At 36.5% G+C, this 121896-nt stretch overlaps 1 protein-coding gene across 1 annotated transcript; it reads left to right on the top strand.

Moving 5' to 3' along the window:
- The first annotated feature begins 10826 nt into the window (after positions 1-10826).
- Positions 10827-115901, top strand: CRPPA (CDP-L-ribitol pyrophosphorylase A). The gene is made up of 10 exons (XM_053966297.1): positions 10827-11005; positions 17198-17477; positions 34873-35022; positions 48947-49051; positions 56632-56677; positions 63138-63235; positions 67129-67218; positions 67942-68034; positions 72207-72335; positions 113419-115901. The coding sequence occupies exons 1-10, from the start codon at positions 10845-10847 to the stop codon at positions 113521-113523; spliced, it is 1257 nt and encodes a 418-aa protein (XP_053822272.1). The 5' UTR covers positions 10827-10844; the 3' UTR covers positions 113524-115901.
- Positions 115902-121896: the final 5995 nt, after the last annotated feature.

The following is a 121896-nucleotide window of genomic DNA, read 5'->3' as shown; positions in this document are numbered from 1 at the left end:
GAAATTTATCAACTGTGGAAGTCATAAGGACCTGACATTTGCAATCTAGACTAGAAAGGCCCTTAACAAGTTTATTTATTCAGTTATTTAATAATAGTAACAAATCTGCTGCTCTCGCCTTTCCAGCAGCCTTGGAATCAAAATAACCCAATCCAAGCTCAGCCATTTGTTTGGAAATAAAGCAGACATTTGAATAACAGCCTTCAAAATACCTAACAGATTTCTGCTAGTAAATCACTTTAGTCCTTCTAACCTTGACCTTTATATCCTTCCTGAAGAAGTACAACATTAATCAAGAAAGGACTGTTCAATACATTCCACTGTGAGAGTCTTGTTGCTACAGTATTAACCTGGAGGTGTTCAGTTGAAAATTATAAGGAATCCTTAGAGTTGGAAGGTATCCTATTCGCATGATGCATTTCCTTTCCCGGAGGCCAGGCAAGAGGCTTTGATTTTAAGTTCATTGACATACATATAAACATCACTCCAGGCTAAACCTGAAAATTCTCTAGAGATTTATGAGCTAAGCAGACATTCTGTCACTGGATTTGCTAATTTTGCCTGAACGTCGCCCCCACAACAAAAAGCCTGCCCATGCATATTTTTGAAAGACATCCAGCCTTTCAGCTCACTCCTTCTGTGAGTTATGTGGACTGACACACTAGAAAAGTGTGATTTACAAGAGATATTGCCTACCACTGAGTTAATATTCAAACATCTACCTCACTCAGTACTTCCATGACAAGAAAATACACTTGATTTTTAATAAAGGCTTATTGAACAACATGCCATGAAAATAAGTAATCTCTACTTATTGCTGAGAGAAATCTTTACAACCACTGGACTGTAACTCCATTTTGGGAATTTGCATTTTCTTACCTCCCTTTGGTTTGACATGAAAAGTGAAAAGAGGTGATGTTACATTACCTGAAGTTCAGGGCTTCTTAATACTTCTTTACAACCACAAAGGAATACAGAGGATGTCTTAATAGAAATGAAACTCTGGACAACCTCTTTAATAAGGATATTTGTGGAATATGGTACTTCTTGAATGTAATGTAATGGAAAATAAAATAAAATAAAATAAAATAAAATAACTCAATAATCAGAAAAAAGGCCTAAATCAAAATCCCCTAAAATGATAATATAGTTCTGTTTACTAAACTGCAATGGTATCTCCTGTCAAACAGTGATTTTTACTACCATCTGCTTAAGTAAAAAATATTAAATCACAAAAAAAATGTTTTGAACATTTTGTCTATTTCTTGTCCCCTGGTCTATTTTAGTAGTTGTACAATACTGTACAATTGTCTCATTGTTTAAACCCTTAGCTGTTCTGAATTACATTACTACAGCACATTTGCTTTTTGATACATAAATATTTAAAATCTATCTCTTTTTAGAATGTCTGGATGCATAATTTTAAAATTTTGACTACTGAGAGGAAAAGCAATGCTCTGACTTGGCTCAGGAGTCCCACATTTGACCACATTTTATTTGTTTTGTTAGCCCCAGTGAGAAGTGTCTTAGTGAGAAAGCTGTAAAGCAACTTAATAAAAGCATAAACCATTCTGTGAAGTCTGATGTTTGGTTGGATAAAGAAGAGCTATCCAGGCACAGTCATTAAAGTTCTTTTATATAACACAGTGGAGAATTGAGAGAGAGGGCCTAAGGAGAAAAGTACTTGCCTGGCCCTACCACAAGAACAGCCACTGAGAAATGGAATGACTATGCAAAGCTTTAAAACACTCCACAGCACAAAGACTTTGTTTGAATTGCAGTTGAAGCAAGTTTAAGCATCTGTGGCTCGTTAGATTATTATTTTATTTATTTGCTTATTTATTTCATCATTTACTTTGGAATGGGTTGGACAAAGCCTTTTTAGATTCCCTATGGCCATTAAGTTGTGATGGAGAACAGAGGTCTGAGTGTTTCCAAAATGCAAAGCTGCAAAAATTTTGGTTTTAGCAAGGAACACTTGCTTTTGGTGTATTTTTCTTGTCTTCATTGAAAAAGCCTGCTGAAACTTTTGCTTTTGAGCATCTTTATTGCAATTTTTAGGACAGTAGCCAGAACAGCTTATAGCACCTAGGAACTGGTTGTATCACTGCACTGCATCTTTTGCTTTCAGATCTTGAAATGCCTGAACTTGAGGATGTCTCGAAGAGGAGAAAGAAGAGAAGATGGATCAAAATAAGGGAACAAAATGGCATGTGGAGGACAGCATATGCTGTGTGTTCTTCATTTTCTTCTATCCTCACAACTTTTCATGAGACTTCAAAAGACTTGCTCCATCTGCAGATTGCCAAGCCCACTAGCCCATGAACATTGCTACCCCTGGAATATAGCAGACTGTCAAGTCTAGATACACGTGGTAGAAAACAATTTCTGAGTGTCTCTGTGCCTTCACTTCCCATGCAAAGGGAAGAATGCACAGCACAGTGTGTCTATTCTATTCCACACTGAACCAGGGAAGTCAGGGAAACTTTAGAATCTCCCATCTTCACAGAAATGCACATTCCACTGCACTGTTCATATCTTCTGGTGAGTGACCACAGCCTCCTATTTCTGAGGAGAATGAATATTGCCTAAGCTGACAAGATTCATGCACAGATTTCTTAGAAAGCTATCAGTCTGCCACACACCTGGACTTCCTTGTTGAAGAATTTGGCTCAAAATCTTGCTTACCATCTACATAAAATATATAAAATATCATATACATGTATAAAACTACAGTAAACAAGACCATCAAGAATACACTAGTGAGTTATACATGAAACCTCTTCTAGGTGTTATGCAGCTACTGTCCCCATATTTTCTTTTGATCTTTTTGTAATCAGTTATGAATCTTGACATCTCTCCCAGAAGAAAATGTTTGCAACATCTCTTGCCAAGAATAAAGTAAATATTAAGAATTTCCATTTTTATTTGCTTAATTTAATATTTCTTGGCATACATCTTACGTAAAAGCCCACATTAGACACACCATTCAAGACACTGTCTGAATTTTAAGAACATAATACTTTGTGGTAGTCTTAACTCAAATACTGCAGTCCCTTGTAAATCTGTTCATTTCTGCCCTTCCCTTTGAAACTTCTGGCTCTAGCAAAATCAAATCTTCTTTCCCATGGTGTTTCAATGACCAGGCTCGTTTCTTTACAATATTGACACTACCTGTCCCACAATTCCTTTTCATACACCCCTCCCCTCCCCCCACACACACACAGAGAAAGATGCATTACTGAAGCATTCACTACCAAAGAAAACAACATATGAAAAAACACAATCGTATTGGCACAGGTAAATTACAGGAAGAATTTTTAAAGTAAAATGAGTTGGACTGCAATACTCAGAGAAACAGTAGCAGGATACAGAGCATTTTTCATCAGGTAGTTGGTTTGCATCCAGCTAGATTGGTATGTTGGAAAATGGTTAATCTTTTATGGTTGCTCAGCAGTGTATGCTAAACAAGCTGAGTCTCTGTATAAATTGTTGGACACCAGGTAGTCACATTGCTGCAGCTGGGAAAAATCTGTAACCTTGATCTTTCTAAAAAATTAACAGGATCAAAAGATTGACCCTTTCCAATCTGACATTTTCATGCTAGAACTGCAAAAGTCAGCAAAAGATAAGGAAAGGATTAGGACAAGACTACTGTTTTTAAGGACTACCATCCTGCATATGTTGCTCACTATAAAGCAACTCTTTGGTAAGAGAAAAAAGATTCACGAACTTTACCACAAGGCAGACTGCATTTTAAGGCACATCCCTTTACCAACTACCAAAAGGGTTAGAAAGTAGCACTGAAAACTCAAAAGAAGAGGAGAAAAAGAACTACTTGCACATGATTGTTTTGTCTAATGTATACCATATAAATACACATATAAATGAAGACTAAGTCCAGTTTTTGTGTTGGATTGTACCTTGCCTTGCCTGCTGCAATTTCAGTCACCAATGGAATAGTTAGAATCAGTTTTCATTTACTGAGTAAAAACTGACATGGATAGAATCTCTCCTATATGAACTCTGGCAAACTGACTTCATCTATATGCCTTACATGTAGGGCCAATGAATAATATTCCTGGTATTCTTAAAGTAAGGCCCATTATTAAAATGACAAGGGATGCAGAAACAATGCTTTGAGCACAGTAATAAATAGTAAAACTTGTATACCTATACATACCAAATCTGCAAATTCTCATTTGTGTTATTTGATTGTCTCCATCACTTGACGTTTGGTGAATTGTTTGATATTCCTTCACAAACATTCCTTGGAAATAACACAGAAGATGGCAAAGAATAAAACACAGCATGATAATATACACACATCAAAATTAAAACAAAGATTCAGAGCCATGAAAATCCCAACTTTATTCCAAATCTAACTTCAACACTTATATATTTTCTAATGTTTCATTACATCATTCTATATCACTGGCATCTTGACATCTGTGGCTCAACACCACTTACTTAACCAGTTCATAGTCTAGCTGTGCTTTGAATCATCTTGGGGAAAGGAAACTACCATTAGTCTTTCCTCAAGGGCAACTGTTTCTTCAGCCATGACTGGACATCCATCAAAAATAAACATTTCACTTTTTACTGACATGATAGGGCACTACCCTAATGGCTGGTGTGGCTCTTATGTCACAGTGACAGAGGAAAACAGCCATAGCGATTTCCATCCCTCATTAGTTCATTAGTCACCATCCAGTGCCCTCTGACAGCCAAAGACCCTAAACCACAGTTCCTATACACAGCACAGTACATGGTGATGTTAAAGTTGAGATAGGCCTACCCAAGCCTGGCATGACTGAACATCTGACCAGCACACCTACAATCTACAAAGACCCTTCCAGAGCCAAGTGTCTAAGACTAGTCAGCCATTTCTAATGAAAAATTACAAGGCCTCCATCTCATTGCCTACTTGCCAAAGCAGTCCCCCAAAGCAGTACCAGGGTTTTTTTTAAGTGTTTAACATTTCTGAGTTTCACAAATTCTCATGCAGTCAGGGAATTTCACTCTCATGAATTACTGGATTACATACTATAGAGTAATTATCTTATCTTTAAATTCTTTTACTTTGTGTACACAAAAAACTAATCAGTTCCTGAAATAACCTTCCTCATCCCAGAGGCCTACACGATTATCAGATAGAGAATGGATAAACACTTCAGGGGAAATATAACATTTTAGGGTGAAGCTTTAAAATGTATGCCAAGCATCAAAATCAATGTGTGCCAATTTTTTTCTAACACTTCCACAGCACACAAGCAAGATGCTTCCTCTATGTATCAAGTATTCATGGAAGAAATTTAGCTACCAAAACCATGTAAAACAATGTCAAAGGGGTTTGCACATATAAAGCACACAGGACACAAGAGGTGAAATGCAATGCATCTTTTTCAACATACCTACAATAACATGCAAGAATGAAAACACTCCTTTGTGATCAAAGACCACATTTCCCTTACATTTCTAGCATTAATATTCTCTATTTGCACTTCAACTATTAAAAATATATATTTTGCAGAATTGCCTATGAAGGAAATAGCACTCGGAATTACCCTTAGGGATCTGATCTATAGGTGGCTCTACACACACTGTATATAAGGCATGTAAGCAGTCTTTGATATTTGATAGTCAACAATCACATAATTTAAGTTATGCATGTGTGTAACTCCCTTGCTGTACATGCTGTTTTGATCTCAGTTCCACATACCAATAGGAGCAAATCAATAGCACAACACTTTATCTAAGTATTCCACACATCTACAGCATCTTTCATCAAAGAATCTCAGACCAAGAAAAAACTCTTTGCAGTCATATTTGTAAAAATACAAATATAAATATATGCTAATGTGAAATAAGATAAGATTTCCCCAAAGGTGCTAAATATTCTTTGGAAAGAAAATATTTTTGCTCTTTTCAACATTGCCCCTTCTATTATACTGCCTCAAGCCCTATGTTCCCTATGACACTATATTGACTTGGAAACCACTGGCAAATATTTCAAGGCAGCTGCTGTGCAACAAAGATTTAAATAGCGAAGATGTAAGTCAGTCTCAAAGGACCATGTGGAGGGCTGATCAGCCCTCAGACTCAGGCAACAACTGGAAAATTGTGAAGAGCATAAAATAAAATTGGCACAAGATTATTTTTTCTAGTGATCAATCAGAACTGAAATAAAATATCTGGAAAAAAAAAATAAGCATGCTTTCCCTGAAACTTAAGATGTCTTGTGCAAAGTGCTACAAATAGCAACAGACATGCAAGATAAAAACTGAAATTCTATCCTTTGGGGGTCTTCCTAATCTCTTTAGATAGGCAAGGAACCTGTGTCTATTTCTGTAAACAGTGACTTCTATGATTTGAGACAATTATTGGTGACTTCAGGAGAGCCAAGACTGCTTATCCTTCTTGAACACAAAAACTGTCTAAAGGGAACTGGCATTCCACTTCCTTCCTTACAGCTCTGGATGTTCATTTTATGGCTTGCCACCACTGAAGTAAAAATTTGTATATCTGGATAAAATTAGTGAAATACAATCCTGTAAACACAAGGTTCTGGTTAAAAGCCTGCACAACTGCTCGGAATGCTACAGATACCATGTTAACTTCAAGAAGGGCTCTCAGATTTGTAATATTTTTATCTTTATGTTGTCTTTTAGAGATCTTGTACCTCCACAGTATATTGTGGGGTTTTTGTAATTTTGTTTTTACAATTTACTTTAACTTGCAAAATATTCTTCAATTGCATTCATTTCCCTTTAAAACACTAGTGAACCTTGATGCTTGTCAGGAAAAGGCAAATTCATCTTATTTTGCCTGCACTAAAAATAAAATGCTTCAAGAGTTTTGAAAAAAAGACAATTTCTCAGCTATCCCCCATCTACAGAAGACTCAACTGCAATTTTAAATTAAGGAATTTTATTCTTTCACTAATCTTTCCACAAAAGACTTTCAGAATTATATCTACCACTCCCATAACTTAATGTTCTCTAAAAACCCTATTAGGGGTTTCAGTCATAGAAACAGATGATTTTTTCCCCCAGCAGTCAAATTGTCAGGTGCATTTCACGACTGTAATTTGATTCCAATTTGTACATATCTTCTTTCTTCAATAAAAAAAAAGGAAAAAACCCTCACTTTTCTTTTCAAACATATGATTGGCATATTTACTGCATAATTGCAAACTACAACTGTGGTTTCAGATGTTATACCCCTGCACAGAAATGATAGATTAGCCTGCTTTTACTTGCTTTGAGGTAAATGCTGCCTCTGTCCCTTTTTATCCAGAAAATAACTGTGCAAAATTGCTCTTCCGATATGTGTGACTTTACATTTTACCCACTTCCAATGTTTATGTATGAGCATGTATATATATGCACAGCAACTAAAATATTATATTGATTAAATACAAAATGTATAATGGAATGGAACTGAAGATAAATCATGCATGCACTAAGTTTAGCTGCATTCACAAAGTGCTTCACTGCATGTTATTAACAAATGAATATTAAAAAAATATAAACCCCCAAATCCCAGTTCTCTTAACTCATGGTAAAACATAATATAAATATATAAGAATGTGAAATATGCTCTTCCTTCCATATCATTGTCTAAGAAAACAGAAAAAAAAAGGAGAAATAGCAGTAACAAGTTCAGTATAACCAAGATGCCAAGAATCTGATGGGCTTCCGGAAAAATTACCAGGGGCTATCAACACAAGCCAAAAATTTTTCACTCCATAGGGACTATGGAAAGCATGAGAACCTCTGGAACATTTCATGTTCAAGTGCAGCCAAAAGCAGCTTCAAAGTGCTTTTTGGCTGGATTGTAAAATCTCACCATGATATACAACAGATATGATGACACTGAAGTCTGCATCCACCCAAGTCCATCCATCAAATATTATTTATTCTGGATTGATCAAGTGTAATATCCCTAGCATAGTAAGGGAAATGGACTTCACAGTAAGAACAGAACCAAAAATTGGCACATGTTCCTTCACAGAAGAAGTTAATAATTATGAATGAGATTAAGTGGGGAAACACTGGCTGGATAAGAAAGAAGGTACTGGGCACAACAGATTGAGGGTGTAGGTGAAGACATACAAAACCACAATGTCAAGAAGGAAGGGGAAAATAGTTCTGAAGGCTGTTATGGTGTTGGGAATGTCTTACTTACCTATCCTCAGAACTCATGTACAGTGTGATTAGCCATGGAACTAAAAATAACTTATTTTGTTCATTATAGAAAGGCAAACAAGAAGTGTGGTATTTGTGAATGAATGCATGAAGACCTGAGACTGGAATTCAGAATATGTTACACTGAAAAAAGCAGAAAAATGGGAATGCTGCAGAATAAGCTGTCATTAATGCATTTGTATAGAACTGCTGCAAGAAAAAATCAGAATCTAAGATGATCGTGGATATTAGAGGTGCCTAGCTTAAGAACAAAAATTATTTTTGGGCATCTAATAATAATGAAGATATGCTGACTCACAGTACAAACTTGGAAGTACTGAAAAGAGACAATAGACACATTTATGACATCAAGAGACAACAGACAAATATGTCACCAGTCAGGAATTAGGTAATAAAATACTTTCCAAGAAAATACCTGCTAAAAAAGAACATAAAGAATTTAATATAATTGCTGAGCCAATGGATTTTTTTTTTTTTAAATCCCACATGCTAAACTGTCCTGAAGACAGTTGTTGGGAGGAAGGCAATTCAGTTTCTAGCTAATTCCTTCTCTGGTGAAAAGTCTCCATTCCAAAAGCTCGACACCTCTGCATGTAAAGTGTCCGTGCTGTGCATGACTTTCCTGCTACTATAGATATCAAGAACACCTGTAGAGTCTTGCCTTTGCTAGGAGGGATCACTTCAGTCCTACTGTATGACTCCTACTTACGATGCTTCTGCAGGTCTGTATGATCATTTTACTCCAGTCTACAGCTGGCTCTGGCAAAGCAGCCCAGCTGGCATATAAACTTTCATGCTTACTCCTCAGAAAGGTCTCTATATGTGTTTTTCTTAGGTTCCTCTTAACACAACTAAGAGAAACCTGAAAAGCTGTAAATAAGCTATCTTCTCAAATATGTAACAAAATTTTGCAGACTCTAAAGATTTCGGTCATTTTAGGATAGCCTGCATATAAGACACTGTATTTTTCCTAAAAATAGCGCCAAAGAGGCAAGGGCCAGGGCCCTGAGCACCCCCATCTTCAAGCTTGGATGACTGAGTTAGTGACTCCAACTTGTCAAGTACAAACACAACTCTTCCACTAGTAAAAATTGTTATGAAAAAGCTAGAAGCAACCCTCTTCTCAACCCTGCTTTCCTTGTTTAGCTTTGGGAGCTACTTTTAAGCAGTCTTTACTGTTGGCCTCCTATGTCTGCACCTGGTCTGATGCCTCCCTGACCTTGACCCACACCCACTGGCTCAGCTTCCTGGCTTGCCCTGGCACCTGCCACCTCACTAAGATCTTGACAGGTGATCACCAGGCTGTGCCTTGGGAATTTTCCAAACATGTCTGAGCCATCACTGCTTACAGTAATATCATGAGATAAGCTGGAACATCTCAGATCCTTGCAGTGAATTTACTACCACTGAGTTTTACCTGTGGGTGCTGGTTCATAGTGGCTGAACATGAGCCAGGTGGCCAAGAAGGCCAATGGCATGTTGGCTTGTATCAGAAATAATGCGTGGTAGTCTTGCTATCCTTGGCAGTGGTGAGGCCACATCTAGAGTGCTGTGTCCAGTTTTGGACCCCTGACTTCAAAAAAGACATTGAGGTGCTGGACTGAGTCCCAAGAAGGGCAAAGAGGCTGGGGAAGGGTCTGGACCACAAGTCCTGTGAGGAGTGGCTGAGAGACCTGGGGCTGCTTAGCTTGGAGAAAATGAGGCTCAGGGGAGGCCCCGTCACTCTCTACACTGCCTGAAAGAAGGCTGGACTCAGGTGGAAATTGACCTCTTCTCCCAGGTAGCAAGGGATAGAAAAGGAATTTGCCTCAAGTTGCACCAGGGGAGGTTTGTGTTGGATATTAAGAAAAAACTCTTAATGGAAAGGGCTGACATTAAAACAGGATGCCCAGGGAAGCAGTGGAGCTGCGATCCCTGGAAGTGTTCCAAAGGTGTATGGATGTGTACTACTTGGGAAATGTAGTTAAACAGTGAATACGGTCATGCTGGGTTAACGATTGGACTCGATGACTTCAGAGGTCTTCCAACCTTAACAATTCCAGTATGATCCTATCCCAATCTCCCCCTCCTAGAATGAAGGGAAACAATCACCACATTTCAGCAGGTGTTCCCAGCCAGCCTCTTGGGCTCTCGCGAAGGCCCAGGGCTCCGTCTGCTTTTCCCTCGGCGCCATTGGCGCTGTGTTCGCCTCCTCACTGAGACAAACCCCCCGGGCCCGCTCCGCGGCCGCCCCAGCGCCCGGCGGGACAGGGCGGGCGGCGGCTCCCCCGCCCCTCAGTGCGGCCCCGCCCCGAGCACCCGCGCGCCGGGCATTTAAAGGGCCCATGGCGGCCGTGCCCGGGCAGTATCTCTGCCTGCCCCTCACCGCCGTGCCGCGCTTCCCCGGAGGCGCTCCCTCGCCGCGGTCCGAGCGTTCCCGCGGGGCTGCCGGGGCCCGGGGGAGCTCCTGCGGGGGCTCGGGTAGCGCGGGGGGGCGAGCAGTAGGGCCCGGTGTGCGCCGGGGACAGGCGAGCGGGCGGGGAGCTGGATTCTTTGGATCGCGGACGTCGTGGGCGAATAAAACAGGCGGGCGGGCGGTTGCGCTGTTCCTGCCGCGGGGGGCGCGGAGCGGAGCCGCCGCCGGGCCCGGCGTAGATGGAGCCCGGCAGCCGCGGCGCCGCGCCCGGCGGCGTGTCGGTGTCAGCCGTGCTGCCGGCGGGCGGGAGCGGGGAGCGCCTGGGCGGTGCCACCCCCAAGCAGTTCTGCGCCGTGCAGGGGAGGCCGCTCGTCAGCTACGCGGTGCGGGCCATGGAGAGGTAACGAGCCCGGCGCCGCTCGGCTTCCGACCGCGCCCCGCGGGCTCCTGCCGGCCTTCGCCGGTCCCCGGAGAGCCGCAGGCAGCCCCCGCTGCCCTCGCCTCGGGCCCTGGCACTAGGGCGTGCCTAGTTTGCGTTGCGGTGACTCTCCGTCCCTCCCCGCCCGTTCACACCGGGAGGGGAACGAGGTGTGTCTGGGCCCCCTCCCCTGGGAAGAAGTCCCCGGCGGGACCTGGGCGCTTCCCCCACCCCAGCCTGGCTCTAGCGCCGCCATCCCGGTTGGCTCTCTGCCTTCCTTCCCCAGCCCTGTCCATGCTTCGAGGCCGTGCCGCATTCCTTGGCTCTTGGAGATCATCTGTTCGAGGCCACTCAGCCTCGAAGCTCGACGGTTTGTGTAGCTGCAGTGGCTGCTTTGGTGAGCTGTGATGCCACCGCAGCTGTTGGAGACAGTCATAGGACTTTCCATCAGCCCTGAAAAGCGATCTATTCTGCCACTGGAGATGGTCTTTATAATGTCCAAAGGCTTTGAAAAATGATCCACTCCTCATGATGGGATGAATGAACTCGCTGATGTACAGGACTGCATTATGGTTCACTATTGCCCATGGTAAAACACCTTGCATCACCAGGAAATTTGAAGGAAAAATGTTTAAGTTATAGTTGCTGAACTAGAAGCTGATGGTTTATGTAGTGTGAAGGTGCAAGTGTAACTTTCCCAAGTTTATGTTGTAGTGATACCTCAAGGAGTAACGGGTACAAATTGAAAGATGAGAAATTTAGGTTAGGTGTTAGGAAGAAATTCTTTACTGTTAGGGTGATGAGGAGCTGGAACAGGTTTCCCCAGGAGGTTGTGGATGCCCCAACCCAGGTAGCATTCAAGGCTAGGTTGGATAAGGCCTTGAGCAATCTGGTCTGCTGGGAAGTATCCCTGCCCATGGCAGGGAGATTCAGGCTACATGATCTTTAGGGTGCCTTCCAACCCTTAACATTCTATGATTCTATGTTGGAGCAAAGGATTAAAGTAACGGGATTTCTTAGCAGCCAGGTTTTTCCTTTCCGTAAGGCTTTTGAGTTCTAGGCATGTGACTGACAGTTAATGTATTATTGTCAAATGTTAGCATTATGTAAGTCTTGTATCTAGTGTCACTTGAAACACCGCAGGTTGGAGCAGAGTGTCAAGGGGAATTCTGGATGTGTTGCAGTAACCTGTAGGAAAACAAACCTTTATATTTTTAGAGAGAATAAATGGGGAGGAGTGGAGATTAGTGAAAGAAATAAAATTGCCACCATCTCCCAAAGTTTTTAACACATGGAAACTTGTACAACTTCAAAACTGGGGCTCTTTTTCCATTCCCACCCAGGGAGGCTTCCGTCAGGTCACTTGTTACTTTATGAAAGAAATACTTGTTTTCTTTATTTGATTTTCAACAGCAGCCAGTTGCAAAGCTAAGCACATCAGTAAGCAAAGTGTCCAATCCAAAGCTTGCCACAGCTATAATTTCTGCCAAAATGTCATGGGAATCTACAGCGATGAATTATATCCTCACTCAGTGTATTGGAGACCTGGAAAAGAGAACAGAGTGAGGTTTGGGAAGGAAATGTTAGGCATCTTAAAAAAAAAACCAACAAATCTTTATTTTTACTGTCAGTAAGCACTGAGAAAATAGCTGTACTTTGAGCAGCAGTATTATATTTGTCCTAAAGATGCAAAAAATTAGGTTGATTTCTTGTTGTGCAGTTCTGCCAAGTTGGTTGTGAGAGTAACAACTTGGTGCTTTTGCTTAGGAGCTCAATAACCTCTGCCAGTGCTCTGTCAGGCAGAGCTTCCTGCCATGTCTTCTGAATTGGAATGTTGATTGGTATAGATGTATATGAAGAGCTGGGAATGGATGTACTCCAAAGCTTGGGATGGCTTTCATTTTTATCTCAACACTTTTACTTCTGGCTCTGAAACTGTGAAGGATGTACCTTGTTCTTGCTTTGTGCCTATGTAAGCGTGAGCATGTAATATTGAGGAACTGCAGTTTATCACATAATCTACCCAGAAATGGCAGATTTTGTGTTCAGCCTGATGCTTTATCTCATGTCTGTTGTTTACCTGATGTAACTGAATGGGTCATTGACTCATTAGCCTGTAACAAGTTCTGTTGAACTGGACATCTCGGCTGGTGAGACTATTTTGTAGCTTTTTTAAATCTAGAAAAGAGGTAACAATGTATAGACAAAAATGCATGAGCAGTTCAAGAATGTGCAGCTGCTTTGATTTTTAAAGATCGGTAGAAGATTTTTATGCTGTTCAGCAGAAAGTAGTGAGACTCTTAAATATCAATGTGGAAAAACGGGCAGATGAGACAGTTATGTACTAAGTATTTTTCTCCATTGACTGATGCATATTCACTGGCTCTATAGGTCACACAATTACAGTTTTGTTAAATGGATCTACTCTGATACTTCTTTTTGTCCAGTTGTCATTAGCTTTTTGTTTTGAAATAACCTATAGTTACAGCAAATTTCATGGAGGTATCTTTTTTACCATGTATGACTCATAAGGAGCATTTTATTTGAGTGGTTTCTGTACATGAGATCCTCCAAACTATCTTAATATACCATATAACATAAAAGCTTCCTGCTACCATTTTTGTACTGTAAGAGTATATATAGTATATATATTGTACTGTAAGAATATATTTGTGTTAATATATTTTTTCATATATCAATAAATCAATATATTTTCATATATCAATAAATTAATAACAAAGCTTTTATGGAGCAAAAGGAAGTTATACTTGCATTCAGCAAATGGATTTTGTTCTTGATGCTTCTTTTTCTCATTTGATTTTTAATAAGGTTAGCAAAAGTAATGTAATGATTTATCTTGTGCCTCTGAAAGTTTCTGTGATGGTGAAAGATCCTATCTAACACTGCTAAAGCCATCTCAGCAGCGACTGCCTGGTTCTGGCCTTGTTTTGCTGGTCTCAGTAGGTTATATTGAATAGTTTTTTAGTGGCAGAGTAAGAATTGCAAGAGATTGAGTGTGGGTATTTGAGCCTTATATCAGATTTCAGCACTGGTTTCTGTGTGAGTCAAGTGGTGGAGGGTTAAATCTGGGTCACATATGTACCTCAGCATGCCATTTAGGTGATACAGTTTCAAAGTGGGCTTGTTTCATTTCCTCTGCAGCCTGTGTTTTGAAGGAGTAGCTTAATCTGTTGCAGAGTTAATGAGCTCCCCTACTTTCAGTTCTAGCTCAGCTACTGTAAGTGTTTGCACTTCTGTTTGAAATTTACTGGAACAATACCATATTTCACTAGGCAGCAAGTCTATATGTAGGTGATGATGAGGAGGATAGCTGCAGGAAAGAAACATATAGTCCTTTCTGCCTCATTGTTTGCTTTCTGCTAGTATTGAGGTCCTCCCAAGGCAGTTGTAAAGTGATTGTAACTGGACATTTGGTCAGACTTGATTTTCCACTTTGGAACCACAGCCTGTGTTGTATGGAAGCATTAGAATTGTGTGTTGTTAAAGAACACTGGGGGCACAGCATTGTGATCTTTTTCATGTCATGCTGATTCTTTCTGAAGCTTCATCCAATATTACAGTTATGAAATTGAAATGGTGTTTTTAAACTGGATTTGAGCAGTAGACTGGAAAATCCAGTAAACTGGAATCTACGCAGTCCTGAGTAGATTATTAATTTATTATGAAATCTTTCTGAAGGAAACGATGTGACAAATTAAGGGAGGAAAAAAAAAGATTCATTTATTGCCAGATTGAGTGTATACTACTTCTTTCTACTTCTTTAAAACATTTCGCAACATTTCCATAAGCAGATCTTCAGAAGAGCTAGCAACCTGTGTAGTGCACAGCTCTCATTCATTAAAATTTGTAACATACTTTACTGGATTAGTACTTTTCATGAGTTTTAGTGAGACAAACCCATAGCTGTTCTGTATGTAATCAATCTAGGGGATACCTTTATGCTCTTATATGAATATGTTGCATCCCTAAATCCCAGCTCTAATTATAGAACATGGGTCCAGAATGAGTTTAAGGACATGCTCAAGTTTACAAATGTGTTTATGCAGACACAGGGTGGAGCTGTGACCGCATCCTGTCACTTTTTGGTGTATTGTACCACTGGAGGCCTTGAGCCATTCCACCCCCTCTGTACAGAGATTTATCACAGGCTGGCCAGTACTTGTGTTCTCCTCTCCGCTTTTCAGAAGATGCTGTGTACTACTCAGTTGCCTCATAATCTGTTTCCTTTGACTCTAGAAAGGGCAATGTCAGTGCTCTTCTGGCACAGTCACAGTGACTGTGCAGACTGTCCAGTTTCTGAGTACTGTGTGAGGCTACTGTCTTTCTGCAAATTGAAATGCAGAGCTCTTGTTCCCATTTAGTGTGAAACAGCTCTTTCTGAATTTTGCTTTCTTAAATGACTGACTCTCAGTATTTAAAGGAACTGAGACGAATCCAGTTAGTTTGCTCTAGTTCCAAATTGAAGTAATGCAGAAGTGCTACGTTTTGTAGTTAAATATAAGAGTATGCCAGAAATCATATGAGAGTTTTTTAAACCTTTTGATGGACCTGTGGTGAGTGACAAGTTGAAATGAAACTTGAAGCCACATGACTTCAGATTTTACATTTGAGCAACTTTAATGCTTAAAGAATGCTGAGAATATGTTGGTTTGGCTGTATTTTCTGCCTTTGGTAATAGTAAAATGAAGATAAGGACAAGTATTTTTCTTTTGAAGAATTATAATAGCACTTTATTTTATTTTAAAAAGTTATTTGATGATTCCTTGAAATAGTTTTCCATGGAGTATTATTAATTAGAACCCCCACCCCCATTAATAAGGTGGAAGATACTCTGTTGTTTCACGTAGTTCTAGGCAACTGATTTGTAACACATATTAATTTTGCTTTTGAAGTAAGTATAGTTCCCAGGCAATGCCTTCTCATGTGTCATTGTAGAAATCAGTATCTTGAGCCTGTGTAGTTCAGAACTGTGAATTTCATACTCTTAATTTTCTAACTGCAAATATTTAGTTCTTAGTATCTTCATTCTTCTTGTATCTGCAATATTAGTTCCAGTAGCTTTACTAGTTTTAGTTGAGACAGTGTATTGCACTTGTCTCTCTTTCTCTCTAGTTAGGTGTGTAAGCTACACATGGGTAATTTTAACATAGTAATTATTTTTTAATCATTGCTCATCTGTGAGTTTCTTGTCTGACATGCTAAAATGCTCTTCTGCCATCTGTGGAAACACAGAAAGGGAACACAATTACTTTTTTATGTTCTCTACATAGGTATTTAGAAAATAGGTAACTTCAATGGATTTGAATTATGGTATTTCTGTTGTTTTGAAATACAGTATGCCACATATCACTAGAATTCGTATTCCTAGATACTTTGCCAGAAGTATGATTTCAACCTAGCTTCAATAATGGTCTATGTGTCATTCACTTCCCCCCACACAACCCCTCAGTTCTAGAGCAAGACTGATACCAATAGTAAAATCTTGGAGCTCTCTAAAAATGTATTTTGTTATGGTATTATTAACTAGCACAGCTATGTTTTTATGTTTTTATAGCTTCCTACAGAAGAAACCTTTGTGTTTATAAATATGTATTTTTTTCAAACTACCAGTGTAATGTTTCTTGTCAATATTAAAGTGTTACAGTTTTCATTCATTACCATTCAGTCAATTACTGCTGATGCCTGTCTTGATGGTGATCTTTGTTTCAGACTTTTTCTTGATTGTCTTTATTCCCTTGTACACCATGTGCTTCACTGGAACATGGAGTATTCCAGGCCACAGAATTTACCAGTTTGTTAGAAACTGATTAGCAAACTGTCCCTGTTTGATTTAGAAGTTCTGTTTGAAGTTAGGAATGGTGCTCTAGTAAGAAATGTTTTCAAGGCTTTTGAAGAGTTACCAGAATGTGCCCCTCTGCAAAGTGGTTGTTGGAAGCAAGTCCCTTCCCAGAACTCCAGTGTCATTGGTATAAATCTTCTGTAATAGCTCTCCCTTAAGGAGTGGAGTACAAAAACATGGACTTGATTATATCGAAAAGTGCTTTATTTAGCCATCTTGATTTTTTTATTGTTTGGAATTTCTTTTTTTCATATATCTCTACTTTATTTAGTCATTCATGTCTACTTTCTCTGGTTTTGTACTGATTTTTCTAGGATAAATTGGATATCTGACATTATTGTGGTGGTCTCTCCTGAAAATATTGAAACAATGAAGACTATCATTGAAAAATATGGCCACAAAAGAGTTACAGTAGTAGAAGGTGGAATAACTCGTCACCGGTCGATATTCAATGGACTGAAAGTGTTTGCAGAGAATGAATTTTCCAGCCATTTGGTCCAGAAGCCAGAAGTAGTGATTATCCATGATGCAGTGAGGCCTTTTGTTGAAGAAGATATTGTTTCAAAAGTGGTTATGGCTGCTAAAGAACATGGGGTATGTACTATATAGCAATGGAACTCTCTAATGTGCTTTATACTGTACAGCTTAAAATCATGATTGATAAATCAGGAATTTTCTAGTGATTTTATTAATGTGTGATGAGTTTTTTTTAAAGTAGAACAGATCCAGATTCTCTATTATGCAGAGAGGTTAGGTGGGGGAGGTTGACATTTTTAAATGCTGCAGGTATTATTTGATACAGGGAATAATTGTTGCCATGGAGACTGTCAGTAAGCTATTGAATCAATCAGCAATTTGTTAGTTGAAAGGTAGATGTAAAGATAGTTTACCTCTTTTTCCATGCAGAATTATCACCTAATGCTAGAGCAGATCTGTTTACTAATAATAGCCAAAGTGTGTGTTCTGCATTGGCTGACTTGCAGACTTTGTGCTTTCATCTCAAACTTATCTGCAAATCCTGAATAAGCAGCAAAAGAGCTGTCTCTGTATTAATGCTGAAGTGTTCTAGAACCAAGAAGCATTGCAGACTGCTGGAAAACAGGGTAAGTGGGAAGCCTCCAGCTGTAGGTTGGATATTCTCCTGTTTAACATTGCATCTGAGGACTGAGATTACTCACAGAAACAAAAAAAAAATCTGAGAAAGTAAGTGATGTATGAAGGGGAAGAGTTGGTAAGAAGTTGTGTTATGCAAGGAGATAGGAGATGCATGGACTAGCAACAGGAGGAACTGTTAGATGAACTGCCTAAGTCAGAGATGTAAGAAGTCATGACTTAGCCATAGGTTTGTTTGCAAAGTTTGCTATCTTTAATTTGTTCTTGAATTCTCCATTAATGACATGCATAAGGCTTCCCTGCTTCAAGGACATGGTTTGAGGTAGAAGTAATTAGTGACAGCAGATGGTTTGGGTACTAGAAAACTAGGAAAATGTACCACTGGTTGTCTTCTCCAGAAAATGTGGTAAAAGATAATTAACAGGTGGTTCACAATTTTGACAGTGGAATAATGAGTCCAAAGAACGAACCATGGTGTTTCCTTAGTGCTCCTATGCCTTCATAGGGGAATATATAGCTTGTTAAAATATTTATTATTGGTGCCTTAAGCATCATTATGAAAATCAAATTATATCAAGTCTCTCAGAACATTATGTTGCAAATCTAATATATTGAGCCTCTTCTTAGTAGGCCTGTAGTTTTTTAGATAGGCTTAATAAGAAATGGCAATAAAAGAGAAACTGCACTATAGTTTTCTAGTGATCTAGAGCATAGATTTCCAGTTATTGAAACTTAAACTCTGTTAGGTCAAAAATATTTTTAAAGTTCTTTCTCATACAGCACAAAATAGCATTTCAAAATTGATTCTCTTGCAAAGACTTCCAAATAAATCCTCTTTGAAAATTAGTTTTAAATGTGATTCTTTGAGAGTGATACAAGAATGGAGTTAATTGTACTGGTTTTGGGTTGAAATGAGAATAACTTTTCTGAATGTGTTTGTGTTGTCTTTGCATGGTAAGGTATATCTCATTTGAATTTAACTTGTTCAATTTTTCTTGAAAGTTTTGTGATTTTAGTATAATATTTTCTCCTGGTTTTCTTTTTAATTGAATGTAATGTATTTAAAGTAAAAAAGTAGGGGGAACCAAGGCAGTCTCCGTGGACCTTCTCAAGTCAGTGTATTCTAGTTCATCTGAACTTCTGACAGGTAAAGATTTCCTAACCTGGATCGCTGAAGTATCATTTGATCTCAGAAAGGTGATTGTGTACATGTATAATAGTCTATTCCATTGCATAACATTTGTCTGAAATGTGTGTGGTGGCTTTCTGTGTTGGCTGAGATCCACTGGCTTCAGCAAGGCTGGGCCATCAGAGAGATGTGTGCTCAAAGTCTCGAAAAGCTAGGTGCTATGATAATACATGACAAAGTAATTAAATTAAGGAACATGAGAAGAATTTAATTTTATATAACAAATTGGAAAACCATCTTCCCAGAGACAGGTGGCTATTTCCAATTGAGAACTACAGAATTCTGAGGAACTAAATGGAAAGCTGTGACTTTCTCAAAACTGGTATGCATGGTTTTGAATATCAGAAAAAATTGATCGAGAGCAGTTATCATGTTTAGTTCTTCCTATGGTCAAATTCTTTGCATATCTAAAAGGATGTCAGTTCTTCAATCTTTCAGTACAAAAAGTAATTACTTCCTCTTGCATTATGTAGAAATGTACAAAACCTGGCAGAAACATCATATTAAATGACTTGTGTTAATAAGGGTAATGCTGTATTGTTATATGTCTGCATACCATATAGGTAACATAATTATGAGAAGCTTTAATGTTGTCTAAAATGGCAATTGATCAAGTAAGTTATTCACTTCTAGCTGCCAATTGTCAGACAAATAAACTGCTTTAGTACACTTACTAATCAGTTTGTTATTTGCCTGTGGGAATAAAAATGTGTACTTTAACCAGAACTAATAAATTATACCTTAAACCCCCCAAACAACTCCTTGATTATGTCAAAATATTACTTTGTAACCAATTAAATTCCATTTATGTTTTTGGGGTAATTTTGCAATTAAAATTATATGTTTCTAGAAACAAATTCTTTGCAGCCAGTAAAAGCTGGGAAAAATGGAGGCTTTGGAAGGCATCAGTCCAAAGCCTCTAGCAATATCTCATTGCCAACATTGCATTTTAAACAACATAACTAAAATGAAAAATGCTTGCATGAAAAAGAAATCGGGAAGGTGGGGGAGAACTTGTCAGTTCTGCTATTGAGAGTTTACAAGAAGTAGGCACATCCAAAGACTTTTTTTTTTTTCTCTAGTTAACATAAACTAGATTTGAAAGTACAGTATTTTATGTTGAAAGGACTAAGTCAAAATGGCATTCTTAAAAGCTGGTTTCTGGAAGCTAACATCATTACTTTATTCTGAGCTTTAGCAAGGACCTGAACAAAGCTTACATGCCAATACAGCTGTACAGTACTACCCAGTCTCGTGGACTCCTACTCAGAGGCAGTCGGTCAAAGTAATACCCCAGATAGAAAACACTACATGTTGTGCTCAGTCTGTTCTTCTTGTGCTGTCATTATCACTCTTACTGTAGCAGAAGGCTGGAGCAGAAAACATGGACCCCTGTGGATCCTGTTTCATCCACTGATTTTTCTATCTATGGTTGCTGAGTTACATTAGCAAAACTTGGTGGGCGGCAAACCAAAAACCACCTCTTTTTCTTCACTGACAGTAAAGGAAGATTTGGGTGCATAAATAAGATGATCTGGTGTGGTGTACTTGAATGGGGACAGAATGCTGGAGTGGTTCTGCCCCCTCTGACCTTTCTTTGCACTTTTGTTCTTGGATCTTTTTGTTTTCTTGTCTCCTATGGTTTTGCCATATATAGACTATTTTACACATGGTCTTTGTCCTCTTTGTTATGTTCAAAGACTGATTTTAGCCAGCTGCAAATGCTGCATCAGTGACAAGATTGTTTTTAATTCATATTTATACACTGGGTCATCTGAAGTTATGCTCTGCCTGTGTTATCAGAAGTTCTGCTTTCATTGTATGCTTGGTACTTTGCAGGACTCTCACTCCTGTCCTGTCAGAGCCCTGTGCAAAAACAGAATCAAGAACTGATGACATATACTTGACATGAATGGAATGAGTTATGTACTTTAGGAGAGTGACTAATGTCAGTGTAAAAATAATTATTAATGAATTGTAGGGATGTTACTCATCAATTTAAGAATAAAATAACATTTTAGGACCTACATGCTCGTAGCCTACTAGGGCACATGGAAGACAGGGAGGGGATTAGAGAGCACCATTATGGCTTTACCAAGGGCAAGTCCTGCTCAACCAACCTAGTGGCCTTCTATGATGGAGTGACTACATCAGTGGCACAAGGAAGAGCTGTGGATGTTGCCTCTCTGGTCTTCCCTAAGGCCTTTGACAGTCATCCACAATCTCCTCTCTAAGTTGGAGGAAGGATTTGATGGGTGGACTGTTCAGTGGAGGAGGAATTGGTTGGATGGCTGCATTGAGAGGGTAATGATTAACACCTCAATGTCCAGCTGGAGATCAGAGACAAGTGGTGTCCCTCAGGGATCCATACTGGGACCAGTACTCTGTATTATCTTCATAATTGACACAGGCACATTGGGATTAGATGCACCCTGAGCAAATATATAGATGACACCAAGGTGAGTGGTGTGGTTGATATGCCTGAGGGGTGGATGCCATGCACAGGAACCTGGACAAGCTCAAGCAGTGGTCCTGTGTGAACACTGAGGTTCAACATGGCAGGTGCAAGCTCCTGTATCAGTAAAGGCTGGGGAATGAAAGGGTTGAGAGGGCATTTCAGAAAAGTGGGTACTTGTAGATGAAAAGCTGGTCGTGAGCTGACAGTATACACTTACAGCCAGAAAGCCAACTGTGTCCTGGGCCAGGAGAGTTGCAGCCAGCAGGTTCCGGGAGGTATTTATGTCCCTCTACTCAACTTTCATGGGAACCCACCTGGAGTACTGCATCTGGCACTAGGGCCCTCAGCACAAGAACGATGTGGACCTATTGGAGCAGGTCCAGTAGAGGGCCACAGAAATGATCAGATGGATTGAACATCTTCTGCAATGAAAGACTGAGGGAGTTAGGGTCAATTAGCCTGGACAAGAGAGCTCCAGAGAGATTTTATTGTGGCCTCTCAGTATTTGAAGGGGTTTATATGAAAGATGGCAAAAAACATTTTAGCAGAGTCAGTTGAAATAGGACAAGTGGTAATGATTTTAAACTAAAAAATAGTAGATTCAGACTAGATAGAGACAAATATTTTTTTACAGTGGGGGTGGTGAAACACAGAAAGAGTTTTCCTGAAGAAATGATGGATGCCCCATCCCTTGAAACAGTCATGGTCCAGTTGAACAAGGCTGAGCAACCTGATCTCACTCAGAGTTTGAGACATCTGTGCTCATTGCAGCAGGGTTGGACTACATGACCCTTAAACGTCTCGTGAAACCCAAACTATTTTATGATTCTGCATTATTGTAAAGATTAGGAGCTCCTTAGCAGCCCTGAATGTGTGAAGCAATGAAGTGTGGTTTTACTGTTGTAGAAAAAACAGGAATATATTTTTCCTTTTTAATGGATAACTATTGAAAGCATAGTGATGTTTCCATAGCTTATGGCATTTTTGGTCGTATAGAAATTAAAACCTTCTCAGCCAAGTTGTTAATAGTTTTCCACATTGAATGGAGAACTAATGCATTGTTAGTAAATACTTGTAGTCTTAGTCCTAACAAGATGCAATGTTTGATGGTGGGGGGGGCATTGGTAGGGGAAAAACAGCTCTGTCATTTCCCAGTCTCAATTTAAGTGCTTTAGGTGATTCATCATATTTATTATGAAGATGCAACTCACCCAACTGAAATACATAAATCATAGACAGAAACTCAAATTACAATCTCCCTTTCTCTTGGCATCATTTGTGTGTTGTACTAATAGGACCCACAACTAGTATTTTTAAAAGGTGCTTAATCCACCAGTTTTTAGTTTCTGGAAGTCTACACACATTATTTCCTTCCCTTCCTTCCCTTCCTTCCCTTCCTTCCTTCCTTCCTTCCTTCCCTTCCTTCCCTTCCTTCCCTTCCTTCCCTTCCTTCCCTTCCTTCCCTTCCTTCCCTTCCTTCCCTTCCTTCCCTTCCTTCCCTTCCTTCCCTTCCTTCCCTTCCTTCCCTTCCTTCCCTTCCTTCCCTTCCTTCCCTTCCTTCCCTTCCCTTCCTTCCCTTCCTTCCCTTCCTTCCCTTCCTTCCCTTCCTTCCCTTCCTTCCCTTCCTTCCCTTCCTTCCCTTCCTTCCCTTCCTTCCTTCCTTCCCTTCCTTCCCTTCCTTCCCTTCCTTCCCTTCCTTCCCTTCCTTCCCTTCCTTCCCTTCCTTCCCTTCCTTCCCTTCCTTCCCTTCCTTCCTCCCTCTTTCCATCTTTTTTTTTTTGAGAAAGGGTTAGTTTATTCCGAAAATAAATTCTGAACATAGTTTCCTGTACTTAAGTGGTTGTTTGGGTAATTTTTACGTAATGTCTATAAAATGTACCCCCTTTGAATTTAGAGAAACAACATATATAGTACTGCTGTTTATTTGAGGCTAGTTACAATCTATATGCTTTATCTGAGAAAACAATATTACATTTGGGAAATGAAGCAGAATTTAGCAAAGATAAGTCTGTTTAGTACTCAGATTTCTCCTTCCTGCAGCAGATAAAAGGTTTAAAGAATAGTTCCTTAAAATAAGGGAAACCTTATCTTGTCCAGCTTGTGTGAGAAGCTGAATAAAGGCCTTGGATCATTCTAGCAACTCCTACATGCCAAGATGTGGAAGAGGTTCTTAGTCATAACTCTCTGACTAAAGACTAGACATGTAAATTTTACTCCTTTTCACCAAATATTGCATTGAAAAGAAAGATTTTCTGAGTTTTGAAGCAGAAATGTTCCCAGCTGCATTTTGGCTGAGTTTTTAATCTGAGTGGTTATGGCAAAGACAACACCAGCCCTGCAGGTTAGGTGAAGCTTCTGAAAGCCAACTTGGCCTGTTTAATATGCTGTAATAGTTTGCTGGACTGGTTCTGTGCTTATCCTCCTGTTTCCAAGAAGTAAGTGGGCTGTAGTACAGAAAGAACGAAAACTGCCCCGAGGAGCCCTGGAGCATGTAGAAGAGAATTAGTGAGTTATCAAATCCACACATACATGTATTAAAGTCACTATTTGAGCCAAACTGACATGGTAAGGTGTAGTGATCCATATTATAAAAGCCCTTGATAACAGAAAGTGTTAGATGAAGCCCGTATAAAGAGGTGTCTTGAAATTTTGAATTTAATGGACTGTAAAGGAAAGAAACTTGAGTCCAAGGTTTGCTGCAAAGAGAGGCACAAGCAGTTCTGAGAGAAGCAGCTGAGCAACTTCATGAGGCAATGACATTTGATAAGCATGTGCAGAGCTGCTTAGGGCACTGCGTGACCACAAACTCTAGTGCCCGTGGGGTTTGGTTGCTCAGGACTGTATGCGTGGGAAAAGAGATATTAATTAAACATTGCAGTTTTGCATTTGGTTGATTAAATTGTGCAAGAGTCTTCCTACAACACATTGAGACTTTTTTTCTTCTTTATAAAATGATGGAAATCATGTGTTAAATGATGAGCAGTGGATTAGTAGCCTTCACATCATGATGTTGATTTTGTAATGATGCATGCTATCTGGAGGTAAAATATTCTTCTTAAAGTATAAACCCCCTAAAAACAATTTCAACTCCTGTGGCAGTTGCATTAAGATTTCTGCTCCACTGAATACAAGCGCTAACTCGTCCTTATATTGATTTACTGTAATATGCAAAACCTTTTGTGGCAGAATGCATGCTCACTGATTGCTTTTTGCAATGTAAATCAGTATTTGGGGTATGAAAGATGTCTTGCTGACTGTAAGTTGTGCTTTGTTACTTGTTAATGCAAGGTAATGCTATGTTAATGCAAGGTAATGCTATGCAGTCTTGTTAATTTTAGTGGCAAAAATTATTGGGTTGGTGTTTCATTAATTTTTAGAGCAGATGTTTTGTTTAAATTTTGCCACCTAGATTTGCAGTATAGCACGAGTTAGAACAAGAAAGTGCTGGTAGCTCATCTTATTGTCAGTTATGTTGAATTAATGCCAAAATATAAAGCTGTAAGTATGATTTAAAATGCTTCAAAAATATTGAAAACTGATGGGGGGTTACTGGCCATATGATTTGCTTTAGAATATTTGAATTGCTTAGACTGAATTATACATGTTATAGAATCCATTGTAATTGTGTATAATTTGCAACTATTGCTGTCAACTGAAAAAAATAAATAGGTCGTAAGAAAGTCTTGAGACTCTGCACCAGCATGTGCTGCTCTTTAGGTGAGGGATGCCATGTGTGGTGTGTATCATATACTTAATATAGATTGTTAGTAGGATTAGACAAGCTCTATACAAAACTTTAAAATATTTTTTAAAAATGTATCTGGAAGAAAAAAAATCTTGTTAAACATTTCCAGTTATTGCACTGTGACAAAAAATAGGTTAAATATGTTGACTAAGTAGTAAGACCTTTTTAGCTAATAATATGACAAAAAATATTTTATGTAATGTACTGTACTATTGTATCTATGGAAAACACTTGCTTTCTTGACCATTCTTGAATTCTCACAAGGGATGCACAGATAAAGAATGCAGTAGAAGAAATGCTATATAATTTGTATGACACATTAAAAGTGTAAATATTGGTTTAATCCTGTGAACTTTTGTAATTTATGCTTCATTGTTTTAAAAATTTATGCTAGTAGTTCATGATACAAGAACAACATAAATGATATTCTTATGACTTACTTTCAGTCTGTTTTTTAAAAAAATCCAATTTTGATATGAAATCAAATGTTCACATAAATGCTGTGTTGTTTGCACTACCACTCGTCCCTTTTCCTGAGAGCATATGTACTTGGTTTTGCTTCTTTTCCACTTATGCTACATTTTTGAGTTTGTTTTCAATGCTGTGTGTTGAAAAATTGCAGCCTGTGATACATCTAGTTCTGCTTCTTTCCTCTACTTTAAACATCTATATATTTTTTTTCATTTATGTATTCCTATTCTGTCTTTTCGAGGGGAATCTTTTCTATTTTCTCTGAGAAATCTTATTTGTTCCACAGAATGAATAACTTTTAGAATTTAGCATGTGATTGATCAGGTCAAAACAATGTTTACTGATGCTTAGAAGTAAATGCTTTAAATACAAAAGAACAGAAATTATATAAAGTAAAAAAGAGCAGGTGTGATCTTAATTTTTGAGCAACAGTTGCTGTTATCTTCCTTAGCTTGCTTTAGCTAATTGGGGCTCTGACATGTCTTGATGTACATGTGCTATCCCCAGTTACTCAGATAGCATATTCTGATAAAGGTGACCTCATTAGAAGAAATGTTTTCTTTTTCTAAACAGTGTAATAAATATACATTACATTTGTTTAAGGCATCCTATGTCTTTGAAGTCATTTCAATGTACAACATAGTGTCAGCTCATTAACATTGGATCAAAGTGTATATTAAATTTCTGATTAAACATCCCTTCTCTTTCAGCTAGGAATAAACACAATTATAACTTCTTCCTTCCTGGTGTTGGTTTAAGATTAACATGTGCCCAATTTTAGTGAGTTTGACTGTTGCTTCTAGCCAGCTGGGTAAACAGACTTTAAGGAAATTTGGTGAAGTTTAGCATACAAGCCTTTTTTTCCTAGTGTTCAAAACTCCTTACATGTGTTCTAATTAACCTTCTTTTTGTCTGGCTGATGATTAGGTTTAATAACTGTGTAAGACTAGGCTTGTTTAACATTTCAACCAGTTCTGTCCTTGGGCAATTAAAAGCTGCCAGTGCAAATGTGTCAAGATAGCTGAAATTACACTGGCTGGTGATACTGCCTACATAAAAGAAATTCAAGTGCTCACTAATGAGAATCAAACATGCCATAGCCATAAGTATTACGAATTTCGTCTTTTGGTTTTTTTCTTTTCCCCAACAAAATTCAAAATAAGGTAATTTAAAAATTATTCTTTTTGTTAAAGAGGATAGCCTTGCAGAAATAAGATAATCCTTTTTCTTCAGACTTAATTTCTAATGGATACACAGCCCAGGTTGCAGACTGTGCTTGATTGTCAGTAGAAGGAATAGGCAGAGGAATCCTGGCCCCCACAGCACAGTCACATAAGTTATGTCTATGCTATGTGGGAGAGTCTGGGTGTGAGTGTGAATGAAAGTATGCTATGCCCTGGACTCAAATTTATGTTTCTGCATGCTAATGAGCACTTCTGCCTTTATTGTGGTGTGCTATTCTTTACTGAGTCATCTTGCTTGTCCTGTAGTCCTGACTGACTCCATGCTGTATGTGGTCCTTCAAGAGAAGTGTGCAGCTGGTTTGGGGGTGGGGGGGTCTTTTGGACATGACATTTACAGAATGAGTTATGGGGGCAGATGGTGACTGATTTGAGTTGAAACCACGCAACAAAGTTGCTGCCTTGCCTTGCTATCCAGAAAGTAGGTGGGTTCTGGGTGCAGAATGAGGTTATGAACTCTGAGGACTATGTGCGGGCTTGTATTAGTTCAGTTTGGAAGCTTGGCTAGTTTGGGCTTGAACAAGCATTCACACCTAAGTTTGGAAAACTTTGCTCGCGTAGTTGAATAGTTGTTTTCAACTGCACTTCTGTATAGGTGTGGTGGCTTATGGTTTGTGCCACAACTGTTTCTGCCTCAATCTTGTCCCTTGAAATAGAGTTGTTTTGCTGGGATTTCTATAAATTGGAAGAGGAAATACCCAAAATCTTACATCTCTGCACTGGAATCATAAAACCTCTCATAGATTAAGAATTTTGGTTATAGAAAAAAAAAAAAGAGCTGGATACAAAATACAGAAAATGAAAAGGGAAAAAATAAACATAAGAAGATAAGGTTAAAATATGGTATTTTAATGCCATACTGTAAATGTTTATTAGAAGTAATTCTCTGATTGTTTTATTTTACAAAAAAGATTATATGCCTTTGTTTTAATAGATATAGAAGGAATCTGAAAAGAACATCCTCTTAAATATGTGAAATATTTTAATCTTATAATTAACTTTTTGAATTTTGCTTTATTTTGCTTTGAAGATTCTATTTGATAAATTTTAATTAGGAAATCTTTCAGTAGAGACAATTCTTCTAACTTAAATGGTAATTACTGAGTGTGTCTGAAGTATGTTGATTACTGTAGATACAATTAGTTTGAATGCAAATCTGAATAGAAGTGCAGGTTTCTACCTGTTCCATGTATCAGAGATACTGTGTTTATTTCTGTATTTTTTTTCATACTGTTGATGGCTGTGAATGCCCTTCCTGGAAAGTAGTTTGATCTGTGTAAAAGAATAATCTCCCTGTAGTAACATGTGGAAACAGTTTGATGGAAAAAAACTGAGAAGAAATTAATCATAGTTATTCTGAGCTTCTTTAGCTGGTTCGTAGCCAGACCTAATTTAGACTGAAATCCTTATGAGATGGTAATGTTTGGAAACTTATAAATAGTCTTTCACCCAACAAAAACTATTCCAGGACATATTTGTAAACTGTTAGATACCTAGCTTGTCTAAATTAACATTGATTGTTATTGTTACATAGTTCACCATTGTCCTAATGCAATCTTTGTCTTCATGGAAAAGCAAGATAAAATTGCTTGTATGTTTACCAAGTTCACAGTTATAAAACTGACTTTAATGGTGTTCCAAGATGGATATAATTCTCCTATTAAGTGTGACAAGCCCCACTATCTCCAGCATACAGTTTCAAAGAAGTTAGTTAGTTAGTTTGAAATTATGAAAGTGTATTTCTAATGTACTTCTATTTTCAGTGTATATATGCAAGCCAAGTTTATTTTTTCTAAGGCAGGGTGGCTAAATTATTTGTGAGTCTTGCTTCAGTTCTGTTTTGCTTGTCAGAGTTGAAAACAAGTCTGAATAAAGAATTAAAATTGATAGATATGAATATTGAGAAAACATGTAAAAGCTTAAGAATAGGAACATTGTTTCAAACTTAGCACTCAAAGGCTTGTTTTTTCTATGTCTCATATCAGGCCTATTCCTAAATAATACTATAACATTGAATTGTTAGTTGGGATGATTAAAATACTAAAGAAATAAAACATAAAATATACACTTACTTAATGCTATTAGACAAATGAGAAGATAGCGTAGGGAAAATGAATTTCAGGGGAGACAGAGGCTGTGAATGGAGAAGAAAAGTATTGTTGGTGCAATTAAAAAGTGAAAAGAAGTCATGTTAGAGAGATGGAAGGCTTTGCTCATTTATGACTAGGCTCTGTAAAGTTGTAAGCTGTCATTCCCACTCTCTTGAAGTTGAGGGTTCCAGACTGGCTGTGTGAGTGGACTTTATGGGTCTTCATTAGTACTTGGGGCTTACTGGGGACAAGGTAAGTATGCCAAAGACATAGCATATTTTTGTTTTAGTAGGCCAGCCTGGAGGATCTGTGGTTGTCTGAACTTGTTACCACACTATTCTAAAACAAAAGGAATTGTAGTTCTGACATTTTTGTAAGGATTTTGTGCCACTACAACTTTTTTTTCTTCCTAGTCCATGTCATTCAATTTGTTGAGATTTGCAGCAATTTACCATTGTTCTGTTTCAGCACTGGCTACCCAAAATGACCAAATCAGTAATGTGTGTTGGTTTTCATGCTCTTTTGGCGCTTTTGGCTCTTTGGTAACTTGTTCTTGGTGTGCTGTGCTGTAGGTGGGGAGTGTTGGTCTCCCAACAGTGCAGTAAATACTGCACTGTGTTTTGGATATCTGTAAGCTGGATAATTTGTTGCTTGTGATAAAAGCTCCATCTCCCTCCCTAATCCTTATGAAAATTTTAATGGGTTTTGTTTCGATTTTACTACCTAATATTACCTTACTAGAAATAAAATGAAGGTTTTAATTATTTATGAATATTCAGTAAAAGTAAGCTATACTGCATTATGTTAGCCAGGTTGTTATGTTTTGTGTCAGCTTCTGTGATCTAAAAAATCATATTTCATTTTGTAATAAAAGATGTCATTAATACTTTTTGGATTCAGCAGTCCTTGAGCTGATTATGTTGTCTGATCTTAAAGCTCACCCTGGTTATGGATTCACTGAATACACACATCTAAACAACATCTTGTTAGAGTGGAAGTATGACAAACTGAGAACAATATGTTACTGTTTAGCGAAAAGCTGGGTTAGTACACTTTGGATCCACTGGAAACACTTGTGATGGTTTGATAAACTGACCTTCCTCATTCATCCTTCATTCTTTACCTTTTTTCAGTCACCACTGAATCTTTAATTCTTGAATGCATGTTGTGGTATAGACAGTTATGCAAAAAAATGAATACAAGGCTTAGAACCTTTTTGTAAATGTTTTTGATTTGTGCAGTTTAAAATGGGTCATAAAAGACACCTCTTGTTTCTAAAAGCATCTGGAAGCGGGTTAAGTTTCACCAGATCAATAGATGAGCTTGCTTCTGAGGGACGTGAGTCTGTCACTTCCCCTGAATTTGATAGAATTCTGCATTCTTAGGACATTTTAGCATTGTTTTAAGGAAGTCATAGATTAGAAGGTTGCTTTTTCTTCAAATATTTTGTCTGCAAAAGAAAAATAACCAGTGAGTGGTATTTGTTTCAATGTCTGTTATGCTATGAAGCAGTGTTTTAAGAGCTTGGTCACTCATATTTTGATACTTTAACAGATTTATTTAACAAAATATGCAAAAAATGGGGTAAAGAAATGCATTTCCTGGACATGCCAAGGTTAGCGCTTGAATGTGTTTGAAGTAGGATGGCTTGAAGGCTGTAAAGTGGACATTTAAAGAAATTCAGTTTAACTATCTGTTGAGTATCCACTTCACATTCAGGAAGAGCATATGATGCATTTTCTGTATGATTTTGAAAGCAAACCTACTTGAGGTCTGGCTTAAAATTATTAGAAATTGGAAGACAAGTACTCTTGAGTAGGGAAATGTCAGTATAAGACCCAGGCACTTGCTTTAGACTCACAGGATTTGGATTTTGTGCTATGGTAATTCAAAGTGCAAAAAAGATTTTTAGAACTACAGTGACATTAGCAAGTACTTATAATTTTAAATGAGGATAGGTTTTCTTTGTTTTATTACTTTTTACGTTCCTGTCTGAACCTTGCCTGAGAGACGGGCCAAATACTTGTGCATTCCTGACATAAAGAGCAAGTCAATGCTTCTCAAATTAGAACAAATAAAATTCAAATAACTGAAACTCAGTATATACTCTCTTTTACTAATATGGAAATAATTTTTTGTTACTGATTTATAACTGCAAAAACCAATAGGGAAATCCCTTGCAAAGATTAAAATGTTTGCTGTTGTAACTGAATCGATGTGGACGAGCTGAATGATTGTGTTCTTCACTTAATTATCAGGGACCTCACAATTATCACCTCACAATTATCAGGGACAAAAGTCCCTTTTGCTACAATACTGCCTTTATTGTATTATTGTCCCTACTGTGCCCTAATATTTAAGTTTCTGAATGAAAAAATGTAGTCTGTAGCCCTGTCTTAAATTCCTAAATTTCCATCCGGTTCATTGCAAGGCTGCTAGGTGGAATTCAGAAAGGCTTTGTGCTTTTCAGAGTAGGGGGAGGTTTGTGCTAACTAGAAACAAGTACTGCAGAATGAGCCATACATCTTAAAAGCATGCCCCTCTTTGGCCTGTATATAAGACAAAACTCACTGCTCAATTCTTTTGATTTCACATGCCAAATGTTATGCCTAGAACATGAATGAAGATACAATGAGCCAGTTTTGGAAGCAGAAGCACGTGTGGTGAGATCTGTGTAAGCCAGCATGGGTTTGGCAGCTCTGTTGGCATATACCAGCTCAGGGATGTTGCCAGCAGTACTGCAGACGCAAAGTTTCCTGTGTTTGGGACTCAGCTCTCTTGAGCCTTATGAAAACAGTGTAGGGCCACAGGCCAGTATTTTCCCTTGCTTGGCCCAATTTCACACAGTCTGAAAGTGACCTTAGGAATTAATGTAGTTCTTGTGTCACTGAGGTGGTAAATGCAGCTCTGTGTTGGGTCACATCAGGTTGAGAGAGCATGTGTGTGTTTGTGAGACAGAGAAAGGTCCTGTGGAAAGTGAACCAGTAGTGAGGAAAACAGAATCAGTTTCTGTATTTTGTCTCAGGATTTTAAGGTTTTGACTCAGTGCTGCACCTTAGCAAGTATGCTCAAGCTCAGCTTTTGGGGTTTTTACTGCAGCTCTTTATCATATGAAGGTTTTCTGAGCAGTTGAAACTTCTTGGCTTTAAAAAGTACCAGAGTTCTCCATTATGCTTTCAGTCACGAACTGAGTTGTCCTTTGGTGGAGTAAAAGTTGGGGCTTTCTTTTTAAATCAAATGACTGCTTATTATCCTGTTTCTGCATACATAGAATTTCTCTCCTTTGCATGATCAGAAGTCATCCATGAATCTTATTCTTTGTATTAGATTTCATGTTCTCAATCAGTGTCAGGTATAGTTTGAGTGGACCTGCTGCAGAAAAAAATCTTACTGTGCCCAACTTGTGATTTCCTATTGAAGTGGCAGGAAGAAAAGGGGAAAACTCACCCTGCCACACTGGACTCAGTTATGGGGTATTATAAAAGAAAACTGTAGTTGTTTGAAAAATGCACTTGTTAAATGTTAAGTGCTGTGAGGCTTTCAATTACTTGAGAAGTTAATTGCAGAGTTTTAAAAAAAAATATTGCATTTGGATTTAGTAGAAATTAGGTCATTCTGAATTGTTTGGAAGAGCTAGGCCTTAGCAGAGCAGGAGTTGTGGTTCAGCATTGTCACAAAGATACCAATACAGATATTCATAATTTTTTATTGTGCAATAAACCAGATGGCAAGAAAACAATGTGTTTCAGAGTTCGTTTAAGAACATAATTCTGAGTATTCAATTTTATTTAGAATTGCAGTTTGGTTTTTTGTTCATCAGAGTGCATGTTTCACTTGTGAGATTTGGTTACGCAAGTCACATTGTATTCTTTCAGCCTGTTTTATGCTGAATATGTAACATGACAGGATTGTTAAAAACTGTAATAAAATATTGGATCAACCTAAGGAACCCTCTTTTGCTAAATGGCTTTCTGGAATGGTAACTGTTTAAAAAACATTCAAATATATAGCTAATTACAGAAAAACTGTGGGTAGCATGCTGCTCTCTCTCTTTTCCCATGACCTTCTAATTTTATAATTGTGTGTGTGTGTGTGTGTGTGAGAGACCAATTAAAATATGACAGCAGAGCAAAATAACATAGTCCAAATGCCCAGCAGCTGGGATATAGATGTAATAATCCATGTCCTTGAATCATAGGAAATAGAGAGGGGACAAGTTGCAGATAATTTAGTCCCTCTACTTCTGCTATGCACAGCTTTTGCTCTAAGTACATCTGTTAAATTTACACCTCATTTAATACACTGACATATTACTAAAATTATAATGGTGTTTAGTTTTCTCAGTTTGTCTTTTCTATTACAGAAATAAAATTCATCCTGACTAGGACAGAAAGGTGGCCTAGATGACTTCTTGAGATTCTTTACAGACAGTTCTTTTGTGATAGCATGCTTTTTACTGACCTTTCTGTATCACATTTTGCCTTTGGATGATAGTGTTTTGATCCATGTGGTTTTTGTATAGGTATCTCTTTCCATGTATTTTTTTCTGTATCCAAATTCACTAAACCTCAGAAAATCTGTGTCTGCAGTAAAAAGTGTCAGAATTCAACACTGGGAATGATTTTCTAGGTATACTGTTTTAAGATATTGGATAGTTCCACATATTTTCAAACAGCATCAATTATTCTTTTTTAATTCATCTTAAAAATTCATAATAAGCAGTATATTGTGAAGATGCTGTTCTCAGTGGTTAGCATTGATGGAGAGCGTGCTTTTTTGCCCTATGACTTGGTAAGCAGTGTTCTGCCATTGCATTCTTTTCTTCAATATTGTATGGACCACTGTCGTCCCAATTGTCTTAAGCTGCATCCAATGCACGTGAGCATTTGATAAGTTACTGATGAAGTGTGGGTAACTTTCTGCTATCAAAATGCCTAAAGCTACATAGGAGAGTTCTGTTTCAAAGATGCCACAGATCTTTAATGCTATATATTGATGAAAAAACGAAAGGTATATGTTTAATTGGTTTCAAACCTAAGCAAAACTAAAACTGAAATATAGGCATTTAAATATCTGTTCTGCAGCAGTGTTGCTGGATATTGAGTACTTTCAGATGCATCTGCTGTGTTCCCTCTGCTTTCACTGGTAAGTGTGGTTACTCAGTATTTCACAGGGTGAATTCAACACAGAGGAACAAGCTCAATTTTCTGAAACTTCCCTTGTAGCTTAGTTCTGATCCATTCAAATCTGTTTAGATCAAATTGAGATCTGGAAGAGCAACAGGTGTTGTGGATTGTCAAGACTTCTCCAATGTGTCTGCTGCTGTTTGCTATCTGAATAGTCTAGACCTGTCCTCACAGAAACAGCCTACAATGTATAAAGAAGAAAGTCTGAAGAATGAACATCTTAGATCCGTACATGTATTTGCAGTAGATGTTTATGAAGGACTTAAGATTTCTTTCTTTTTTTTGCTAAATTGTCCATTGAAGTGTTCTTATACAATCTTCCATTGCTCCATTAATCTTGAAAGTCTCGTACAGGCTAAGTAGTATGATTTACGGATTATGAAGAATAGAAAAGATAAAGGAAAAAAAGATAATTTTCAAGATTTTTCGACTAAAGCTTTGTGATATAAAATAATATTGATAACGTTTAGGTCTCTCGTTATGTCTTGTTCCACAGGCAGCAGGAGCAATTCGTCCTTTAGTTTCTACTGTTATTGCCTCTGCTGCTGATGGCTGCTTGGACCACTCACTGGAACGTGCCAGGTACAGAGCGAGTGAAATGCCTCAGGCTTTCTTGTTTGATATAATCTATGAAGCATACCAACAGGTAAGATATTAAGACTTTCTAAGACCTTTTTTCCATTTACTTCAGTTAAAAAGAAAAAAAAGATAACTTTATTTCTTTTCTTTCAAGAATAGAGCTTCAGCACCTGTTTCAGATTACATCAAACTGTATGCATAATACTTCTGAGTCTTTTAAAAAAGGCTTATCATTCTAATTTATTCAATTTTTTGATTCATTAACTTTTAAATACGAGAGGGGGTGATAGGTCAAAATGGCTGGAAAGATAATTTTGCTTTTTTTTATTGTGCATTAAATAAATTACTTAAATGAATGCGTTTATATGTTTCAACTTAGGTGTCTGTATAAAGTATGTATTGTTGACTGAGGGTATCATAGAGTTTTGGATGCACAGTGTAATAATGACATTTTATAGTAATTTAGTGGGATACAGGCTGTTCTAAAATACTGAGATAATTTAACTTGCTACATCTAGTTAAATGTTTATTCTGTTTCTTGTTGCATGTGTATTATACATACTTTGATTAGTGGCTGAAAAGAATGTTTACTTGTCTCTGTTGTAATTTTTCATTTTTTCCTAATATATCGCTTTGAAATTAACTTTATTCAGGAAAATTAAAATTGTGGGTCATTTATTAAACACTGACTCTTTTGCCTTAATTTGCCCTGAAGACTGCTTTCCTTTGCCCCACCCTGCATTCACAGTTTACTGGAAGCATTCCAGCCTTTCGTCTCAGCACTACTTCCTTTTCATTCATCACCTTGTGGAAATTGCCTGTCCAGGTATCTTCCAGACTGACTGGAAGCAGAGCATTTCTTCATTTGTCACTTGGAAGGAATTAGTTTTCATGTTCATGCTGACAGTCATGCTTCCCATCAGTCTTTCAATTCTAAACAAGCCCAAGTTTCTGATACTCACTTTCAGAGAGTACAAAGCTTAGAAGTCACTAACAACAGAATAATGTGAGGACAGGCAATGAAGAGCTATTACTTAATTGTTCAGTAATTGTTCTCCTTAGAAATGTTGGCACAAATTCTGTGTCATATATTTTATGCTTGATACTTGAAGATATTAAATGCTGAAGATGAAGGACTATCCAAAATGAAGAGCAACTCAAGTGATTGGACTAGCTTCAACCTTTTTGCTTCTGATAGGAGGCCGGGGGTTGTTCTTAGTATATGACACAGAGCTGATACTTCTGACATTCTGCCTTGAATGTAGTGGGTATACTCATAAGAAATGTATCCTCTATGTTCATAAGAACACATCTCAAGAGACAACTGCTACTGTTGGTTATACAACCCTTTTAGATGTGTGTCTCTTTTGGCAAATTTCATGTTTATGTGCTGTTTCTTGCAACCACCTTCCCCTCAACCCCCCAAACAACCCCGTACTTTTTCTACTGTGTTTGCTTATAATTTGGAAATACAGTAGAGCTGGCAAATACATAAAAAGCTCTTGTCCTAAATGCCTCACTCAAAAGACAACTATATTTGCAGTTCCTATGCTCGTCTGAATAGAGTTTTTTTCTCACATATGCATTCCATCAGTCTTCTTTTTTGTATCCCTGCTCTTTCAAGAGCAAGCCACCAAAGTTGTTAGAAGCAACCAAGGCTATGGTTTCTTGTCCCCAGTTTCCTTTGCTTTGGCTAAATTCTGGTCATTTTAATGCTCTGTGCCTGGACCCTTGGGAAGTATAACACTTTGCTAAAATCTCTCAACTCATATTGTTTCCTAATAATTTATGTTTCAATGGTGTCTAGCTGTCCAAGTTAAGGATTAAGACCCTATTGTTCTGGGAACTGTACAAACAAATAAAAAAAGACAGATAATCGTTGTCCTGAAAAACCTAGTCAAGCTACTGTAGGACAGATTTTTGTAGGAATGGATGCAGCTTATGATGCTTTCTAAATAGTAACGTATCCATAATCAATTCCCATTGCCTGGTGAAGGTAAGTACCATTGTACAGATGGACAAAGAAGAGAAAAGAATTTTGTTACTCATGTTGCAAGTCATTCATGAAGCTGGGAATGGAATTTGTTTTGGCTGACTCTGCCTGGGATCATGATTCCATGCCTGTGTATTTTATACAGTTGTGACCTTTATGCAACAACAGTGTGGGGAAAAACAACAGTCAAACATGCATTCCTTGGAAAGAAACCATCCATTTGAATTAGTTGCTTCGAGTAACAGGCTTTTCAGTTCCAGTGGGTAATGTGGAATACTGCTTTCAAACTCCATCTCTATGTAAATGCACCATCGGATGTGAGTAGATAGGTTTAGAGTGTTGACTCCCAGATGTGTTTGTGAATGTAAGATCTCTAAATATATTTACCACAAAGTTGTGAAATTCAGTTAAGGGTAAGTTATCTGACCCTTACAGGCTTGCTATCAGCAGTCTTTTTCTTTTTTGTCTCTTTTTGTCTGGTAGCAATCTGGGAAGAGCAGACTCGAGGTCCTTCTTTGATTGCTGTTTTAGATTTATCTAGAACTAGAACAGAGTAAGGTATTAACATTATTAATATATGAAAAAATATATTTCTATGATCTTTACCAAATTAAGTAATTTCCTTAGAAAACATTTTCCATTTCTAGATCAAATAAAAAAAAGGATAGTAATGCTTTGGGAAAAAAAACATGCCCTGTTGAATCTCCTCTAATTAAATTTATATACAAATATCAAAGATTGATTTACAATAGTATCTTAAAATATATGTGTACTACAGGGAATCCCCTTTACATTTGGTGCCAAAAATCCAGGACAGATTTTGAGGAATTCAGCCAGATTGTTCATCTGCATTTCATTGTGATGCGTTTAATTTAGTTTTTGGTCTTACATCTTCCCTGTTGCCCAAAACATGTATTCCAAACAGATCTTTATTCAAATATATATTACTTTCTCATTTAACTGTTACGATGTCAAGACTTCTGACTTCATTACTGTTAACTTTCAAATTTATGCATTTTCTAAGATTTATAAAATTTATAAAAGTTACAGATTTTATTTGTACAATGTGTATCTGGCTCAGGGTAGACAAGTGACCAATGCAAGCAACTGCAAGGGGAGAAAGAACTGTATTTATTGCATCAGGGTCTTGCTGGTGGGAGGCTTTATGTTAGCCAGGGGTTTTCCTTGGGATTTTAGGTAAAAGGACGTATAAATTTGTTAAGGGGATAAATGTGATGTTGCATCACTACTCATAGTTCTAGTATGTCCTAATTTGTGAGCTCTCTTTTCCTGCACAGTGTAATGAACCACAGTAAATGGAAAAATTAAAAAATTTAAAACCAAAGATAGAACTCTCTAATAACTAGTAAAACCTCTGGAAAAGTTGTAAAAAATGGCAGAATCCATTATTTACTTCAATTCTGAACTATCTGGGACAAAATCAGCCAATTGAATTTTTTAAAATTATTTTTATTTTATTATGTTAATTACAAATTCTTGATCTTTAAAAATACCTGTTTCTTTTCTATTTTTTATCAATCCCAAGGAAAATCAGAAAAGTTTAAGTGTTAATTGAAAATCCATCCTTTCCAAAGATAGCATATAAAGCATATAGCATATAAAGCAAATATAGCATTCCTTAGACCAGATCTGTTCATTTTTGCTTAAGGTAGTTTCATGTTTCTGTTCCACTTCTTAATTTAAAAAGGGACAAATGTGGAGTATGATCCTGCAAGCCTGGGAGGAGGTGAGTGGGGGAAAGACTTCACTTACCAGAAGTCAAGTGTTCCCTGGAGCAGTACCTTTTAAAACAATAAGAGTATCAGGAAGTCAGGTAGACTACAATTTTCCTTTAATCTGAGCAGGCTGAGACTGCTTTTGTAATACTAGTTTTTGACATATTGTGAAATGCACAAAGATCTCAATGGGGTTTTTTTGTCTTTAACACAAAGCATCTCGTTGTGTCCTGTCATGTGTTCTGTACAAAGTAATGCAACCACAATATATAAAGGCAGAAATACTCAAAGCATTGAACACTTGAAATATATCTGCTAAAGCAAGAAAGGTAACAGGAACATTTAAAAAGCTTTACTCTTTCATGATCTGGAAGAGAAACAACCAAAAATGGAAGCAGAAGAGGAGTGGTAGGTAGGAGATTCTGACCAGCTTCTATGTCAGATATGTGAACAAACAGCCCTGGTAAGATGATACAATGGTTAAGGGGCTGTCACCATGAATGTGGGGAATACCAGAGAGTTGCTCACCGTTGCCATCAGTCCAGGGAAGCCAAGAACCTTGTGAGAGGAAATAGCTACAAACAGCTGAAAAATTAGAATGTTAGAATGCTGTTCTGAGGAATCCTTCATATGTGAGTGTTATGGCAAAGTCTGATCACCAATTCAAAATTAAGGGATAGCTTTTTAATAATCTTATTTTAAAAACGCACTTTTTTTTCCCCCTCCTGATCATTTATACATTATCTTACAATTTCCTCAAGATCTGCTGTATCTGTGGAAATTTATTGCAAGAATGACACACTTTCTGGGGAAGGTGGGGTGTTTGTATTACATATATGGTTAGTTTAATCATCTGTTGATAGTAGACTTTATGCAGAGCATGGAAGTTTATATTTAGCTAATCAGAACAATGAAGCTGATGTAAAAAAAATAGGAACAGGAAGCAGGAATACTCATTTAAGGAGAATGAGCTTCAACATGTTTAGAGACATTTCTCTGATTCATGTCTGTAAACTCCTTACAGCTATCCACACAGATCAGTGTGATCTTAGGGATTCTGTCTAATCTGTGTAGAAAATATGTAGAGATTGGTACTTTTTGGGACTACACTAAATTAGTGTATCTGTTCATAGCCAACATTAACCACTCTGAATATTAAGCAATTGCATTTACTTATGGGCCATTACAACATCTGCCTGCATAGGAGACAACAGCTGTATATAAACATAGTAATGACAAGATACAAAACAATAGTGTGTCAGAGAGAATCATTCACATACTTTGATGCTGAATTCTGGGAGGCAGATGTTCTTCCACTCCCCAAAAAAATCATTGCAAGATGTCCACAGATTGGGTGGAGATGGGGAAAAGAGATAGTCTGTGAACTGTCCAACCTGGTCATTAGGAGAAGAAAAGGAAATCCTAAAATGGTTCTCCTCTAACAAACCCTAAAAATGGGGAATCTTCTTCAGGGAAGATCTTGCCAGACTAAGAAAGGAAGTTGGCGATTGTTAAGGCCATTGTAAAAGTATTTGCTCAAAGTATTGTTTTTTCTGTATGTAAATGATAGGGAGTATATTCCATGTGGATTTTGTAAACTTCTAAAGTACTTTTTGAAAGGGCACAAAATTACTGGGATTCTTTTTCAAACATGTGTGAAGCATTTTAGTATCCTCTGTAGAAGGGAAGTGCAGTCAGCTGTAGCAGTTTAGCAATATTTTGGCATAGGTCAGGCAAAGTCCTTCGAGGCAAAATGTCTAGACTGATTTGGGGATTTTGCTGTGGCTTCGTTCTTTGTTAAAAGCATCAATGTCTGTCAAATTATTATTGCCATGAGCAACAAGTGATTAGATGAACGATAGTAGACAAATTGTTGACTAAAACCTTGGCAACTTTGGGAGAAAGGGTCAGATTCAGAAAAAGGACTGAAGGATCAAGATATAAGTGAGACAGAATTTGGGCATTTAATTCTAGTGCTGGAATCCTGAAAAAACCACTGCTCATCCCCTTGCCAAGACTAAAGATATCTGAATCTTCAAGGCACCTCAATCTTTATTTTTAACGTTCACCAAACATGAAACTTTGTGTATATCAAGGCATGTAGGTTGTCACCAAGGTTGACCAACTTAATATTTTATCTTCTGTAAGCATTCAGCTGGGGATAAATTTTTGTCTGATTCTATTCCATCCTGAGTTAGTGGTATGGGTCAGAGCTGTTCATTTTTGTAGTGTAAAAGCACTGAAAAAGAGATCACCATTGTTTGAAACATATGACTAATAGTGCATAAAATATATATGGTTTATTATAAGTTGTACTGAGTTGTTTCTTGGCCTTTGTCTTTTTTAAAAAAAGCTTCAGGAATCTTTTATTAAGTGTGTTGTGTTGTAAGGATGATCATTTAACCTAATTCTTATTCAAATGGATTTTGCAGTTTCTGTATGCTCTCTGTGTTAATCCACTTCCTTTTCCACATTCCCAGGCTCTGGTAACTCACTTTATTTTTGTAGTTTATACTTATATGTTCAGGTCTTATATGCCATGTCGCAGTGTTATTGTACATGTGTCTATAGGTATTCTTCCTTCTCATTAAAGGTATTTTGAAATACTGAATCAATAAGTGAATTGTGAATTAGGCAAGAGCTGGCTAGCCTAATACTAATCTTATTGTATGATTTGTATGAAGATAGTACTACAAACCAATGCTCTTCTTTGCATGGAGTCCTAAAGGCAGCATCCTTCCATCTGCCTATATAACAGGTAATTACAGTTTTAGTATAACTGCCTACTTGGTTGGTCCAAGTAAGCTGGATACTCAGCTAAATAGTTTTTTGAAATTCCCAGCCCTAGTTTTAATTATTGGTGTACTACTTGTATAAAGATGGCAAATATCTGTGACTTTTTCAATGTACAATCTAAGCATATGAAATAATCTAACAAAAGGAAGCCTTTCTGATTTTTCATAGTCATTAGGATTTTAGATGTGATGGTTTGACAATGAAATCTGTGTACTCCTAAATGTTAGAAGATAACCTATTTCTTCTTACATGAGAAATTTCACATTATTAACAGCACCTTTCATTGTTGCGGTCAATTTCAGCTTTGATTTTATGACTTATTTTAGTCACATTTAAAAAAAAATATTTATTTGGAACTTCAATAGAACCTGAGTTCTGTTCCATTTAATGCAGGCCAAAAGCTGGTAATTTTTTCTTGTTTTGATGCAAAATTGCTACGGCGCTAATTTTTTAATAAGGCAGTTTTGCAGAGGTTCTGCCTTTCTCCATTCATTGTCAGGCTAATGCATGCAGACTGTTGTTTAACTACAGTGCTGCCAACCTCACCTAAATGAATATGCTAATTTTTATATTCTGCAGGTTGTAGCTCTGAGATATTTTCCAAAGAGATATGTTATTTCATCTGGCATCTTTTTACCCTGGCAACTTTGCCCTGAGGAGCAGGGAGGAATAAATAATTTTTCCTATCCTTAAAGCCTACCCAATTCTAAAGAATACTTTTCAGGGTAAATGTGCTAAGAGAAATTTTGTTAGTAATGCTTCCTTTTATTCAAAAAGTGAAGCTAGATTGGTGGTCTGGAGGAAACTATGCTAGTTTAGATAGCTCTGTACTTGATTAGTTCTTTGGCGCAATGGTAGAGCCAGAATATTGTCTGAATCCCCACCTTGCCCTAATTAAATTCTGCCACAAGAATGTTTGGAGAGATTCTAATGCCTTACACAAGAAAAAAAAAAGAGTTTTTGCTAATGGGATAATTACTTCCATTTTATGTTACTCCTCATCCTGTAGGATCTCAAAGAACTTTGCAAATTCACATATTAGCTCTTGGAACTATTTGCTGCAGTGGTGCACAGCTTCTACTCCATGGGTGAAATTTGGCATCTCTATGGCAGTGAAAAGGCATTTTGTCTTCAGATATAATTTGGAAGGTGTTTGTTAAGGAGCCACAATGCAAATATTCAAGTTGGAAGTTAGATTGGATTATGAGAATACTATTGTGTTACTGGATTTACCCTGGTAAGTGTCCTGTATCCATGAGAATCACCTGTTTGGCACAGGCTCAGAAAATGCTGAATACTGAGTGAAGATTCTGGTACCCCTTGTATGGGAGACCACACACCTAAATTGTCATCTGCTGCTTGTTCTGAGATAGTAACAAAGAAGACAAAGGTGACAAAGAAGACAAAGTGAAGCTAGAGGTTTTAATCTCTTGTTATTGACAGTTTGTTATATTGAAAGGCAATGAAAAGGACCATTTATGATCTTGCATAATTCAAGAAGTGATTTTTCTGAAGTAAATTGTTACAAGAGTGAATAATCTTAAAAAAATTTAAAATTTAAAAATGCATTTTAGCTTGGCCTGAATTTGGATCACCTTTGCTTCCAACCTTGATTAAATTATCTGTTGGTTTCTTAATTTTATAACGTGATGTATTTAGAAATCTCTTTATTGGAAAAATGTGAACAATCATTTCTTCAAATATTCTTAGAATAATCTAAATATTCTGTATTTTCTGCATTAAGGCAAGATTTTTCCTTTGTCTTGTCCAAATAATTCTTTCCCAAGTATTTTTCCAATTTGCAAGATAATTTTAAAAGTGTAAACAATGAGTCCTAACAGAGTGTTTTGACTACTACTCTTGTCACATAGATTATTGCCATTTTCTTATTTCTTCATGTTGCAACTAAAATATGAGTGTATGTATTTAGTGTACTTGGAAGCAACATAAGTACCAGAATATTGCAATGAGCAATCAGGAAGTGTTTGGGGTCTAATGGCAGATTGCCAGGAAATCATGGCATGTATGGAAAAGGCACTTGCAGTTACTGCACTGAAAGGTTTTGGGATATAGATACAGGTCTGTATAAAAACAGGTTTGCAAAATTCTGTTAGGGAGTAAATTGCTGTGTCTTTGTTCTCTTCACTACTACTGCATCTGGACGTTTGTCACAACAGTTTTAATAATTAACTACAGTAAAAATAGTTTCAGAGATGAGGTAATCTGGTTTTACGTTGATCTCAGTGTTTCCTCATTCATGTTTCCTCCTTCTGTTTGCTGCTTTTGCTGTCTCTCATTTAGCTGTGGCTTATTGATGTAGGCTGAGTGCTTGCTGCAAATCCACTGTTGGATTCAGCATTTTTTTGGTTTCAGTGGTAATGTGCGTGGCAAAAAATATCTTTATGAAATATGATAAAAATAGGCCAATTCAGGTTCAGTGAGAGCTTGTGCCTACTTCTTTTCTTAACTCAGTAAAATGTTCCTGATGCTGAATGTTCATGATGTACTCTGGCACTTCAGCAGTGGAAACTTGATTTGCCAGGATCTGGAAAAATCCTAAAGCTCTGCTATTGTTGATTAGTTATGCATTTTAAGTGCAAGTGTTCTGATATTGTTAGTGAATGGATTTACATGGGAGGATAAGATGGAGATGCTGTTGACACTGGAAAAAGTGCTAAAGATTACACAGTCAAGGGTTACAGAAGTGTAAATGTTGGCTCTACACAGGCTTTAAAGATACCTGTGTAAAGGATCATATCTGAAAATTTTCTTTCAGTTCATGCATAAAAGGATATTGTTTTGTGTCATTATGAGCTAAGGAATGATGAAAATATAAGCAAATAACAGTCCTGTATTGAACCTTTTTTTTTAATCTTTGATGGTTCTGTTGTAGGGTTGCCAATTCCCATATAAAGATACAGTAAATTAGTGTTCAAAGTATTTTATTGGAAAGAAGTAAGCATATGGACTATTAGTAAATACCAGAGAGACACAGGCTGCATAGCTGCTCTTTTCTCTAACCTCTTATTCTATTGTTACGCCTTGCATTTTAGGAAGTAGTAGTATTTTTTCAAAATGTGTTCAAACAAATTTGGGGGGGGAAGAGGAAGAAGACTTTGTGAAATGCTAAAGTCTGTATCTTGTTCCACTTGTAGCACTTTATTCAAACATCCACTCTTGGAAAATAAACAAAAAGCTACCCACAAAAAAGTGTCCCCAAAACTATGTATTAGAATGCCTTTGAATATTCAAAAATATAAAAGCATTTTTAAGTAACATATTTCCTTCTGTGTCATTTAAATAGCTAAACTATTATGTTTTCTTTCTTTTGTGGATATGTTCTGTGCCAATATTTCCAGCTGTTTCCATAATTTCAAATTTGTGGTCTGAAACTTAAACTATGTCTATTGTTTCACAGAGCTATGTGTGCGTGTCAAGTTCAGTTAACTGTACATTGTCAAACTTATGTTAAAAAGGCTTTCAGTAATAAAGGGGTTCTAGAAAGAATAAGAGTTTTAAACACATTTTTGTATTGTTAATTGAATCTAGATGTACACTGAATTACATATAGAAGACTTAGAATGAGAATGGTTGTATACCTGGGTCACTAAGAATTTTCTTCACAAATATTCTGGAATTCTTGTAGAATCATAGAATATCCTGAGTTGGAAGGGACTATAAGGATTACTGAATCCAACTCCTGGCCCTGCAGAGGACATTCCTAGTAGTCCCACCACCTAAGAGCAGTGTCCATATGTTTCTTGAACTCTGCCAGGCTTGGTGCTGGATCACTTCCTTGGGGACCCTGCTCCTTCCCTCTGGATGAAGAACCACTTCCTACTGTCCAATCTAAACCTCCACTGATAGAGCTTCAGGCCATTCCTTTGGGTCTTGTCACTGATCACCACAGAGAAGAGATCAGTGTCTGCCCCTCTGCTTCCTCGTGTAAGGAAGTTGTACTTGCAGTGAGATCTCCCCTCAGACTCCTCTTCTCCAGGCTGAACAGACCAAGTGACTTCAGCCACTCCTCATATGGCTCCCTCTCAAGGCCCTTCAGCATCTTTGTTGCCCTCCTTTGGACACTCCTTAATAGTTTTGTGTCTTTTTTATATTGAGGCGCCCTAATGCTGCCTCCAGCACTCGAGGTGAGGCTGCCCCAGTGCAGAGCAGAACGGGACAATCCCTGCCCTTGACTGGCTGGCGATGCTGTGCCTGATGCAGGACTTTTTTTTATAGGTGCTCTCTAATAATGCTTAATTTGTTAACTGAATTACTTAGGGCAATGTAGAAGCTTTAGAATTCTGCCTTTTAAATATGGATTTAAAATTTCACATGTGAAGGTGTTTAGCATGAGATGGTATATAAACAGCTGGCCTTGTGCTGCTACTTCATTTCATTGTTCTCCTCTGACATCAGTGTATCAGACTTGGAGAACAGTGCACTGTGACAATATGTTTAGGTTGAAACAATTACAGATAATTAGAGTGGTAAATGTCATGATATACAAGTGTTAGTGAAATATGTTTTTAATTATTACTTTGCTTTGTGTCATATTTCATCCCTTGAAGCAAGCAATACTCTCAAGATGCCTTAGCTCATTTATGGAACTTCTCCACTCCCTACTAATTTTCTGTAATTAATACCTTGCTAAAAAGTTGGAATTGCTTGGTCTTTTCCTAGTTGCATCAATTACCCATATATTTTAAAATGTTATATTTTAAAGTAAATTCTTTCACAGCTAAATTTATTTCTGAATTTTTCCTCTTCCATTCTGAAGCAAAAATAAAAATATATGGGTGTTTTTAATCTGTATGTTATTCACATTAGTGGAAAATTGTTTGTGTTCTACCAGAAAATTTTCCTGTAAAACAAAATGAAAGAAGGAAACATTTGGTAATAAATATTTGGAATTGAAAGTTACTAGGCCATTTCTGTTTTTACTGGCACTTTATCTCTGTACTTCTTTACGTGAGGGCTCACTGCATTTTTATGTATTTTTGAGATAGAGTTCCCTATTCCTTTATCTTCTTTATTGCTCTTTTTTGTATCCTGTTTATTTAAATTTCTGCTTAATATAAAAATATTCCAAAGTGGTTTTTTGAAATCCTTTCCTTTTTAAGTTACTCTATGTTCTTGTGTCCATTTTGTTTTGTAACTCAAGCTAAAAAACTGTAAAGAACAATAACATTTAAAGTACTTTTCTAAGTTGTCTGTCAAACTAAAATGACAGAATTCACTGATTTAAATAACATAAAAGTGATAGCTATGTTTTTTTCTAGGATGTCTGTGTGTATGAGCATTGCAATTCAGATGTGTAATGCCAATGAATCCCTTGAATTTCACTGATACATTATAAAACAGGAATAGAAACTAAAAATTTTCTTCATCTGTTTTAATAAACTTCTTCAGGAAGTTAATAAAAAAAATGGCAGGTTGTATTGCAGTACTCTCTTTTGGTTCTTCTTTAATCCACTGAAATTTTTACATGCTTGACAATTTTGATTTCTCGAATCCTGGAGGGCACTGGAAATTACAGAGCACAGTATCTTTGAAACGTGATTTTGTAGACACATGATTAAATTTGACATAGGGGAATTGTTTGTAAAGGAAAGCTTATGTATTGCAGAGCTAATTTCCATTCTTTAAGGACTTCACTGGAATCTTGTTTGAGGTTGATTGAGGTGATAACAACCTAAGTGCATTAATAAGATATTTCACAAAAGCTTTTACTGAAGACACTGGAAAGAAACTTAAAGATTTGGGATAAGAGAAAGGACTTACCAGAGCAGATTGTTTGTTAGAAGATAAGAAAAAAGGTCAAGTGCCTGACCAGTTTTCATTGCAGTAAATCACCACTGGAGTTTCATGATGGTCTGTACTGAGACCTCTGCAGTTGGAGTTTCATGATGGTCTGTGCTGAGACCTCTGCAATTATTTTGTTCATAAATAATTTGAAACAGGAAGTGGAGGTGTGCATATTTTTTTCTGCATAGTAGAGATGAGGGTGAACTGAGCAGGTTTGTAGAAGGATATTATGATAAAATTCATAGGGAAGTATAGATAAATGGAGGGCAAAATGGTTGATTAAAGTTTTGAAGTAGTTTCCACCCATGAATAGATATTGATCTCTTTATCTGTGGAAAGATGTGAGAAGAAGTGTGGTTGAGTATTTTGAAGGGTTGAGAAGGTGGTTTTTCTGTCAGAATAACAGAGCATGTGATGAAAAGAGTGATGAATGAGATACTCCCTGCTGTAGTTGCTAAAAAATACTGCTATTCAAAAAATAATTGGGTAAATTTAGTTTTCCTGTAATTCACTGAGTGCTGTTAAGGCAGTCACTTCTGGTTCAGTGTGTCCCTCAGGGACTTTTTATTCTAGGGATTTCTGAAGCCAGAATAATGGCTTTATATGAGGCAAAGGGAGCATTCTGGGAAAGTAAGAAAATATTATTGCCTTTTTCTTTCTTACTTATTGTTGACAATTCACTCTGAAATAGAGACTGGACAGTGTGCTAGCCAGCCTGTGATCTTCTCAAATACCTAAATTTTTTAATAAAAGATGCTATCTTAAGTTATCCTTGTTACATGGAATTTGTGTTTCTGGATGGACCGGTAATTTAGCAATATGAAAATAGAGTAGAACTTTCTTATCTTAGGCTAATTCATCTTGAGGTAGTCCTGACTGGAGAGCTCCCAGTTCCTGCTTTTCTGCCTATGTTTTGGCTCAGAAGATTCTTCTCCCTACTCAGTTTTTCATTAACGAGGTTCTTATAATCAGTATCAATAGGAAGCCAAACTGCTTGGGAAGGGTGTGCTAAGAGAATAATATCTTTTCTAGATGACTAAAAGGTAGATAAACCTTTGTTTGGTGTGTGTTTTTTTTTTTTTTTTATCTGTAAGGATCATGAAGCAGCATGGAACTGCTATTTTCTATGCAGATAACTGGAGAAAAAGATGGAGGGAAATCACATAAAGAATACAGAAGTTCTTAGTTCCTACCATCCCTTTTTTGATGCTGCAATAACCAAAACAGCATTTGAAGAGTCATATTTCTACATCTATTAAATTGTTTCCGTGCTCTGAAAGTTTGCCACTGGAAGGTCAGTGGTGTCTATGGGTGAGGCATCTCTCAGCTCCATCAAGAATTTTTTTATACATGTAACTTCTCATTCATTTATTTAACAATGTAAAGGTTTAGCAAGATACTTGCAGCATCTAACTGAATTAATCTGCTCTTATAATGTGTTTATTTACTTCTGTAGGACTTTGCTGAATAGCCACAATTTGGCATAAGCTTCTTGGAACGGTTTTATTTCTGATCCATGCTGAACCTGTGTGCCTAATACAGATGTATTACTATGGATAGGACTATTGAGATGTAAAGTTTCATTAATGAAAGAAAATGTGTTATTGCTTAGAAATATCTAAGACTAATTTAGGATATTTTTTCTTTTTTAATTTCTACAGTGTACAGACTATGACCTGGATTATGGAACTGAATGTTTGCATCTGGCTCTGAAATACTGTAAAACAAATGCCAAACTTGTTGAAGGAACAGCTGACCTCTGGAAGGTAAAGACAATAATAATATCTAGTTCTATATATATAATCTAAAATTAATAACATTTGCATATTACCATAAAAATTCAGATGTGTTTTCAATTGCAATTTAGGCTTTTCTATTTCATTTTTCAGAATTGGTTTTGTCTGAGCTCTTTTTAGAGCTCATTATTGTAGAGAGACTTGGGCAGGTGTTACTTGAGATAATCAATGAAGACAGCATTTTCCTGTAAATAGGAAAAACATCTAGGTATTTGAATGTCCTGAGAATCTGTAAAACTTTAAATCTGTAATCTCCAAAACAAAGAATTTTCTTTTATAATATGAGCTTTTCCCTGCTATTTCTATATCTTTTGTCTCTTTCCCTCCACTTTTCCTGTGAGGACATCACTTTTTTTTTTTTTTTCTCATGCCAAATACCTGGCTATCAACAATTTGATTTTTAGAGTAGTTCGTTACATTCAGTAACACTGTAATATTTAAGACCTCTTCAAAAAATCTTTAATTTTTTTTTAAACATCATTTAACTTGTCTGGTAATCTGGTAGGTTCCTGATGAATGACAAAGCAGCTGTGTGTACAGATACCAAAGCATATGTCCCTTCTACTTCAAAGTATTGCATATCGTTGATTTGGATGGTGGGACATTATTCATTTTTAGTAGCTGTTGTGTCAAGCAGTTTAAAAGTTTTTTATATTTTATTTTATTTTATTCATTACCACACTGAAGGAGCTGGAAGCAGCTCAAATCACTGCATCTGTCATTGACAGTAAATTTCCTCCAATGAGACATTATTTCTAATAGTATAACCATAAATCTTCAAATCTTTCGTAAGAAACAAAGGCAATTTCCTGAATCTGCAGTGCAAGTTTCCTGTGCAATTTAACAGCAAAATTTACTTGTGCATTGGTTGCATACAGAACTTCTTTTGATATCTTGATGGGGACATATAATCTTTCTGAAACAGCATATGGTCTGTTTTCCTATTTAGTCTTCTGAGGGACAGATTATATCATGCATATTTACATAACACAATTTTTGGGATGGTTTCATTGTCTGCATTGCAAAGCATGGTACTTATGTGAAGGGTAGCAAAATACACCACTAATGCTCATTTAGCTCATTATAGTGTTCATCTGGTTCTTTGTTATCTGCAGATAATACTGATGTCCAGCAGTATTGTAGTTTAGAATGTATCTTAGACTGACAGAATAATGAGTCTGAATGAAATAGATAGATGTCATCTGGTCCTACACCTTGCTGAAAGTGGGACCTGGTTAGTTATATTAGGCAGTGCAGGGCCTTGTCCAGCTACATTTTGAATATCTCCAAGAAGGGAGATTTCACAGGCTCTCTAGGGAAGACAATTCTAATGAATATCACCTTGTATGGGGACTTTTTTCAGAATATTTCATCAACATTTCCCTTACTCCCTCTTGCACTGGGAAAAGAAGAAAGGGCAACAGAAAGCTCTGCAAGAAAAGTCCAATTTATTCTTCACTATGGCCATTAATTAACCCTTCCCCAACTTCCATTTTCTGTAATTTGGGCTGAGCAAGCCAAGTTCTCTCACAATATCTTGGCAGCCCTCTACTGGCTTCCTCCTGTTCCTCTTTGTGTTATACTGGGGAGCCCAAAGCTAAAAACAATACTGTGGAGTGTTCTCTGAAGGGCCAAATACAGGGGAATAATCCCTATATTACCTATAATAAGCACAACTTCCGTACTGATACTATTGGATTCCTTTTCTCCACTGCTCCCCACTGCTGACTCATGCTCAGCTTGTCCAGAAGGTCCTTCTCTAAAGCTGTTTTCTCTATTTTAGCATCAGCATGGGCTGCTGCTGCCCAGGGTAGTTCTGTCCCAGATGCAGGATTCTGTATTTATGTTTGTTATAGACTACAAAGTTTCTCTTCAGGCTTTCAGGATTCTTCTAAGTTACTGTTGGACCCTTGAGCATATTGAATGAATACTTGTTAATTTCTTATCATCTGAGGGTATTTCTGAGGGTATTTCCCCTTTTTCAGGTTGTTAATAAAGATATTAGTATTGTCCCCAGTATCAGGCCCCAAGGAATAGCACTAGTAACCAGTCCCCAGTTTCATTTGGACTTGAACTTGTGCACATCTCTGTTCTAAAAGGGACTTGTTGTCAGTCTCACTCCAACACTGTTTATGAAACAAAATCCTGATGCTGTTAACTTTGTAGCATGTGGGACCCACTGCAGTAGCACTGGACTTTAAAGAGGCCTATAAACATTTGGAAAATGATAACATGTGGGAAGGGAAGTCCTCTCCCTGTGGAGGAAAGAGCAGCAGAGACATTGTGTGATAAACTGACTGCAACCCCCATTTCCCATCCCCAAGTGCCAGTGGAGGGGAGGAGGTGGGGAAAATTGGGAATCGAGTTGAGCCTGGGAAAAAGGGAGGGGTGGTGTGAAGAAGTTTTAATATCTGGTTTTATTTCTCGTTATCCTACTCTGATTTGATTGGTAATAAATTAAACTAATTTCCCTGAGTTGAGTCTGGTTTGTATGATCTCTCCCTCCCTCTCATATCCTTGATCCATGAGACTTTTGTTATATTTTCTCTCCCCTATCCACTTGAAGAGGGGAATGACAGAGCAGTTTTGGTGGGCACCTGGTTTCCATCCAAGGTCAACCCAGCACAGTCTCAGTGTTGACAGTGTTGTGCAGAGTGTGACAGTAGCAAGAGCACCCATTTATGTGCAGACACTGTGCTGCAGGCAGTGCAGAGCAGTGAATATTTTACATAAACACAAAGATGCTGGTGCCAGGCCATTGAAATACCTTCTCACATCCTGTGCCCTGTCTAATTTTGTAGCTAAAAGCTGTTGATGTCTTCTGTGGCTTGAAAAGACATTAAAAGTGGAAGGCATAAAAATGACAAGGTCTGTAAAATATTACATTGTTTCTGCAGGAAATACTAATTTCAGTTTAGAGCCTACAGGGCAATACAGGTCTTCTTGAATAGCACCTGGTGTTGGTCACTCTGTACAAAGGTGTTTGGCAGGTGACTTGGAGCAGTACCATTAAAGAACAGTTGTGCTCTCTCTGCAGTTTCATGATGTGCAGAAGACTACCAGTTTTCTCAAGTGGTGCTTGCTTACAAAATGATTTGGAACTATTGTTGTTACCAATCAGCTCTCAGAAACACAATTTTCTTTCCTTAGCTGTCATAATACCATAATTTGTAATATATTGTTATTATTTTCTGCTAGGTTTTTAATGCTGAGCTAAATGAAATTTCATATGCCAAGGACTAATATTCTCTCAATGGCTCCAGTCTTATATTTTCAACACAAGGCAAAGAGATATTCCATCCAGATAAATAAGAACTGAAATAAATAATCATTGCTCAGTTGAGGTTTCAGAGGATGCGTAGCAGAAGGACTGCAGTCAATTAATAGTTTGAGTATTAATAAACCAGTTTCATCCTATGTGGACCTTGAATCTTTAAGGAGCAGATCAGATATTTGTAAGAAGTCAGTTTATGCATGAGGTGCACAACCTACATAACATTAAATGACTCAAAGCTGTGGGAAAATGTCGTGTGTGTTTATATATTATCTTCTTGAATTAACACTAATTATTCTACCTGAGCACTTGTACATTAGGAAGGGGAACATTTCAAAGTCATTGTTGGAGCTAAAGCAGGAGATAATTTTTTTATTTTCTGGGAACAAATTACAAAATTAAAATAATTTTTGTAGTGAAAACAAAAAGTAATTAATATTACTTCAGTGTTATAAATATTCATAAGTTTTCTTTTAAAGATAGTTATGATATAGCTATTTATAAGATATTTTGGATAAGGATGGCAAAAAAAAGAAACATAGTCTCTATCAACACCACATTTTCAGTTTCTCTGTGTTTGATACCTTGGAAGTAAAATTACTTTAAATATTCTAAATAGTCTAAAAATTTACTAACAATGTGTTTGTTGTACTCTAATGTGTGTGATTGTGTGTGTACTGGAGATAAAAAAATCAGTATAATAACTTTTTAAAAATTGAGACAGATTTATAGACAATATTGACAGAGTGAAAATTTCTCACTATTTTTAAAAAGCAACAGATTATTTTGTAATCCTACAAAACTATGACATACAAAGGAGCTCTGTACGATGTCGTAGTATAAGAGGAGAAAAACTTCATTAAACTGAAATACTGTACATTTGTGTATGTGTGTGATCATATCCTTGTTGTATTTGAGGGTAAAGAGTTGTAATTTTGCATTTAATGTACATTTTTGTAAGTCTGAACCATCCATCAAACTAAATCAGTTTGAAGAAGACTTTTAAACATCACATGGAAATAATTTTGGGGAATAACTTCTAAAACACATCTTCCTAGGTAGTGAAAACTAGTAGTCTGACAATTAACAAAAAAAGGAACACAGAAAAACAAACTAGTCTGCTGATTTTTGAGGCTTTATTAAGGTCACAATAGATTGTTTATTATACAGAAAAGTAGAGATGTTTAATAAGTAGGACTGTTCTGCCTTTGCTATAAGCAGGTCATGTTTTCATGTTTTGTGAATATGAGGTATTTGTGTTGAGTTTTAATATTTGGCCTAGTGATATTCTGGATTGTAGCAATAGCATCCTGAAAATCTTGGATCACTGGATGTTCAAGAGGACAAAATGAAAATTAATATTTTCACATGAAAAAATGAGAATTTGAGTAATTGGAAGCCTGTGAGTTTGATATTGATCAACAAAACAAAAGGGTGCACTGCTACAGGCAAAACTTGATCAATAAACAGTCATGGGATTAAAGTAATTAATGTCAGCCAACATGGTATTTACTTATTTTGTGAAATTGACTTCAGACTTTATTACAAGACTATAATCTTGGCTGATAAAGATGGTAATGCTGATATAACATACCACTGGCAGAAGTTTGACTTGTTACTACATGACATCTTAATTAAAAATAGGATGACTCTAATTGTACTAGTTCTTATTAAATAGATGAAAAATTAGATAATTGATATATTTCAAAAGAGAATTCTCACCAGTTTCTGCAGAAACTGTTATTGTCTCTAAGGTATTTAACAATTGTCTGATAAAGTTTGCAGACAAAGATTTAAGGATCCGTAAATAAAAATATAATTGATCAAAAGTAACCTATTTATAAGGATTATTTAGAAAATATTTTGAAGAAAGAATATGCTTTTCATTGCAGCCAAATATGAAGAACTGATTTTAAAAACAAATGAAGTATAGGTCATATTTTGTGGATTGTTCTTGGATGACAGTGACTTTGAATGTGGTGTAGGCATCACAGAGGATAGGAAGTTTAAACTGTGTTTGGGTCTTACTTATTAAGCATCTCTACTTTTCTGTATAATAAACATTCTATTGTGCTTCTAATAAAGCCTCAAAAATCATCAGATGAGTTTGTTTTCCTGTGTGCATTTTTTTATTAATTGTCAGACTACTAGTTTTCACTACCTAGGAAGATGTGTTTCAGAAGTTATTCCCCAAAATGACTTCCACATGATGTTTAAAAGTCTTCTTCAAACTGATTTAGTTTGATGGATGGTTCAGACTTACAAAAATGTACATTAAATGCAAAAATACAACTCTTTACCCTCAAATACAAGAAGGTTATGATCACACACATACACAAATGTACTGCATTTCAGTTTAATGACGTTTTTCCCCTCTTATACTAAGACATCGTATGTCAGCCATAGGTAGAGAAACAGGAGCATGAAATTAGAAAAGGGATGTTCTGGTATTACAAATGCCTCTAGAATGCAATGGACAAATTTGGGCTCGAGCTCTGTGCAACTGTTATAAATAGGGAACATTCATGGAATTAAATTTAGCACCTTAGTCAAATTGAAAGAGGTGTAGAGAAACTCTCCCTCCTTGACTGGTATGTGATTGTTGCAGATGGTATCTGGAAGGATTTTTCTGTGAACTTAGCAATTTTCACAAAACTTATAGGAGCTTGTATCTGAAATTATATTATAGGATCAAAAATTATGAAAGAATTACAAATGAAGCATGTAAAATGGTCTTCGTTGATTTATTTCTCTAGAAAACAAATCATTTACTGATGTCTGTCTCAGAATTTCAGAAGAGATTTTTTTAAAGGTTTATTCTTAAATTTTTATTCTCCTGTGTTGTTTTCTTTAAGACTGCACCTACCATTTTTTTAGATCAGACTGTTTAAAAATACTTTTGCACCTCAAAGGGACTGTAAATATTAGGGTGTGAGACCATTTCCAACAGACTTTAGTCTTGTTTCTTGCAAGGTTTTGAGATTATAATCTGTAACACTTTAATGAAAGTTCAATATAAAGGCCCTCTAGAATCTGGTGAATAGAAAGAAACTTTGCAGCAAAATCAGTCACTCAATTGCTCACTCTATCCCTAAATCTAATTTCAAGACTGATTCTTCCCAACAGTAAGTAGAAATGTAAATGTCTGTGTACTGTAAAGTCAGACTCCAAAGATTTATCAGTGTAGATTAATTCTCTGGCTGCTTCTCTTGCAGGATAAACTGTAGGGAAGGAAGTTAGTTTTTCATTTAAAAAGAATATAATACATTGGGAAAATCATGAGATGTTATTCATCTGTGTCTGACGATAATACAGAGCTTAATTTAGGAGATTGAAAGGAAAACGGTTACAGGAATCCTTATGTTAAAATAAGGAATCACTTATATGGAGACTAAGATGCTGATACTGTTAGTGGTGTCCTACTGTAAGATTTACCTTGCAGCACTAAAGCTTTTGGACTTCTGTTCAGTTCATTTCGAAATGAAAGAAAAAATTTCTTCAGACTCAAGAGAAAAGAAATTCAGAAAGTCCAGTAAAATTTTATCTAGCATAAAATGAATTTACAGTAAAAACAAATGCAAGTATTTAAGACTCATGTCATTTCAAGTCACTACTTGTCATTGTGAAGACATTGCTAGTAAAGACTGTTAATATCCTGGGTAGATGCTGACTTTAATTTTCTGTTATTTTGTTTTGCAAGTACCAAGTAAATATTCAGCATCTTATTGTTCATCTAACTTAATCTAATTAATATCTTCAAGAAGAATTTGATGTTTATTTATTCTCTGAAAGCTCACACTGTTTACTTGTAGTCTCACTGGCTCCCACTGGTTAATTGGACTCTCATTAATTGTAATGGTATTGTACTACTGAAAAATTGCACCTATATTAGTAAAAGCAATAATAAGGTTTCTCCCTGGCTGTCAATTTTATGTTCCCAAGTCCTGTTAAAAATTAATCTATTTGCAGTAGAGTGAAAAAAATAGAGGCATTATCATGTTTTCATGATTTTTCAAAGGATTGAAAATACTTTTAGATTTCAAATGAGTTCTAAGCAGATCTAAGTGTTTGGAAAAGGTGTTTTCTCAAGTCTCCAGTAGTTTCTGCAACCTCTGTTCTCATAAATTGCTCGTGATATTTTACCAGAATTAAAAAATTGACAATATCACTTGTTTATGGTGTTTAAAATGTAGGGAATTGGCTTCAGGGCATTGTTTTATTGGTTTTACATTCCTTCCTGCTGTGTTAAATCTCATGAGCCTTGTCTGTCCTTTAGGTGACCTACAAGCGGGATCTGTATGCAGCTGAATCAATCATTAAGGGTATGTGTTTGTCCTTGTGACTGTCAGCTTGCATATTCCTCATTCTAATTAAGGATTTTGTGTGTGATAGTTTGAAATGTCTTTAAGAAAAGTTATATAATGGATAAAATATGCTTAGGCAAGTTGTTTTAGCTTGTTTACTGGAATCTTTTATTAGCATATTTATCTTTATTTACTTCTCTCAGAATACAGAACTTTTTAAAAAACTATGTATATTACAGTCAAATAGAGATTAATTTTGAAGGGCCTTATAAAGAATAAACATTTTTTTCTTTGTATATGTATACATACACACATATATATGCAAATATATATATAACGTCACCACATTTTTTTTCCTTAAAGCCAGTACAAACTTTTTCAGCTATTGCTTATAATAAAAAGCTTGTGTAGTTTAAAGTAAAAATGAAGACCTTCAGGGTAGTCAATCAGGAGAATCCCTTTACTTGTGTAATGTCCCTTTGCTGTGGCAGCGTGCAATATATCTGCTTCAGTTACCACAGTAGTCTTATTAAGGTGGTCTCTATGAAAATCTGTACTTTAAGATTGTTGAAGTTTAGATTTCCTTCTTGCTGCATTGCATGAGTTCAGGAAGCAGAAGCTGTACGTGTTCTTTGCTCATTATGCAAGTATAATGAATAGTATAATGAATGCTTCATAGCAAATTAGGCCACTGCATAACAGAGTTATCTTACATCATTAATTATCTTTAATGGGGTTTTGAGTCAGCGCTGTTAGTCCTCCAAGATAGCAGTTTGAAAGTTGTGCCTTATCTATTTTGTGCCCTTCAAAAGGCTTAAAATCTCAGACCTTCAGGTGGCTATAGCATGAATTATTTTGGTAGTGGACAGTTGAACCATGTAAATTAATACTAGGCAGATGATTAATGCACAGTTCATTCCACACTTAAAACATATTTAAGGGGAGAATATATTTTTGTCCTTTGGAGCATCATCCTGTTGTACCCCTGTATGGCATAATTTTGGCTTATGGTTGTAGTTTTACAGAAGAAATCTTATTAGCTGTGTTCTGCTGTATTGTGCTGTACCTCTGGGAAACCTTCAAAGACAGGTCACCTTAGAGAATGGCAACCATCCTACAAGCCTAGGCATGCTCAGTTAGGCCTTTCCTAGAAGCTGGGTAATTGACTATATCACAGTGTCTGCTTTTCTTGAGAGTTCAGAACACACTACATGGTGCTATATTGTAGAATCGTGGAATCATAGAATGGCCTGGGTTGGAAAGGACCTTAAAGACCATCTAGTTCCAAGCGCATGGCCATCAGCAGGAGCACCTTTCACTAGATTGGGTTGCTCAGAGCCCCATCCCACCTGGCCTTGAACACTTCCAGGAATGGGTCATCCACATCTCTGATCAACCTGTTCCAGTGCCTCACCACCCTCACAGTAAAGAATTTCTTCCTAATATCTAATCTGAATCTAATCTAATCTCAGTTTGAAGTCATTCCCACTTGCCCTATCACTACATGCTCTTGTAAGTGATGTGGTCTTGCTTATCACTTCTTGTGCCATGTAGGGTGCTTCAAGGGGAAGTCCTACGTGACTGTCAAGTAGAGTTGCAAGATACCAGCTCTCTAAATGCCACCTTGCATGCTGTCAAGGTCCACTAGAGATGTCCTAGAAGCTGAATGCATGGGTTGGGAGGGTGCTGGGTACTAAGGGCTCTGGCCTCACACTGCTCCCCACTGCTGTTTCAGTCTTCACAGCTGATTTGTTTATTATTAAGTTACTCATTTACTGTGCTGGATATACATTTTATCTCTGGATGAATTCAGTAGTGATGAAGGACTTCTGAGTGTACACATTTAATTTTCTGACTACAATTCCAAATTTTATGTCATCTGCAGTTTATTAGTGATCAAACCTTTTGGTTTTCTTCAGGAATTCAGCAAATTCTCCCTTGCTAAACTTTAATCAGGTGGAAGTAAGAAAAACATACATCCCTGCATACATTTGTTTTACCTTAGATATTTATATGCATGCATATCATTCTTATTTAAGTCAACACAAAGAAACATTTCACTGTTGTAAATAGACTAATGAGTTATTTTTCTTGTGAGACTGTTTTCTTAAAACATTTCTTTTTAGTTTCCTGACTTCCTCAAATATTTTATAACTTTTATAAAAAGCCAATTTAATGCTTTTCTTTAGTTAAGCAGGTATTAACTTGTAGAGTGTGCAGACAAGGTGGTACACGCCTATTTTTAATAGTCTTGAAGTAAGAAAACACTGTCTTACAATAAGGGTGACTCATCTAGAAATGTTGTTAAGATCAGGCTAATACAAAACATCCTAAAAAAATTCCATTAGGATTACTGCCCTCAAGGTAGATAACTTTGAACTCTAGTTCCAACATGTAAACTTTAAATGGTGCTTCTCAGAAGTTTGTAACTTACAGTTTAACTCTCTGTCCTCCTCCTTCTCATTTTTCTTTTCTCAAGGGCCTTACTTTATAAATTACTTTTTCATAAGAGCATGCATTTGCAGACTGGATAATTTGCCGTCACATTTGGCTAAAGAAGTATCTGTTTATATAAATAAAGTGATGATTTTTGCAAGTGATGAGAAAAATATTGTAATGCCTTCAATCTATTTATGGCTGTTGGGAGCTGCATGTTATGACTTATGTTCTGTGAAGAAACCATGTGACTTTTTATAAAAATAAAAATTGAGATAAGCCTTGTTTAGCAAAGAACAGAGATCTTATGTGAGGTAGGCTGCATTTTCATGAGCATGCTCATGAACAAATGGCTGTTCTCAGGTCTGAGCCAAAGAAATAGGCTGGCAGGTGGGGAATACTCCTTGGAATAGTTACTGTCAGGTGAAAACAGCCCCCTTTTCTTGCCAACGACAAAGTGTTCCTTTCTTTCCTCTGTTCTAATATTGGTAGGGTCAGTGTCAAGTTTGACTTATAGTTTTTGTGGCTACAGAGACATGGGGAATGAGTAAACAGCAAAAAAAGATTGTTAGATATTTTTGGTTACCTATATTATTCAAATAACAATTTCAACTATTCTGTTGAACATGAATGAATGCTTGGCAGTATTTATTTAATTTTTCTTAGGTTTACAGTAATAGCATCTCGTAACACAGATGTTTCTAAAGATGTCAGAGGAAACTATACTGAATTTCCAGACCAGTCAAGCCATTGCTATGTAGAAAGTGCAAATGGATTTCTGATGAATTAATTTACTACTTGGAACTCATGCAAACTTCAAAAGCATTTCGATGATTAGGATGTGCTTCCAAAATAATAGGAATTGTAATAGCTGACTAAGAATGGTGTGGTACAAGCATGTTTCCAAAAACAAGGTTATGTACACACATATATGTGCAATTAAGAGAAAAAAAATTATGTCTGTAGGCTAAAACCAATTTGCCTTTCAGATACATTTTTTTCTTATGGTATTAATTCTCTAGGATATGATATTTATTATCTTTATTCAAACAAAGTATTATTTTAATTGCTGCTTGTTTGTGGCATGCTCTTCAAGTAAACTTCTAAGTCTTCCTTTAGAGTACACTTAATACATCATCTAACTATGGTAGTTCCATAAACATGAACACATTTTAATTTATAATTGAGTATGATCCCAGGATAAAGACTGTGGCAGGTGTTGCTGCATAATAATGTGATCTAAAGCTTTCAGCATATATGCTTTCAGCATATCAAAGGAGGGTGTGGAAAAATTGAAAATTAGGTTTTCTGATGTAGTAAAAAATAGGTTTAATTGAATAAATTCTGAAACCTTGCATCAAATTTAGCTTTAATGAAGAAGACTCCTGATAGGGAAATTTAAGTTTTAAATTTGATAGTGCAAAATTTACTATATTTTATTTAATGCAAAAAATATACTCTGAGTGTATGTGCAAAGTGTTGGAAGGGATCAAATGAAAATAGGGAACGCTACTCCATTATCAGGTACAGCTGGAAGGAAGCTGGGTTCAGCGTGACTACGCTGAGTGACAGAGCTCCATCATCATAGCAGAAGTGGGACACAGGCAGTCTTGGGGAGAAAAGCTCCACTCAGTCTTCCTTCCTACAATGCAACAAAGGTGCAGTCTAAATTAACACACGGATCTTTTTTGACAACTTGAAATAGTTTGGATTTAAAGGGCAGTTGAGTTTCAAACCTCAACTAGAACACAGCTGTTGCTTTACTATGATGACTTTATAAAAGATGATTTCCCAGACTTCCTTTACTCATTTCCTTGATCATTTAAAAGCATGCAGCATCTTTTCAATGTGTGTATAATCATTACTTTAAGGTTCTCCTACTTTATTAACATACTTTCCCCTTGTAACATTTTGTTTCTTCTCTGGATAAAAAATAGTTATCTGCACTTCATTGTTTTTTCTCTCTTCTTTATTAAACTCAGCCTGCAAATCTTAGTTGCTTTTTTTGTAATTGCCTCTCCTTTCTCGTTTATATTACAGGAAATTAGAGATCTAAGAGGGCTGGAGAGAGTAGTGAGATGGGTTTTTATAGCTGCAGCCTTTGAGCAGTCTTTTGCGAGAATACTTCTGACACTTGCTGTTGATTACAGACTTCTTTTTAAAAAGAACTGTTTGAGCCTAAGTTATGGTGCCTTTTTGGATTCCACAGCCTTCTTCCACATGTGAATTTTTGTAATAGCTCCAATCTGACCTTCTTCATTAAATTACTTAGTTCAATAGAGTCTGAGTTCTTGAAATCTGATATGCTAGTCTGGTTTATTATGTATATCAATTTTGTATCTGCACTTTGTGTACAGTACTAAATTCAAGTGGCTCTTGCTCTGATTTCAATCTACCCATTAGTTTCTTTCTGCTGATAAGAAATTAATTCAATATGGTTTCCCATTTTTCAGATTGTAAAGTTATTCTCTATTAAGTAGAAGCCAACTGTGATGTATGTTCAGTATATTTTTTTTGCCCAGTGAATCTATGGGAAGATAATTTCTCCCACAGTTGTGGTATCCTCTGATTTCTAATCCTGTGAGAACTGGCCATGCATTTTTTTAATTCTCACTTCCATCTGGTTGTGATGGTTTATAAGCAGATGTTTATTGTTCTCTCCCTTTCTTCCTCCCTCCTCTTCTTGCTAACTTAATACAAACTCAGTTGCCACCAGTATTTTTGTTGTCACATTATAAATATTGGACATAGTAAATATCCATGATTGAAAAAAATCATTCTAATTATCTTTTGGAATTCTTAGTGGTTAAATCACTTTTCCTGGTCACAGAAAATTGCTTAAAAATCACAAGTCACTTTCCAATAATGTTAACTCTACAGCAGCTTTAAAATTAAATATCAGGTCTTTATTTTTATAAAGAAGTCTGTGAGTTTACAATAGAAAGTGAGATGTTTCTGCACTACTGAGGTTATGCATTTGATTGAACTTATTGTGTGGTATGTAATTATAGAAATAACTTTCCATATGCAACAAATACATATTGTTTATATCCAGACTTGTTTGAAGACCAGTTAGCCCATATTTTTGTAATTTTTCTTGTCTTTCACTCCTAATTTATTTTGTGGTGGTGTTTGGTATATTTCTGTCTCTGGAGTTTCATTGAAGTCTGCTTTAAAAATAATTAGACTTTACATGTATGAAATTTCTAGTTGCTTATGGAATGGCTATCCCAAAAACATTGGAAATCTTGTGTTTTGTTCTGTGTGTTAATTCAGCATCTAAAGGATAAAGGCCTGAAATAGACTTGAGAATTTCAGACTTGAATTTCTATTGATTGGCTTAAAAAAAGGAAAATGTTCACTGAATCTAAAACCTGAAGTCAGTAACAAGAGAAATGACTAATTTTCTGAAATACTGGCTTTGTGGAACAGATCAGGCAATAACTTGAAACTGTTGTTCGTGATAGCAACAAAATACTGTATTTTGCCCCTAGTAAAAGATCTAGGAAGTGCCCAGGCCAAGATCTTTGTCACAACTTTGCAACTTCTTTGTTATTGACGTGAACAGTTACATCTGCTGTCTCCTTAAGCAGTATCATTAATAATTTTTTTGGCAAGTTTTTAGTATTTCCTGTTTCCCCCCCCCCCCCTTTATTTACTCACTATTACTGACACTGCATTTAGTTATCTGTTGAAGTGATAAGAGGGATGAAATTTTCAAGAAGTTTTCTTGATTGTCATCTAGTATCAATGTGGACCTGAACAAATATCTATTAATAAATTTAAATGGGCTTTGGGGACAGACCATATGTAATGATTTCATGTTGTACAAAATGATATAAAATATAATTTGAATTTTGAGATGTATATTATATAAATTGTGTAGTTACATTAATCGTACTTTGTAGCCTTTAAATTTACAGCTGTTGAAAATATTATCTCAAGAAGCAACAATATGTGGATTGAAGATAATGTTTAGCAGATTAGTAATTTGGATTGATTTATTATTGCATGAAATCTAAGTTTTTTTTCTTGGTCACAGACAACCTATCACAACACATTTGTGTTATCACCAATGTGAAGGAAACTCTTGCACAAGTAGGTTTTCTCCTTCCTGAATCGCTGAAAAGCCAAATAAAAGTAAGTGGAACTCTATGGCTCTCAACTGTCTGATTAATTTAATGTTTCTGGTTGCCACTACTCCTAAGAAATGGTCTAAATAATGTGAAAACAGAAACTGAGACTTCCTGTGTCACTGTAGTATTTATCACAAGGGATTAACATCAGGTGTGGAAGTTACCAAGAAAGAAGCATCTTCTTCCCAGTTGTGCTGTAGAGGGGGATCTTAAAGATACACTTAAAATGTCCATATTAGATTAGAGGAGAAATTGAATCCAGACAACAGAGAGGCAATTTTCGTTAGATTTTATTAATTCAGTAAGCCCAAATTGTTACAAATATGTTACAGAGGAAATGCTTTTGTTGCTTTGAAGTCTGACTTGGCGTATGAACCAATTAAAGAGTAGGTTGTTTTCCTGCAGAGCTGTGAGTGCAAAATTGAATTAATGAGCCTTTCTGTGGAGCAATAGGGGTACATTTCCCTCACAGTGAATGCTCATAGGAGCCTTTGCTTTAGGGTATTGATGGAATGTTCTACTGACATTTAACTATCTTTTCCTTTTTCATTATTCTTTCTAATAGAGCTATCATATTTCCATTTTCCCAAAGGTGATTAACATTTGATACTGGTGTTGGGGTGATTCTTAATTATATCTTATGTGATGATATCACATGTTCCTGTTACCCAGAGAAACAGACAGGGAATAACTGTTAAAAAATACAGGTTTTCTGATTTGCATAATGTTACTTCTGCAATGGCTTTATTCATGTCTGTCGATCTTCTGCATGGTGTGTTAATTATTAGAAGGATATGTTTCCCTATCAACCTGTATTGCTGTCTCATATCTGGAAATGTCATTTGACATTGAACTGAAAGTTTTTGTTTGGAAAGAACTGTATTTAGCGTGGATTCATACTTTATATCTATTAATTGTCTACATCTAAATGCAAAAAAAATTGGCAGACTTGATGGGGCAGAAGTATGTCTCCATTTCACTGACACCACATGCATTGCTACATCTCTTTTTTATCTCTGTGTGAACTCTGCTGCTGTTAGTAGGAGTACATCACTTATCCCTATGCTTTTAAACAATAAAATCTCTGAGTTAATTTTTAAGCTTACCAATATACAGAATTTCTAACCTTAGGAAGAATATATTCACAAGCCTATTTGTTCTCCAATGAAGCACAGTACCTTGTGCGAGAGAGATTTGATTTTGTGCAAAATAATTATTTTAAGCAAAGTAGATGTACTGCATTGAAAGCTGGGCCTTTTCAAAGGGATAATTGGAACGTAATTGATCTAAATAAGTGACCAAGTGGGAATCATTCTGTTGAGTACATATTATCTGGTACCAGTATTTTAACATTTTAGATACTTTTGACATTCCAGTTTTCAGTAGCAACCATATTTATTTGTGGGATATTTGTTAATTTCTACATATGTCCTTAAAGAAGAATTAAAAATAAATTTTCTTAGAAGGATTTCTGAGAAATACTCTAATAACATGATAATATTAATAGCAGGGGGAAAAAAGACCTAAAAATTGAACTAATAAGATAAAGAAAATAATTTCTAAAAATTTTTAAGGCTACAGCTGTTTCTTATGAAGTACTTTAGCAGTACTTTAGTCAGTGTTACTTTAAACAGTATGACTAATGAATGAATGTTTTGTTAAAGACGTGAAAGATGTAACTTGAGTTTTTCCTTAAATTTGTTGTTTAGCCCTTTCTTTTGAAGCAAACAAACCTAAATGGGAGTGAAGGTATTTTCTTCTGTGACTGGAAAACGTGTACTCCTATTTCTTTAGTGACAAAGTGCTGCTGTCACATGAAATGGAATCAACTGGTTGAAGTTGTGTGTCATTTTTGTGACTGGATAATTATCCATGAGTAGGATGTAAAAATATTTGATTGCTTTCAAATAGAAAAAGAACTAGCATTTCACTAGTAGAAAATCACCAGTTTCTTAATGATTATATTGTCCATCTGCTGCATTGGTGTTAATTGTGATTTTAAATTCTGATATAATTTAAATAAATTTGCAGGTTCCAAATGTTCTGGTATTTGATTTTGACTTTATGGAAGTGGATGTTGCATAAAGTTGAAAATTCAGTAAAGGGGATCTGGTAACTAAAAAAAATTAAAGAATATCAGTTTTTACTAGGACCAGAAGTAATTAAGCAAATCCATATACTCCTTTTTATTTAAACACTGAAACATTATGTGAGAATCACTTTTTACCAAGGTGGTATTTTTAGGTAATTTTTGCTCTCTAATGTAGTTGAAAACATTGATTTATATTAATTATAATTTGAAAAAAGTATTATTGCATAGGATATTAAATGGCAAATAGAATAAGAATTAATTTTAGTTAATTGATGATTTATTGAAGCTTCTACCTAGGCAGTTGTGCTTACTTTTCCAACAGAAAATTTCAATTTCATTTTTGCTGGATAATATGGTGGTCAAAAAATGCTAGTGTGTTACTTAATAAAATTGTTGAAGTTAAATCAAATGATACACTAAAGGAATTTTTAAATGTTCAGCAGTGCTTAAGCATCATATATTGTACTACCTCAAAGCAAAGAATAAAAGTAGGCCTTCTGCCTTGGATCATGTTCCAAATACCTTCTGAAAAGACACTGGCTTGCAGTAGGCTCATGTTCATCGAAGTATGATCAAGGTTGTGAAGGTAGCAGGGATTTCTGCTTTTACATCTTCAGAGGTTCAAGCCAGATGAGCCCTGGAGTGTTGCATTTTCCAAGTATTTTTAAGTAATTAATACCTTCTGTGACTTTTTTTTTAATCTTAAAATATTAAATGTCAGCTATTTGTGGCTATGCTATCAAATTTTGACCCCAAAATGTTTCTAAAATCTTTAGACTATCACTATCAACTTCTTGGTTTCAGACCACTTTCCTTTGCAAACAAGTTAGCCCCTGATTATTACAAAAATTAACAAATACAGCTTTAAATAACACTCTAAAGCCCTTTTACATGTTGTATTTGGCACTTTTTTTTTGATTGGAGATTAAGTGGCATTTTATGGGAGCACAGCAGTGTATTACTTCTGTTGCTTGCTATGATACTTAACATGTGTTTTGGGAAGAAATAAAGCTCAGTTGTACTGTGGAACAATGGGATTTGCTGATTTAATAGAAGCAACATGAAGATTTTTTTCTCCTGAATTTCAAGATTTTTTATTTGCTTCAAAGTGTTATCTTCTCTTAGGGAACAGATTCACCATCTACTATCTGGTTTACTGTTTTACTTAAAGCAATATCGAAGCTGATTATGTAGTAGAATCTACTTTTTATTTTAACTGAGATAAGATAGTTACTTAGCTTGTGTTAAAGGTTGCAAAATACGTATGTCTGTGCCTAAGAAAGTACTTTAAAATACTTGTTGAGGAAATTATTTCAAGGAGAAACTCTAGATGAGTCTTGTACTCTTGTTCTGGGCAGAATCCTGGAATACCAGTGCACCTGGTCTTTTATGCATACTTATTTTATTTTATACTTCATGAAGACAAAATGTATATATGTGAGTATTGTAGAGGTTTTCTCAGAATTAGAGGTCTAAAATCATTAGCTCATTTTATGGACAGTGTTTTTATCTCTCGAAACAGTTGAAAATCCTAACCCAGGCAGCAGCGCTCATGTCTGATGTTTCCAGGACTTATTTCTGGAATGCCTACCCTGAGCAGTATACTTCAACATATGTAGGGCTCCATGCTTCACCTTTGAGTGCCCCAAAATTTTGAGCAATTTTCAGTTTTTGTAGCAGAAATAATAACTGCCAGTTTTAAATAATTTAAATTTAAATCAACCTGTGCTACAGTGGTGGAAGCTTTAGCAGATACTTAAGGCTGAATTAGAATTTTTGACTTTTTTCTTTTTTTGTCTAATCAGGTTGAAGCTATTTCAATGTCTCTAAGCAAGAATGATAGCTGTCTACAAAACATCATTTCAGGACAGTGCTACAATTTTGTTTGTGTAAATGTAAGTAGTGAGGATTTGTGCTTTTATTTTACACTTTAACTTACTAGTACTGGTAAATAATAATTAAGTATTTGAGTAATAAGTTTGTTATTTTTGTCCTCACGTACTGTGTCCATTCTGATGTTTGGTGTTTCTGATGTGCACCAAACTCAACCTTTGAGATACTGGTCTGTCCATTCTCCTCTGGTTCCACACTTCTGTCACTCTGTTGTTAACCAGCCATGAATTCTTGAACAAGAGGGATAAAATCTGAAGTAGTTTAAAAATACCTTTCTTAACTGTTGTATTGAAGTGAATTATTTTAAGGAGAGACCTGTGATACGTGAAGTCATCTAACTGTGCATTCATTGCTGTGGTCTAAATTAGTGTTTCCCATTCTGGACATGTGCATGCCATGTGATCTGTATTTGGGTCCATGTATGGGCAAAGGTTGGTTTTAGATGAACCATATCCGAGACCAATCATGACCCTTAATCTTGTTTGTTTGTTTTTATATATATGTATATAAAGGGCTATTAGTATTATTAATATCATTCTTTTTCAAGCATCTATAACTTTACCAGAAAATACGATAAAAGTATATTAAAAACAATCAGCTAATCAACCCCCCCAAACAAAAAAAATTATATATCTTCCTTTTTTTGGTAAACAACAGTTCTTCAAATTCTATTTTTATGAAATAAATGTTGTTTTCAGTAATTCTAAACATTTATTTTTATTTAGGATGAAAGGTGGGCCATTCAAGAAACCCAGGAACTAGTGAATATGTTGGAAAAATCAAATATTCCTCTCTTATGTCCGGTTGTCCTTATTTTGGTAGGTAACTCCTGTAAGTTACCGTAGAAAGCATCTCATTAATTACTTTAAATTATTATTTAATATAAATATAAATAATATGTAATATAAATATTTTTTAAGTTACACTAGGTTTACACTGCTGCTAACTCAGAATAAAATTGTAAATTCAAACTGTAAATTGGTCTCCAAAGAAACTAATTTTCACTTCAACAAATGTACTGCATGCTGTCAGGAAACAAACTGACACTAGCAAATGACAGTTTATTAGTTATATATTTCTGTGAAAGGCTCATTGTGGCAGGCTGGTTGTACTGAACCGCTAACTCCTGCCTTGCAGTTGTGCTCTATCTCTGCTGGGGATGCTGCAAAGCATGAGCTGTGCTTGAATGCTCAGTTGAAACAGAATTACTTTACTTTTAGCTTTACTTTTTGCTATGTGTGTGTGGTCTTGATGGCTGCACTGTTTTTAAAACAGGCCAGGATGCCATTGGCCTGCTTGGCCACCTGAGTGCACACTGGCTCCTGCTCAGCCACTGCCAACCAGCAGCCCCAGGTCCTTTTCCACTGGGCACCTTTCCAGCCACTCTGCCCCAGCCTGTGGTGCTGGATATGGTTGTTGTGACCCAAGTTCAGGACCTGGCACTTTGCCCTCTCAAGCTTTATACCCTTGGCCTCAGCCCATGTATCCAGCCTGTCCAGATCCTTCTGTGATTCTATGAACATCAATGTTTAGCACTTTGTTTCTAGACCACGTTTTTTTCTTGACCCTGTTTCTGGGGAACTTCAGGGTAAAACTTTATTTTACTGAATTTTCAAAGATAAATTACTTCTACCTTTCATAATGAGAGCAGCCACATGCCTCCAATTATGTTGGTCATTTACAAGGCCACTGGAAATGCAAAATACCCTTTTTTCGACTGAAGATGTTTTCATTAGTCCTTTATAGAATATAAAAAAAACATTTCTGTCTGTGTTGAATTTTGAGTGTGAACATAAAGTTGTAATTGTTTATCAACTAATAAATGCTAAGGTGTCAAAAGCATGCTTATTTTGCCCAATTGGTAGCACTTTCCAATCTGGACTTCCAATTGAATACTTTTTTGAGTGTGATGCTAGGAATGTGAAAACTTTGGTTTAATAGTTGAAGCTATAAATATTCTGGTCTTGGTATCTCCTAAGAAATAGAAGGGCAAGTAATTCTTACACAATCTCCCCTTGAAACTAGGGTTTTGCCCCTGAGATACTAGGTCTTGAAGTCATTGTAGAACCCAGAACGATTTTTAATGAAAGTGTATTTGCTTGAATGGCCTAAAGCATGCACAAATTATTTAGGTGGACTCCTTTTAAAATAGCTGTAGGAGAAAATAATACATTTAATCCCGCTATTCCAGATCCATCAGTTGTTTCTGACAACTACTTGAAATTTCCAAGAATTAGACAGTGGAAGAAAATCTCATAACTAGGTAGAAAAAGATGCTAATATTTAAAACACTGATAGAAATGCATTTGTTAAAATTATGTTGCCTAATTGCACTTGGGCATCTGGTGGATGTACCACACTATCTTTTAGAAATATGAGAAGGGAAGAAAAGGAGATCTGGAAGGTATGTTTTAAGTGAAAAGAATTAGCTTAACAAATCATTGTCTCGTATTAATCACTGGGAAGTATTGAAGTCCTTTAAACTTCTGATCTCTAAAACCCATTACAGATGGTATGGGGGACAGAAACTTCCTTCAGCAGTCTTTAATTAAATTCATCGTTGAGTGTGCTCTTCTCTAAGGCTTATGAGTGAGGTTTTCCTCAACTTTATTCTTTCCTATATATATACTTTTTAAACATACTAACTGAATGAATTGTTCGTGAAAAATCCTATAATACTTTCTTTCAATGTAAAAGGACATATTAATATTTTTCAGACAAATCTGAATTAGAATTTTAAGCAGTATGATGACACTTAAATGCATAGGTCTTAGGCACCAGCTATAAGGGAAATGTTTTTCTGCTCTCAAAAGTAAAACTTGAAAGAATAAATGGGGAGAGCAGCTAACTGCTTCCATTCTAAACTCATAATTAGGAGCATTCTAATGCAATTGGATTTGGGTAATTGGAAAGTTCTTGTTCATTCTTTGATTTCATGACAAAAGCAATTTTCATGATAACATGATAATTAAGAAAAAAAAGGGGTTTTTTTTCCCCTTCCAGTAGTCATCTTCTTTAATTGTAAAAATGACAGGTGTTATTATTGTGCCAGACTCTCTGTTTAACCAGCCCAGTGAGCACTGATCCAATAAAAGGATGAGCTTGCACTGTACACAATGACTTTTTTCCATATTCCCACCTATCAGTTGCCAGAGATTCAAAGTCTATCCATTATCCTGGTGCCTGACTGGATTGTTTCATGGCATCTGTAAGCTGAAGCAGCAATTGGATTACTGTATCTGAACAAAAGGGAAGATTAATGTTACAGGAGAAATAGGCATCACAGAGGTAAACTTGAGGCAATTATTTGTTTGCATCAAGGCAGTATCTTCAAGTATGCTGTAACCTGACAAATCATATTCTTAAACTGACATTGCTTTTTTGACCAATACATTTTCATGTTTGTAAATGGTAGGAATGAATTTGATTTTTATGTTGTTGCTTTGCTTAAGGTTAGAAAGAAAGGAATGCTAGTACTTCAGCTCTGTAGTTGCAATTATTTGCATTTCAGTACCAAAGTTTGAGAAAAATCTCTTTTCAAAGCTGTTAAAGAGGTTAATGGTAAAGAGGAGCTAGGTTAAGTTGTCTCAAAATAACGTTTTATAATTTCTTGTAAATAGCTGTAGATGAGTAGTCCTTAGTCTTGTTTTGGGTAGAAAATAAAATAATGAGTGTGTGTGAAAATTAATCTCTGCTTGTGTAGTAGAAGACAAGAGCTTTGTTTCTGGTAAGTATGCATTTAGGCAATAAACAGCTTTTTTTAAAAAAGTGTTGCAAGGGAAAATGAGTGAGGACCTATTTTCTGTCAGTATAAATGGAACATAAAATACAAAGAGAACTTGAAATAATTTTCCTTTTAGGAATAAAGGTATTTTTGCTACTAATAGGCACTGAAACCTTTAATGTACAAATCATCATACTTCATTTTGATTTTTACAGCTAATAGAAGTTTTGTAAGGGAAATTGATTAAAATGTGGAATATATAAGACTTGGGAAAGGATTGAGCTAGTTGATACCTCCCTGGAAATACCAGTTACAGAAGCACAGACTATTCTGAATTGGAAGGGACCCACAATGATAATTGAGTCCAACTCTTGGCCCTGCACAGGATACCCAAGAGAGAATTCAGAAAATCATAGAATGTGCCAGGTTAGAAGGCACCCATCAGAATCATCAAGTCCAATTCCTGGCCCTGCACAGGACACCTCAAAAATCACACCATGTGCCCGAGAGTGTTGTCCAAACACTTCAACTCAGTTCAGATCCTGCCATGGACTGCAGCATGAGACCTGCCATGTTTGTGCAGCATGAGACCTGCCTTTCCCTGCCCAAGGGCTCAGGATACTCATATCCCTACCTTCTTTTGAGGTAGTTTCTGCTTTTTAAATTGAAGTATTATCTTGAGATTAACCCTATTAAGGCAACTAATATGCTATACTGAAAGGATAGTAAATTTCCAATTAAACTTTAAAGAATTTAGTTCTGTCTTGAAAACCTTCAAGATGCTTATGAAAGACACATGTATTCTATAGTCCTATATATAGGAATAGAATATAATACTCTATAGAATACTATAGAATATATACTATAGAATATAGTGTATACTATATACATACACTATATTCTATATACTATAGAATATAGTATTCTATAGTAAAAAACACAAACAAACAAAAAAAACCTTCTGTGAAAGTTAGTCTAGAGCTTATAAAAAATGTTGTTTGTTTTCAAATTCAATTAAATATTTTTAAGATGCGTGACATGTTCTGGCAAATTGGTTTCTTCTGCTTTGAAAAAAATATTTTTCATGTCCTAAATGTGTAAGTAGTGGAATTCAGTAGTAAATAGAAGTTGTCTAAGAAAAGTCTGTTTTAGTCTTTATTTTTATGTGTGCTTAACACATAAAAATGAGATACTAAAAACCATCAGTCTAAAATGGCACACTATGGAAAAAGTGGATTTGTTTTTTCCTCATCTGTTCTTTTGCAGGTGCACTTGAATATTCCAGAAAATAATTCTTTCAGCATTGGGATAGAAGACCTAACTATGATCAAGAAATTTGCAAGAGAAACTAAAAAGAAAAACATTTTAGTTTATGGTCTCGTTATCCAATATAAGGTATGTAATTATCTTTCCGTGTGCAAATTATCTTCTTTTGCAATTTATATGATTAATGATAGAATCTTCATTTAAAACAAAATCAAAGGGAAATAAATATGACATGAAAAGGATTTTTTGGGAAGATTCTTGCCTGTTCTTGTTCAAAATTCAGACAAGCCTGTAGTTATGAACAAAAATGTAAGCTTTTTGATTAGAGAGGAATAAATGGTAAACATTTTTTAGAAATGCATGAAAACATCAGGACCTTTTTTGCTTTTCTGCTTAGGAAATTGCTTTTTTTCAGCATTAGAAAAAGAGAAAAGTAGTGAAAGTACATTCAATCAGTGGTTCTGCAGTATTTTATGTCCCTCATCAAAACAGAGTTTGGTACTCAGGTGACAGGAAGGGCATGGCATATAGGTGTTGAAACAGTGTCTGTAATAGCAGCAAATTGCCTCAGCTGGAGGCAAAAAGAGTTAGCACTCCAACATACTTTGTACTCACAAAAGCTATTTAAAAATAAACCATTTGCCTGGGAAACATGTTCTGTCAACCAGAAGAGTGGGCTGCCTTGCCTCCAGTGCAGATATAGTTTTTCAGCTTTTTAACTCAGCAAACAGTGAAGGAAGAAGTATGCTAGAAACTTTAATAAAGAAGAATAAATGTAATCTTAACTGCTTTTTATTAGTTAATTTTAACTGCCTTTTTTTTTTTTAATTATGTGTTTGAGTTTATATATAATTAATTAAATGTGGCTTTAGTTTTAAATCTTTTTCTGGTATACCAAAGGCACTTGATTTTTCCCATCAAATTCTATTGCTTTATTAAGAGCTGTGAGTATCAATACCTATCAGCTCATAAGCTGATATAGATTATAGACTTTTATAGACTTTTAATGCTAACACAATATGAACATTGCTATTATATAACATTAGTTCATCTCTTGTTTGTAAAACACTGATGGACATACAACTGTTCAGTTTTCTTTCTGCTGCTATCAAACCCCATTTTTTCAGGCTGAATTCTGGCTTCTTTTGGTAAAAATAATTTGAATAACTATTGAAATATAGCTCTAAGAGTCACCGTATCATGGTAAAATGTAATGCTTCAAAGATTGCTGAGGTCTAACTGCAGTTTTTGCTGTTTAGACTTCATTGTGTATATATGATTTTATATGCAAGTGAATCAAATAGACATATGTGGATAGCAACAGTTAGTAAAGCTGACAGGAAGAAAGAAAAATATTTTATAATCTTCAGTGGATTTTGATGTGCATGGCAACAAGACATTTTAATATTAATGGGCACATATAAGAGCAGTTGAGATCTGAGTGGGAATTCTTGATCTGTGGTGATAAGAGGATTGCAGCAGACTGCTGCCTCCATTATTTGAAAATACAAAGCTAGAATCATTATGTAAGATCATTGCAGGGAGAATCATCACTTATTAGCATGCAGAAAGTCTTGTATATAGAGTAAAACACTTCACAAAGTAAGTAAACTATTTCTAGCTGTCTTGTTTTAAAATGGCTTTAAAACATGTCCCTGCTCACAGAGAGAGGAATATAGTCTTGAGCTCCTGCTGTCTACTTTGATCGATAACAAAAGAACAGGTTGTACACATCATTTGTATATATGTGATATATATATCAAATTTACTTTTGATTGCAGATCTATCTAGAACATAATTGCTTCAATGTAAAGACCTATAGAAAGACTTATTGTATGGCTCTAGAAATTACATAGCCCCAAATTTATTGTTGGTCTGGGTGGGACTAAGAGACTGTGAACAAAAGCAATTTTTTACATGAAAAAACATCTTTAAAAAAATTTTTTTTTTTTTTTTTTTTAATCTTAAGTCCAAATCATGATTTGAGAGTCACCAAGGTATTTTACTTCTAGTATAAGCCATTAATAGATGAACCTGTAGATGAGTTCCATGCTTGAGGAATGGATTTCATATAGGCATGATGGGAAGTCCTGAAGAAGTAGAAACACAAAAAAGCACCTGTGCTAATGCAGGATAGCTTATTATTGCAATAACTTCTGTCACTAGATGCTTTCTAGAAGTCCCAGAAAGCTATAGTTTATTTCAGAGAAAGAGTGATGACAGGTTACTTCATGGAGCTTTCCTCTAGCTGACAGGTTTATATCTTCACTACCGGACACAGACAGTTGATAGGTACACATTTCCTAATTTAAAAAAAGGGAATTTGAGACATGGCCATGGTAATGTTCAGGTGAAATTATGTTATGTTTAATAGGGTTGATGTAGATATGATTAAGTAGTAGATTAAGTAGATTAAGTGGTTGATATGATTAAGTGGATGTAAGGATATGTTGATATTAAAGAAAATGGGGGCAGGCTTTTGGATTTTGCATTAGAAAAGCAAGTTTGTTGAAATAAATAAATTTTGAAAATATGCCATTTTTTATGTTTTAGAAGTGGAAATTAAATGCTTGTAGAACCATGGAGTTATGTTTTCATTGTATTGAAGAAGTGTGAAGTCCTAAGAAAAAGTATGAGCCTTTATTTTCACTTCATAAATGCAGTCTTTGTTTGGTATTTAGAAAAAGATATCAAGTACTTTTGATACACCAAGATGACTATTTGATACATCAAATAACTAATCAGGAGAATTAAAGGAAAAGGTTTTCATGTGCTGTGTAAATGACTTGCTTTTTACCTTCCATTTGCCTATAACAAGTCCCTGGTACACAAATAGTTATTTGTCTTATAAACATCATGCATAGGATACCACATTACTGATATTGATATACAGATCCACTTCATAAAATCTCTAGTTTGCATCCTGAAAATACAGTTAATTTAAACTGCACTTATGATTTTTTTTTCTTTTCTAAAACAGTTCTGCAAAGTTAGAAGTGATTTGCACATTCAAAATGTGAAGGGCCAAAGAGTATTCAGCATCTGAGTTCTGAACTTAGGGAATTAGTTTTTGACCATTTTTCAGATAATTTGAAGGAAATAGCTGATAAGCAAGGTGAATTAAAAATAAGGAGAAAGATCCATTTTTTTATGGATGGTATTACTGGCAAGTGTTGATGAAAATGTTAGTAAAATTCCAACTCCTTAATTTAATGAGAAGTTCATCTTGAAAATAGCGATGACTGGCAAGGTATTATATATTAGAATAAGAATCTTTGTTTTAATAACCAGGTCAATAGGATGTAATGGAGAAAAGCAAATTCTGAATATTAGGAGGAAAACCTAGAAAAAGAAGCCAAACTATTCTTAAATAAACAAAGTTGTACTTAGAAGGAGACTTAAGAACTGCTAAAAACCCAAAGAATGTTAAAGCTAATGTCAAAACATTGCATCCATGCAGGGATGGATATATATCAAAACTACTGATTTATATCATTGGAGGCACAAGATTTGGGAAGATACCTCAGCTACACATTGTTGTTCTATGTTCTGAGCAATGGAATAATACTGAAATTGGGCATTGATCACACACACACACACACACGCACATTATTATCTCTAAACATGTGCTAGGTAATTAATGGGGTTATACTTGAACACGGCAGTAATGTTAAAAAAAATTCTTTATTTACTGCTCTTCTCCCTGTAAAAATATTAATAGTAATAACAGTCTTATGACTGAATTACAAAAAATAATCAATAAAACAATTAAAAGAGAATATAAAAAGCATTTCCTAGCATGGGAGTTCAAATTCAACAGCTTGCAATGGTTACAGAAATAAAATCTTGGTGTGTAAGTTTCAGTAAAGATTTTGTTACTGTTTGGAGGGATTAAAAAGGAACAGTAATCATCCAAAATAAAACACATTTGGATGGACATAGTAAACCACTATGAAAGCTTCAAAAAAAGAAAGTAACATTAATATATCTTGGTTATAAAAGTGTATTAATTTAAAATAATTCTACTTCAGAGAAGCACTGGCAGAATGTTGTGCTAGAGCAGCAAATATGTGCTAAGCCTTGCCTAGGGTACGATGGGCCCAAATACTTTTGCCTCTGAAACTTCTATTTGGTTAAGATAAAGGAACTATTCCCTGACAGCCAGAAAAATCACAGTACCTACACTAAAAAGAGACAAATGATGCAATAGAATAATTGCTATGAAGCTACTTGAAACTAAAAGGAGCCTGAACTGTGGGTGATTTCTTATGCAAACATACTGAACACTTACTGTAGCCTTAAAGATTTTTTGAAGACAAGAGGCCCATCTGCAGTGTGGTTGATGGCTCAAGAAATACTTAGTGTGCTAGAAGTGTTTTATGTCTGTCTCGGTAAACCCCAAAGGTAAACATTTATGATTTCTTTTTCATCAAAGATCCCTTAAAATAGTAGTATGGGTAAACATTAAGGCAATGTTTCTCAAAAGAGGGAACACACCCCTTAATGGGATAATCCACAAAGTAGAAGGTGGTTTGGCAACCAGTAGTGAGATAATGAGCCTGGAGGGCAAATGAAATAAAATCACAAAATAAAACTTTGGAAACTCATTAAAAACAAATAGGTTCTGCTCTACATGACCCCAGCATGCTTCTCAATTCACTTAATAATCAGCATAGAATTGGTCAAATGATGGCAATCTGATTAAAATGATTGGGATGCTGCCTGGAGACCTCATTGTCTTAAAATGACATTTTTTAAAATTTCAGTTGCAATGACATAATAGATTGTAATGAATATGGAAACTTACATTTATTCTTAGAAATCCTTAAGGCCAAGTAATTACTATTTAGTATTTTCAAGAGGTAGAAGTTGAACTTTTAAATTTCCTGATCCTGTGGACTATTCACTCTTTCATCAAGGAAAATTGTGCAAATTATGTGATGAGCCAGTGTGGTCTTGTTTCCACAGAGTTTAGGACAAAGAGGAAAACCAAATCAATCTGAAACTTTCTATATGGATAGGCTCATAAAAATCAGAATCTGTAGCTTTCTTAATACAAACTCATAGCCAGTCATTCACCAGTAAAACCAGAAATTGATATTTATGGAGGCTTTACACATTTTATCCTTAATTATTAGTACTACCCGCAATCAGTCATGAATGCATATTTTGCAATAAGTAGAACTGACACGATGCAAAATATTTACAAACATGGCTTTGTATTTTGAACTGAAATCTATTTGATCAAACTAGCCTTTTGCATCTATTTTGTACCATTCAGAGGATGTCAAGAAATTAAAAAAGAGCATGTCTCTGGAACATTAGTCAATTAAGAAATGTATTAGTTGTAATTTTACCAAAATGTTGGGGAACATTTGGGCTTGGATTCAGGAAAGGTCATAAACACAGAACTTTGCAACCTCACGTTTGCTTGCAACACTCTGGTGCGTGACACTGTGGGAAGAACAGCTACTTGGCTGCTCTTTTTAGTAGATATCCTGAAGCTTGATACTGGATAATACTGATCAAAAAATTGGGATTGTTATTCTTTTATTGGGATTGTTTATTCTTGAATACATGCATACATGCTCTTTTATTTTCTTGCTCTTTTTCTCTTGACACCTTTCTCTGTTGTTCTCTTGTTTCCGCTCAAGTCTCCCTCTTCTTCTAGCCAAAACAGCTAACAAAACAGTGGATTTTCCTCCAGATTTGCAACTCTTCTAAAAGCACTCAAATGAAGCTTTCCACAAACTAATTTATCAATGCAGTACTGAATTCCTAGTCTGAGGAAGATGGGCTTTTAAGAAAAATAATTGGTAACCTTTAGGGCTTTCATTAAATAACTGTAGGTTTTTATCACAGAAAGGTCAGAAAGTTACTCAATTTGTCTCTGCTATTAGAAGTTCTGGGAGTTTAACAAGCTGCACAGAAAACTGAGGTTAATATTTTATGCCTTTTACACATGACCTTTTTAGACTTGTTTCAGCTATTGAACTTATAATTGGAGAAATCAGAGTTCTTCCATCAACTTGTCAGCCAAAGTGATTAAGGCATGTAGACATATCCTAAAAGTCATGACTTCATAAAATGGCCTTTAAACATCCTTGCTCTTTTACCTCAGTTCAGCCATTCTGACAGTGTTATTCAGTAAAGGTTGCCAGTTGTTTCTTTTGTGGATATTTTAATTGTATACTACATATTCCTCTAAAAATAGCTTCTTAGTATGAAGAAGTTTGGGGAGCAAGTGGATTTAAGGTGAACTACCAGACTTTCAAGTGAAAAGGAAAATATGTGATATACAATATAGGAACTTAGAAAAGTATGTTGGTTTTAATTATTCTGGATACATTATTGTAATAGGAAATAAACATTGAATTGGAACCATTTGCAAAAACAAATACTATGAGTATCAAATCTGAGTTTCATCTTCAAATCTGATAGTATGAGTTATTCTGATTTTTATTTCTTATTAAATCTTTGATGTTGACCTCTTATCTCTTAATGGAAACATAAACATTTAAGATGAAAGGACCTTGACACAAAATTTTGTTTGCAAACAAATGGCTTTTAACTTTTCTTTCCATTGCTAGCTTGCCTGACAGAAACCTCTGAAGTCCATTGCATCTGTTTAAGGGCAGTTGCACTTTTGAGTTGTTAGTGCTGCAATTCTTCACTTAAAGCGATATTTATACTCTTTTACTGTCTAAGTTGGACATCCAAAATTAATCTTCTCACTTGGCTTCCATGCTGTCCCCCAGAGGCTTCATTTAGCAGGTAACGAAAACATCTATAGTACAGAATACTTCTGTTTTTTTCTGGCTTAGCTCTGATTACATGAAACAACAGTAACAAAGAAGCTTTCTAAAATTGTTCTGTGAGCTTAAGAGGCATTTTGAAAATGTTAACAGCTTGCTGTTGTGTTAGTTTCCTAATGAGCTTTTATATTTTGAGTGCACTTTTTCAATCAAAAATATGGCTGAAATTCTTCAGATAACTTTTTCCAGTTTCAATGCAAAGTTTAGTTTTATAGCAAAAGTAAGCAAAGGTTGTAGCACATTTTCATCACTATATTGGATCAGGAAGGTTTAGCAACTTCTTCAGCCATTTCAACACAAAAATTCCCTTCAAACTGTACATTTTAGTGGCTGTAACTATTCTGCAGACTCTTACAGTGTGGTAATTCCTAAAATTTGTGCAGCAGAGGCAGTAACCATCAAATCTAAATTGGGAGTATTAATTTCCTCTTTCATCCTCTCCTGCTATATACTAGCAGGAGTCAAGTAATCCAGCCTCAGGCTAACTTCGAGATATTTCTTTAGAAGGGCTGGAAGACCTGTGGTTGGGGTTTCTGTATGTATTTGAGACACTAAGCCCCAAGTCTTATTTGTTGCTTGTGTCCGATTGTTCAGTGAAAGTCATCCATTATGGATCATATCCAGTGCTGAAGTATTTAAAAATGTGATATTACACATGGCAAAGGCCCAATAATGTCAAGAATGAAAAATGCTCCAGTGTGCACAGCCATCAGATCCCAGTGATACCCTGTCTATCCTAGTAGCTGCTTTGTGCACTTGGACCTATTTCAGATTTGTCACCCATCTTCTCTGGAAATATCTGTCCTGATACATCCCAGGTTTGGGTTTCGCTGCAGTGGGATTTATTATGCTGCAATATGTCAGCATCAAAGATAGCCATAATGGACCAGATCAGAAGTTTATCTAGATCATTGTCTTGTGTCCAACAGTAGCTGTAAGGAAATCCCCAGGAGAGAATCAGGTCAGGGCAGGCATATATGACACCCCTAAATTTTCTCCTTACACTCAGTAATTGCTAACTTAAGTATTTCCTGAGCCAGAGAGGTTTTCTGTGGAAGTATTAGCCCTGATGAGTTTCTGTTCCATGCTCTTGTCTTCTGAGAGCCATGTAAACTTTTAGCCTCCACTGTGTCCCCTAATGAACAACTACATAGACTGGAAAACAAAGAAAGAGAGCAAAGTAGTGTCCTAAGCACTGGGGCTTGCTTCTGGTCTGCTGAGACCTCATAGTTTACAATTTGAAATACAGATTAATTGTTTTGCATTCCTGGGTTCCATGCCAGTCAGCCGTTACCCTAATGGGCTTAGTATATAAGGAAACTCATATTATTCCTTACTATTTTTTCCAATTATTTTATGAATGTGTTGAACAACATAGATCCTATAACAAATTCCACCTGAACAATGTGGATTCTGTTCTGAAGACTAAGCATTTTCTCCTACCCACTCTACTTAGCCTTTGGGGAAGGATTTATCCCTGGCAGGTCTTCTGTCTTATGCCCTGGAACCTTAGTTTTCTTAAAAACCTTTAGGGAGGAATTTTGATGAAAGTTTTGGAAATCCCAGTAAATTCAATCACCCACTCTTTTGAAGAAATACAGTGAGAATGCACATTCAAACTTAAAAACAAAGACATATTGACTTTATCGTCATCTTAACTTGCTCTCTGCTATTACTATTGAGTATTTAATTGTTTGTTAAATTTTCTGGTACAGAGTTACACCTTTCTCTTCTATAGTTCCTGTATATTTTCAGATTTTTCTTGGTTTAAATTGGAAATTATTACCAGGCTGTTGTGCCTGCTAAGGCAATTTTTAAACTAGAGACGATGCATACCGCTAGGAACCTGGTGCTTCTCTTCATTAGTGATAAGGTCAGAACAATCACAATGCATTCTGGTGCTGGCTTGTGGTTCCTGAGGGCTATTTGTTTTTTAACATTCAAAGATAACAGGAGCAAATCTCATGGCAACTTCATCTCACCAATGTTAAGTTTCTAAACATTTCAGCTGGCTTTCATCTAAATATGTTTTGGAACATCTGAATATGAAAATATGTTCATATCTCAAGACTATGAGATGCAGAGCGTTTGAAGTTAGATTAAACTGTTCTCTTAAGACATGGAAATGCATGGATTGAGGCTTAACAGAAGTCATAGAAAGATCATAGGAAACCTCCACTGGGTAGTGATGTTCATCACTACTTTGTTGTGAAGTATATCCTGGAAGTTATTTTCCAGCCAAATACTTGGATTGAATAAAAGTCACCATTATAGATTTTCCAGCATTTTCAGTCTGAACTCATTAAATTTGATTTTAAAGCATTCTTTGAGGAGCTGCTTTCCTAAGCCAATTTTTATTCATCCTCCTAACTAATATTTTAACCATATTGCAAGCCTTACAGTGTACTTTCCCACCAGGTCAGAGGTCATATTTTCTATTGAGCATCATGGCCCATTACTTTGCAATGTACTTATATAAATCATCTTGATTTATAACTGTTTCGCACTTTGAAGTTTCTACCCAGCAGAATCTTTTAAAAAAGAGGATTGTTTACATTTGATTTTTATTCAACCTGTGTGGTACTGGCAGCAGCATGAATGCACATTTTTGGCAGAACCTCTGCCTTCAACTTTTTCCTTGACTCAGTCTTTCCATTCTTATGCAGCTATGGGCTCAAGTGTTTTTCCTTTGTTTATTTAATTCCAGTGTTCTGTGCTTAAATTGAGGAGACCAGGTGTTGAATTTTGTAGGCAAAATTGTAGCAAATTGTAGGAAAGATGGAGATAATGTGTGATTTCTACTTAAACAGCAGCAGTATAATGAAGTATGCTTTGTAAGGCTCACTACACACCAACTTTTATGGTGACTTGCTCCCAGAACTGTGCAATTTCAGATGTTTTTCCTGTGAGGTCTTTCATTATTCAAAATGAAGTAAAATGGGTTCAGAACTTTCCTTTAACTAGGTCAGATACCAGTTCCATAGTTAAGCTTTTGATTTTTGTCCTCAAAATGTGCTTTATTCTTGCTATGTTCAAGGCACAGAGATTCTTCCATGGAATTATGGCGTAACTATGTTTACAAGCTCACAGAGTTCATAAACGAAAATAGGTGATGGTGTCAAAAGGGACAGCATGTGCCTTTTCCTCTGAAGTGAAGAGTTATTTTTTATGCAAGTATATGTTTTCTGCATGTACTGTTTCTAAATCTTTTGGAGAGAAGATGAATCTGCTTTGTTTATAGAGTTTCAAAATGTTTTGGGGTGATTTACTGCACTCTGAAGTTCCATTAATCATGTTTGTTTGTATGTCAAAATTCCACTTCCTAAAGTTTACTCCAAACCCAATTTTAAGTAGTTAGCTGTTACTAACCAAGAATCTACATCCAGTTGATGTAAAATTTTGTTGATTAACTTACTAGTAGCTCTTATTGGCATGTTGAATTTTTAGATTTTACATAAATTTTGCAATAAATAGAAATTTTGGACAAGGTTACAGTTATCTATAGATGTAGCCTCTTAGCTTTTTAACTTTCTACTAAAGCTTGTTTGCAGTTTGTTTAGGTTTTTACCCCTCATGATAGAGAAAATTTTACTGCATTTTACAGCCTAGAATCATCCAACAAATGTTAATTATGATCTTTCAAGAGCTTACTGAATAGTTGGCCTAGTGAACAGAGATGATTTCCTCATCTTCCTTAACTCCTTATCTGACTGATGGAAGTTTTGGTACAAGTTACCTTGCCGCATCACTTTTTTCAGGCATGAATTGGAAAAATCCTCTCTTTCTACCCTAAACAATATAATCTCTTTGCCGAAATAGTTCATCCCAAGAGTGAGAGTGAGGATGAGATGTAGTGGTGTAAGAAAACAGCCGCTGAAAGTTTTCATAGACAGGTTGTGTGTCAGTCACAGCAATAGCAAAGGTAGGTTGGCTGTTTTGTCAGCTGTGCTGCTGCTTTTGTTGTTAACAGGGTTTGTGTTTCTAGTGGAAGGGCGAGTGTGGTTTCATGTGCCAGCAACTCCTTGTAGCCATGTCTGTAAGAGCTTGAAACTCGTATGTTTCTAAAAGAGATGGATTTCAACGTCAGTGCTGAACGAGTGGCTAATAATGTTGCTTTTTCTTCATGTATAGAAAAATAGGAATTAAGTGACAGAAAAAATCATCATCCGACTTCTTCATTCTACATACAAGATTATTCCTTTAAGCAGACATTGTTTTCTTTGCCTTCCTTCTGTATTGGTTTTAGTAACTTTATCAATCTTGCCTACGTGACTTGATAAAGCTCATCTGAAATGTGTTTGTCTTATATACCCATCTCTTTCAGCTATTCATTGCTTGGCAAACATTGTTATGTAATTAACTCTGTATATTTTTTCTTTTCTAATTCTTTACGGTATGAATTAGGCCATTCTCTCCTATTTGACAAGGGCATATTTAGTACTAATTGATATTACAATTGCTTGGAGACTCACTGGCTCCATGCCTAATTACCACCTACATATTCTTGGTTAAGGGGGACATGAGCAACATCCTTTTGAACACAGAGACGTATAGAAATGTTCAGGGTTATTATTGAAAAGCAGCTACTCAAATCACAGTAACACTTCTTTTTTTTTTTTTTGTAAGTCAAGAATGTGTTGCCTTTTGAAAATGTCCCCTTCATGTTGCCTTTTGAAAATAATGTTCATTCTTGCCTCAAATCAAAGACCACCACAAACTGACATGTGCTAAAGTGCTACAACAGGGCAGAGCTAAGATAACTTTTTCTTTACAGAAAAAGAGAGTGGGAAACTTATTTTAAAACAAGAAGTTTTTCTTAAAAACCGTGAAGCATTGGTGAAACTATCAAGGATTGGCTTTGGCTTTTTTTTTTCCCAAAGATTCTGTATCAATATTCCATTTTGCTAGAAGCAGTACAGCTGTGTTTAAAAGAGTACTTGCCAGTATAATTAAGGATGTGAAGGATCAGATTCACTTGGGATGGGAATATTGGTCAGAGGACCTTGGAGTGCTAATGTATAGTATAAGCTTGCACCAAATTGTGCAAAAATGGGAATCATACTCCGTGTCCACCCTAAAACATTGCCAAATCATTTGAGGCAGCATCAGTTTAGTATGAAATGGAATGGTTTTGCACATGGCTCTTGACGTTGTTTCCATACTGAAGTGCAGCAACAAGTTTAATTTTAATCCTAGGGCAAGTGTTCTGCAGAAAAAGTCCTCTGTATCCTGATAATGTAGCAACTATGTCTCCTTGCTGATGTTTTACAGCCAAAGAATACAGACATTCAAGTGTACAGGCAAAAGTGATGTTATTACAGAGAAGCACTAGAAACTTTAATGGTTTTTAACTGAAGGAGAGTTTTTTTAGATTAAATAAAAAAGTTTTTTTCACTAGGGCTGATAAAACACTGGCACAGGTTGCCCAGAACCCCGAATCGTTCACAGTCAGGTTGGACAGGGCTCTGAGCAATCTGATCTAGTTGAAGACATCCCGACTCATTGCAGGGGGGTTGGATTGGATGACCTCTGGAGGTGCCTCCCACCCAAACCATGCTGGGGTCCTATGATCGTGTACTTTGGTATTGGGTTAAGCTAGTACACTTCTGTGGTATTAGCCATTAGTCCAATGGCTCTTCTTGTTTCTGTGATTTTATCATCCATAGCAGCATGACTATTATTTCTACAAGCTTTAGTAAGCACTGTAACTTGATATCCTTATAAACTGAGTTTTCTCTAAATTCATGTTATCTGTAGGATTTGACTTTATTTGGTAATCATGTTAAGTACAAGATGAATGTAAAGCTGAACAAAAGCTTTCCTCTTAAAAATAGAATGCCTTTTTTTGGTAACATTTGGAAAAACTCTCTTGGCTATGCATAGAGGTGGTTCTCTAGTTAAGAAAGGAATGTTATTATTTGTATAGTTTTCTTAGCAGATGAAGGTGGATTTACTCTATGCAGTGTGTTTTGAGCTATGTGATTTGTTCACTTACTTAAAAATACTTATATCCTATCCTAACATTATGCTTTGTGAAAAGTGAGCAATATCTTGGCTGTATATGCATTAGGCATACTTTCTTATGTATCTGATGAACACCTCCTTCTATGCAGCCACTATAGTGTCCTAGCTTCTGTCCCTTCACAGGGATCCTTGATAGAGTTCCTGCTACTGGAGATTCTGTCCAGTCTGAGCAATGAGCCAAGGTGGGATTGGAAGCTAAGTCAATTAATTGAATTTAATTTTAAATTGTTCTTTCCCACTTTTCTTTGCTGAGGAAGGTAAGCTCCTGGTAGGGAGAGCCAACATAATATTAGGAACATTTTTTACTCTTTGCTTGTGAGACAATGCTTTCAAGCACATGATGTAATTTTGGGGGTTGTCCTGTGATTTGGACTCAGTGAACCTTGTCTGGACCCTTCCAACTGAGGATATTATATGATTTGATGATTGATCCAGATTTAGCCAAGTGATTCAGCTCTATAAACCTTCTCTCTTATACATACACTGTTGATGCTAGTGAAAGCTACAGCTGTGAAATTTGCAGACATTCCTCTGTGTTCATCATGGATTATTGTCCATGGGTTTCAGCTTTCTTTATGGCTGCCCTTTCCCAAAAGACTTTGAACAGACCTCACACAGGCTTTGTCATTTTTTCCCTTTTTTTTTTTTTCCCCCAGGGAACACACTGCAGCTCATTGCTTCTATTTGGTGGTGGTGTATAATGTGTTTTAGTTGCAACACGGTTTTCATGTATTCCTAACTACCCTCAGCTTGGGTACCTCTTGTCAAGAAGAGAGAATAAGGGGTAAAGAGACATTTTATTGGAGGGGGGAGGAAAAAGGCAAGACAGGAGGGAACATTGCAGGAGAGAGAAATAAAAAAGACTGGGAGCAGGGAAGTAGCAATGAACTTGGCTTTTTATGGCATGGGTGGAGTAGACAGTGGAGTCCATGATCATTTTACCAGTCTTGGTAGTTTGCCACACTTGTTAGTGCTGTTCCCAATGGGTCTTGTGGGATGAAAAGTGAATAATCATATGCTATTAAAATGCTTTATGCAAAAATATCCTGAAATAGTCTGCAGAGAAATTCCTTAATTATTTGAGTTCTGACACTTGTGTTAACCTTTGTATTTTAAAATTAAAAACTGATACAGTGAACCGTTTATTTCCTCTCTATTTTCTCAAAAAGGCATCTAATGTAAAATCAATTATAAGCTGGCTCAATTGAATGTAGACCATGGTCCACAACTCTTCCACTGAGAACAGGAAAAACATTGCAATAACCACATCATCTCTGAATGAGGGAAGGCTCTTCCACTCCTACTGACAGAATTTGGAAACTCTATCAATACGTACTTCATAAATATAGATGAAAATACCACTCACGTTTTTAATCTTTCTAGAAGATCTAAAGCATTTAAATTTAAATTTGCAGTTCAGATGATGTATCCCCACTTGGCAACTGTAAAATAGGTCTTCTTTTTAATATTCACTCTAGGGATATAGGGAGCAAAATAAGATTAAAGATATGATATTAAAATAAGATAAGAGGTTTCTGAGGGTTGTGCTTTGTAGGCATGTTTGGAAATATTTGCTCTAATCTACTGAGACAATATTTTACTACATATGAAGATATCTTGAAGATGTGATTTAGGACAATGAGCATACATTTTACATAAACATGTTTTATCCAGTAAAGACCAAATATTGTCTTGAACTGATGTGTTTATTATCATGGCAATAATATAGATCATAGTAAAAAGATAATACAGGAGGAGAAAGCCAGAAGTATTAATCACTGCAGTCCAGAGGTGAGTTATTTTATGTACCAATGAGTAATTATTTTATATACCAATGAAGTTTTATAATGCAGACTGGATTTTTAACTCAGTATAAAAAAAGTGCAATCCCTGCAGCATAAATAGTGCATCTCTTCATCAGTCAACAATACTTTTATTACTATAATTATAGTCAGAGGCAGTAGGATTTTAGGCATCTTTATCCAGATGATGATTATATATTTATTACTCAAGTTTCTAATGTTTATTTTAAACCAAGACATTCCTAAACATGCTCATCCATGCAGGATGTTACAAATGCAGTACAAACTACCAGGAGTTAGAAATGTGCCCTATATTGAAACATGGCAAGCTATTGTATTGATGAACAGTATCTGTTCATCATGGCATAGAGAAGGCTAAAGTGCTAAAGTGGGAGCAACTACAAAACTGTTCTTTTTTGCTCAATCAGTCAGATATAAATAAAAGTACCAGTGATGCAGATCATGTTCTTGCTATTCCATCTTTCTCACTTTCTAGAGATTATCAGCATCTTTTGGTAGAGAAGAAACTAGGATGCAATGTTTTTAGTGTAAGCAAAGAGGCAGAGTGAGCTGTAGCAAAAATTCAAGTAGCAGCAAGGAGTTGTAAAAGTCAGAAAATAGTGTTCTCTGCAAAATTCATGTGAAATTGGAGTACCACGATCCTTAATTTCTGTGCTTTTCTCCACCCTGGAATTGACATCAGTATCAAGTTAGCAAATACTTAGTGGCTTCAGCTGAAGCATTTTAGCTCAACTGCCCTTGTTGAAAACACCATGTGATGATGAATAGCAGTTTTTGAAAATGAAGTGCAGTTAATTCGTAAATCTCCACACAGACACCCTCTTTCAGACGTATAGTAGCCCCAGGCCAGTATCTGCGGAGGAGTGGAATGCGTATGGATTCACAGCTTTACTTCACAAGTTTCTTGTGTGACTCCACATTTTCCTCCCCACAGCATTTTATGTCTTTTAAGTCCATTGTGTCTCAGAGTTTTTGAACTGTTCATGCTATTAGTTTTTTCTTTCCACACCCTGTGATAGGTGAGTAGCCTTCTGCGTAGATCTTCATACATACTATTGCAATTATTAATGCTTTCATTGTAAGTGAACGTTATTTATGAGATACTTGTGGAGTGATTTATCTCTTTTCAAGTATGAACAAGCTATCAGGTTTAGAAATAAGCACATTTATATTCATTTCTCTGCATCTGTGATTGATGACACGACCACTGATGCTATGCTCTGTGTGGGGGAACACATTCTAGGGAATGCTGTGTCTGGCCAGATCTGGAGATACAGATCTCAGTGTCTCTGTCATCTTTTGTAAGAAGATCTGGGAGGAATGAACATACAGGATCAGATTTGAGAGAAAGAAAAAGTGGTGAGGAATTCTCCATCATAAGCTTGGAATAGAGAAAAGATTCTACTTCACTCTGAGCTTTAAGGCTGAATAGTGGGGGTTTGGTTTCTGTTTTGTTTTGCCTGTTTTTTTTACCTTGTAAAATTTTGATTTATTTCATTGCTTTGATATTCCACAATTATAGTGTTTAAGAAAAACACTTATTTTAAAATAAGTAGCATGCAAATTAATTATGCAGTATTTCAGAATTTATTTTGATACCTCATTCTAGTATTTTTATATGTTTATAAACAATGTGGGGTTTGGTTAATTATATTCAAGGAAGCTGAATTTAAAGTAGGCTGGGTAGAAGCCTGGAACCTGTGAGTTCGAGGAGAATTGAGGGTTTGTCTGCATGTCTGGTTTGTGAGAAGCAGGGTTGTGTTAGTGTTATGGTCCATGTTGACATAGTAATGGTACTTCAGTTTTTCAATATCATGATTGTGGGTAGCTCAGGAGCAAGAGTTTGGACAGGAAGGTTGTGTAAATTTCCTAATTTTATGTTTCTATTTACAAAAATGGAATTCATAACAACTACTCAATTATGAAAATAATTATGCCAGACTACTCATCATATTTCCCTCCATATGCATGTTAAAAAGCTTTCCTTAATGACTGATGAAGATGTTCAATAGAGACCCAATTATTGTCTGAGATGCTGAGGGAAAAATAATTTCAGTGTCAATTAACTGAGCTCTGCAGTGATGCTGGTATATCCTATTGAAAAAAAAAAACAAAACAAAACCCCACTGTTCTTGAAGACTGGTTGATAATGCTATAAAAATTAACATTAGCAAAATAAAACTTTCACTTTGAAAGACAATGGAAAGTTTATTATTAGTGATGATAGTATTTTAAAGTAAGATTATAAAAGTGACATAAAGCAGTGGTAGGGCCCTTTATTCCTTTAGAATTGCAAAGTAAAATTTAACCCCCAAAATAAATACACAGATTTGCTAAACTTGCAAGAATAAGAAACTTCTAAGACTTGTAGATACTTTCTGGACATTTTAACTGTAAAATTCTAGTTTTATACTGTGATTTACCAGAACAGGCTTTGGAGAAGCCTATTAGTTATTCATTGCTGCTTTAGGTTGTCAGATTAGAAATGTTTTCAGGCTGTGTCAATACTTGAGCAGTATAGAAGGAGCAGCCCCAGGTGGATCTTCCCAAAGTAATCCTCTGGTATTAGTGTAGTAGTATCTTAGCATAGCTGATAAATATTAAGTATGTTAATGGTGTTTTGCCTTTTTTTTTTTTTTTTTTTTTTTTTTTTTTTTGGGTTTTTGTTAAGTTGTAGCACTAGTATAACAAAGGGAACCTCTGTGTGGAACCATACTATATTGTATTGCTCCATGTGAAATATACTACTAAAATATTCTGCTCATACTATAGACTAATAAAACCTCATAGTCTTTGCTGTTGACATCACTGTCAGTGGTCACTGTCCCGCCAGTACCAGTTCCACCGGAGTTTTCATGAGTAATGTGAACATCTCTAGGTTTGATCATGTCATACTGCTTCATGTGAGGAAAGGTGTTCTCTATATAGAGTTCTGTATACACCTTCAAAAAATATGGTTTGAAAAGTGCCTCCAGCAGTCTTGATTATATCTTTGCCTACTGTGACTGAAAAAAAATTATAGGCACCTGAAATTTATTATGAGCATGGTGAAATCACAATGCCAACTCATAGCAGAAGGCTTTGACTGTAAGCCTCTGCATCTTGAAGTTCTGCATATGCTGTATGCTTTATCCGTGTCCCAGATGATGCAGTCTCATCCAGAGATTCTGGTGCCTCCAGCTGGTACCAGACTAGAGTCAAAGCAGCAGTGGTGCTAGAGACTCCTAGAAAACATTCTTTCCTCAGACTCAAGTGGCTCCATGAAGTCTGTTCATCTGGGGTATTCTCATGGAGTATCTACTACAGATGGAAGAGTAGGAGAGGGAGGGAACTCCTGATGGCTTTATGGTGGCACTTTAGTGTAACTAAGGACAGGAAGACTCAAAGCAGAAACAAAGATGAACAGAAAGGGCTGACTCCATATATGAGGCTCATAAAGGAGATGCATGTCATTGCTTCTGCCACCAGGTATTGCCATGTCTGACAGACAAAAGGATGATAAAGTGCTTCACTAAGTATCCATCTGATATATCTGCTCTTTGGAAACCAAAGATTTGTGGGATAACTATCCTTGGAATTGCTGGAGTGAAAACACTTGATCTGGGACTCAGATTTGAACTGGACTGAAGTAAAAATCCACAAAATGTATATTGTGTAATTAGAAGGTCCTCAGCAGCATCATTGCATTGGTCTGCTCTTACTGTGCTACTCTACCTGGTGAAGACAGCTGAATTTAGGAAACTTCAGGAGATACTCTTTTCCTGGGCTCTTTGGATTAAAATATTGATCTGGGCTTCAGTTTTCTGTCCTTTCTGCAGTGGAAAGTAGCAGCAACTCTCCTCTCCCTACAACAGCTGCTTGCATTGCTGTCTTGCCAGGCAATCATCCCTTCTCTTTTTATCTTCTCAGTACAGGAAATTCTCTTTTCCTTTCACATGCAGCAGCAGCATCCTTTTTATAATCAAATAGTCCATGTCCCTTACTCCCTTCAGCAACAGAATTGCCTGTTACTTTTATTATTTACTCTAAATTATGTTCATTTCCCTTATTTTCCCACCCCTCTCCAGAAGTATCCACTCAGTTCCTATGTTTTCAGCTACTGGTAGGGAACTTAAGTGGTTTGGAATGGGTGTTTGGCTCAAGTCAAACCCCAAAAGCCTGGATGCAGCTGGTATAGAGGCTGTGCTTGGGAGGAGACCTGCCCAGTGAGACACCCATCTGACTGACCTTTTACCCTCCATGCCCCTCATACAAGTTGTCTGTCTGCCTTAAGAGCATCTGGTGCTTAAACAGATGTTCTGTGACTCTTCCAAGGGATCCTGTGCCAGATGGCAGGATCCACAAAATGGATCCCTGTCACTCTCACTCACTGTTATTGGACTTGAACACAAACACAGTCTAAATGAAAACAGCATTAAACACTTTAGCTAAAAGGTACACAATGCAATTTATTCTTTTACTAATTGGATGAACTCTTTGAATCAAGATTTTTATAATGTAAGTAATAACTGCCAACTCTTATTTTATTGCTTTTTATTGCTTCAGGCAAATATATTACTTCAATATTTAAATAATTGGCATCAGAAAGTTGACAGTTACTAGAAAAGTTATAACCGTGAATCATCAAGTCAGACAATAGCTTTTTTTTTTTTTTTTTAAACAGGGGTGGGTGATATAAAAGACTTCCAGGTGTTATTTTGTTCATGTCCCTCATCAGACGAGACTATTCTGAGCAGGCTGGCTCCAGCAGGTAGTATTTCTCAAATATTAATAATCAGAAATTCTTCCTGACATACCCCAAAGTTCAGTGAACACTCTCCACTGGGTATGTGTGGTAATCTGAATCATTCTGCAGTCTACCCAAGAGCAGCATGATCCTAAGTGGAGCTGGTGGCTCCATTTCAGTGCTTTTCATATGCTTTTACAGAGAGATGAGCAGACTACACAGACCTGAGTTGCAATGTGGATATTCAGGATTGTGCTTGGTTATGAGGAAGACAATGCAGACAGTGAAGGTACTGTGTGTCTAAAATTGAGTGCAAAGCAAACTGTGATGGGAAATGCTTCGTGAAGTTCAATTCCCAATTTACAAAAAAATTATGTGCATAAGGATCTTGTATTTGTAGGAACAGTCTTCATCGTCTGCTTTATTCATGGCAATTTATTTTGATAGACTGAAGATGAAAAAAGTGTGAAAATAATAAGCATTGTTATTTCTCAGTAGTATTTTGGTCATTAACTAGAGAACGTTTTAAAATTTGAAGTGGTGGGAATGCAGTTAACAAAAAAGCATTTTGTCACAGTGTGCAGGGACATTTAAAGCCAGCTGGTATTAACATAGCAACTTTGTACAGTTTTATACAGTCTGTTTGTCAACTCTAATGCACAGAGTTCAGAATGTGTTTTGCTTTTAAGTGTAGATTTCTATCTCACAACATATACAAGGCAGCTGGTGACTTGCTGGTTTGACGAACAATTGTAGGGCTTGCCTGTGAATAGTCACAGAATCATTCAGTTTGGAAAAGACCTCCAAGATCATTGAATCCAACCTGTGATCCAACACCACCTTGTCAACTAGATCATGGGACTAGGTGCCACAACCAGCAGATTCTTGAAGACTTTCAGGGATGGTGACTCCACCACCTCCCTGGGCAACCTTTTCCAATGCCTGACAACCCTCCCTGTGAAGAAATTCTTCGTGATGTCCAGCCTGAACCTCCCTTGGTACAGCATTTCCTCTTATCCTGTCACTGGTTGCCTGAGAGAAAAGGCTGACCTCCACCTCTACAGCTCCTTTCAGGCAGTTGTAGAGCCTCCTTTTCTCCAGGCTGAGCATCCTCAGCTGCTCCTCATAGGACCTGTGCTCCAGATCTTTCACCAGCTCTGATCTCTGGACACAATTCAGCACCTCAATGTCTTTTAGTGAGGGGCCCAGAACCTCACCACTGGCCTCACCAGTGCCTCACCAGTACAGGTGGATGGACTGGTCCTGCTGGCCACACTCTTGCAGACACAGGCCAGCATCAATAATAACCTAGTAACAAGCAGATAAGGTGATTGTTAAGCACCTTCTACATAAATGCCATTTAAACTTTGTTGCTGTTGATTGAATGTTTTGCTGAAACACATGCTCCAACTTAAGCAAGCAGGACTGTGTTTGATATGACATGTAAGAGCAAACACCTCTATGCAAAATAACATTCTAAAATTATAAAAGAAGTAGATAATTCCAAGAGGTATGTTAAGAGAGCAGTGAGGATATATGTGTGCAGTGATTTCACTGGTGCGTTGAGATGTGTTATATAGCTGAGAACAGCGCTGCTTAGAAAGAAGGATAATAAAGTAGATTGTGCTTTTGTATTGGTGTTTTGCCCCCAGTTTTGCTTCATGTGCTGGTAAATGTTGACAGTTATACCTACAGGTTGATGCCATTACAGTACTGTCAGGAATGTTTTTCTGGTTGGAAGGGATGTCTTGAGATCTGAGCAAGGATTTTAAACTGACAAGTAGGAAAGAAATGCATAGCCAGTGGAAGCAAGGACAAGTAACCTTGGCAGTGTAGAGGAATGTAGTTTGGATGTGTAAGGATGGGATCAGGAAAGCTAAGGCACAGATTGAACTGGACTTCACAAGGGATGTGAAAAATACTTCCTGAGAAATGATTCAAACTTGAAAGTATGGGGAAACGCGGTATGGCACAGGAAGAGTCGAGTTTCTTTCCTCCAGTGTGTTTGCTTCCAATTTGAAAACTTGACTTCAGGCAACTTGGACATGCACTGTTGAATACTGATTGGTAGCAGGGGTTGAGCAGATTGAACTAGAAAATATATTTTTTTTTTAGCAATTGTCTTTGCCTCAGTGGGTGTGATAGGTATGGCTTGGGAATAGACTCAATAATCTCATGCAGTTACAGATAATGCAGCGGACATTTTTAGACCTCCTTTGTTCATTTGTTAAAATGAACTTTTAGGTGAACTGGCAGTGTCTGTGAGTTACATACAGTAGGTGTCTTATCTGTTGCTTCACTGTATACTTTCCATGAATTAAGCAACAGTATCTGGCAGGCATATTTCATTTTTCTGATATGCTCTGTCATTTTTTTAATAAATCTGGGCATTTAGCAAATGCAAATGAGATTGATATTAGGTTGACCCTCACTGAAGCTTATGGAACTTCTCAACTCAATTATGCTCAGTTAGGTGTTAGAACCCTTAAATGTTCATGTTTAATTGGTTTACCTTAAACTGGGGGACAGGTGTAGTAAATACTGCAAATGGAGATTTCTAATGTGCAGAGCTACTCTTTTTGCTGACCACAAGGAAGAATGGAAACTTCTTCCATTTTAAAGATTTTAAATTTGTTTTGTCTTCATCCTGATATTGGGATATTTCAAATTCTGCTGAATTCTTACTAGATATAAATATCTAGATCAGTGTTTTCAGTTTCAAAATCTTCTACGTACAGTTTACAAAAGTTGCAAAAATAACACAACACAGTATAATTGTAAAAATACATTATTTTAAGAATTCTTATTTTTTAATGTAAACTAAACCACTGTATATTTGAACTTAATGCTTTGCATTGTAGAACCTTCTTTGCTACACTGAACTATGGAATCAAGATGCCTGGAATCTGAATCTCCTTATGTTTCCATAATATACAAAGATTCTGAGCAAATTAATTAAATTGACGACAGACAATCACAGGTTTTTAAGAATATACCTGTTACTTAACCTCTAGAACTTTTACACAGACACTCAGTAAATGGGAAATTGGAAATAAACCTGCAAGAGAAAGGCAAGCAGAAAATTACAAGGATGTTTGAATAAGGAGCTATAGCAACTGCTTTGAAGTACAATTTAAACAAACTCCAACCTCCTCTTAGATATCATTTATAGGAATTTAATTCTACCAAGTTCTATTGTAATTTTCAGTTCATGACTGACAGCTAATGCAGGCACAGAATTACATACATTTCTATGATGAAACAACACTTTTTACAATATATAGCTTTTATTTTCAGTGACTATTCAAGTAATAATTTCATAAGGTATCACAACAGACAAAGGGCAGCATTTATGAAAAATAAGAATCTGTGGGATTTAGTTCGGTGTTTTACTGCTTATATATATCAGGGTATGTTTGCCTTTAGAATAGATTTTTTTAAAATGCCCCTCTTCCACACAAGAATATTTCTCTGCTAGTTGAGATTTTCTAACAAATACAAAGATCTCTATGGAATCTTAAAAAGAGAAAATATATTTTTTTTCATATTATGGATTATTTGATTATTACATCCAGCTATGATATCTAAATAAATTGTGGGTGTTAGGCTCCTGATCTGAATCACTGTGTAGGAAAGGAGAGGCTCATTTATATCTTTGAAGGGGCGTGAGGGGAACAAGCTTCTCGATTTAGCCATCCACTTTATTACAGGTAATGTTAGAGTAGAGTAAGTCAGACAACTTAATATAGAGAATTTTAGTAGATTTTAGGTTTAGCGAGTCTGTGTTTTAGCATTTTGGCTCTTCTAAAAGCAGAATATATCAGGAGCATAGTGCCAAACACATCAACTACTTGACTTGCAGGTATCCTTGGATTTTGAAGGTTATATTTCTGAACTCACACACCCTTTTTCTGTCCAAGATTTATTGAAAATAATGAAATCTTTCTGTGAATCTGTGTCTAATTCTGATATAATTTTGAATTCTCTCATCTGATGTAACAGTGAATTGTACTAGCTATGTTAAAAGCTGTTCTCCCACTGCGTAGTTTCGTAATTCTGACTTTCTTGTGGATTGTGTCAATCTGGCTGTCCGAATTTAAAGGAAGTTTTTGTAGCTACATCCCTCTTTCATCCCTGTAAGCACTCAGAACTGTTTATGTTATATAGAAGGATATTTTAAAAACTCATATACAAGCCAGATTTCTCACCTTTTTAACATTGTATTTGAAATCTGATTCCTGCTTTTACTTTTATTTATGTAACGGAATTCTATAGTTTGCTCATTTAAGCTTCACAATAGTGTTCCACCTTCTGGTTTTCATTCTTTACTTTTCATGTGATGTCTGAGGCCACAGCTGAAAAGCAGAATTTGCCGAAGAGAGAAAACAATAGACAGGTAGCAGAAATGGTGAACAAAATGTACTTTGGGTGAACACATTGTTCATGCTGATTTCTCCGAGAGCTGGCATTTGAAGATGTAGTTGAAAATTTTTTATAGTATGCATTTTACATGTTTTATCAAGAATAATTTAAACTATATCTGAGGTTCAGATAACTGTCAATAATGCTATGTCTTAAAACCAATAAGATTTAGAATCCCAGATTAAGTACACTGTGGATATAATTGTGACAAATGAGCAATTCATATCAGACATTTTCACACCTTTCCAAGAAAGTTGCTGTTCTTGGGATTGCCATCAGAACCTTGCAATGCACTGGCCAGAAGCCATCCTCAGTTATTGCACCTGAAGTAAATGGTGTTTGTTATGTGTGATATCAGAAAGCACATATCTACCCACTGTAAGGCTGAGGGAGTTTGTTATTGCCAACAGCCTCTGCTGGGACGTGGTTTCATCCAATGAAATAAATTAAACCAAGTCCTGATGATCTGTTGATGTTGAATCTTGGATGTGTCTCTCTGCATAAGGTGGGACTGGCAACCTGGGCAGTAGCTAACTAATCTGTTCTGGTGACTTGTGATGATTTTAAAGTTTTTGCAGCTCTTTCAAGAGAAGGAACTGATTCCAAAATTAACTTTAGAAGATTCTGCAAGTTACAAACCTTAAGTACAATTGCAAGTGACACAGCAGTCTGAATTACCTAACTTAAATGCAAGGATTCATGGACTGTCTTTTTTAAAGAATGCATGCAACTAAGCTTCTCGAATTTGGACTGTTTGGTCATGAGTGAGCGCTATTCTGTATATCTGAACTTAAAAAAATATTTTCAGATTCTATGTTATCAAATCAGATCATATTAGTGCATGCACTGTAAACACTGGGTGCAGGCAGAATCTCATAATCATGCAATAGTTCTGCTTTGTAATGCTGCTTATCAGACTTTTCTAGTTCTTTTCATCTGAACTGTATTTCTCTTTGCCAAACACTTTAAGAAACTGAAAAGTAACTGATTGCAATTGCTGTTATAAATAGCTTCAGTCTTCTTGATAAAATTAATGTCCTGGAGCTGGTATGCAATGACAGCATTCACAAATCAGTCTATTGCTTGCTTCCTTATTTTGATGTTTATTTTCCATTTTATATCAGTAATATAATCCAGGCATTTCAGTCCAAAACAGTACTTCTTGGGTGGTAAAACTCAATAGGTATTTAGTCCCATGCCTTATAAATCTACTAGAGGCAAATTATAATTGTCTTGAAATACAATGCTTGTCATAACTTATTACAGTTTATGTATTAACTATTGTGTAAATACACTATTGGTTCCTTTAAGCACATACCAAAGTCAACGCAGAATATAACATCACAGTGGCCAACACAAGGATACAGAGAATTGTCTGGGGTCCATGGCAGTTTTCTCAGAATGTTATCAAATAAGTACAATAAAGGATTTCTTCTAGTTACTGATTTGGCTTTAGAGCTCCTGTTATTTACTGACTGCAGAATATGAATATAATTGCAATATATTTAAATATTAGAAAAGAAAATGTTTCACTGAAAGAGCGGTCAGGCATTGGAATAAGTTGCCCAGGGAGATGGTGGAGTCACACTCTCTGGAAGTGTTCAAGAGGTGTCCGGATGTAGCACTTGGGGGATTTGGCTTAGGGGTGATTCTGGTGGTGCTGGGCTGATGGTTGGACTTGTTGGTCTTGAAGGTCTCTTGCAACCTTGATGATTCTGTGATTTATTTACTTAATATGATGGTAGTTGCAGAAACAAGGATTCATATACAATGCTTTTAAAATTTATTGCTTCTCTAAATGCATCCTGATGAGGTGGAATGAATCTAGAAATGTTTTGGCAAAGATGATTTTTGTCATAATTACAGTTTATTACTCTCTGAATTTTAAAATATATTTTTTTCTGATATTTAGCTTGATGTTTAGAGATTTTCTGATTAATAATTTTAAATGTTATTGCAAAATTATAATGCCCCTAACTGATATTTACTGCCATTTTGTACAACATCATTTATTTTAAAATTTGTTCGAACAAATTAATTCTAGTGTATATCCATAAAGCTTTGAGATTGGTCATGACGAAATACACAAAAATCAAAATTGACACTTCAAATTTCCATCCTAGTATTAGAATCCTATAAAAGTATATTGAAAAAATTAAAAGGAAGAATAAATCAGATAATTTACTCTCAATAAGAATAATATTCTTGACATCTATATGAATTGCACCTTTAAAAGATTTCAGGAGTGAGTTTGGACTTAATGATTTTCTCTAAAATTGAGAAAAGTGTCTTGAAAGTGTAGATTATGGAACTCATTGCTTATATTGTCCAGAATATTGATAAGAGAGCAAATATTTGAAAAAAAAAATCAGGGAAGTGGAAGACAGGCAGTTTTTTATATTACATGTTTCTATAATATTGTCTAGCTTATATACTGTAAAAATGTTGCTGCATCATCAGTGTTATAAGAAGAGTAAATCACTGAAGCATGGACACAAGAATATTTTTTAAGTGAAGATTAGGCTAAACAGTTCAGGAAATCCTTTCTGCTAATGTCTGATCGGGTTATAGGAAAGAGTATACAGAAACCAGTGGGAAATAATCAAAATACAGTAACCTAGAAAGGATTTTTAAGTCCCATCTTTGGACTGGAACATGTCCACGGACAACCTCAAGCAAAAGACAGCCTGTGTTTTCCTAATGGACCTTGAAGGGAACATGTTGCTGTTAGATTTGTTTGACTGGGAGAATAGTATCTCACTTTGAGCATATAAAAAGGTTTTAAGCCGCAAAAGTTAAAGTTCTTACCAGGTATGCTTCAAGTAAGTAATGGAAAGATAATCTTAGCAGTTATAGTGAAGTGGGCATTGTGACTGAGGACAAGTTGGAGTGTCAAGAGAAGAAGCTGTGGCACATCTGTACTGCTGCAGACATAATTCTGCTGACTGAATAGGCAGCAGATTTATGGAAGCAGAACACACAGGGTAAAAGCTGAGGCCAAGAGCAGGCACAAGGGAATACAGTTTGTTGAAGACAAAAGAGATATTGAATCAAGAGAGGATTTAGTGGAAATGGAGTCAGAGATTACTTCTTTTGTCCAGAGGAAACTTTTAAAGCATGTCCATGAAAAGCCAAACCACACATTTATCTAATCGATACAGGCTGAGGAGATGAACAATGTGAAATCAGTGCCCATGTAAAAAGATACATGCACTTCTAAATGCAGCTGTGAATTTGGAAGCAAATACTGAAGCTGGAAGGAAAAAAAATAAAAGTGAGTCAAAGTAAGAGAAAAAGTAAAAGTTGTGCTTTCTAGCTGGAATTAACACCTAAATTATTTTAACAGCAGAACTGGTTTTTAATTCTGGATAAGGCTTAAACAGAGCTACATTCCTTTCCTTTTTTACCAAACAAATCTATGACATAATAACTTTGCAGGCTCTCATAACTGAGCTCACATGGTGAGTGCTGGGATTCATATCTGTGCCATCCAGTGTTCCCACTTGACTAACTGACCTTTTCATGAGTATTATTTCCATGGTAACTGTGGATACCAAGACCAGAACTCCACAAAATGAAGCCACTACATTTCCATTAAACATAAATGTTGTTATTGTTAAACAGTTTCTATTAAAAAAAAAAAGTATTGACTTTTTAAAATCAGTTTAAAATTCCTCAGCAGTGTTACGTCCAGGATCTGTAATGGTTAGATGCTAACAAGTTTTTTGCTATGAGAGTGGAGGCTACTTAGTGTTCTGTTTGATTTCATTTTTGACTGTTATATTCAGAGAATAATCCAACAATTTTAAACCCTCTAAATTATTCTTCAGTTTGTTTTAAATATTGTTCAAAATTAGCATATTTTAAAATACTTTAGACATTTGCAAGTGAATTATACAAGTCTCATGATTATCACAATTCTCGTATCACTACTAAATACTGACAACAGTAATTTAGATGAATATTCAATTTTTATAGGGAAAGATGAAAATCAAGACCATTTCACCTGCAGGCAGTCTACAAGAGAGTCTACAATATCACGTCTTCTACCTTACTATTTTGGAAAAATGGGAAGCCATTTTCTTATGAAAAATAATAATGTCATTCATCACTGTGAAAATAGCATTGATTTGGATGACCCACATTTTAAAGTGAAGACTCAGTGATGTGATAAACTCTTACATATGTTTAATCATGCCCTTGGAGACTTCTGTAGATAGTTTCTTAAATGCCTGGTACAGAAGGTACTAGGGAGAGCCAAACTTGTGCAGCCAGTCACAGACATACTTTAAGTTGCAAGTAGGCACAAGATGGTTTTAGGTTTTTTGAAAGGAAACTTTGGTAACATTTTAATTGAAAGTGTTAAAGGCTGTTGTCTCTTAGTCTCTTCTGTTATGCAACTCAAGATACAACATACCTGAAGAATAGGCTTAACACTGAATGCTAATCTCATAAAAACAGATGTGTTCATAGCTAATAAAAATATTTAATGTGCCTTATTTTTAATAAAATAATTATAGAGTAAAATTAATCCATCTGCTAAAACAGGACTTATTAATTTTTTATTATTTTTTATTCTATTTCTTTCTGTTTATTTTTAAAGCTTTAAAGTAGCCTTTCTTCTAAAAGCACAATTTCTTTTGTTATTTTACAAATTTTACCACTTGGATATATTTTCATTTTGAGTGCTTTTGTTTGTATATAGACAGGATATTGTGTTACATGATCTGGGCTGATACTTGTTAGCAGAAAGAGAGAAAAGTCTGTCTTGGCAAACTCTGATTTTTATGTAAAAGAACATCTGTGAGCTCTATCTTTGTGATGTAGCTGGACCCTCATAGCCTAAGAGAAAACTACAATCTAAAAGCAAGCACATCTGTCCCCTTACAGCTATAGGGATTATATGTTTTGAATTGGATAAGGATAAGGATTTACTGGTGAACCCTGAGGAATGCTACTAACTGCTTTATCTGTTTGCCATGGTTTTGCTGCAAGGCAAGTTATGTGCTCTTTTCTGCCTTCCTATCACTGGGCTTCACTCAAGGGTTTTTTTTGGAAACTGGCTATTTACCCTCCAGCTATGCCATGGTTTAATCAATAGCTAGTGGCAGGAGAGATTCCTCCATTTGATTTAACAGTGGAGGGATGATCAGGTGGGGGTGAGACTCAGAACAGCCATCACAGCCAGCATTAAGGTTGGAGAAGACCTCCAAGATTATTAAGTCCGACCTTTGATAGAATACCAGAGTGCCCACTAAATCGTATTGCTAAGTGCCACATCTACAAATTTTTTGAATACTTCCAAGGATGGTGACTCTACCTAACTTCCCTGAATAGCCTGTTCCAATGCTCAACTATTGTTAAAAATTGTTTCCTCATTTCCAGCCTGAACCTCCCTGATGCAACTTGAGGCCATTTCCTCTTTGTCCTGTTACTGGTTGCCTGGGAGAAGAGTCTGACCCCACTTGGCTACATCCTCCTCTTAGGGAGTTGTAGGGATCAAATGGCTTTACTTCCATCCACACTTCCATGGAAGAAACAGTGTCAGGTGTTTGCCATTCCTCTTGGCTACTCAGTGAAAACAGAGCACTTCACCACAGTGGTTTCCTAGTGTGTTTTTATACTTTCCTGCCCCATCTGTTTGATTAGGTGCAGACTGTTCACTGCTGCTTTCTGAATCTTTGCTCACACTAGATTTTAAGACTCATCCTTCCTCTAGGATTAATTATTCAAAATTCATATGCTCCCACCATTGCTTAGCTGAAAACTTTATGAAGGACAGAGGCTCTATTTGCACTGACTTTAGACTATGGACTAAGGATGACAAAGAAATAAAGAATAGAGAAACTGAGAGTTTGGATCAACATTTTCAGAAGTTGTTATTATTATTTCCTTGTGCCTTCTGAGTAGGGATTCATTCAGTTCATGTCCTAGAGTGCTGGTCAAATAAACTGTCCAGTCTTAAGTGAGTAGGTAAACATTGTATAGGCAAAATACCTGAAGGAAAACAATGCACTTTCTCTATTCACAGAAGTTTTGAGCATATTTGAGCATACCTGTGCTTAGAGGTACTTTGCTCATGGAATTATTCATGCTTGCAAGAAATTTAAGTTCCTTTTCTGCTTATTACATTCATTGTGTGAAGACTGCTTTGTAGCTGGAACAAGTTTGTGTTTTGTGCAAAAGAATGCTGAGAACAATCAGAATTACTGCAAAATTGATGTGCTAAAACCTAATATTGGTGTGAGAGACAAAGGGAATAAATCTTATTACTAAATTCTGTTGTAACTTGTTTTACCCCTGCTGATGCCTCTCCTCTTACTCTCCAAGGAGAGATGTCACCTTATGTCCTTTTAATATTTTAGTCTCATTTCTGGATGCTTTTTCATTAGTCTGTCTTGGTTTTTTTCACTGTTGTTGGGGTTTATTTGTTTGAGCTTTTTTTTTCATTTAGTTTGTGTTCTTTTGTTAAATGTAAACTAGCTTGGCTTTACATGAAAGTCTTGAATTGCAAGGAATTTATATTTTTGCATTCCAGCAGGGTGTAGAGCTCGCTTGTAGACAGGAAAGGACAGATGCACATAAACTACACCTTAATATTGCAGACATGTGGTCAGAGAAGTAGAATCTGAGTTATAAGATGAAAGCTATAGAATGGACATTCTGTGGATGTGATTCAAAGATGTTTTTATATTTCAGTGTGTAACTTATACACAAAGTTTTTATGCTTTATTCTACAATCAGTCCCTCCTCACAGAATGATCAGATGATGCAACTTGAGAGCCACTTTGTATGTAACTAGCTAGATTCAATTAAGAGTATCAAATTAGGGAAATCTGTGATATCAAACGCTTAACAATGAACTTCTGAACAGCCACTCCCTCTCACTGTGTCTTGCTGCCCAAAACACTGACATTTGAGTCACTTTAAAGCTGCTTTTGAAATGTTGAGACAACAGTTTAAAACCAATTGCATATTAGATCTCCTGCAGGAAAATACAGAGTTTAAAGTTGAAATTCAGTCTCTGCAACTGCAAAGTCACCAGGCTTGTAATACTGTCATTACTTTGGTTTGTATTTCTGTTACCAACATTGGAATGTGGCGTTTACCCCACTGAACTGATTTTATCGTCCTAAAAGTTTGGAAGCCACAAGGCTGGATGTGAACAATAGCCCAGCACATGTCTACGCATACTTTGTCCCTCAGTATCTCTTGGGTTTTGTTTACTTCTTTCCCCAAAGGAGAATTTTTGTTGTGTTGTTGTTGTTTTTTAGAAGGCCATATGGTTTTTCCTCTGAGCCATCTCAAATAAAATATCTGTAATCAGAAGGAATGTTTCCAATCAATTAGTTACTGCAGCCCTGTTCTTGTATTTCAGAATATTCACAGTCTGTAGGAGTTCTATAATGAAGATTTTAATGACTGAATGGACACATGCCTCTTCTTATTTTGGAGATATGGATGTCTATTATGCTTAATATTACATATAAAGTTAGCACTTATAGAAGGGAAGAAAAATGTGCTTTAGACTGGAAAAAAGGAAAAAAAAATGCTCACATTTCTTCTGTACTGATTTTTAGCATCCCTCAGGAGATTCAAATGCATCACTCATTCTTTCCACAAACCTTACAATTTTGTTAGTCGCTAATTAAAAGTTGTCAAGTCTTTTTATATAACATTGATAGTCACAATCACAAATTGTATGCCACAAAGTATATGAAACTGTTGCAGCACATTTGTATGCAAAGTTCTGTAACCTGTGATAGTGAAAGCATTTAATGTTTTGTACAGTATTATCAACTTAGATGTTTGTGAACTGCTGTGTTCATTTTTTTTTTCTTGAAAAGTGACACAACCAATCTATGTTGTCAATGCAATATGGTATAGAAAGGAAAAGACTCTAATATTGAAATATACTGGGTTTAATATACCCTAAATATCTACTTTTTGCTTGTGCTATAAGTTTATTGCAGAAGTGCTGTATTGTTTCCTCTGTTCCCATTAGGTAGGTTTTGGGAATTTTTTGTAATTTATTTTTTTCTTTTGCAATACAGTTACACTGATGACCCCAGATCTTACCAGGTAGAAAGGTCTTCTGTGCTTCTTTGAAGATTTTTTAAAATTATTGATTTCACCTGCAGTATATGACAGTTTACTTGTCAGACAGAGCCTTGGTTATTGATACAATCTCACCTGATCTTTAGCAGTGGTTTGTTTTTCATATTTTCAGGGTTGAGATAGTTGTGTATTTAAACTTTTAACTCTGTGTTTTGTCCTTATCCCCCCTCTGACTTGCTCCCCTATCACATCTCTCTGTCTTCTCTACATACTCATTTTTGCCTTCCTTCTCATTGCCAGCTAGGGCTAAAATAACAGTCATCAAGTGAAACAGGGCTTGAAAGTGCTGCATTTCTCTGTAATAGGAGAAAACCAGCTAAACTGTGCTGAACTGCTTTTGCTCTGCTACTAGCCCCACATGTCAAATGCAGTCATATGGATACATAGCTGCTCTGTCTTTGCTTGGTGCCTGGAGAAGTGGTCTGTAAATGATTTGTGTGATCAGGGTGTTATGTTTTGCAGAAGACCAGCACCTGTTAACTCATTTTTTCTGTGGTGGATCTGCTCTGTATTCCTGGCTAGCTGCAAAACTTCATGCTGCAGCCCATCGAAGTATTGATAGACTCTCACAGTGGAAGAGACAGCAGCGAAGCCACCACATGAACACTCTGAGGGGAATGCTGTTATAACTTCTTCACAAGGGCAAGTGCAAGAGCAGGCACTCATCTCTTCTCTCTGGTGACTGGTGACAGGACTCAAGGAAATGGCATGAAGTTGTGTCAGGTTTAGGTTGCATATCAGGAAAAGGTTCACCCAGAGGGTGGTTGGGAACTTAGAACAGGCTCCTCGGGGAAGTGGTCACAGCACCAAGCAGCCTGGCAGAGTTCAAAATGTGTTTGGAAAATGTTCTCAGGCCCATGGAGGGATTTTTGGGGCTGTCCTGTGCAGGCCCAGGAGTTGGGACTTCAATGATCCTTGTGGCCTTCAATGACCCTTTTAGCTGAGGATATTCTGTGATTCTATATGCTGCTGCTGTGTGGAAGGCTTAAATCCCACTTCCACTTGAATTTGTTAGTGCTATCAGATTGATCCACAGCTTTCTGAAAACAGAGGAATGACTTGCTACAGCTTCAGTTGACTTCAGACAAATCTTACGTTTTCAACAGGTCGCAGAGAGCAGGTTTGTCAGAGCAGAAAGCAAAGTTCCTGTGCTTCTGGAGCATTTCAGCTTTCCTGTACTGATGACAAGAATAATTTTTTCCTTCTGCTTAAAAACCCTGATGGTGTTTTTCGCAAGTTACCAGAGTGGCACCTCACAGCCTGTAGGTGGCACAGTAACATATATCACCATGAATATATTTCATCCTATAGAATTATTTGGTAACATACTGTATTAAGAGACCACCTCTAAGAAACCTCAAACACATAATATAGTTTTGCAGGTGACCACATCTGTTAAATGGCCTATTTCTGCCAGTACTTTTGTACCAGTCCCACACAGAGGGCAGAACTGCTGCTAGGTCAAGCATTAGGTAGCTTTTGGAGCAACTTAGTGGGCAAGATGATTCACAGGCATTGTGCTGTCACTGCTGGCACACTCACTCTTGTAAAGAGCTTCAATCAGATAGTGGTTAAGTGCTGAATGAAAACTCTTGCCCAAGATGCAGTGGTTGAATGTACTGAAAGTGTTCTTCATAACAAGCTCTTCACAGAATTTTTTTGGTCCAGGAATTTTTATTGATCATTCAGCATGATCACGTAAACAGTGTTATTTATGGGGGGAAAAAAGATTTGGAGAACTGAAGGAGGGAACTGAACCCTGGTCACCTACATGCTGTAGAATATGTAGATAATGGAGCTGTTTTAAGCCTGCTGATCTAGGGTGAATCTGTCGATTCTTATCATACTAGAGAAAGGAATCCTATTTGAGTTTTTGTTTGTTTATTTGTTTGTGCTGTTTTGTTGGATTTTTTTTTTAACAAAAGACTAATGTTTACCTTCAGGTTTAAATCTGTGAATCTTACCTGAAAAGATAAAAGCAGAAGCACTAGAGACTTAATCCTCACAGACTCCAGAAGATTTTAAATATTTGTTTGTTCTCAGTAGATTCACACAGTCATTTTAAATGTTGATGGCTCTCCATTTTCTTTGTATAAACTATAAGAAGCATGGCTGATCAAAAATATGAGAGAGAGTTACAGTACAGTTTCATGTATTTATGTACAAGTCACCCAGATTTGGCTTGATTATCATGAATGTATGCCCATTTAACTGCAGGGAGTTAATTCAGATCTATCAGAGTTCACTAATTAAGTGGTCTGCTAAACTACAAAAGCACAGTGACAGCTTGGTTCTTCCAGTGCCACTCACTTTTTTTCAGTCCTCATTGCATCCTCAGTATATAGATTTCAAGATTATTTATATTTTGAGGAGTATCCACTAAAGAAAAATTGATTGCATTTTCTTTGTTCAGAAAGGAAGGCTGTGTGTACAGAGGTTCAATTATGAACCTGCTCCAGTAATTTTGAACCCAGCTACTTAGCTGAACTCAAGTGCTACCTTAATTACTTATGTATTACTTGAAAGAAAACCTAAAAATATTCAGAGAAATACTTTCCTTATCTTTTAGAATGATCTGCATAGCTATCTTAGTGAGATAAATTGTTGCATTGATATTGTGTATGAGATGACACTTATCAATAGATTCTTTGGCACATGGATTAAAAATGTGATGTGGAAGCATTTTAAGAAGAAAGGAGACCTCAGATTAATTTGTACTATTACAGAAATGGAGGTTTCTTTAATGTGTAGATGCACGCCAGTACATATCTTGAGGGGGAAAAAATGCTTCTTTGTGAATCTACTGATGAATTCCTCATTAAACAACAAACCATGTTAGATCGTTGATTTCTGGAAGAACCTCAGTCCCTCTTCAGAGCAACTGTTTCAATTGAAAGTATTAATTGAAGAAGAAAGTTTCAAGTGTTGAGGTTTTGGAGGCTAGATTCTTCACTCAGTTTCTCTGACAGCAAATACAACACTCAATATGTGATGTCAGGCGAGTTTTGGAGAGATCTGGTATAGCCTTAGTATAAATTGCAGCATTCTGTGGAGTTTTAAATTAGCAGCAGCTCCTCTTGTACTGCCAACATAGTCCTTTGCAAGATGCTTCCCAGAACAGAGACTGTATCAGCACTTTTCTGCCCATGTCTCCTGATGTACCTGGTGTGCACCCATATCCACACTGTGAAAAGGAGCAGTGGGCACGAGTTCCTTCTGTTGGCTCCAGCCTTTTTCTCTAAGGTGGCAAGAATGTGCAGTACAGCACAGTTACTGTCTTGTAGTGTGGTTCATCCCTCTCTCCTCTGTTTTAGTGGGAAAGGTGTCTACAGAGTAGTTAGTTTTTATTTTTTTAATGACCATGCCTATGTGGTAGCAACATGGAATTTGTGCCTCAGTCTGGGGGACACTATTTGATTGTGGTTCTATGTATTCTTGATGCATCTGGTAGGGACAGAAAGGCTCAAGTGTCACTTCCCAGTGGTATATAGGCTGTATCCATACTGGTAAGTAAAACAGGCCAGGGATGGTTCTCTTGTCCTAGGGCTAAAAGGCACAGCATGCCTCATCTCCATATGGCTACATTCTCGCTTCCCAAAAGAGGGTGGCCTCATTCAGCCTGTCCCTTGGGAGCATTCCTTGGCCAGTGCTGTCCCTTGAACCATGCCCAGCCATTGTCTGGAAACTTGTTAGCTGTCAGGAGCCAAAACTGTGCCAGGGAGCAGGCTTACAATGGAACAGCTAGGGCAGGAGCATGCCGGCATGCCAGCACATGCTTCGGCCCTCTTTTTGTTCCCGGTGCAAACATAACCATGTTAATACTGACATTGCCTAAGTTTAGCAGTGTCTTTAAATCCTGTTTTCAGGCTTTCTGTCAGCCATAAAATCAGGACTATACTCTTCTATTAATTAAAAAAAAAAACAACCAAACTTTATTTAATGGAATGTCAAATAATATTAGAGCAAGACAGAGTGTAAATAATGGAACACAGCAGTTTTATTCTTTTGGCAGTAAAAAACAGATGTAATACCTGCAGAGGCTTTCTCTTTTTGAGCTGAAAAGGGTAGGTGTGTTTTTCAAACTATTCTTAAACTGTAAATTGAAATGCATATAGATGAAGTTTCATTTGGGGAAAAAAAGTAAATCCTAAACAGATTGAAGCAAGGAAATTAATCATAAGGGAAATGTCAGTAAGTATTCAGATATCTTCACAGTTTCTTAAATAAATGCACATTTGTAAAATATCAGATTACATATTCCAAACACAACTTTAACTCTGTCACTGTAGCCATTCCCAGTCCTAGTCTGCAGACCAGAGAACCCCTACAGTCAGAAACTATATCAAATAAATTCTGAGTATGACTTACAGCCATCACACAATATGGTAACATTGGAATATTTTTACTATTTAATAATAGACAAAGTAGATATTTTATTTTGGAATCAAAGAGCTGTTATGTGGATTTATGGTTTATAACATTGGCAGTGTTTCTGAATGCTTTCTTTTCCAAACTACATAAATATAAAGTGGTAAAAGTTTTGGTTTTAGCTTATAAATGTAGTTAATAATCTGTTTGAACAATAAAAATTTCTATTTATTAATGGCCAAGAAATGTTTGGGGGAGGTTGGCTTTTCTTTTTACAGGAGAATCATTTAAATCAACTGGATGAAATAAATAGACAGTGAATACCACAATGGTTGGGGGGAGTTCATGGCACATCAGTTGATCATGTGGAACTTCAGTTATTGATCCATTAAAGTCATTACTGCCTCCAAGTCTTCTTCAGAGGTCACAGTCTTTTTTAAGTATTTCGTTAATGAGGGAAAGAACTATTCCTGTTTGCTCAGTCCAGTGTGTGCAGGGCTGTGCACTCAGTGCCTGGCATGCCGGATGATGTTCTGTGCCTGGGCTTTGCAGTGCTAAGCAGTGGGTGGGCAGGAACGTGTGAGAGCTCTTGTGGCTACAGGAGGATTTGTATTGATCCTCCTGTTCTGACATCCTGGGTTTTATCATGGTTACAATACAGGCAAACATGTCAGGCAATTAAACATGTGAAGACGTGGTTCTGCTTGATTATTTGACTTCCTGCAACTAATAATGAGATTTTTGAAAGATTTAGTGCTATGCCATTGAATATAAAAGAAGTTTGGAGGCCTGTATGTGCAATGGAGTTAGGTGTGGTAGATTAAGTTTGTCCTGGCATCCTCATTGAAGCTTCCCTGTAGGCACTATCAGCTGTAATCAGCACTGTTGCCAGAAATAACATTGCAGTGTCAAAACCACGGGTATTTTAAGGGTATAGTCAAGGGACTTGAAGTGTTCGCATGTTTGTTTAACTTTAAATTAATAAAGACCCACAGGAGTTTTTTCCTTTCCTGGGTTGTTGTTGAATCCTGTAATTTTATTTCTTTTTAATATTCTTTAGAAAAACTTCTGGTGTTCAAATCACATTGAAAATAACTGCTTACAGGCAGAGTAATGGCCTAAAATAAAATAAAGTCCTAGCAGGATTTTGAAGAGAGAAAGACCTGAGATATAGTTTAGCTGTTTCATCAGTCATTGTTATGCCTATACGTTGAACAATGTCTTACCTTTCAGTTGCTGCATTTTTTTTCTGGGTTTTTTTTGGGTGGGTTTTTTTTGGCGTGGCCTTTTTGGGGGGGGGGGCAGTTGTTGTGATAATGACTAGAGATGATCAACAAAAGTTTTAAATTATGCCCAGGCTGTGACCATCAGATACTATGATAATGATTCCTATCCTAAGAGTGAGTCTTGAATCTCAGAAAGATACAGGATAGACAAATTGAAATTCCTGAAGGAGTCCAGTTCTTTGTGTTATTTACTACCTCCTTCCAGTGAGACTGTGGCTGTGAGAGTAAAGCAAGTTAAAGTCAGCACGTACTTGACATCTGTGTCACTGATTTCTCCTGCACTCAGAAGCTGGCTCCTGGGCCCAGGTGCTGGACACTCTTCAGTGAATGGGTGACCCTCAGATCAGAATGGGATAATGTTACTGGGAAGGACCATTAGCACAAATCTAAAATTAATAACCCCTATGATAAATACTTTAAAGGATTGCCTTATTGAAATCCTCAGTATGTACTTCATGAGATAATTAAATCATCAACTGGAACTGAATTTAGAATAAGAATATATTTTCTATTACATTTGTTATCCTAAATGAGATTATATATATTCCCTTAAAGAAAACCAGTCTGGTTATTTTCAAAAAACAGACTTACAGTGACCAATCCTACACAGGGGGCAATAGTTATAGGGGCCTGAAGAGTTATAATGATAGTATTAATAATTGGATTATTAGGAGTGAAGTAACTGTAAAGCTTGCAGTTCTAACTTGTGCTGCTTACTTACTATGTTTCTGTTTTTGAACCAATTTTAATTCAGCAGTCAGTTTCAGTGGTTTTTAGACCACTTCTGCATGCAGGTTTCTGTACACGTTATGCTGCCACATTGCTTGCCTTCCAAATATTACTCAAAATTCTTTGTATGTCTTTTGTTCAGAAAATGGAAATAAGCACTAAAGCCTTAGATTTAGCTTTAGAAAAGGCTTTTTTCAGTCTAAAAGAATCTTATGGTGTCACTTTCAATCTCTCCTGTGAAAGTTAAATTTCTTTCTCTTGCTTCCTATTATGTTCAGAAACTTGAATAATTTATTACTGCAAAGGAATGTGTACTGAATCCAGTAACCAACAGAGGATGTGGAAAGATTTATTGGGAGAAACATTAAGTGCATTCTGGGCCAGGTGTATTTTATTTCTTTTTGTGAAATGGAAAAAAAATACTATACACCTCCAGCCAACTTCAGATATGGCTGGAAGCCCATTTGGAAGACAGTGTCTGTAATTGTGAAGTGCTTTTTGAGATAAACTGAACAAAAGGTGATGAAGGGCACAAGGAGATTTGGCATTGCTGAATAGCAAGAATTGCGTTGCTCGATTTTGAAAGCAACTGCAGTGTTTGCCATCTGAGTTGGTGTGTGCATGACTTCCGCTCTCCTTGTGCTTTATCCAGCAGTTTATACCCATGGGAAATGAGGGACTGAATGCCCCGCTGAGCCAGAGCAGTGAATTCCAAGTTTGCCTTTGCACCCTTGGTCCATGACAAAAGGTTCTGAAGGAGCAGGACCTCAGTAGACTTCCTCACTCCTTGTTTAACTGAAAAGGTGTCACTCAAGCAAGGCACATGTCATGAGCATTTTTATTCTACCACGGTTTTTTAGAACTCTAACAAATAATTTTACTGCGTATTGGAATATATAACATGAATTTCTAAGGAGTGTAATCTTTTGCGAGGTTACAAATTGTAATTTACTAATTTGATGATATTTAGGACAAAATTCTAGGGCAAATACAAACATCATTTTTTCAGAAATGATAAAAAAATCAATTATAAAGTAGCTATTTCTAATTCAATCCAGTTACCTCTCTGGCATGTTTAATTTCATTTACATAAGTAAAAAAGCTAATAAGAACATTATCATAGAATCATAGAATAATTTGGTTTGGAAGGGTCCTTTACAGGTTAGTTGACTACTCAAGCCCCCCTGCAGTAAGCAGGGGCATCTTCAACCAGATCAGATGGCTCAGAGCCCTGACCAACTTGACCTTGAATATCTCGAGGGATGGAACATCCACCACCTCTCTAAGAAAACTGTTCTATTGTTTCACCTGCACATAATAAAAACTTTCTTCTCTATACCTAGTCTGAATTGACTCTATTTTAGTTTAAACCATGCCCCTATAGACCCTACTAAAAGGTCTCACCCCATCTTTCTTGGAGGCCCATTTTAAGTGCTGAAAGGCTGCCATAAGGTCACCCCAGGGCCTTCCCTTCTCCAAGCAGAACAAGCCCAACCCTTTTAGCCCGTCATAGGAGAGGTGCTCCAGCCCTCTCATCATTTTTTGTGGCTCTCCTCTGGATCTCTTTCCACATTGTTCCAGAATGTTCCAGGGACACCTTTTCCCTTTCAGTTTTTCCTTCAACTGCAACTTCTCAGTCTCCAGTTCCCCTCTTTGCTAGCTGAATAGGCAGGTCCCTTCAGCAGTTGCCTTATATATTAAAAAACAAGTTTTGATATTGTGTTTTTTTGTATAAATTGTGGAAACAGTTTCTTCTTTGTTCATTAGTCCAGATTTCTTAAGTGTTCTTGTGTTCTCTACAAATTCTTCCTTCGTGCAGCATCTTAGAAAAAGAGGGGAAAAGATGCGAAATCAAACTGCTCCATCCTCCTACCCCAGGCAGGAAGCTCTATATGTATCACATTTTACACGGATGTGAGTCTTATGTTATAGCACCCTCATGATGAGTTTCCTTGATCTGTCCAATAAGCTCTTCCATTTTATACTAGTCCTTATCTTTTGCTTCCATCGTGGAAAAAAATGGATAAAACCTATTGTTTTATCCATCATAGCTATGGAGGACAGCTCTTGATTTCTCTTTGTAGATTCCCCCTACCCTAGAGTTTTGTAGACCTTTCTTTTTCTCTGTTGCTTCACAGAAATTCTTCTCTCCTATTTCTTGCTCCAGGGATGTCTTCATGCCTGACTACATCTATTGCTATTTTCCCAGTGCACAAATGGAAATCTTACTGGTAGTAAGAGGCCAACCTTTTGCAGTCCATAAAATTAAGAAAATTTGGTAATTAGACAAAAGAATCTTTCAAATGTGAGCTGGAGTGCTCAATTAGAAACATAGAATCAATGTCTCATTTTATTGCCGTTTCCTGTGTTGGTTTCTATACTTGCCTATCAAAACCAGACTACTTTTTGAAGTTATTTGATATAAAAATCAGCCTAAACCATTGAAATCCCAGTGCTTAAATGCCTTTGTAAATTCAAGTAGTTGGTAGACTACAGATGGGACTCCTTAGGTGCTTAAAGTTGCAGGTCTTTAACTATGCCAGTCAATTAAATCCTGTATTTTGTTCCATGTTTTCAACCCCAAAATTTTTACTGCCTTTTAGATTTTAAAATTCTGTTAGGAAGCCAATGACAGAATCAAGTGTTTTGGTGGTCTCTGAGTAGATGGAATTCTAGCAGTTTTGCATCAAGGAGACTGGAGAAAATGGTTACTACCATGAAATTGCGGTTCCTTAAAATAAAAGCTTTAGAAGTTCTTCTTCTAATAAAGAGCTTTGTTTCTTCAGTAATCATATGGTAATTTGGCATAATTGAAATTTGATTTTAAATATTTACTTTTTCCACTTTTGTAAATACATTGTTTTCCCTACTCCCTCATTTATCCTTTTCTTTTTGTTCCAGGACCCTTTGCTTCTTCAGGAGACAGTAAATTCTGCTGCTGCTCTTATCATGGCATTGATAAAGGACAGAAATCCAGAGCTTATTGGCCAGCTGTTGGTAGCATAAGACCATGAATCACGTGTAGCTTTTGGAAATGTTAGTTTTCATCATCTGTTCACCAAAGGTCTTAAGTCATTTTATTCTTTGTTGAAAACTCTGGATTTATGCCATTTATTATTAAGATCATTTAATAGCATATTTTTGATATTTAAAATACAAGTCTAATATTATGTATAAAGTATAAAAGGAAATACAAATAATTCTGAGATACACTGGGTATATACTGTGAGGAATGATACTGAAATGTTTTTCAAGGTACTGATCATTTTAAAGGTGCACAGAGGACACCAACGCATACATGCAGAATTGTCTTTAACTATGTGTGTGTCTCTAGGACTGCATGACTTAAGTTCTATTTCAGATAAATTAATCCTAAAACACAGCTCGTCTACTTTATGTGAAATTATTTAAAAATTGCTGCTGTAATACCTATTAGTGAATGTAGAGTTCCTTACAGACTGTAGCTTTCCTGACATAAAGAGAAATGCATATTGCAGGAAGTGTTGGAAAGGTCAGGTACCTGTTCTCTGTGGAATGAAGAGATCATTCAAAATCAAAGAAAAGATACACATGGATACAACGAGGTGCTAACCCCCAGTTCTCCAGATGCAGTATGCTCTGGCTGTAGCCTCCTTGGTGCTACACTTCTTCCCGTGCCCATGTGCCATCATTCAGAGCTCCTGTAGCTCCACTGAAATAGGAAGAGTCTGTTAATTCATGTATAAGAATACAATTCTCATCTCTTGCTGGTTAGCAGATGTATGTAGTAAATAGTAGCAAGGAGAGCAAGCATTATGAACTCAAAGATAGGCTGCGCTGATAGTCAGGTGTGGACCATTGGGACAGGAAGATGAAATGGTGAATGATTATTATGTGGAGTGTCTCCAGGTATCACAAACACTAAGAGCAATACAAGCAGTGTCCCTGAAAACATGTCTTTCCCTATGCATCAGACCCAGGAATTTTATCTCTCCTGCAATTTGTGAAGGGGCTAGGTTAGTGTCTTACATACTTGATATGGCTGGAATAAGGTCTTGGAGAAGTATCCCCACCAGAAGTGTCCAGTGAATCCCTGATTCAGTTTGTCAGTTTTCAGCAGTTTCCCTTTAAAAACAGCATCCCTCCCCTTACTTCCACCATGTTCCACTCCCTCTGGTGCTCAGACAAAACTTAGGATAACAAGCTCCCTGTTTGGTCCCTTTCCTCTTTCCCTTCACATGACTATTTATATCTCTGGTTTAAATCCCTTTTAGAAGCTGATCTTGGTCCCAAACTTCCTTCATTATAAAATAAAGAGTTGTTAGCTGACGGTTCTATATCCAAAGCAGACATTTTCCTCTACACTCAAGTAATAGATAACTAACAAAGTTCTAGCAAAGATAATTAACAAAGTTCTTGTGTATAATCTGCTTTCTTCTTTGCTTCTTTCTTTTCTCTGCTTTGATTAATAATTTGTCCTTTTCTGACATTGTACAACATAAGCATTCATATTAGCTCTGTGTATGGCTATATAATAGGCATATTTTATTCATACATATATTCATGTCTGTCCATATGCAGAGCACACAAATAGTGAAGAACTAAAGAATTTATTACTGGTATTCAAAATTTAACAGGACAGCTCTCACAAATAAGTTTTCTGAATGTGCTTTTACATTAATAAATTTTATGGAGGAATTTGTCCCACAGGCTTTTAAAAGACATAATGAAAGATGTCTCTTTTACTGTATCTTGTTATTCTTGTTTGCTTGAAGACTAAAATGCAATCTGTGATGTGTTTTCCCCAAATACTAAGAAGGTGAATTTAGAAAATCCTTGATGTTTTCTATCCACTCTAATTTATACATTGTGATACTGCATTAACATTGGTTTGCATGCAACATCATTTGCTTAAACAGAGCTTTTATTTTTTAGGGTTGTTTTACTTACCTCATTCTCCTAAGAGGATTTCAATCCAATTAAAAATGATACCGCAATGAAGTGCTGTAATAAAAAAATATATTAAAGTTGTTTATAGATTTATTTTGAAAGAAGAACAGACAACACACAAGAAAAAGTAGGTTTTGGGTTATCCAATATACTTAGTACTAATCCTAAATGGAAGATAATAAGCTTTATTGATGTACTGTTAATCATTGCATTATGGCTTTTTAATCTTTAGCAATCTTTTAAAATAATCTACAAACACTGAAAGTCCATTTTGCTGGAAGCAAATACACCAACAACAGAACTACTAAAACAGATCACAAAATGCTAAAACTGCAGTTAAAAAAAAAAAGAAGAAACTAGACTGTGATTAATGCTATTGTGTATCCAAACCAAATTTAAATGGTTTTTTGGGTGATTGTTAGTACTTACAATGGGAATAAAGATATAAAATGAAATTAAGAAACTGGTTGATTGTTTTTTGTCTGTGCATAGCTTCTCACAAATAGCAGTATACATGAAAAACTTGGCAGCCTTTTGTACACACATGCTGTTTTGAATTTAACTAGTGAATCAGTCACCACCCATATTGCTTTGAACATTTGGACAGAGATAACAGAAAGTAAATAGAAGCTCAGACTCTGCCAGCCTTGCTTACCTTACTCCTTAAGCACTCTAATTAGTATTCCTTGGGTAGTGTTCATCAGAAAAGAGAATACAAAATGTGGCCCAAGAAATGCTTTTCAAAAATGTGAAGTTTTTGCTTTTCAAAAATGCAAAGTTGAGTGAATTAGATTTGTATACTGAAACTAAACCACTTCATGCAAAATCTGAAATCTGTATACTTCATCTTCAATCAGTTAGGTAGAAGATTTTCTATTCAGTCTTTTTTCTTTAGCTTTTCAGACAGTCTAGCTTGAAAAAAAAAAAAAAGGCTTGATGGTTCTCTGAAGAAGAAAGAAATGAAAAAGATAGAAGATGGTGGCAATTATAAACAAAAAAACCCAACATCCCAAAACAATACCAAAAAGCAAGGAGAAAGAAAGTGAGACGTTACGCATTGTAATAAGTGGCATAATAGAGTCAACATTGGTTGAGCTCATCTTAATAATTAATGTAGGCTGCAGAGCAAAAATCTTCTGGATGCCATGGAGCCTTTGGTGTATTCAAATTTGTATTTCCGTGTGACACGAAAGTCTCATCATCTCCACAGTGCTGTTCTATGTGCCATCCAAAGAGAAGCTTCCAAAGACATAAAGTTTCCAATTAATGCTTGGAAATTTCTGAAGATATGGCAACTTTTCCTGTCTGTAGGTCATTCCATTTTTGTTTGGCTTTTATTTCTGAAGAAGAGCACATTCACTTAGAGACCTGCAAAATTTTTTTTTATTTTCTATCTCCTCCCTCTTCATACATAACTTTGATCTGAAAAGTTCTAGTTCATCTTATCAACCATTCACCAATGTGCAGACAATCCCTTCATTGCTGTTGAGGAAAGTTTAGGGGTTCAAGAATTAGCTTATGTTAACAGTGTTCCTGTGTGCCAGAGTTTGGAGCAAGATTATTCCTGCCCAACTCACTCCAATTTTGCACCTGATTTTGAATAATTTGTAAAGGCACACAGTTCGATGACGAATGCCCTGCTCTGGGTGCCTACAGTGAGATACCAAAGGCAAAGTGTGAAAATGGGTTCAAGTCTTTGTGCCCCAGTGCCTGCACTTTCAACTTCAGACTGGTAATTTTTTATTACATCTGTCTCCCTCAGCCCATTTCCCAGCCCAGTTGTTTACCAGAATTCAGTTTTTCTTGTGCTTCTGGCAAGCACCAAGTAAAGGAAGCAGTCACTGACACCGCATTTTTTCCCAGTGTAGGTTGATTTTGACTGACAGGGCTGTAAAGCACTTGTTAAATATTCATTTTCCTTCATTATTTCTTCCAGGAATACTCAATTAGCTTAGAGATCTAAAAAACATAATTTCAGCACCTGTGCTGAGGAAACAATTTCCCAACTGTGAAAATACTTTTCATGATAGAATAAAGTCACTTCTCTTGCATACACCAACCTGGGGAGCAAAGTGGCATTTCTTAATATATTTATTCCAAGGTTAGTTAAAGTATGCCTTCAATATTTAGATTGAAATGGATCTTGTCCTTCATCCTGCACCTATTCCTGTCACAGAATCTAAAATTATAATTCAGTTAAAATGCCACAATACTGAATTATAACACAGTTACAAAGATAAATGAGAGAGCAAGAGACTTGGACAAGGAAAAAGTGATGTGAATTTAAATAGCATAGAGAAGCAAGGAGGCAAGAGAGAATATACCAGAGCTCCACCAGATGGCAAAACCTGCAGGGGAGACCCCTTGAATGGCACAAGGGCTGCAAGCAGGAATGCTTTCCAGGGTCAGGAGCACTTCAGATGGCAGCTCAATAAGGCATTTCTCTCTTCAGCAGCCATTTTAGATAAACGTCTCTCTTGGGGAGTTGTTTGTTGTTAGTTCTGCATCTCTTTCATTGCTCTGCCTCCTTCCTTTTGTTTTTGTGCCTCAGACTGGTCACTTCAAATTTCATTTCCTTTTCATTTCAGCCGTTCCTCTTTTCTCCTGTGCTCTTTTCCCATCCCTTCCCCTACTTCTGTTGCTTATTCTTTCTCTCCACATTTGTCACTCTTTTTCCATTCCTCCCAGCCCACCATCGTCGAAAGGGATGATCCCCCCCTCCTTTCCCTTGCAAGCCAGGCCGTGGTCTGGCATCAGAAACCCTTCCTCGCTCCTGGATCGAGAACTGAGGCATTTGGGCTTTGGCACCTCCGTGCTGCTCACAGCTGGGACTGAAAACAGATGTCACTTCCGCTGCCAGCTGCCGGCAGATGAGCAGCAGCTGCCCGGAGGGACAGACCTCCTGCATGGCAGCTGCTGGGCTGACACTGAGTGCCGCCTATTAGCTGGAGTCAAGCTGTAAGCAGAGCCATCCCATCCCACGGAGGGGGAATAATCCACCCCAAGGCCAGACCCCCCCTTCCCCTGCTTCAGTAGCCAAACTGGGGTTCGTAAAGTCAGCACCTAGTCAAGGAGCCAGATTTGCAAATCTATCAGAATGGCAGCAACAACAAAAAGTGAAAGAAAAAAAAGCCAAATCCACGTATGGCTTAAAGTCCTGGTGACTGGAAAAAGTATGTTTCCACTTAGTAACCAGTGGTTTTGCCAGGAGTTGCTCAGAGACAAAAAGCAAGGAATCCCACAATGCTGTGTTAAGCAGCTCCTTTCCACAGCACAGGCATGGCCTCACTGAAGCCCCACTGAAGTCAAGTGGGACTGAAATGTCCGTGCAGTGCACTCAAGAATGCCCGGCATCTCCTCCCTCCAGCCATCTTCAGCTAACTCACACATAACCATGCTGGTTAAGCTAGGGGCTTATTATTATTATTATTATCATCATCATAATTTTTTTTTATTGTGCTGCAGTTTTAAGTGTGTATTTATGCTGTGCTCAACTCCCTTGTCATTTGGTAGGGAACATTATGCTCTTCATTAATGCCCACTATGTTTTGGAATTTAGTTGTGATTCCAGCTTAAGCACCACAGGCCTGTGGTACGTGGGATTATAGGAACACTTTTGAAGGGCAGTTCAGAATTTAACATCTCTCTTTGAGTACTCACTCTGAATCCAATAACAGCACAATAAGCCTAAAAGGATGATTTTGTGCAGGACTAGAAAAAGACTTGGCCTCCTTTGGACAGTGTATTTTGTCCCTCTCTTCTGTATGCTAGCATTTAGGGTTGTGCTGCTGTGTAGAAATTCAGACAAGGAAGATGAAAAAGTGTTACCTGTCTGGAAAGTAACCCTTGCAAAAAGTGGCTCGCTCTCAGCAGAGTCACCAGGTGGGATGCCTTTGGGGGAGAAGGTACACTGTGATTTCTGCTGCAAAGGGATGTGCTGGAGGCGTGTAGGGCTGCAGCAGTAGAATCATGGATTTGCCTAAACAGTGACTCAACTGCGGGGCAGTGTTTTCTTAACTTTGCACTTTCAGGTCCTGCCTATGTTGAGGGCAAGATGAGTATTTGCTATTCTAACACTGTCGTGCCCCTTTGGCAGTCAAGGGCGTACATACATGGGTATATACATATACAAGGGTATATCCATGGGTGAAGTGTGGGAGGGTCACGTGCTGGATGTGGCTCCTCTCTTTGGCTGTCATGTGCAGTCTTTGCAAGCAGCAAAGTACGCCTGGTTGTGTGTTGTGACATGCAAACCTCTCTGAAAATGATAAATCTGAAAATGCTCAGAGGTGAACTGCATTCCAGACTGGTAGGTCAGGATAAGAAAAGGAAGGAAGGAAACGAGGTGTCTCTCACCCCTTCTGGGAGTGGTTGCTTACAGCAGATCAAAGTACTTTTATGATAGATATTTCAAGAAAAGCTGCAAAATGCCTTGAGTGCACAGCAGAAAATACACATTACTTCTCCTTGGTTGTTTGGTTTTTTCTTAATCTTTAAAGCAACTGGCTTCACTAACTTTTTTCTTTAATCCTGCTTCTGATTATGCACCTTTGTGTAGGCAGCTCCACAGCCTTTGAATGTGCAGGATTTGTCCAAAGCTTTGCTGCACCATGGTTACCTATGGTTACTTGCAGCATAAGAATGGTCATTACAGTGGCAGCAATGCACCCTCTGCTGGTGTCTGTCAATATTTTTTCCGAAATCTTCCCCAAGTTAACTATCAACAAATACTGCTGATGGCAGAGGAAGGGCCAGTATTTTTCTCTCAGTCTTCTCAGATTCCCTCCCATCAGTGATAACCTAAGGTGTTAAGATGGGATGAAAAAACTCTGGGCATGGTGTCAGCTATAAAGTGAAAAACAAAGATGCAACTGCCTTCAAGAGGAGGCTGGAAAACACCCTTAGCATGTGGGCTAATGGAAAAATGGGGATTCATGCTAATCAGGGTGTGTGGGTGGAGAATGGCAAAGCATTTGTTATGGTCTGGGACGGCTCCTGCCAACAGGTGTCTGCCTCAGGCTGACTTTTTGATAGTGGTTTTTGCAGACCTTTTTCATTCCTCTCAAAACACATACTGAGTAAGATCTGTTTCAGCTTTCTGGAAAACCCTAAATTACAGACAAAATGGGCATTTGAACAATTCTGTGTTCAAATTACGAATATTCAAGTGGTTTTTTTGAATTCTATTTTGTACTTTAGTGAAAATCTCAGGTCTTTTCCTTTTCCTTTTTTATTTTTTGGGTTTTTTTTTTTTTTTTTTTTTTTTTTTTAATTTTTTATTTTTTATTTTTTTGAATCTTAAGCCAGGCAATCTTAGAAGCCAATCTTAGAAGCATCAGAAAAAAACCTGGAAAATATTATCTGTACTACACTGTGATAGATGTGATCCATGACTGAAATGAGCATTAATGATTGGCTGGGCATAATGGCAGTAAGTGGGAAACAGGTGAATATAAGCACAGCCTACACTACCAATCTTGTATGCAAATTAAAAAACCCGTTTTGAGTGTGAAGTAAAATGGGAAAGAAACCTCAGTGAGGAGAGACAGCCACTAGATTCAGTGAGGATAACAGAATGATTTCTAGTCCATGATTATCACAAACAAATATCTTTCAGAATGAATCTAATAATTTATGTTCTTTATTATGTTTCTATTTTTCCAAAAGAAAGAATTCAGATGGATCCTCAGAGGATCTTTTGGAACAAAAATGCCATCTTGTAGATATTCAGTGTGGAAAATAATAAACTTGTATAAAATTATGTTGCAGGTAATAATGCCTTGGAAGTAAAGCACTCTGCTCTTCAGTAGCTCTTTCATGCCCTCTGCAGTTAAAACTCTGTTTTGTGTCTGTGCAGTCAAAGTCTGTTTTTCCTAGTTGCAGAATTCAGTACCTAGGGTTAAGGAAAACTGTAAAACTGTAACCACTGTTGGAATTTTTTTTGGGTTGCCTGTAGGCTAGGTTGAGACTTTTATTATCCACTCATATTTTACAAGCATTACGTAATGCGGATGATCCTGTGCTTTCACAGTGGTGCCTCTTACACAGAAAGAGCAGAGAGTGCAGAAGTAAACAGAGGTACCCTCCTATGTGAGATCTTTGTTGGTTTCTCTACATGCAGGCATCCATCTCCACTCAGGTCTGGAGTTTCATGCATATTTGCTGTCAGGTAGAAGTTATGTAGAGATGACTGTATGAACCACTTAAAAGCAACTGTGAGTCTCATCATTGCATGTAACATTTTTAGCATCGCTTTCAGAAAGTGTTGATCATATTTTTGTATAGAATGATTTGAAGTGATTAATCCTACCCAAAACAGTTATAAAAGCAGGTGAGAAAAAGTGTCTTATTTCAATTGATTGTGCCTTGATTACATTCAACTAATTTCAAAGACATGTCTAGCTTTTGGACATACAAAATTTTGAAATAGTGCACCATAGCCCTTCTATT

This window comes from Vidua chalybeata, chromosome 1 (assembly GCF_026979565.1).
Source record: "Vidua chalybeata isolate OUT-0048 chromosome 1, bVidCha1 merged haplotype, whole genome shotgun sequence".
NCBI lineage: Eukaryota > Metazoa > Chordata > Aves > Passeriformes > Viduidae > Vidua > Vidua chalybeata.
Note: the sequence above shows the minus strand (reverse complement) of the source record. Positions and strands in the feature narration are given on the sequence as shown.

Excerpts from the sequence above, each read along its gene's own strand:
- CRPPA (XM_053966297.1), top strand. The coding sequence starts at position 10,845 with ATGGAGCCCGGCAGCCGCGGCGCCGCGCCCGGCGGCGTGTCGGTGTCA. Across the intron at positions 56,678-63,137 it reads AGCTGAATCAATCATTAAGG|ACAACCTATCACAACACATT; the intron begins GTATGTGTTTGT and ends TCTTGGTCACAG. Across the intron at positions 72,336-113,418 it reads GTCTCGTTATCCAATATAAG|GACCCTTTGCTTCTTCAGGA; the intron begins GTATGTAATTAT and ends TTTTTGTTCCAG.